Source organism: Erithacus rubecula (genome assembly GCF_903797595.1).
Source record: "Erithacus rubecula genome assembly, chromosome: 6".
Classification (NCBI taxonomy): Eukaryota; Metazoa; Chordata; class Aves; order Passeriformes; family Muscicapidae; genus Erithacus; species Erithacus rubecula.
In genome coordinates this window covers 58,318,919-58,457,739 of record NC_136688.1, presented here as the reverse complement: position 1 = coordinate 58,457,739, position 138,821 = coordinate 58,318,919, and the positions used below count along the sequence as shown (strand labels likewise).

The 138,821-nt window shown below is 50.0% G+C and overlaps 7 protein-coding genes across 8 annotated transcripts; 5 read left to right on the top strand and 2 right to left on the bottom strand.

Moving 5' to 3' along the window:
- The first annotated feature begins 7,198 nt into the window (after positions 1–7,198).
- Positions 7,199–11,297, top strand: PTGDR (prostaglandin D2 receptor). The gene is made up of 2 exons (XM_079307894.1): positions 7,199–8,307; positions 10,708–11,297. The coding sequence occupies exons 1-2, from the start codon at positions 7,492–7,494 to the stop codon at positions 10,972–10,974; spliced, it is 1,083 nt and encodes a 360-aa protein (XP_079164020.1). The 5' UTR covers positions 7,199–7,491; the 3' UTR covers positions 10,975–11,297.
- Positions 11,298–17,333: 6,036 nt separating this feature from the next.
- Positions 17,334–22,553, top strand: PTGER2 (prostaglandin E receptor 2). Its single transcript, XM_079310007.1, has 2 exons — positions 17,334–18,225; positions 22,263–22,553. Exons 1-2 carry the CDS (start codon positions 17,392–17,394, stop codon positions 22,503–22,505), a joined length of 1,077 nt encoding a protein of 358 aa, XP_079166133.1. The 5' UTR covers positions 17,334–17,391; the 3' UTR covers positions 22,506–22,553.
- A 17,668-nt stretch (positions 22,554–40,221) lies between these two features.
- TXNDC16 (thioredoxin domain containing 16) lies at positions 40,222–74,853 on the bottom strand. Its single transcript, XM_079307825.1, has 20 exons — positions 74,777–74,853; positions 68,972–69,175; positions 67,965–68,047; positions 67,163–67,236; positions 66,215–66,289; positions 65,818–65,939; positions 65,219–65,309; positions 63,171–63,327; positions 62,033–62,199; positions 61,671–61,731; positions 60,143–60,290; positions 59,323–59,469; positions 58,830–58,889; positions 53,262–53,430; positions 52,856–52,992; positions 48,481–48,565; positions 45,244–45,382; positions 44,529–44,689; positions 42,547–42,737; positions 40,222–41,584 (listed from the first exon to the last, which is right to left on the bottom strand). Exons 2-20 carry the CDS (start codon positions 69,138–69,140, stop codon positions 41,310–41,312), a joined length of 2,511 nt encoding a protein of 836 aa, XP_079163951.1. The 5' UTR covers positions 69,141–69,175; positions 74,777–74,853; the 3' UTR covers positions 40,222–41,309.
- Positions 74,854–74,994: 141 nt separating this feature from the next.
- Positions 74,995–90,378, top strand: GPR137C (G protein-coupled receptor 137C). 2 transcript variants are annotated; one of them, XR_013774540.1, is made up of 8 exons: positions 74,995–75,507; positions 82,299–82,342; positions 83,018–83,246; positions 85,556–85,705; positions 86,182–86,304; positions 86,398–86,513; positions 88,039–89,501; positions 89,634–90,378. XR_013774540.1 is itself a non-coding variant. In XM_079307869.1 (7 exons), exons 1-7 carry the CDS (start codon positions 75,175–75,177, stop codon positions 88,181–88,183), a joined length of 1,140 nt encoding a protein of 379 aa, XP_079163995.1. In that variant the 5' UTR covers positions 75,043–75,174; the 3' UTR covers positions 88,184–90,378. The 2 variants fall into 2 exon arrangements, 1 of the variants encoding a protein (XP_079163995.1); XM_079307869.1 differs by having other exon boundaries at positions 75,043–75,507; positions 88,039–90,378.
- A 380-nt stretch (positions 90,379–90,758) lies between these two features.
- ERO1A (endoplasmic reticulum oxidoreductase 1 alpha) lies at positions 90,759–108,504 on the bottom strand (the record flags this gene model as incomplete). Its single annotated transcript, XM_079309976.1, has 15 exons — positions 90,759–91,140; positions 91,891–92,024; positions 92,255–92,341; positions 92,450–92,519; positions 93,338–93,584; positions 94,730–94,822; positions 94,972–94,998; positions 96,812–96,870; positions 97,258–97,378; positions 98,683–98,756; positions 98,854–98,930; positions 99,762–99,800; positions 101,177–101,260; positions 102,493–102,612; positions 108,427–108,504. The coding sequence occupies 15 exons, from the start codon at positions 108,502–108,504 to the stop codon at positions 91,080–91,082; spliced, it is 1,371 nt and encodes a 456-aa protein (XP_079166102.1). The 3' UTR covers positions 90,759–91,079.
- A 3,483-nt stretch (positions 108,505–111,987) lies between these two features.
- PSMC6 (proteasome 26S subunit, ATPase 6) lies at positions 111,988–122,015 on the top strand. Its single transcript, XM_079307867.1, has 14 exons — positions 111,988–112,120; positions 112,800–112,879; positions 113,077–113,116; positions 113,446–113,498; positions 115,336–115,403; positions 115,787–115,901; positions 116,425–116,512; positions 117,112–117,173; positions 117,254–117,377; positions 117,506–117,567; positions 118,528–118,648; positions 118,739–118,819; positions 120,902–120,973; positions 121,492–122,015. Exons 1-14 carry the CDS (start codon positions 111,994–111,996, stop codon positions 121,608–121,610), a joined length of 1,212 nt encoding a protein of 403 aa, XP_079163993.1. The 5' UTR covers positions 111,988–111,993; the 3' UTR covers positions 121,611–122,015.
- A 1,787-nt stretch (positions 122,016–123,802) lies between these two features.
- Positions 123,803–137,129, top strand: STYX (serine/threonine/tyrosine interacting protein). The gene is given in 14 exon segments (XM_079307881.1): positions 123,803–124,067; positions 132,019–132,051; positions 132,808–132,838; positions 132,841–132,860; positions 133,505–133,550; positions 133,553–133,573; positions 133,576–133,600; positions 133,962–134,022; positions 134,757–134,793; positions 135,250–135,289; positions 135,388–135,438; positions 135,811–135,883; positions 136,355–136,448; positions 136,613–137,129. Coding segments are annotated over 14 exon segments (663 nt in total). The 5' UTR covers positions 123,803–124,010; the 3' UTR covers positions 136,687–137,129.
- Positions 137,130–138,821: the final 1,692 nt, after the last annotated feature.

Sequence of the window (138,821 nt, the reverse complement as noted above, 5' to 3'; positions counted from 1 at the left end):
GAGTCCTCCCAGCTGGAAAGTGGAGCTCAGATCTCCCAGCACCCCAGAGAGCTCACAGGATGAAAACTCTGCTCCCACATGGAAAAACTTTCTGAGACATCTGAGCCCCAGCCCAAAGAAATGCTCCAGATTTTACAATGTATTTTAAGACATAAAGGTAAAGAAAACTTTTTTTTTTTTTTTTCAAATCTCTGGGGCTCTCCTTCCTTCCTTCCTTCCTCTCTCTAAATATTGCTGCAAAGCTGTTTTTACTCCAGCAGCTGCCGGATGAGCGTGAGGAGCCCTGTGAGCCCCCAGCACAGAGCTGAGCCTGACACTGACTGATTCCTGCTCCCCAAGATTAGCCACCAGCTCCTTATTTGGTCCAGGCTCCAGCAAATTCCCTGGCAGAGGGGATTGCATCTGCAGGCAGAGCAGCCTGGATGGGTTTGTGCTGGAGCATCCAGGAGGGAGCGGGTTCACAGCAGAGATAAAATCAGAAAATGAGCCCAGTGCTGTTTCCAAGGAGTCTGGTGTTTGTCCCCACAGCACAGGGCACAGCAGACACACATTGCCTGTCCCCATCACTCACAGGGCACAGGGCAGAGTCACAGAATTCCCTGAGCTGGAAGGGATTCACAAGGATCAGAGTTCAGCTTCTGGCACTGCTCAGACACCCCAAAATTCCCACCCTGGGCACCCCTGAGAGCTTTTTCCAAACACTCCTGGAGCTCTGGCAGCCTCAGGGATGCCACCATTCCCTGGGGAGCCTGGGCAGTGCCAAACATGCTCTGAACCTTTCCTGATATCCAACCTAAACCCCCCAGCACAGACCTGCTCCTGCCCCATCCCAGGGCTCTGACCCCAACACCTGCTGGGCTGAACTGCTGCAGCTTTGAGACCCTTCCTCGGGTGTTTATACCCAGAATCAAGAGTTTGCTGCAGAATTTGACTGACAAATTAGGCTTTATTTGCTGCATGGTTTAGTTGCCCCTGGAATCTGCCCAGCTCCTCCCCAGCTGGAAGTGGACAGGGAATCCCAGAATGGTTTGGTTGGAAAGGACCTTAAATCCCATTGTTTCACCTAGAGCAGCTCCTGGGGAAGCTGGGATCCCCTGGCTTGCCCTGGGGGCACCATCAGAGTTGTGATCCAGCCCTTCCCACGGCTCTAACCAACCCAAGCCTCCCCCAAATCCTCTTTCCAGCTCATCTCTCCTCGCCTGACCTGGGGCCTCCAGCCCTGACCCCTGCAGCCCCCGAGGGCTCGGGGGGTGACTAATCCCAGCAATTAGCCTCGTTCCCTGCATTTATCTGCTTCCTGCCTTTGTCTGCCCCTGACAGCTTCTCCCAGCAAATCCGCTCCCGGCCGCATTTCCCTGGCTCCGCCAGCCTTTGTCCCGCCGAGCCTCTCGGGGCTGGGTGAAGAGGTTATTCCCCCCCGACACGTGTCCCCTGCATCCGCTGTGACCAAAACCGAGGTCACCCAGCCCGGCAGGACCCGCTCCGCTTGCAGGCGGGAGGATTTGTTCTTTAAATTGAAGACGGATGCAGCCCCGGCGGCATTTGAGGCTAAAAGGGATTTTAGGGCTGAGCGATCCGGCTAAATGGGGACAGAAGGGCTTTGGGGTGGCTGGAAATTCAATGGGAATAGCGGGACACATGGGCAGCACATTTGGGAGCTGCCTGCCCCGCCCAGCCCGTTCCTGGGGACAGGCAGGGGAGCTCCAGGGACACACGGACACTCAGAGGGGTGGAAGTCCTCGCATGTGGGGGGTTCACAACCTTTCCATGCCTAAAGCAATCAGCCAGCCCACTTGGATTTAATTATTGTCATGTTTCCTGAGATTTTGTTTTTTAGTTCGGGATTCTTCTCCCCTTAAACTGAGATTCAAATATTCGGGGATTTTTTTCACCAAGGAAGTGCAGGCTGCTCGTGAAGGAAGGAAGAAGAGATGGGGGGGGAAAAAGAGATGGATGGAGAGAAGGAAGAATGAATTTGAGTTGAAAGAGACCTTAAGAATCATCCCATTCCACCTCCAGCAATGGGCAGGGACACATTCCACTATCCCAGGCTGCTCCAAGCCCTGTCCAGCCTGGCCCTGGACACTCTCAGGGATCCAGGGGCAGCCACAGTTTCTCGGGGCACCCTGTGCCAGGGCATCACCACCCTCGCAGTCAGGAATTCCTTATTCCCAGTATCCCACCCATCCCTGCCCTCTGGCAGTGAAGCCATTCCCTGTGTCCTGTCCCTCCATCCCTTGTCCCCAGTCCCTCTCCAGCTCTCCTGGAGTCTCTTCAGGCTCTGGCAGGGGCTCTGAGCTCTCCCTGGAGCCTTCTCCTCTCCAGGTGAACATTCCCAGCTCCCCCAGCCTGGCTCCAGAGCATTTCCTCTGCACTCGCTCCAGCAGCTCCACATCCTTCTGTTTCGGTGGCATCGGCGCTGGGCAGCTCCACCGGGATGGAGGGGAGGAGAAGGAGCAGGGCCGGTCCCGGTGATCCCTGTAATCCTTGTAATCCCGGTGATCCCTGTAATCCCGATCATTTTTATAATCCCGTTGATCCCGGTCGCTGCCGCCGCCTGCCGCCCGCACGGGGACGCGCAGCGCGCACCGATGGGACACTGGGACAGACAGACAGACAGACACACACACACACCCCGACAGCCCCCCACCCCCGGCGGGACCCCTCGCTGTGCCCCCTGCTCGGCACAAACCCCCTCCCCACCCCGCAGACACGCAGGGCTGGCCCCCGCCCAGCCCGACGCACACATCCGCCTCCAACAGGTGTTTTCCTTTTCCCTTCCCTGTCTCCCTCCATCCTTCTCTCCCCCTCACCCTCCCCATCCCCATCCCAGCGGTGACCCCTCCCTGCTCTCCCTCCCCAGTCCCACCCTGACCCCAACCCCTCCCTGCGCCCCCAGCCCCGCCTGCTGCAGCCTCCCCGAGACTCGCCCTTGGTGGTGCTGGAAACTCCAAAAACCACTTTCCCTGCTCTTTCCGGCCATCCCACGGCCGGGACAAACCCAAGCTGCCCTTGTGCAACTCCGAGGCGTTGCTCCATCGCCCCCTTCCTGCCCAACTCCCTCCACCTCGGGGCTGCTTTTATTTCCCCTGCTTTTCCTTCTCCCGCTTTTCTCTCCCCTGGCGGGATGCGGTGCTGGAAACACGGCAGGAGGAGGTGGCTGCATCCCCGGGACCCCCCACGGGATGAGCTGTCGGCACAATTCTCAACTTTCCAGGGCTTTTTATTCTTTTTTTTTCATCCCCCCCCACCGCTAAGGGACGAGCCCGCAGCTGGAAACAATCGGCGGGATTGCAGCCGGTGACTCAGAGCGGGTTTGTTGTCTTCCCAAAGCGGAGGGACCGCGCACCAAAACTTCCCTCTGCTGGTGACAATGTCAGAGTCAGGATGAGGAGACACGGAGAGCAGCCCTGTCTCAATTTATCGGCTTAAATCGCGTTCAAGATGCTCAGTGAATCTTCCCAGAAAACAAAACAAAAAACCAAACCAACCAACCAAACAAACAAACAAAAAAAAAAAAAAAAACCCAAACAAACAAGCAATTAAATAGACCCACCAAAAAACGCAAAAAAAAAAACCCCAAACCCCCCCCCCCCAAAAAATAACAAAAAAAAAAAAAAAAAAAAAAAAAAAAAAAAAACCAAAAACAAAAAACCAAACCCAACAAACAAACAAACAAACAAACAAAAAAACCCCCAAAAACTCCCACTTTTCTAAGGGAGGAAAAACCCCGGGGTATCCCCAACCCGAGGGTTCCCCATCCTTGTGCTCCAAGCCCTGGGTGCCTCCCCAAGCTCTCAGCGCATCCTTTTGGCCCCGCCGGGGAGCTGTGAATCCCCAAATCCCGCCGCCTGCAAAGAGGGAAAGGCTGAAATCCTGTTTAGTCTGGGGAAAACAGAGCTGGGGAAGACCTGGGAAAGGAGCCCGGGGTGGGGAGGGCACCGCTCTGCCCCCGATCAGGGTCCCCAGGGAAGGGAGAGAGTCTGGGGTGGGTCTGGAAGCAGCAGCAGAGGAGATCCAAGGAAGAGGCTTTTTCCCTCAGGACTTCCAGCCTGGTTTGTTCCTCACGGGATTATCCAGCAGGAGCTGCCAAAACCTCAGTTCCCGGCCAGAGCATCCCTCCAAAACCCTCCTGGGCTTGCAGGCTCTAAATTAGGTTATTCAAACACCGGGATAAACACTTCCAAAGGCAGCGCTGAGCTGGAGGAAGAAAATCCCTGACAAAGAGCAGGCGGGCACGGCTCCTCTGGGCAGCAGCGGCTCTTTGGGAAAAGCCAGGCTTGGAAAAAACCTGGCACAGCAATAGAGCAGGCACTCCTCACCAAAATCTGGCAAGGACAAGCCGTAGGGAGTCAACAAAAGTTTTGGAGAAAAACAAAAAAAAAAAACGAACCCAACTAAAATTCTTTGTGAATGCTTCAAGTTTTTCCAGCTCCTCATTTGTCTCTGGGGTTTGTGGCTGCCTTTTCTTCCGCTTTGAATTGTTTCTATTCCGGTTTTTTTTCCCCCACCTCTCCACCAGGAATGTGACCAGCCTGAAGAGGGTCACGTCGGAAGCGTGACGAACGGGAGAGATTCGTCACCCGTGATGATGAGACTTTCTCCAAATTATTTTCCCCTCCCCTAATAGCTACAATTTATGCAAATGAACCTCAAGGAGAGCTAAATGGGGGTTTGATGCAACCTGGCTGCCCACGCCGGGTTCTCTCCCAGCGGAGAGGGAGGAGGGAGATGAGTCTGCGGTTACATTCCCGGCTGGACTCTGGGAAAGAATCCCAGTCCCGAGCCTGGAATGAGGATCCATCTCTCTCCACAGGGAATATATATATATATATATATATATATATATATATATATATATGTGTGTATGTGTGTGTGTATGTATATATAGTATATATAGTGTGTATATACTATGTATTTATAGTATATATAGTATATATATAGTGTGTATATACACTATATATATACTATACATATACTATATATAGTGTGCATATATTTATACACTCTATATATATGTATGTATGAATTATATATATTATACTGTATAAAGTATATATATATATATATATATATATATTCTCTCTCTCTCTCTCTCTCTCTATATATATATATATATATATTATACTATATGTACTATAAATAGTGTGCTTGACCATCCTCAGAGTCAGATCCTCCTTCAGCAGCAGGGAGGGAATCCAGGCCAGGTGAAACCATCCCCCTGCCCACCTGCTCTGACACCCCCAGCCACATCTGCATGGATTGGGCACCTCCTGTGCCTGCTCCCAGAGCATCAGAGCATCCCAAAAAGTCCCTTCTCCACCCCAGGCTTTCCACACCGAGCAGTGCAGGGTCAGGAGCAGCAGCTTCCCCAGGTCCTTTGGGGTTTCCAGCCATGGCTGGTGCAAGTGGGGGCAGCACCCACCTCCAGAAGAGACTGGATTTTGTCCCTGTTCTTCCTCTTCCTCTTGCCAAGAATTGAATTGCCACTGAATTTGACCTTCTGGTGGCTGTGAAGGGACTTTCCAGTGGTGGGGGAGCAGCCCAGAGCTCCAGACTCTTCCCCATCAGAGCAGAAGTGGGAGTGTGCAGGGTCACAGCTCAGCCAGCAGCTGGGGTCGTCACAGAATCCCAGAATGGTTTGGGTTGGAAGAGATCCCAAAGTCCACCCAGTTCCAACCCCCTGCCATGGCAGGGACACCTTCCACTGTCCCAGGCTGCTCCAAGCCCCATCCAGCCTGGCCTTGGGCACTTCCAGGGATCCAGGCACAGCCACAGCTGCTCTGTGCCAGGCCCTCCTCTCTGGCATTTGCAGCATCACAGCAGGGCTGGCACCAATCGCTCCAGGGATCAGGACAGGCATTGTGCTCCTGGTAAATCAACTCTCCAGAGGTGCTGGGCTCTCCTTCCCAACCTTCATCCTGGGGAAAACCTGAGGGATCCCACCACATCTCCCTTCCCCCTATTCCCTGCTGCTGGCATTTCCAGCAGTCGGTGGGACTGGAGTGCAGGTTCAGCTGAGGAAGGCAGTGGGTGTTTCAGGAGCTGTTTTTGGATGGTTTCATTCGGATTGCTTCCCGGGCAGGCTGAATTTCCTCTCCCCCGGGGCCCCAGGCCGGAAACAGTCTCTGGGTTCACACTCAGCCCTAATGAGGGCAGCACTTCAACACCAACCGTGGGAGAGAGCTGAGCTGCAACGAGTTTATCTTGATTTCTTCCAGACCCGGGACTTTCGCTTGCACTGCCACAGACAGTCCCTTGCTGCTGGAGGAATCACCAGCTAAAACTGCAGCTCATCACTAAACTTGCCATGCTGACGTCTGGCCCCTTAAACCTCCTTTTCCCACCCCTGCTGTCATCTTGATACTTCCCTGTGCTTCGTGTACACTCACCCGGAGCAGCAAAAAGCGGTTTGAAAGCAGACAGGCACGGTTTCAGGCTTATTCATCATCACATGCATCCTGCGAGGCGCTGTGTGTGTTTTGCAGCCGTGTTTGCTGCGGTCGGAAGTGCTTTTCCTGGAAGAAGCTCTGGGGGCTTCTCCCGGAGTTTCCCAGTTACAGAGGAGCAGTGCCAGGGGCTGGGGGGTCACCAGCACACGGCACAGCTGTGGGATGGGCTGCAAGGAGATGTGGCACCTGCTCAGGTTGAATCACCTCGTGGAATCCCAAGATTGTTTGGGTTGGAAGGGATCTGAAAGATCATCCCGTTCCCACCCTCCTGCCGCGAGCAGAGACACTTTCCACAGCATCAGCTTGGCTTCTGTCCTGTGTCACCCCCCGGGAATCAGCCCCAACCCCCTCCCCTGTCACCCCGGGGCTGAGCCCTGGGCCCTGTCACCCCTCCAAGGCTCAATTTCCCCTCTCCCGTAACTCCCCCAACACAACCCCCCCGGAGCTCAGCCCTGTCCCCTTTCCGTCACTCCCATCCCCGAGGGGCTCAGCTCCAGCTCCCTCCCCTCCAGTTTCTCATCCCAGAGTCCCCCACCCTCACCCCCGGCACTCACCCCCGGCCCCTTCCCCTCCCTCTTCCCGGGATCCCCGCTTCTCCCGGGGCAGCAGCGCAGCCCCCCCGCCCCGCAGCCGAGCTCCGACGGCCGGGGCGGGCCGGGCGGCGAGAAGGGGCCGTGCCCGATTGCACTGCACCTCCTCCTCCTCCTCCTCCTCCCTCCTCTTTCTCCCTCCTCCCTCTCTCCGCGGCGAGGGCTACCCGGCCCGCCAGGACAGTCGCCACCGGCAGGCGCGGAGCGATCCATCCATCCATCCATCCGTCCGTCCGTCCATCCGTCCGTCCATCCCATCGCATCCCAGCGCTGCGGGACATCACCCCCGTGCGGTGCGGGCTTTTATCCCATCCATCCGGGCGCGGTGCGGGGTTTTATCCCATCCGTCCATCCATCCGTCCATCCATCGCGCTGCGGGATTTTATCGCACCCTGCTGCAGCGCGGGCCATCCCGAGGCGGAGCGGGGCATCCCTCGCAGCCCATCCCGATGGAGACCGAGGGCTACCGCTGCCGCAGCAGCCGCCACATCGAGAGCGGCCAGTCGGCCGTGCCCAGCTCGGTGCTGTTCGCTGCGGGGCTCCTGGGGAACGTGCTGGCGCTGCTGCTGCTGGGCCAGCACCGCCGGCGCTCCCGCTCGCCCGGGGGCCGCCCGCCGCGGGTCTCGGCGTTCTACGTGCTGGTCAGCGGGCTGGCTGTCACCGACCTGCTGGGCAAGTGCCTGATCAGCCCCATGGTGCTGGCAGCCTACGCCTACAACCGCAGCCTCAGCGAGCTGGGGCCGGGCGGCCGCGGCGAGGAGCAGCCGGGGGTGCTGTGCCAGCTCTTCGCCTTCCTCATGGCTTTCTTCGGGCTGGCCCCCACCCTGCTGCTGCTGGCCATGGCTCTGGAGTGCTGGCTTTCCCTGGGGCATCCCTACTTCTACCGGCGGCACCTGACTCGCCGCCTGGGAGCCACGCTGGGGCCGCTGGTGGCCGGGCTGTGCGCGCTGTTCTGCGCCCTGCCCCTGCTGGGTTTTGGGGCTCCCATGCAGTATTGCCCGGGCACCTGGTGCTTCATCCGCATGGCCGGGGGTGGCCCGCGCCAGCTGGGCTTCCCCGTGCTCTACGCCAGCCTGATGGGCTTGTTGGTGCTGGCCATCGTGGCGTGCAACGTGAGCAGCATGCGGCACCTGTACGGCATGGCCCGCAGGCAGCCCCGCCGCGGGGCGCCCCCCGCCGCCGCCCCCCGCATGGAGGAGCTCGACCACCTCGTCCTGCTGGGGCTCATGACCGTCCTGTTCACCGTCTGCTCCCTGCCGCTCATCGTGAGTAAATCCCGCTGCCCCCCGGGAAAATCCCCCTGCTGCTGGGAGGGTGTGTGGGTGCTGTGGTCCCTCTCTGGGGGTCGGTCACTGTGTGAAATCCCTTGGGAAATATTCTTTCCTCAGCACCATGCTCTCCCAGGGAGGTTAGATTGAGGATTTGCCTCCCTTGGAATAGTTCCTTACCCTGTTCATGGGGGTCAGACACCCTGGAATATTCCCCCACCCCCAGCTCCTGGCTCTGGGAGCCTTGATCCCCCTCAAATACCCATCACCCCATGCCCCAGGGGTTGGTCATTGCATTAATCCATTTGGAAAAATATCCTTTCTTAGCACCACCTCCTCACAGGGAGGTTGGACTGAGGATTTGACCCCCTTGGAATAATCCCCCACCCTGTCCATGGGGATCAGGCCATTGTTAAAGCACCCTAGAATATCCCCCTAGCCCTTGCTGGCCCCTCTCAAATACCCACGGAGGTTGGATTGAGGATTTGGCCCCCTTGGAATATCCCCCATCCTGTCCATGGGGGTCAGATCGTTGTTAAGAACCCTGGAATATCCCTCCCACCAGCCCCACTCAGTCCTGGGGGTGTCAGAGCACTGATTTTGGGATGAACTGACACCACCAGCAGCTCCTAGGGGCCAAGACTTTTCCTCCTTCTGAATCCTCCCCCACTCTGCCCACACGAGCCAGGTCATTGCCTAAAATTCCTTGGAATAACCCCCCCATCACCACCACCCACTCCCAGGGGTCAGAGGTTGTTTGGGCCCCTTGGAATAAACTCTGGAACCACCATCCACTCCTGGATGTGCAGGGGGTTCATTGCTTTAGTCCCCTGTGAGTAACCCACCCCTGCCACCCTCTAGGATCCTCTCCAAGGGTCAGATTATTGCTTTAATCCCCTTGGAATAAATCCCCCTTGCTCCACTATCCCATGTGGGGAGGTTGCTCGCCCTGAACACAAGCACCACATCCCCAGTCCTCAATTTACTAAAAGCAATTAAATAAATTAAATTTATTTAAATTAAAGGTTGGCCTTTGACCCTCATAGAATAACCCCCAAGCATCACCACTCTGGTACTGGGGGAGGGTCAGGTAATTATTTTGTCCCCCCTCTGAGTGTCCCCACCCTGTCCCAGGGATGTGACTGTTGCTTTAACCCCCATGGAATAACACCCAACACCCATTCTGGGATGGGGGAAATTAATTCATTGTTCAATTCTCCTGGAACAACAACAACAACCCCACTACTCTGTCCTGGGGGTTGATTTATTGCTCAAACTTCCCTGGAATATTTGCACCCCCCACCCCACTCTGTCCCAGGGAGAGTCATTCCATTGCCCCCTCCCTGGAAAAACCAATCCCCAAATCCCCAGGGATCAGTTCATTGTTTTAACCCTCTGAAACAATCCCCCCATCACCACCACTCTGTCCCAGAGGTCTCAGGTAATTACATCAGTCCCATCTCAGTGTCCCCCATCCCAGAGATCAGTTTGCTGTTTTAACTCCATTGGAATAAAATTCACCCCCTCCTTCCTCTGAGGTTGCCCCCGAGGGGTTTAAGATTTGGGAGGGGGTGTCAGTTCATTGAATCAAATCCCTCAATAATTTCCCATTCCCCCCATATCAAACCCCTCAATAATTCCCCATTCTTAACCCATCAGACCCTCCAAAACCCCAATCCCCACTCTTATCAGACCCCCCCAAAATCCTTAGTTCCCACCCCATGTCCCAAAGCTGCTGGGTAGATCCAGCTCCCTTTGAACCCCACTGAATGATGCCCTGAAATCCTCTCACTTCCCCAGGAAGGGAGGCCCCAGGCAGGGGAGAGCCCTTCCCTCCCCCTTTCTCCCCCATTCCCAGGTCTGGACCCTGCAGTGCCACCTTTCCATCACCTCTGCCGGCAGAGCTGGTGCCACAGGCAGGGCCACCCCGAGATCAGGGTGGGGGGTGTGTGGGGGTGCTGCCATTGCCTTTGGTGACGATTTCCACACCCTCTTCCTGTCACCTGTGTCACCTCTGGAACGGCACCGTGAGGTATCAGCCACCAGCCTGGCACAGCTGGGCTCGTCCTGGTGTTGTGACCACCCCGGTGGTCCTCGGTCAGGATAAATCCCTGCTGTGCTATCCAGTGGATGCCAGATCCAATTTTGGGTCAGCCCCAGCCTCGGGGACAGAGCAGCACCTGCCAAGCTTGGATGATTAATTCATTCACCAAAAATCTTGGTCTCTGGGACTGGATTGGCAGCTCTGATATTGTGCTACCATCCCTCATCCAGCCCCACAACACACATGTGAAAACTTCTTTCGCTGCCTTCACAGGACCATAGCAACACCTCCCTTAATTTCCCCCTATTTCCATGACCCTGGATATTTATTTTTTTATTTTTCTTTTTCGCCAGATCCGCGCCTACATGGGCGCCTTCGCCGCGGATTTCAACGAGAACGCCGACCTGAGCGCGCTGCGCTTCCTCTCCGTCAACTCCATCGTGGACCCCTGGGTGTTCATCATCTTCCGCACCGCCGTGTTCCGCGGCTTCGTGCGCCGCGTCTGCCGCAGCCTGGGCTCCCGCAAAGCCTCTCTCGGCGGCTCCAGCCCGGCTGCTGAGCGCCAGTTCTGTCCCCCGGGCTGGCGCAGGACAGACCCGCCCCAGCTCGGCATCCCCTGAGCGCGCCGCCGCTGCTGCGGAGGAAGGATGAGGATGAGGATGAGGATGAGGAGCGAGCCCTCGGCCCCGCGCCCCTGCCCTGGGGCGGTGGCAGGCGGGGACAGCGTCCAGACAGCGGCTGTGAATGGGTTTGCCCCTCCCCAAGCTGCGTTTTGTCCCAGGGAAGAGCCGGGATGGGGCTCCCGGGGATCTTGGGATGTTCCGAGCGGCAGCAGCGCTGTGGGGAGGGTTTGGGGAGCGCCCGGCTCCAGGAAGGCAGGAAGGGTTTGGAGGGATGTTTGGAGGCGTGTTTTGGGGGGCAGTGGGGACACACAGCGAGGAGAAGTGTGGCTGTGTCCCCATGGAATAAAGGTGGTTCGGTGTTTCATCACTTTGTCCTGTGCATCATCCCATTCCATGCCAGGGGGGTTTATCCAGAGCTGGTTTGGGACTGCGTGAGGGGCAGGAGGGACTCAGAAATTTGGGCAGCAATTCCTGAATGCAGGTGAATCCCTCCCTGGCACACCCCCCATCCCTGCCCAGGATATTCCCTATTCCCAGGGCAGGGCTGTGGTTTATCCACCCTTATCTCGCTCTTCTCTAGAAAACTCCAAGCACTGATGTTGCATTTGTGTCTCTCAGCTGCACCTGTTCTGCTGTAATTATTTCAATCCAGTATTTATGTCTGTCCTGAGCCTTAATGAGAGCAGTAATTGAGAGAGCACAGAGCCTGGCGTGCACAAGCTCTCTGCCAGTGTGCAAGTGAGCGATTGTTTTAATGGAAGATCCATTTCTGCTCAACCACATATAATAACTGGATTTAATTTTTGCCTCAAGTGACCATTTAGGCCAAAAAAATTACGATGACCAACTGTTTAGTGCCCTTGGAGGAGACAGAGAATTTCTCTCCTCTGTTTAGCTAAGCCTTGCAAGGTGCAGCCGTGTTCCTGCTGCTCTCACGTGATGTTTACTCTTGGTGTCAAACACATTCTGGTTTTGAAGGAACAATATCTTGGAGCTTTTTGGAGGTGACCTGCTGGGGTTGGCTCTGGCTGTTTCTCCCAGCTGGAGGAAAGGACAGAGCTGTGTTTGGGGATGTTCTGGGGGTACCTGTGAGCTGCTGGCTCGGTGCCTCTCCTCGGGGTTTTCCGAGGAGAAAGAAGGAAATGAGGGTTGGTTTGGGGATTGGTTTCATGTTACTGGCCTGGTATTGACTTGGAGATGGCTCACGTGGGGCTGCAGAGTCAACAGCTCTGAGCCTGCTCCGTGCCTTTCCCGGGATCTGTGGCACCGCAGCCGGATGAGATAAGAGCCCTGGAAAACTTTAAAACTTTCTTCTTGTCCCCCCTGCACTGGGATCTGCTCCCCCAAACAGATCCGTGCTCCACTCAGGACAGATGGAGCAGCCATGGCCAGGCTGGGAGTGTTCAGCAATGCAGAATCATGGAATGATCATGGGGTGGGGAAAGATTTCCAAGCTCGTGGATCCAGCATTAACCTGAGCTGAGGCTGCTCTGGGTGTGCAGGGATCATCTGCCTGTGATTCCTGTGAGGATTCACTCCTGGAGAGGCCTTACCCCAGGAGAGATCCCTGTCCCAGGAGAGATTCCTGTCCCAGGAGAGATCCCTGTCCCAGGAGAGATTCTGTCCCAGGAGAGATTCTGTCCGAGGAGAGATCCCTGCCCCAGGATAGATCCCTGCCCCATGATGTGTGTGTTTACATCCCAGGATAACCATGATCCATGGAAATCAGTAATTAAGCTGACACAAACCAAATCAGGTTCTTTATTAAGGTGCAAAAATAGACTCCACCCGAGCCCCAAGATGATGCAAATACCACATCACTGACCCATCCGTGATTTAATCAGCTCAGAAAATAAATCATGGAGCCACGAGTGACCCCCCCCATCCCTGCAGAATCCCCATTCCCTGGCTGGGACCACACATTTCCCAGCGACCTTGACACTCTCCTCTGGCTGGGGCAGCACTTTTAATCGGAATTCTGCCCTTGCTGGTGTCCTGCCTGCTGTGGGAACAGACCTGGAGTCTCCGGGCGAGCCAAGCGGCGGCTGCAGCCAGCGAGGTTTGGGCTCGGGGCTGCAGCCAGGGCGGATTCCCGGCGGATAAAGGCTCGCTCCCGGCTGCTCCCGGGGCCGGGCTGCCGTGTCCCCGTCCCCGCCAGAGATGGCAGCACGTCCCCAGCCAGCGCTGGCTCCGGCTGGCCGAGCGCAAGGAGCCAGGAGGCTGCTGATGCTCTCACGCCGAGCTGGTCCCTTGGGCATCCCATCCTTCTGTGCCCCAGTTTGGGGCTTCAGGAGTTATGTCAAAGCTTAGATCCCCCTTCTTACTGAGCCTGGGAACCATCAAAGGAAGAGGAAAATAAAATATAAATCAAATAAAAATTGAAATGAAAAATCCCGACAAGGCGCGAGTTGGTTGGAAGTGTTGCTGAGTAAGAACGAAAAAAAAGCCCAAGGAGCTGCAGCTGAGGAGGGGAGGGGGCTGTGGAGCCCTCCCTGGTCCCATCCTCCCCCCAGGCTCCCGCAGTGCTCAGTCATTCCCCTGGGGACCCCGCCGTGCCAGAGCCGCTCCCGCGGGGCCGGACCTGCCTCTTAATGGAGGCAATAAAGAATCGCTGCTCGGCTCGGGCTGCAGCTCCATCCAGCGATGCTCTTCTGGGGGCTCTTTGATGTCCCTGTCACCCTCCAGCACCGCCAGCTGCCCTGTCCCACACTGTCACAGCTGCCACCAGCATCACCTCTCCCTGCATCCCGCTCCTTCCCTGGATATAAATCACTCTCAGGGTGTTTATTCTTTTTTTTTTTTTTCTCAGCTCACAAAATCCAGGCACAACTTTACCTCAAGCTCATTTCCCGACAAATTGTTTCGTTCTTGCAAAGAGCCCGTTTTTTTTTTTTTTTTTTTTTTTTTTTTTTTTTTTGTTTTAATTGTTGCCTGCCTGCATTTTTCAGCTATTCTGGAGGCAGGGAGCTGCATGCCTGGGCAGGCAGCTGTGCCAGGCCTGCCAGGAGCCCAGCTCAGGAGTGGCTTCATTTATTTTTTAACCCCTGCACCCAGGTGCTGGTACAGGATAACAAAACAAGGCACCAAAACCTGGCTCTGCTTTCCCAGGATGGGGAGTGAGGCTGGAACACAAGGGAAAGGATGGGAAGGCTTTGGATGAGAAGTGTTGCCTGGATTTGTCCAGCACAAGTCAGGATTGGGGGTTTGGTTAAAAAAAGGAAAAAATCCACTCACCATGAACAGGAGGGATGGATTCCTCCATGTCCTGGTGCCAGAGCCATCCTTTAAAATCCACCAGGGATGGAGCAGGATCCCAACACCCTCCCCAGCCACAGGCAGCAAACTCCAGAGGTTGAGTCAGGAGTTTATTAAACTTTCCTACAAGCCCTGAGTGTTTTCTCCAACTGGACCAAGCCTGGAAATCTTATTTTAGGGAAAACAATGCCAGCAAACCTTGAGAGGATGTGTGAGATGCTGGAGTGTGACCAGGGAAGGGAATGGAGCTGGGAAGGGTTTGGAGCACCAGGAGAGGCTGAAGGAGCTGGAAAGGGGCTCAGCCTGGAGAAAAGGAGGCTCAGGGGGGATTTTGTGGCTCTGCACAACTCCCTGACAAGGAGGGGACAGGCAAGGAACAGGGGCAGAACAAGAGGAAATGGCTTCAAATTTCACCAGGGGAGGTTTAGATTGGATGTTGGAGAAAAATTCTTCATTGGCACAGCTGCCCAGTGCAGTGGAGTCTCCATCCCTGGAGGGATTTAAAAGCTGTGAGGATGTGGCACTTGGGGACATGGGGCAGTGATTGTCTTGGCAGTGCTGGGGGAATGGTTGGACTTGTCTTAGAGAACTTTTCCAACTTAAATAATTCTAGGATTTGATATTGGCCTTTGCTAGGAGCAAGACACAAGCTAAACATGGAAGCAAAGGGAAGAAAACAAACACTTTCCAAGGCAGGACAGATTGTACCAAGCAGCCTGTTCCTGGTTTTGAGCTCAGAAGGGGGAATGAAAAAACAAAAGCCCAGCAATTTTCCTATTATTGCAGAAAAATCCCATCAGAGACAACTGTCAGTGGAGAAGCCTGAAGCCCCAGAAGGGTATTTAAGGCTCCATTAGCTGCCAGGAAAATGAGCTCCAGAAGAAGCCAAAACCCCCTTCCTAAGCTGTGACACGGAATGCCAGAAAGGAGTGGGAGGCTGGGAAAAGCCTTGGAGCAACCCCCCTACAGGGTGCCTGCTCGGAAAAGGTCTCTGGATGGGCAGAATGGGTGGATCAGGGCAGGATTCAGCCTCAGCTGAATTTGTGGGTGGCACAAAGGAGGGCTGAACGTGCCAGGGTGCCACCCAACCCTCTGGAATCAAACAGATGTGCCTATGTGCTTTGGTGCTGTGATGGATCAGGGCTGGAAACAGGGTGAAAAGAGCTCCTGGTTGTGTTTTCCTTACCCCTCCATTGATCTGAACATGGGAACAGAGCTGGAGCTGCCACCACACCTTCAGCTCCTCCTCCCCAGCACGCTGTGTGAGAGGAGAGAGCAGAGGCAGGACGAGGAGCGGCCCCTCAGGGCTGTCACAAACCGCAGCTCCCTCCAGCTTGCCGTGCCCCGCGTTTCCTTTGCGAAGTTCCTGTTACAAAAGCGTGGTTTTAACAATAACAGCCAACCCCACTGCTGGGTCTGCAACCTGCTGTGTCAGGGCTGGAGTCATCCCTGCTGCAGGATTGCACTGAGCTTCGGGGCATCAGGTGGATGGAGTAAATTAGAAATTAAATTGGTACAGCTGTTGGAACAGCCCCAGGGCACAGGGGTGAAAGATTTTTTTATCTTTGAGGCATTCTGGAAGTTACAGCTGCTTAAATAAGGCAGTGAGGACTGTTAGTGAGGACTTGAGTGAGGGCTAGTGTCCTGGAAGATGGAGAGAGCATCTGAGGACACTGGGGTGGAGAATGTGGATTTCCCATCCCTGGGTGTGTTCCAGGCTGGATGAGCCTTGGAGCAACCTGGGATGGTGGAAGGTGTCCCAGCCCATGGCAGAGGGTGGGACTGGATGGGCTTTAAGGTCATGGCCAGACATAGTGACCTGCAGGAGATGGGGACAATGGGGACATGGCATGGGGCCAGCCATGGGGCAGGGAGCTCTCCATGGGTTCCTCTGGGGGCCACGGGAATTCCCTTGGGCTCATCTGGGGCTCTGGGCTCAGAGGGTTTTGGGGTTTTGGAGCCAGCCCCAAGGCCAGCTGTGCCTTGGCACTCTCAGGCCAGACAGGAGCTGGCTGTACCTCCGAAAAATCCTGGATACCACTGGGGATCTCTGACCATGCCAGGGGCTCCTGGATGGGCACTGGGATTCCTGGATTGGCGCTGGGACAGAGTGTGACCCAGGACCGGGAGCAGGACTGGCTGTGAGAGAGATCCCAGGGCAGAGCCGAGACTCCTGGACCGGCACCAGGACTCCTGGAGCTGTGCCGGGATCGGCCGTGAGAGCTGCTCCCGGTCTGGCACGGGGTCTGCCCGTGCCTTGGCGCGCTCCTGGACCGGCACTGGGCTCGTTGACCGGCACCGGGGCTGCTGGACCGGCACCGGGGCCGATCGTAGGGACGCTCCCGGTCGGGCAGCGGGGCTGGGCGTGCCGGAGCCGGGGCTGGCTCGGACCAGGGACTGTCCCAGCGATCCCGGGGCCGCCCCAGCACTCCCGGACCACACCGGGACTGCCCGTGTCCGGAACTCTCAGCCCGGTACCGGGATTGGCCGTGTCCAGGGTTCTCAGACCGGTACCGGGACTGTCGGACCACACCGGGACCGGCCGTATTCAGGGCTCCCACATCGATACCGGGACTGCCCGTGTCCGGAACTCTCAGCCCGGTACCGGGATTGGCCGTGTCCAGGGTTCTCAGACCGGTACCGGGACTGTCGGACCACACCGGGACCGGTCGTGTTCGGGGCTCCCACATCGGTACGGGGACTGCCCGTGTCCGGAGCTCTCAGACCGGTACCGGGACTGTCGGACCACACCGGGACCGGCCGTGTTCGGGGCTCTCACACCGGTACGGGGACTGCCCGTGTCCGGAGCTCTCAGACCGGTACCGGGACGGTCGGACCGGTACCGGGACTGGCCGTGTTCGGGGCTCCCACACCGGACCGGCCGCGTCCGGAGCTCTCAGCCCGGTACCGGGACTCTCGGTCCAGCCACGCTCGGTCCGTGCGCATCCCCCGACTGCGCTCCGTCCATCCCTGCAGCGCGGTGCCGGCGGGGGCCCGGGGCGGTGCCGGCGGGGCCCGGGGCGGTACCGGGGGCCCGGGGCGGTGCCGGGGGCCCGGGGCGGTGCCGGGGGCCCGGGGCGGTGCCGGGGGCGGTGCGGTCGGGGCGGGCGCTGCCGGTGCCGGTGCCGGTGCCGGGGCAGGCGGGCGCAGTCGGGCGGGATGAACGGGACGGGCCGGGCGTGCGGGCGGGACGGGGCAGCGCTGCCGGCCGGGGCTCGCCCGCTGGTCAGCGCGCTCATGTTCTCGGCCGGGCTCCTGGGCAACCTCCTGGCGCTGGGGCTGCTGCTGCACGGCCGCCGCGGGCCCCGGCAGCGCCCGCCCGCGCTGTTCCACGTCCTGGTGCTGGCGCTGGTGGTCACCGACCTGCTGGGCACCTGCTCCGTCAGCCCCTTGGTGCTGGCATCCTACCACCGCAACCTCACCCTGACCGCGCTGGCCCGCGGGGGGCACATCTGCCTCTACTTCGGCTTCGCCATGAGCTTCTTCGGCCTCGCCACCATGCTCATCCTCTTCACCATGGCTCTGGAGCGCTGCCTGGCCCTGGGGCGACCCTACTTCTACGAGCGCTTCCTGAGCCCCCGCACGGGGCTGGTGGCCCTGCCGGCCATCTACAGCTTCTCGGCCGCCTTCTGCTCGCTGCCGCTGCTGGGCTTCGGCCGCTTCGTGCAGTACTGCCCCGGCACCTGGTGCTTCATCCAGATGCACCACCAGGCCGGCGTGGATGTGGCGGGGCTGAACGTCACCTTCTCGCTGCTCTACGCCACCCTGCTGCTCTTCCTCATCGTGGCCGTGCTGCTCTGTAACCTGAGTGTCATCGCCAACCTGGCCCGCATGCACCGGCGGGGACAGAGGACGCGCCGGGTCACCGGCCCCGAGCAGCCCCGCGCCGCCGGCTGCGGCCGCCGCATCTTCTCCATGGCCGAGGAGATCGACCACCTGCTGCTGCTCTCCATCATGACCATCACCTTCGTCATCTGCTCCCTGCCCTTCACGGTGAGTGTCATTGTCCTCTGTCCTCTCCCCAGCACCCACGTTTCTCTCCTGCTTTGTATAAAGCTTCCCCCAGCTCTGCTGGACAAACCTCGAGGCTTGGAGTGGAAGTTCTGCTGTTCCCAAAGCTTGGGAGAGCCCAGCTCAGCCATGAGCTTGGCAATTTGCACATCACCTGGGGAGTGGGGAATCACTCCCTGTATCCCCAGTGCCAGGAGGAGGAGGGGGTGACAGGAAGATGGGGTGGGAGGAGAGTGGGGAGATGGGAGAATGGAGTGGCAGGAGAATGTTGTAGCAGGAGGATGGGGTAGCAGGAGAATGGGGTGGCAGAAGAATGTGGTGGCAAGAGGATGGGGTGGCAGGAGAATGGGAAAATGGGAGAATGGAATGGCAGAAGAATGTGGTGGCAGGATGATGGGGTGGCAGGAGAATGTGGTGGTAGGAGAATGTGGTGGCAGGAGGATGGAGTGGCAGGAGGATGGGGTGGCAGGAGAATGTGGTGGCAGGAAGATGGGGTGGCAGGAGGATGGGGTGGCAGGAGGATGGGGTAGCAGGAGAATGTGGTGGCAGGAGGATGGGGTGGCAGGAGAATGGGGTGGCAGGAGGATGGGGTGGCAGGAGAATGTGGTGGCAGGAGAATGTGGTGGCAGGAGGATGGGGTAGCAGGAGAATGGGGTGGCAGAAGAATGTGGTGGCAAGAGGATGGGGTGGCAGGAGAATGGGAAAATGGGAGAATGGAATGGCATAAGAATGTGGTGGCAGAAGAATGTGGTGGCAGGAGAATGGAGTGGCAGGAGAATGTGGTGGCAGGAGGATGGAGTGGCAGGATGATGGGGTGGCAGGAGGATGGGGTGGCAGGAGAATGTGGTGGCAGGAGGATGGGGTGGCAGGAGAATGTGGTGGCAGGAGGATGGGGTGGCAGGAGGATGGGGTGGCAGGAGGATGGGGTGGCAGGAGAATGTGGTGGCAGGAGGATGGGGTGGCAGGAGAATGTGGTGGCAGGAGGATGGGGTGGCAGGAGGATGGGGTGGCAGGAGAATGGGGTGGCAGGAGAATGTGGTGGCAGGAGGATGGGGTGGCAGGAGAATGTGGTGGCAGGAGGATGGGGTAGCAGGAGGATGGGGTGGCAAGAGTAGAGGTGCTCTCCCACCCCACAGAGGCTCCAAGTCCAGGCCATGTGCCTCAGGCAGGGACAGGCTGGGGGGATCAGCATCACTGATTCCCAGGATCCAGGAACTTATGGTGAAGGAGTGAGGGATGGCAAAACAACCAATTACACTTCTAGAGATGGGATGAAGGAGCTGCCCTGGGCTGGAGGCAGTGGATATCTGTGCTGGGCAGGATGAGTTATCCCAGATTTCTGTGGATGGAAATGCACAGATTCCATCCCTGGAGATGCAGGGAGACAGTGATTTCTGCTCCCCTGCAGCAGCACCGAGGCACAGGCACAGAGCTGGGAGGTTTCTGGGAACAGAGAACTGGCACAGCAGCCACAGCACGTGCCATCCCCAGGGATCTGCCCACATCCCATCCCATCCATGCACGAGGCTTCCAGCAGAAATCCAGAATCAAAACAACCAAGTGAGGAAGTGCAGAGAGTGAGTGCCCTGCCTCTGTCTGGGCTCTCCCCTCCCAAGGGCCACTTTTCACCTCTCCAAGTGCTTTTCCAGCAGGAGCATGGATGGCTCTGGAGCAGCTCCAGCCTCTGCCCAGGTGTGGGAGGCCCCCAGTGCAGGAGGCCAGTTGGTCCCATTAGACATTAGAAGTGATCCCATCAAGGCTGGGAGCACAGCCAGTGCTGATTTCATACTCTTGGTGTTAAATAGACTCTACCTTCCCTTCACACTCCCTTGCTTTTCCTTAGGGAAAAGGAAATAACCACAGGATGCAGCCAAGCCAGGGTTTTAGGACAAAGGAGTAGTGTCCAGATGAGCATCCCAGGAGCCTCAATGCCCTGAGAGACACTCCAGCTGCTGACCATGAACCCACAGAGGATGGACAGCTCTTCCCGTGTCCCAAAAAAGCCCCAGTTTGGCTGCCTGTGGTCAGTGGGAAGCGGAACCCCTCGGTGGGGCCACGTGGGCAGGGCCCTGTGTGTGTGCTGGGGGCAGAGGGGCTGGGAAAGCAGGGCTGGCTGGGATCCCATGGGCCCTGTGGTGGCAGATAGAGCCTTATCCAGAGCCAGCTTCCCTTTTCCCACCACCCTGCTCCCATCTGGGGCTGCTCTTGGCAGCAGCTCAAACCCAGCTGCCTCCTTGGGGTGACACTTTCTCTCCTGTCCCCAGCTGCCCACAGCAGCCACCACTCCTCCCTGGGGCAATCCAGGCACATGAGGCCACGAGGGCACAAATTCCATCCCAAAAACCAGCAGAGTTTGGGAATGCTGCCTGTGGATGTGCCATGGGTGGTACCCAGCAGACCCCAGGCAGGGGAGGATGCTCCTGCTGCCCATCCCCATCCAGGCATGTCCCCAGCCCCGAGTGAGGGGGTGGGAGTGACCCAAATGAGTAAGGAGTGCTGAGTCACCCTTCCAGGAAGCCCCAGGGCTGGGATGAGTCGGCAGTGGCAGGAAGGAGCAGCAGGTCCAGCGCCCCTCACCCTCATCCTCATCCTCACCTCACCCTCTCCCTCTCCCTCTCCCTCTCCCTCTCTGCTCCCCTGTGGTCTCCATCACTTCCTCCAGCAGCCACTGTGGTTCTTGAACCTGCCTGGCTGCCATTTAAAGGTCATTTAAACCCACAGAGTCAGCACATTGCCTGTGACAGCCCAAATCACCCCAAAAGAGCTGCCTGGGGGCAGATCTTGGGGAGCCCAGGCTTGGAGTTGTTTCTCCCTGTGAGTTGTCCCTGGTTGAGGGAGGAGGTTGTGGGACCCCACTGTGACCAGCTCTGGGGTTCTGCCAGCACAGGAAGGACCTGGAACTGCTGGAGTGGGTTCAGAGGAGACTCCAAGTTCTTTAAAGGGATGGAGCAGCTGTGCTGTGAGGAGAGACTGGGAGATTGGGATTGCTCACCCTGGAGAAGAGAAGGATTTGGGGTCACCTAATTATGACCTTCTAGAACTTGGAAGGAACTATAGGAAAAAGGGAGAAACACTCTTTACAAACACCTGGAGTGACAGGACGGGAGAAATGGATTCAAACTGACAGAAAGGAGGTTTGGATGGGATATTGGGAAAAAAGTCTTTACTGTGAGGGTGGTGAGGCAGTGATACAGATTGTCCAGAGAAGCTGTGGCTGGAAGGGATCCAGTCCAGCTTGGATGGGGCTTGGATAAACCTGGGATAGGGGGGTAAACAGAAGCATTGTATGGCAATTCCACAGAGATTCCTTTATTATCCAGCATCTCTATGAAGAGTTCAGGGACAAGAACTGGAGAACTGGGGGAAAAAACTGGATTTTTAATGGGGGAAAGCAGGGCTGGTACCAAGGGGAAAAGGCCAATGGGTTACAAAGGATTTCCATGGGTATGGGGTGGCATCACTGAAGCCTTTGGGGGTAGCTCAGCATGATAAGGGAAGATGTGCCAAGCTAAGGAGCATCCTTCCAGGTGGGATGAGATAATAACACCCCATTCAAAGGACACCCCACTCAAGGGACACCCCATTCAAAGGACACCCCACTCAAGGGACACTCCATTCAAGGGACACTCCATTCAAGGGACACTCCATTCAAGGGACACCCCATTCAAGGGACATCCCCATTCAAGGGACACTCCATTCAAGGGACATCCCCATTCCAGGGACATGCCCATTCCATGGACATCCCCATTCAAAGGACACCCCATTCAAAGGACACCCCACTCAAGGGACACCCCATTCAAGGGACATCCCCATTCCAGGGACACCCCATTCAAAGGACACCCCATTCAAAGGACACCCCATTCAAGGGACACCCCATTCAAAGGACACCGCATTCAAAGGACACCCCATTCAAGGGACACCCCATTCAAAGTACATCCCTCCAGGGCAGCGCCGTGGCGGGGAGTGGCAAAACAGATTTCTGAGCTCCTCCCCACCCCGCCCCACCCCTGACCCCGCAGATCCGAGCCTACGTGAACAAGCTCAGCCAGGAGGAGGCGGATCACGAGTGGGACCTGCTGGCCCTGCGTTTCCTATCCATCAACTCCATCGTGGACCCCTGGGTGTTCGCCATCCTGCGCCCGCCCGTGCTGCGCCTCCTGCGCTCCGTGCTCTGCTGCCAGCTCGCCCCCGCCGCCCCTGGCGGCCACACCGTGTCCCCTGCTGTCCCCAAGCTGGCGCGGCCACACCTCTGCGGGCAGTAGGTGTGGGATTCCAGCAGAATCCTGCCTCCTGGGAGGGGCCGAGGGAGCTCTGCCTTAGGGCTCGAACGGTGGCGCAGGGGTCACCTGGTGAATTCTCACAGGGATGAGTTTGGGAGGGTTGGAGTCCCTTGGGTGCTGCCGTGGCAGCTGGAGAAAGGCTCAGCCCTGAAGCTTGGGGGGTTTTGCTGTGACCCCAAGGCTGGGGGGTGTTGGGAAGCAGAGGTTCCTGCTGGGGTTATTCCCAGTGAGGGTATTTGGAGATGGCTGCAAACACCTGTCGGTGCCCCCAGATCCCTAAGGATTAGGAAGGAGAGGAAGGGAGCAGTGTATCCTCAAAAAATTTCCTTTTTTTAAAGGCAGGTTGCCTAAAGAAATGCATTTTTTCAGGGGCAGGTCTGTGGGCTCATGTCTGTCTGTTTGTCCAACACCCCTGAGATTTAGGCACTGATGGGTCCCTGAGGGGCACCAAGGTACTAAAAAAGCCAAATTTTGGCACTTCCCTGGCGCTGTGATGGAGCAGAGCAGCCCCTCCTCAGCACCCATTTGGAAATTCCCTTTTCCCCCTGATTTTTTGCAAGAGCCAACAAAGGGAATAAAGAGCCTGACCAGGGAATGGTCACAGCTCTACATCCAGGGTGCTGCTGCTGGTGTCCTTGATTAGGACAAATATTTATTCAAAATAAAACAAAACCAAAAACAAACAAAAAGCAAAAAACCAACAGCAAAACCATCCAGGTCATCAATCCTGCCCCATTGGCAGTATCCTTCAAGACCACTATTTTGTTTTCTGGGATTCCTCTTGCTCTTTGGGACTCCAGGATTGTTCCCACTGGGATGAGGAGCATCCAGCTGCACACCCCAAGGCCACCAGTGCCATTAGGAATTTTCTTGTGGCTCCCACTTGAGCAGCACCCAGCACACCCAGTGTGCAGTTCTGAGTGGGGAGTCTCATTTGGGAGCTGCAGCTCTGCTCAGGGAGCCCAAAGGTGCCAAGATTTGGGGCTTTTCTGTGGTTTGTGAGTCGAGGTGATGTTAAAAAAAAAAAAAAAAAAAAAAAAAAAAAAAAAGTTGTTATTTAAATAATAAATGTCTCTCTCAAAGGAGCCTGCTGAATCATGCATGGGTTTGTGCTTGTGATGCTCCTCAGGGTAGATCTGGCTCCTGGAGGAAATGTCTTGGATGTGGGATGAAACCATGGGAATGGGGGGAGAGGGCAGCAGGAGAGGCTGCCTGGGGAAAGTGGGTGCCTCCAAATTCCTAAAAAGTGGCAATAAACTGTATTTTTCAGATGCAGAATGACATTTTTTTTTTACCAGAGCTACAGAAATCCACCCCCCCCCTCCCATCTCTGAGCTCTTCCCTAAAACCTGCTTGTCCCACAGCCAGGCACAGACCTCCCACCTGTTATCAAAACACAACCCCCAAAAATACCCACCCTAAAAAAAGGCAGAGTTGAGGTCACTTCTGTCAGGCAGCCAAAATCCACAGGAAGTTTCCTGGCCTCCCAAATGAGTGTGGGCAGATGTCAGGCAGGGGCTGCTGTTGCTCAAATGGGTTTTTTTTTGGCAGCACCCTGTGGCTGGGGGGGCTTTGCAGGGGGTGTGGAATTTTAGGGACAGGGTTTCCAGATGTGCCTGCCCCTGGGGGTGAAGCTGGGACCAATGGAATGTCACCAATCCTGGTGCCAACCTTGGGAACCCAAATTTGGCATCATCCATTTGGAGGGCACAGTTTTCCTTCCCAAATTATTCCCTCCTCCATGTACACAGCAGCAGGAAAAACACATTCTGGGCTGAGTTTTTGGGCTCCCTTCGTGTCTCAGGGTGTGCTCAGCTGGAAAAGGAGCCAAAAAAATTTGGGAAGAGCCTTGAGTCCTTGAGTTTTATTTATCTGGATGGTCATGACCTGGTTGCTCACGCTGGAATTTCAGGACCAGTTGCCTAATTCTCCTCTAAGCCAGAGGGAATGGCTGCCTGGCATGCAAAAGACAGAAAGAAAAAATTTTTAAAAAATGGGAAAAATGTTGGAAATGGCAAGGAGGTCACATCCTGCAGGGACAGAACGTGACAGGGTGGGAAGAGAAGCCAGCAGCATCTGGGGCACAACCCAAAGGCAGGATTCTCCCAGAATCCAAAGATTCTCTCCTGCCAGCCCCCAGCTCCTCTGCTGACCACTAATTACCAGTTGCTTGGGGTTTTTTTTGGGAGGTTTGTGGCTCCTGATCAGGAAATGCAGGGCTGGGAGAGAACCTCCCAGCATCCATCCCCTGGGATCTGCTGTTTGCTGCAGCAGAGTCATTCCCCCAACCATCAGGACAGCAATCCTGGCAATTTGGCTCAGGGAAATGATTTGCATCAATTTAATGCCAAAATAAAAGAGAAATTGATGTGTGCAAGGAGAAGAACTCCTTAAACTGAGTCCCTTTGCCAGGATGCATCCTGAGGTGCTGGGCAGGGATTACCCCCAAGCTCTGGAATAAAAAAAAACCTCTTCCTTTCCCTGCTTGCAAAGGAGAAAAGAGGCAGAGCCTTCCCCAGAGCTGTGTGAGGACAAGGACTGTGAATCTCTGCATGCTGAGCCATGAGCCTGCACAAAATGCTGCTTTTATTAACGTCAGGCAGCAGCCTTTGGAAAAAGCAAATTAATTTGCCTCTCATCAGCTCCCTCAGCTCAAATACAAGATGACAAAGTTTCATTTCATTGTCTGTGCTGGCCCTTAATGACTTTTTTATTCCCACACCGGAAACCTGCTGGTGCAGGGAAGCTGCAGGCAGGTCTTTAATCCTGAATTTCCATCTGGGAATCTGCTGCTGGAGGGGAGGGAGGGAGGGTAAAGCTGCTCCCAGGAGGCAACAGGGAGCATCAGCTGCCCCTCAGACTCCTAAAAATGGTGAGATTTCCACAGTGGCTGGAGGGATGAGGGAGTGGGGATCTTCTCCAAAATCTGACAGAGAATTGTGGAATGGTTTGGGTTGGAAGGGAATTTAAATCCCATCCAGTGTCACCCCTGCCACTGTCCCAGGCTGCTCCAAATCCCACCCAACCTGGCCTGGGACATTCCAGGGATCCAGGGGCAGCCACAGCTGCTCTGGGAATTCCATCCCAGCCAGGAATTCCTTCCCAATATCCCACCTAACCTCTGCCAGTGGAAATCCCCTTATTCTGGCATTCAGCCCCTTGCCAAAATCCCTCTCCATCCCCCAATGATGGTGATGCCACGCCTTGGTTTTGGGAAATAGGGATTTTGGGAGAGTGGAGAAGAAAGGAAAAGCATTTCCCTGTTCCTCCCTCCTTTCCTGAGTTGTTTGGAACATCTCATTTCTGTGCTCTCAGCAGGGAGGAAATTCTCATTTTTGGCTGTTTTGGCTCTGGTTTTACTGGGGCCATAAAATCCTGTCCACCCCATTCAGGGGGGTCAGGAAATGTGGGCAAGGTTTGGGAGCACCCTACAAAGGTGGGGTATGGATGGGATAATGGGATGGGATAATGGGATGGGATAATGGGATAATGGGATGGGTTAATGGGGTGGGATGGGATGGGACAATGGGATGGGAAAATGGGATGGGATAATGGGATAATGGGATGGGATGGGATAATGGAATGGGATGGGATAATGGGGTGGGATGGGACAATGGGATGGGATAATGGGGTGGGGTAATTGGATGGGATAATAGGATGGTATAATGGGATGGGATGGGATGGGATGGGATGGGATAATGGGATGGGATGGGATGGGATAATGGGATGGGATGGGATGGGATGGGGTGGGATAATGGGATGGGATAATGGGATGGGATAGTGGGATGGGTGCAGTGGTGTGTCTGAGCCCAGCATTCCTACAGAGCATTTCTGGAATTGCTGCACCAGTTTGGGATGCTGGAAGTGAGGCAGAGCTGCCTTTCCAGGCACAGGAGCCCTCCCTGGGCTCCAGAGGGTGTGATCCAAGTTAAATTGGATTCCATTAATTAGCCAAGGAAGTGACTTATGGGGCCATGGCATGGCTGGGCTTCCCATCTGGTTCTGCTGTGGTTCCAGGGCTTCCCATGACACAGGACAAAGTCACATTTGGCTTCACCACAGCTGCCTTCTGCTCTTGCAGCTGGTTTTGCACCTCTGCATCCCCTCATATTCATGGGAAACCTTTCCTCTGACTCCTCTGGGTCACCATTCTGAAAGAGGGATCAGCCTTTTCCAGGTTTTTGGTTGTTTTTTTTTTTTTTGTTGGTTTTTTTTTTTTTTAATTTGTTTGTTTGTTTTGGTGTTTTGTTTTTTGTGGTATCCCAAACTTCATAGGCTTAAAATCAGAGCCTAGCACCCAACACTGAGACCCAAAAATCTTCTCCATGTGAATACTCCTAGCTCTCCCAGCAGAGCCTTGAATTTACAAGCTTTTTTTAACAATACAAATAATAATAACAATTTTCATTCTGGCTTTTGGGTTCAGCTTTGCAAGGGGGTGAATCTCTCATATGACTTTTCCCCAGTTTACCATAAACTGTCCATTTCTCAAGTCTAACTAATTTTTTTTAGCTGTGGGTGTGACCTCCTCACTTTGAAGGGCTGTGCCCAGACATTTCCTTATGTAACTCTGTTTTTCTCTTACTCTGACACAGAAAACAACAACGTGAACATCCTGGTTTAGTGCAAGGTGTCCCTGCCCATGGCAAGGCTTGGAATAAAATGGGATTTAATGTCTGTTTTCCATGATTCCATGGAACTGCAGCTCTCCTGCTGCTCATTTTTCCTCACAGATGGAGCTGAGTGTGCTGGGAGGGTGAGCTGGAGGATCCTGGGATGGGGCTGGATCCTGTATCCCTGAATGCCTAAATCCTTGTATTCCTGCATCCTTGTATTCCTGTATCCCTGTGTCCCTGAATAGCTATATTCCTGTATCCCTGTATCCCTGCATCCCTGCATCCCTGTATCCCTGCATCCCTGTATCCCTGTATCCCTGCATCCCTGCATCCCTGTATCCCTGTATCTCTGCATCCCTGCATCCCTGCATCCCTGTATCCCTGCATCCCTCCATCCCTGTATCCCTGTATCCCTGCATCCCTGCATCCCTGTATCCCTGTATCCCTGTATCCCTGCATCCCTGTATCCCTGCATCCCTGTATCCCTGCATCCCTGCATCCCTGTATCCCTGCATCCCTGTATCCCTGCATCCCTGCATCCCTGCATCCCTGCATCCCTGTATCCCTGTATCCCTGCATCCCTGCATCCCTGTATCCCTGTATCCCTGTATCCCTGTATCCCTGCATCCCTGCATCCCTGTATCCCTGTATCCCTGTATCCCTGTATCCCTGCATCCCTGCATCCCTGCATCCCTGCATCCCTGTATCCCTCTATCCCTCCATCCCTGTATCCCTGCATCCCTGCATCCCTGTATCCCTGTATCCCTGTATCCCTGTATCCCTGCATCCCTGCATCCCTGCATCCCTGCATCCCTGTATCCCTCTATCCCTCCATCCCTGTATCCCTGTATCCCTGCATCCCTGTATCCCTGCATCCCTGTATCCCTGCATCCCTGTATCCCTGCATCCCTGTATCCCTGCATCCCTGTATCCCTGTATCCCTGTATCCCTGCATCCCTGCATCCCTGCATCCCTGTATCCCTGTATCCCTGTATCCCTGTATCCCTGCATCCCTGCTATTCCCTATACTCCTGTATCCCTGAATCCCTGCTATTCCCTGATCCATCCTTTATCCAAAATGCACACTCAGGCAAAGGATGGAACAGAGCTCCCCCCCAGAATCCCCCCAGAGTCCCCCCCTCCATCTGGGAGACATCCAACCAGAAAACCAAACAGAAGGACTGGGAAAAATCCAGCCAGAGCTCCCAGATGATCCACAAGTGACTGAAAACAGAAAGAAGGGAAAGTTTTACAAGCCTGACTGGGACATGGAGCTAAAAATACAGTGGCTGTGCCTCGGGGAGGGACTGGGTGTCCAGGGCCACTCTTGTTTGTGCCCAGCTCACCCCCAGAGAAAGTCCTGGCCCTGCAGAGCCTCCAGATGAGGTGTGAGGGGATTTATATTCAACTCCCTGCTCTCCATGCATCCTGCAGGGAGGGTGGGATTGCACTTTCCTGGAGCCCACAGGCTTTTCCAGAGGTTTGGGAGGGGCACTTCATGTCCCTGTTTAACAGCCTGAGGCAGGCAATGTGTTGGGGACACTCCTGGAAATCTCCAGGGTTTCCCTGCCAGACTGATTTTGATTTTTATTTTTAACTGGCTTTCCCTGAAATGTGCAAAGATCCAAGTCCATCAAACCCATGGGGAAATGCTGCCCATCTGTCAGGGCTGGGGCTGTTCCCAAATCCAGCTAAATCTTCCAAACCAAGAGACTAAACAGTGTCAAACTCACATCCAGCATCTGGGTTTTATAGGGGCCATAAAAGCTTCAAGGCATGGTGGAGGATGTCTCACCATCCTGCTCAGTGTGATGAACCTGTGACCTCTCCCAAAAAAACCCACACTTATTAGGAAAAAGCAGAACCCCAAGGGCAGCCTTGTGAGCTGAGCTCATATCAGGAGGAGAGCAAAGCTCCTGGGGTTTCCAAGCAAGTCAGGCCATAAATCTTTGTAGGGTTTCATGTCCCAGCACTGTGGCTCTGGTTTCATTGTGGTTCCCACTGGGCTGCTCCAGATGCAGAAGGTGTCAATTTGTGGCTGAATGAAAAACTCTCTGAAAAACCACCTGAAAATGATGTTTTTCTGAGCAGCTGGGTTGGGAGTGAGCTCCTGCCATAGCCAAAATTCCAGCCCTCAGGTCTGGCACGTCCCATCCCTGGAAGTGTCCAAGGCCAGGCTGGACAGGGATTGGAACAACCTGGGATTTTGGAAGGTGTCCCTGCCCATGGCAGGGCTGGAATGGGATGGGATTTTAAGATTCCTTCCAAAATGAACCATTCTGGGATCCTATGGTTGCTGTGCCTCAGTTTCCCCTCCAGAAACCCATTCCATCATCCTCCCCAAACCCATTCCAGCATCACTCTCCTCACCACCCTCCTCCCTCTGCAGCTGGAAGGTGCTGGATAAGCAGCACAGCAGTGCTTGGCAGAACTGGGATGGATAAACCCACCAGGAATGTCATTTATTGGGACCCCACTATCCCAAACACCACAGCAGGGACAAAGCTTTATCAATCTGCTCATGTGGGGGCAGGAGGAAATGGTGAGAGCCAGCACAGATGGGAAACATCAAAGCAGACAGGGTTTTGAACAGGGTTAAAAAGAGAAGTCTCTGTTTATAAAAAGCCATTCCAGGGCGGTTTGGAGCCTGTTTATCCCTGGACATTCGTGCTACCAGAGCTCTGGCCCTGCAGAGCAGGGGGGTTTGTCATGGGGAGGGGATGTGTACACCAGACAACATTTATTTGTCATGAGCAGCTGCTGTTTCCTCTGCTCCAGACCTTTGCCATGCAACTGGAGCTGGGAATTGAGCTGTGAGGTCTCTCTGAGGGCTCTGCAGAGGCTGGGTTGAGGCACAGATCCATCAGGATGAGTCTTTGGGATTCACTCCCAGCAAATCAATGCCTGGGGAAGGCAGGAGCAGCCTGTGCCCTGCTGAGGGGCTGCTTTGGAAAGCTGTGGAGCTTCCTCCAGCACCCCCAGGTCACCACCATCCCAGAATGTTCCTGCAATCCCTCCTGTCTGCTGAGGGACAATGGGGATGAGGAGGAGCACAGAGCCTCTGCAAAGCTCCTGCAGCTCTGCAAATAGGGATGGGGACAGGAGAAAGGGGGCAAGAGAAAAGGGAAGGGGGATAAGGGATGGAGAGCAAGGGAAAGGGGAAGGGGATGGGGGAAAGGGAAGAGAAAAGGGAAAGGAAAAGATAGAAGGGATAAAGGATAGGGAAGGAAGATGGGGAAATGGGAGGAGAAAAGGGAAAGAAAAAGGGGTTCAGGGACAAGGGAAAGGCAAAGAGAAATGAGGAAGGAAAAGGGGACAAGGATAAGGGAAAGGCAAAGAGAAATGGGGAAGAGGAAATGGAGCAAGAGGATGTGGAAAGGGGACAAGGGACAGGGAACAAAAGAAAGGGGAAGGGGTTCAGGGGAATGAAAGAAAAAAGGGAAAGGGGCAAAAGAAAAGAGAAAGGAAAAGGGGGCAAGGGACAAGGAAAAGGGGAATGGAATGGGAAAGGGCAAAGGGTAAAAGGAAAAGGGGAAAGAGGACAAGGAAAAAGCTTCCAGGCTCTGTCCTGGTGTGTCTGAACACTGGAATTGCTGTGCCCAGCTGGTTTCTCAGTGTGTGGCATTTTGCCATCGTCCCTCCATTCATTACCTTTGGCATTCCCCAATTTTGGCAGCCAGGTCAGCCCTAGCAAACCTGAGCATTCCCTACAAGATCCAGTGGGAACTGGAGTTTGGGAATATCCTGGGACAGCAAAATGCAGAAGCCCTGATGTGCCTGAGAGGGTTCAGGGATCAAAACCAAACACCAGGACATCCAGGCAGGACATCTGCTGCTTCCAGCAGCTCTTTCCCCCTCACAGAGGTACTTCCCCAAGTGGTTTGCTCAACACTTTCCTCTTGGTTGGGTTTTGGTTTTTTTTGCTCAAACCAGGCCAGTTCTGCCTCCCTGGGCATTTTCCTGCCAGTGCATCCCACTGCTGCCACTTCCAACTGCAGCACAGAGAAACTGGGATCAGCTTTGAGCAGCCAGAGTTCCCACAGTGCCAAACACTTCTCCAGAGCTTCACAAGAGCTGCTCCCTTAATTATTCATGATTGGGATTAATGTGCAGCACTTGTTGGAATAAATCAGGATTTACAATGTTTATAATCAAAAATCTCCCTTTGAGAGGGGGCTGCAGGGCCCAGGGGTGTAACATCCCTTCTGTTTGGGGCACTGGAGAAAATATTGAGCATCTGGCAACTTTTGGAGGGGGATCAGCTCTGCCTGAGCATGGCAGAGATGCTCCCAGGGATATCTGCTACCCCCACCCTGGAGCACATTCCCCACCCCCTGCCAGCACAAGGATTGAGGTCCAGTCACCAACCACCATCACATTGCTGCTTTTCTCTATTTTTTTCCCCTCTGGGGAGAGAAAATGTGTTTTCTCACATTTTTCTGAAGTCATTGTGTGTTTTTAGAAGGATGTGCTAAGCCAGGGAGGATTTCTTCTTGCAGGCGTGTGTTCTCTCAGACTTTCCTTCACACAGCAGTGCCCAGTGCATTTTTAAAATCCTAATTAATTGCCCTTTCACCCCTTTCACTGGTTCCTTCCTGAGAGGAGAAGGTTGCTGGCTGTCCACATAATGGACAGGGGGCACTTTTGGGATCCCCATCTTTGCAGGGAAGATCCTGTCTGTGAGATCCTTGTCCTGGCATCAGGGTCCCTGTTTTTCTCTGGGTGATCTCTGTCCTTGTAGGGGATCATCGTGGGATTCTCATCCTCACAGAGGGTCTAAACCCCTTTTAGAGTGTCCTTGTCCTCCTGTGAATAGGACATCCCTGCCCTCTTAGGGGATGGCAGCAGCTGAGGGGAGCTGGTGTCTCCCACAGGGAGCCACATTCCAGGGGGGACAGCCAGGATGGAAGGGGACAAGGAATTGGCTGCAAATCCAGTCTGTGGGACATTCCCAACAGAGACCAACAGCTGCTGTGGGCTGGAAAATCCCACAGAGCCTCATGTTGGGGGGTATTAGAGCAGGACAGGGCAGGCAGAGGTCACTGTGAGAGGGCAATGGCCAGGAGAGCAAAGAGGGATGAGCAAGAGCTGAGCTCTGCAGAGGATAAAGTGATCAATCTCAGCATTGCCAGCTGGGAATGAGGGCTGGGAGGGACAAAAAGTCACTTTTCTCCATCTGGTAAAAAATGGAACTGCCTGTAAGTCTAATAAAAACTATCTCCTGTCATAGAATCATGGAATGGTTTGGGTTGGAAGGGACCTTAAGGTTCATCTCATCCCCTGCCATGGCAGGGACACCTTCCACTGTCCCAGGGTGTCCAAGCCCTGTCCAGCCTGGCCTTGGACACTTCCAGGGATCCAGGGGCAGCCACAGCTGCTCTGGGCACCCTGTGCCAGGGCATCACCACTCCCAGAGGGAGGAATTCCCAGTTTCCACTATCCCACCCATCCCTGCCCTCTGGCAGTGTCCCATTCCCTGTGTCCTGTCCCTCCATCCCTTGTCCCCAGTCCCTCTCCAGCTCTCCTGCAGCCCCTTTAGGCTCTGAGCTCTCCCTGGATCCTTCTCCTCCCCAGGTGAGCACCCCCAGCTCACCCAGCCTGGCTCCATATCCCAGATATCAAGCAGCAGGGCATTCCCAGCCTCACTGGAGCACTGAATTCCCTACACAGGAGGGTGCAGAGAGGGGTTTGCACTCTGGGGGATCAGGGGAGATCCATGGAGTGGCAGAGAGCAGAGCAGGGTTACACAGTCCTTGCATCTGATGACTCAATCCCCAACCATCCCCGGGATCTCAGAGAGATGTTGCTCAAGAAAAAAAAATCATGGAAAGCTGAGGAGGTCCAAAGGAAATGGACAACAGGAGGCTTGTGATTAAATGGCTTTAACTCATATCCTAAAGACATAGATCTGCTTGGGGAGCTGCTTGGGGACAGGAATGTGTAGGGCTGGCCCTGCTGGCTCACACTGAAGGACTCTTTGTAGCTTGTCTCCATCAGCAGACATGAGCTGGGATTTAGGGAATGAGTCCAAGGATAAGGGAAGCCAGAACAACCTCAGCTGGAGCTGGACTGTGGCTCCCAAAAGCCAATCCAGCCCCTTTCTGAAGGGATCCCCAGCCCCAAGGCACTTGGGGGGTATCCAGGGATTTGTCCATGGGTGGGGAACACACCTTGTGGGGGCAAGGGGGGTAGGGGGTGTCCTGGCAGGGGGAAAAGTCAGGAACTGCAGCCAGCTGGCCCCTCTGACACGGCAGGACATGGGGAATAGTTGAAGCTCTGCCATCAGGAGCTGTGCTGGGCTGTGTTGGGAAGCCCTTCCCATTCCCTGGGAACCAGACTGCAGAGTCAAGTCAGATAAAGTAAAATATGTGAGACCTGTCCCAGCTGGAGCAGACTCCTGCAAACAGCACTGCTGGCTGCGAGAGAGGAAGAGAGAAATCCCTGCTGGGGAAAATTCCAGCTTTCCTCTTACTCAGCCCAGCAGCATTTTGGTGAGCTGTGTGTCATCCCTGGAATGTTCCTGCATCCTCCAGGGCCAGGCTGCCCCAGTGAGGGTGACACTGGCACTGGCAGTGTCCCATCACCCTGTCCCATCTGCTGTGGGGTGGCATGGCTGGGTCACCCAAAAAGCCACAGCCCTTCCCAGGCCATGAATCAAAGAGGGATTTCCTCCAGCCAGGGCAGCCCTGGGGTGACACAGCCTGAATCACATTCCCACCCTCCCATTTCACTCTCCATGGCTTTCTCCTCAGCTGCTTTGCTGCCAGGGAGAGACATCCCTGTTTGCCCATTCCCAGCAGTGGGGACAGTCCCTGCTGGGACTTTTCTCCCAGAAAGCTGCAAACACCAATTCCAAACTGGGAGAAAGGACTGTGTGTCCCTCTGGATGGACAGGAGGGCTGGATGCCACCCTCACCCTGGGGGTCTCTGCTGCAGGTGCCACCCAGGATGGCCACCCTGGTGTCTTTGGGGATGGTGGTGGTGCCACACAGGAGGCAATGCTGGGACCTCCAAACCTTTTGGGACCAATCTCCCAACATCCAACAAGCCAAGGCTGCAGCATCATGTCCAAGCTGGAAGCCAGAGACATTCCCAGCTCCTGCCTCCAGCACCACTGGAATCATGGAGTGAGGATAAACAGACAGGGTGGGTTTTGGTGGCTGTTTATTTATGGATTTTGGGTTTTGCTGATGCCCCAGGGACGGGGATGAGTGGGAACATGGAGCACTGCCAGGTGGGACACAGGAATGTCACAGCCAGCCCTATAATTAAGCCAGCACTTAATTAAGCTCCAAAAGCACTTTGAGTGCATCCCTGGAAGGGAAGACTCTGGTGAGGAGCTCGGTCTGGCCTCAGAGAAGAGAAGGAATGAAACAGGATCCTGCCTGCACCTGGAGCCTGTGGAGCCTCACTGCTGCCTCCTCCCCAGCCCCAGGGAAGAGCAAGGGGCTGCAGGAGGGGCAGAGCCCTGGAGCTGCTGGGATTTGTCCCTCGGGAGCCAGAGTCCCTGAGGATGCTGTGGCAGAGCTGCCAGCTCATCTTTTTCATGCTTTTCTTGAAAGGAGAAGGAAGGATGAGTGTCACCAGGGCGGGACCCAGGAGGGGACAGCCAAGTGACTCAAAGCAGTCGGTGCCACCCTGGTTGTGCTCTCAGCTCACCCCCAACACCTGGAGATGGGTTTTGTCACACACCTCGTGTCCTTTTGGGGCTGTGCCCTTCCTGGGGAGTGTGTAGGGGTTTGGGGAGAGACACTGGGTTCAGCAGGAGGGAAATGTAGGAGCCCAGGGATGGCTCAGGAAGAGACAGGATTTGACTCTGGACACATTTGCCTGGCAAGGAATCCCAGCCAGATATTCCTGGTGCCTGGCCCTGCTGCCTGCTTGGATTTACACCCAGCTCTGAGGTTCCTGAGCTCCAAGCTGGGTGTCTGGAGTGGGGAAGCTGCTCCATCCCTCTGTCACCTGATTTCTATGAGCAAATGAGATTATCTGGCTGCTGGTACCCACATTTCAGCATCCCTGTATTGACAAGGAAGATGATGCTATTTTCCCCCATTTAGTTTCCAGGTCCATGGGGTGGGATGTCTCCAAAAGCAGCCCCACAGATCTCCCCACTGCCACAGGAAGGGTAATTCATGAACAGATGTTGGTCATTCCCCTTTCTCATCTCTGTCCTGGGCTGGGGGACTCTGGCAGCTGCCCACAGTTCCAGCTTTGTTCCTGAAAGCTTTTCCAGCTATTTTTGGGCAGCAACTGCCTTTCCAAATATTTGCTTTGGTGTTGGTGCCTGCCCCTGCTCACAGCTGGGGCTCCCTGCTGTGCTAAGCTGAACTCTCCCAGTGCAGCATCCCTTGTATTTCCAAATCCAGGATCCCACCTCTCCCCATGGGTCCCTTCTCCCACCTGTGTCCCTACACCAGGATCCACAGGGAGTCACCTCAGCCCTGCAAAGCTCCCACTCACCAACCTGAATCACTCACAGGCCCAACTTAAGGAGACTCCAAGACTTCAAACTCAGCAGGAGCCTGAGGTGATGCTCCATGCTCTGCACAGAGGCTCTGCTCTGCCCTCTCCTCCAGGCAGGACTGCTCATGGAGCAAGGCTGGGATAGGGACACCAGGGATTTCAACCCCAAGAGCCTGATTCAGCCCTGGGGACAAGAAAAAAACACCTCAGGTTGCTCCAGGAGAGATTTAGATTGGCTGTCAGGGAAAGGGTTGCCAAGCACTGGGGGAGCTGCCCATGGCAGTGCTGGAGCCACCATCCCTGGAGGGATTTAAAAGCTGTGTGGACACACTTGGGGACATGATTTGGTGGGACTTTGCAGTGCTGGGGGAATGGCTGCACTCGATGATCTCAGAGGACTTTTCCAACTTCAGTGGTTCCAGGATTCCATGGCTTTGGCCTCTCTGGGGCTCCTGGATTTTACTTTGTGGATTCATGTGCACAGCAAGCTCAGGCAGTGGCCAGTGCAGAGAACAACACTGAGTTTAGCAACAGAACCACTTGTGTTGCCAGCAAGCCAAGAAATCCCATCTGATGGGCTCTTCCCCATCTCCCCTCTTTGTGCACTCCTTGTTGGCCCTTCCAACTCAGGATATTCTGTGATTCTCTGGTGTGTCCCCATCCTTAAGGAATAACACAAAGCCAGGCTGGCAGCAGTGCTCACTACAGGGCAGAGAAAATATTAAAAGTATCTGTGGTGTTTTCCATGTTTAAAAGCTTTTAGAAGGAGTGCTCTCAAAACCGTGGGATGCTGGAAGCAATCACAGAATTTCTTCCAAGTTTTTCACCCTTTGATTAGAACCAGAGTGGTTGTCTTGGAATGTGGATTTTCCGAATTGGCTGCGAATTTCCAAATTCCCAGCCCCTCCTGGATTCCCACCTCCCCACTGCAGAGCCCAGCTTGCCCTGCAGGGCTGGGGCAGAGCCGGGAGCTTTCCCAGCACAGCCAGGCTGGGGAACTGTCCCATGCATTACCACGGAGCTGATTCACGGGCTTGCAGCCACTCTTTCAACACACAGGAGGCATTTGGCAATTCCATGGGCTATTAATAGAGGCAGGCTGCTCTCCTGGGCCCCACGCCGTGCTGGAGGGGTGAGGGAGAGCAAAGCAAACTCTCAGGGAGGTGAAGGGCTGAGTTTACCTAAGGAGAGGTCGGGAAATAACTTGTCGGGAGCAGGAACCGAGCGCTGCCCTGTCCCCACTTATCGCTCCCAGCCAGCCCAGAGGGAACAATGGACAATGAGCAACAATGTCCCAAAGGGGACCTGCTCCCTCCAGGGCCCCACAGAACCTGGGGGCTCCTGAGAAAGGCACTGGGAAGGGATTATTGGGGGTGCTGCTCTTCCAGCCTCAGCCTGCACAGTGGGAATGGAGCAGGAGAGCAGAGCTGCGAGTGCAGTACCAGGAACACGTCTGTGGGGAGAGAAAATAGAGACAGAAGGTGTTCTGTGAGGAGCTGGTCTGGATTGATCTTCCAGCTCCAGGAGGATGGAGCCAGTGGTGTCCTGTCCATCCCCCAGAAGGGATGGAGACCCCACCCTGGCCACCCTGCAAGCAACAGCTTGGGGGCTGGGGGTACTTTCCCTGGGGGCTGGGGGTACTTTCCTGGGCCATTTGTATTTTTAGCAATGAAGGCAGAGGTGAAAGAGCCTCCATATGTCATGAGGAGCCCCATCCTGCTCAGCCACCACCCCTTCCCTCACATCCAGCTCCATCCTGCACTGCTCCCCCCCTTCCCCAGCACAGCCCCTAACCTCTGCTATTCTGGCATCAACCTCTTCCATCCCACCCCTGGACCGACATCTGTCTGTCTGTCCCCAGACTGTCCCTGTTTGACAGGCAGCAGGGGCATTGTGTGGGCTCGGGAGCTGGTTTGGGAGGGGTGGGGACACGCTGGGGTGGGGTCACACTGGGGTGGGGACATCCTGGGGTGGGGACACGCTGGGGTGGGGTCACACTGGGGTGGGGACATCCTGGGGTGGGGACACGCTGGGGTGGGGTCACACAGGCAATGATGGACATTGCGGGATCCTTCCCCATCCCCTCAGGTGATGCCAAGGGCACAGGGAACACATCCAGGGCACCAGGATGGATTGCATCGGTTGTCACTGTCCCCACCCAGCCCAGGGGACATGAGCCAGCTCACCAGGTCTTGTCCTGCTCCACATCCTGGCAGCGCTGCTGGAATCTGTCCAGGCAGATCTGTCCTTCCCGGGGCTCTGCTCCTGCCTGGCAGCATCTCCCTGCCGGGGATCGCATCCTGTCCTGCCTCTTCTGCCATCCTGCAGCTGTATCCCACACCAGGTTTGCCAGGAGGGACTGTGGCTGCTCATCAGTAATCCAGGATGGGTTGGGAATTTGGAAATTCGCAGCCAGTTAGGAAAATCTACATTCCAAGACAACCACTCTGGTTCTAATCAAAGGGTGAAAAACTTGGAAGAAATTCTGTGATTGCTTCCAATGTGCCACGGTTTTGAGAGCACTCCTTCTAAAAGCTTTTAAACATGGAAAACACCACAGATACTTTTAATATTTTCTCTGCCCTGTAGTGAGCACTGCTGCCAGCCTGGCTTTGTGTTGTTCCTTAAGGATGGGGACACACCAGGGAATCACAGAATATCCTGAGCTGGAAGGGCCAACAAGGAGTGCAAAGAGAATTTCCTGTTGTTTTGAACAATAAATTGTTTTGCTTTCAGGACAAGCACATAATCCTTTTTTGGGTGTGTGTGTATCTTTGTTTCATCTTCTGATAATTAAAACACTCCCTGAAAGGCTCCTGAAGCACATCCAAATGTCCACTGAAATGAAGTCCCACCAGGTTTGGAGCCACAGTTGATCCTTATCAGCCAGGAAATCTTCAGCTGAGCCTGCACCCCCGAGGGAGGCAGAGCTGTGGTTTTGGTTTATCCAGACAAACACGACTTTTATTGCTACACGGTTGAAGAGTGAGCTGATAACATCATTGTGGAGGTGATCTCACATCACTTGAGCAGCAGCATTGACACAGGGAGGTTGATGATCTTCAGTGTGCAGGACAGGTCCTGCTCCTCCAGCCTCCTGGGAATCACTCTGTCTCTCCAGAACAGGAGCTCTGCCCCCTCTGCCTCTCTCCTCACCCCAGGCTGTACCTCCAGGCTGTGCTGGATGGGAATTGGGGTGGCCTTGTCCAGTGGAAGGTGTCCCTGCCCATGGCAGGGTTGGACTGGATGCCCTTTAAAGGTCCCTTGCAACCCAAACCACTTTGTGATTGATTCCATAAACACCCTCAGGGTGTTTCTTTCTGCTCTGCTCTGCCCTCCAGAGCTGGAGGTGTTGGAAACAGCCAAGTGCTGGAGCACTTCCTCTGGTGGAAGAGGAAACTTTGGGATGCAGACCCCATCAAACTGCCCTCAGTATCTTTAATATTTTCCCCCTGTCCATACATAACCTGGCACATTTCTGCCTCCACAGATTTTGGGCTATAAAGTGGAAAAGACATTTGGTATTGAAAAATAAAACCCCAAGAAACCCAAAGTCACCTGATGTGGTCCAGGACCATGGCCTGCATCCAGAGCAAACCCACAGCTGGGTTCTGGCAGTGATGGGACATGGAGAACCACATCCCTTCCCAAGTCTCTGCACTGGCACCAGCAAAGTGGACTCAGCCCAAAGCTCTGAGCATCCCAGCTCAGCCTGGGAGGCTGGAGCTGATGGATCCCACTGGTGATGATGGAGAGGAAGCCAGCAGGATCCCACTGGGAAGCTGTTCCTGACCTCCAGCACTCTCTGGTGATGCTCCAGCCTCAGTCCAGCAGCACTGGGAGAGGCAGGGATTTGTGAAGGCACAAAGAGATGTGGCACTGACCCCTAGTGACAAACTCCTGCCCCAGCCCTGCACGGGAGAAGGGCTGTGCCTGGAAAAGGATACGTGGATAAGAGAGGGGACATGGGAATGCTCCTTGTCTTCCACAAACCCTGAGCAGGGAAAGGATCCTGCTGATGAGGGGCACCCACCACAGGCCCCCTGCTCCCACCACCCAAAAGAGATGCAGAGGAGCTTACTGGATGTAATGAAAAACCCAATTATTGCACTTCAAACTGCCAGTGGGGATGGGATAATTGGAAGATTCTTGGCTGTGAGGATGGTGATGCCCTGACACAGGGTGCCCAGAGCAGCTGTGGCTGCCCCAAATCCCTGGGAGTGTCCAAGACCAGGCTGGATGGGGTTTGGAGCAACCTGGGATAGTGGAAAGTGTCCCTGCCCATGGCAGGGATGGGATGAGCTTTAAGGTCCCTTCCAAGCCAACCCATTCTGGGATTTGATGCTGATGATCAGGGACAGGATGGGAAATGAGCAATGTAGAGTTGATGGAACTCAGCAGTGTAAGGACCTGATGGAGCAATGACGGGAACACACGAAGGATCAGCTCACACCCTTCCCTTGGGAATAATGCCTTTGATCAGCAGGCTGCACTTTATTCCTTTAAATACATACATTTTGGCTCAAGGCCTTCAGTCCAAAAATGGTCTCTCTCAATTAAGGGCTTCCAGGAGAGCCCAGGAATAATGATCTATTTCTGGATGTTTCAGAAGCCTCACAGCCATGTGTGCTGCTTGCAGAATGAGAAACAGAGAGTTTGCAATGCTCTTTGCCATCCCTTATCAGCATTTTTTCCTCTTCCCAGAAATTTCAGAGCCCTAAGGAGTAGGAGGAGGATCTGACACCCAGCAGTGCTGTGGAAGGAAGATGTTCATTGAAGGGAGTGGGATGATCATTTGGAAGGGACATTAAAGCCCATCTAGTTTCAACCCCCAGCCATTTCTTGTCCCCAGATGTGCAGAGGCTGGAAATCCACTTCCTCAGGCTTTGCATTTCCCCAGTTAAGTTTTGGATGTGAAGCAGCTCCATCCCTCCTTGGAAGGGTCCAGCCTTGCCCTTCATCTCCCTCCCTTCTTCCACAGCACAGCTTTCCACAGACTTTGCTCCCTGCACCATTCCCAGCTCAGGAGGCACCAACCTCACTGCTGTCACTGAGAGCAAAGACAAATGGAGGCTGCAAATAACCCCCTGGGCTTGTGCCCAAGAAAATGCCAGCAGTGAGGAAAGCCATCTCCCAACCTGCCCAGCCTTGGGATTTGCTGGCAGAGTTTTGTCCCAGCTATTCAGGACTGTTGTGTGACCTGAGCTCTGGCCTCTGAAATAAATCTGCTCCCATCAGACCCTCCTCTTGCCCCTGAATTCAGGTCACAAGTCAGGTGTTAAAATAACTGGGGGCTGGTTGGAGCAGCCCTGGGGTGGTGGAATGCTGGTTTCAGTGCAGATGGAATTGCAGGATTTTCTGTCACACATCAGCAGAGCTTCTCCTGCAACCAGGGAGGAGAGAAATGGGCTTTTTATCTTGGAATCACTCACCCCTTCCAGCTCAGGGACAACTGAGTGACTCTGAGCCTTGGGGAATCTACAGGGCAGGGCTGATTTGTCTTTCCCAGTGTAGCTTGTTGCTGAACAAGCAGCCAGGGAACAGCATGAGGGATGTACAGACACGTTCCTGGCATCAGAAGCCCCCAGCACTCTGCAGCAGGGAGTGGCCTTTCCCTTCAGCACTCCCTGACAGCTGAAACCACTTTTCTCCTTGCAGAAAAGGCTGGCAGAGTGTGATGTTTTCCAGGGCAGCCCCACACCTCTCAGAGCTCGCTGTGCCTCTTGCCCTGCTTGTCCCTGGCTGCCATCCTCGGGGCTGTCCCCCTCAGGCCCCTCCCAGGGGAGGCAGCTTCCTCTGCCGTGCTCTGCTGGGATGGCTCTTCCCGGCTGGCAGTGTCCCCTCCTGCAGTGTCCCCTCCGGGGCTTTTGGGCGGGTGCTGTGCCGGGGTGTCCCCAGGGTGAGGCACAGAATGCTCCATCATCTGCAGGAAGTCGTAAGCAGGGAGTGGTGGCTTCCAATCTTCCTCAGACAAAGTACCTGAGCAGCAAAGACAGTCCCAGTTAGCAGGGAAAGAGTTATGCCCCACCTCCAAGGATATTTCCCTTTCTGAGGAATAATGGCTTTCTTCCTCCCCATTCTAATGAATACAAAATTTAAAATCTTTTCTGAAAGATCACAGAAGCACAGAACAATTTGGGTTGGAAGGAACCTTAATGATCATCTCACTCCAACCCCTGCCATGGGCAGGGACACATTCCACTATCCCAGGTTGCTCCCAGCCCTGTCCAGCCTGGCCTTGGACACTGCAGGGATCCAGGGACAGCCACAGCTGCTCTGTGCCAGGGCCTGCCCACCCTCACAGTCAGGAATTCCCAATTCCCAATATCCCATCCATCCCTGCCCTCTGGCAGTGAAGCCATTCCCTGTGTCCTGTCCCTCCATCCCTTGTCCCCAGTCCCTCTCCAGCTCTCTTGAGGAAGGCAGATCCATTCTGGCTTCCTCCAAAGCCTCATCAGGCTCATCAAGACACCAGGAATGCAGTGAAAAGCTCCACAGAACAAGCCAACCCCTTATGTCCCAAAGCCCCCAGTAAAACACCAGCTTCTTCATCCTTTCCTATTAAAAAAAAAATGCAGGAAGGTGCCTAAAGAGCAGCTACTTCTTACACTGACAGCTGGGAGCTGGGAGGGTTTTTATTAGCAAGCTGTGGTTGAGAATGGGAAAACACAGCCAGATTTGGGGATTATCACAGGGAAAAGATGTCAATTCCAAACTATCCACGTTTGGCTCTGAGCATTAAACAGTCCCAAAGCAAACTTGTGAGTGTGGGCATTCTCTCCTGGCTGGACTATTTGTACTTCTCCAGCTCTAACAAGCAGAGCTGGTTTTTCCATCATTAAATTCCAGGGCAGACAATTTATTGCATGTAGTATCTTCTCATAAACAGACTGGAGCTCACAGTGTGTGCTTGGGAACGTTATAAACCTGTGTCCACTTACTGCTGGGAATCTCCAGTCCTGCTTGGAGCCTCTCCAGCCATGATAAGATGTTCATCTCAGTGATGGACTGCTCTGATGGGAACTTGAATACCTGACCCCCAGCATGGAGGTTCACCCACAGGAGAACAGGCAAGGAAGGTGTGGTGGGAAAATAGGTCCTCAGGATCCCATATCCCACTGGAGTCTTCTTCCTGTTGGGAAGAGGAGAATCAGGTTTGGCAGCACACCAGGTCTGAGAGGCAAAAAAACCAACAAAGCCCTTAGGTCCCAGCCAGCAAGGCACAATTTGGTTGGATTGCAGAAGTATCATCCCTGCAAGTGTTCAAAGCCAGGCTGGATGGAGCTTGGAGAAACCTGGAATTGTGGAAGGTGTCCCTGCCCATGGAAAAACAGGATGGGCTTTAAGGTCCCTTCAACCCAAAGCATTCCAGGATTCTCTAAGCTTGATGCTTAAGGAACCTGTTAGGATCCAATGGAGAGAGAGCTGACAAAGCCTGGATGTGTGAAGAAATCCTTGAGCAGGACAAACTCTGTAGGAAGGTGGGAGATGTTTTCCACCTTCAGCTTCTAGGAACAGGTGGGACAAGAGTGGGACAGCTCCTGCAGCCCCCAGGGTCAGAACCTGACTGCAGGGAGAGCTGCCAGCTCCTTCCAGCCCAGCTGCTGCCACTGCCCCATGGTGACAACAATTCCACAGGGATGGAAAGGCAAATTCCTCAAGTGACACAGAGAGAGTGGAAAGAGGACAGAGGGACAGCAAGCTCACAAAGGTGCTGAGACATTCCAGCACTGTTTTGAGGCTCCAGGTCTGAGCTGGTTCTTGCCCTGGGAATGAGGGACTCTTTTTAGGATGAGGGACTTTTGACAAGGACATGAAGTGACAGGACACAGGGAATGGCTTCACTGCCAGAGGGCAGGGATGAGTGGAATATTGGGAACTGGGAATTCCTGGCTGTGAGGGTGGTGAGGCTCTGGCACAGGGTGCCCAGAGTAGCTGTGGCTGTCCCTGGATCCCTGCAGTGTCCAAGGCCAGGCTGGATGGGATATCTGGGACAGTGGAAGGTGTCCCTGCCATGGCAGGGGTGCAATGAGATGATCTTTAATTCCCTCCCACCCCAAACCACCCTGGCATTCTGCCCTGTTTTGTGGCAGTGCCATTTTGCTCTGGCACAGGAAGGCTTTTTGTGTCTCAGGCAGGCAGAGCAAAGGCAGATGTGTAGGTGGGGAAGTTCCAGGGCTCTTGTTCCTGCTGCATTACTGGCAGCCCAGTCCCCTTCTCTCTGAGCACATGTGCATTTTCCCCCTCAGTAGCTCCAGCCCACGCTGGACAGCCCTTCCCAGACTTCAAACACATTATGATTAAACCACTGAAGTTTCTCTGGGCTTGGGCAAAACAAATAGAGGCCAAAAACTCAAAATGCAACTAAGAAGAGGAGGATTTTAAAAAAATCCCCTTTCCCACAATCTTCTATATCTTAGGTCTTGAATTAATTTTGCTGCTTGAATATTTTTTAAGTTTATCTTATGGGGCGTCTGGTTGAACCTTCATGTGAAAACTTTATTTCCCCAGTCAATCCCCTCTAATTGCTGGTGGAAAATCACCATAAGACATTCCAGGAGGGCAAACTTCCATTTTTTTCTTCCCACATGCAACAAAAATACAGTAACACCAGACCCAGGGTCAAGCTACTACAAGGACTAGAGGATATTTTCCTCTACTGAAGAAGATTTCTGCAATCAATTAAATATTTACTAATTTTACTTTGTCAGGCAATTTTTGCAGCTGCCCAGAACACTGAGTGAACCATTGCTCAATGGTTTGACCTCCCAACTCCTGATGATTTCAGACCAAATAATCACATTACCAGCTCGTGTTCTCAGTAATTGCAACTTCAGGGTTTTGTTTTTTTTTTGTTTTTTGGTTTTTTTTTCTGCAAGGCTCAGAGTGAGTTAATGGAAAGGAGAAATTTTCAAACACTCACAGGTTCAACCAGCAAGCCACAAATTCCTGCTGGGGTTTTCCTTTTGCCAGCTTCAGCATTTCCTTGCTTTCCACCTGGCTGATGTCACCAGCACTGAACAGGATGAGAAAGGGCTTTCCAAGCTGCAGGTACTGGGGCAGATTTGGCACAGTGATTTCTGGCTGCAGGACAAAATAAACAAGAAATTGGGGATATGAGGAGGAGAAAACAGGAGAAAATTCCACTTTCTGCTCTTACATGAGAGTGCAGGGGTGAAGCAAGGCTGCAGTGTCCCTGTGGAATGTGGGAAGCTGGGATTTTGGAGCACTTGGAGATGTCTTTGCCCAACCCAAAGAACAAGCCAAGAACCCAAGTGTGGGAGCAGCTGTGAGTTTGGAGATGGGGATGTCAGCAGAGCAGGGAGAGACTCCAAAAGGCACATGGAAAAATTCCCGGTTCCATGGGAACAGATCCTGTGGAAGGCCAAGCCACTGCTGCAGCAGGTGAGTGACTCTCAGTCCCTCAACTCCAGGGTCTCCTGCTACAAGACCACCCAGCAAACAGCAGATTTCTGTCCCCACTCCCTGCTCCAAGTCATAAAATTGAAAACAAACTCAGCACGATAAAAATAATGAGCGGCCACGGCCGTTCTGTGGAACTCCACACTATAATCAGGGCTCTGCAAATGCCTGCAATGGAAAAAAAAAAAGGACATTTTGATTTTATTTTTACTCACAAACTTGTCCAGCAGTTGATATCTGATCATCTGCAGCATGTCCTGCAGGCTGGGTTTGGACAGAGTGATGCCTTCCACGCCGTGGCCTCCGCTGCGGGCGAGGAGCAGGGCAGGGGGGGACACTGAGTATTTCTGGGATCTGAAAAAGAGGGATGGGCACAGGGGGGGTTGGATACACCCCAAAAATGCTGCACAGAGAGCTGGCATCCCCCTGGAGATATGTCTCATCTTTGGAAAGGTTCAAGGCCAGGTTGGAGCAAGCTGGGATAGTGGGAAGTGTTGTCCATGGCAGGGGTGGAATGGGATGAGCTATAAGGTCTCTTCTAAGCCAAACCATTCTGGGATTTTATTCCTGCTTCTCCTCCATTTTCCCACCCAGGGCTTCACTCTGCCTCCCCAGCCAAGGCAAACAGAGGTCCCAGATTCCATCCAAAGGACACAACCCACACAAAACAACCTCCAGGAGATCCAATTTTTTCTCAATGAAAATCCCAAAAATGTTGTGAAGTCCAAGCCTCACATTGGAGCAAAACACACAGGCTGCACCCAGCCACCCTTGGTGGAGTTTATCCAGATTATCCTTCATTCCACAGTGTCCTTCTGGTAAGATGATTCAAGGTATTCAAAGAAAAGCTGAGAAAGTGGGAAAAGCAAAAATAGGAGAAGTTTGGGCAATGAAAGGGCAGGGGGAACACCAAGCCAGGACAGCAATTTTCTGGAAGTCTGAGGAACTTCAGCCCTGGAGGCCTCAGATGGCACTGCCCAGAGGAAGGGTGTGACAGGGGAAACCAGCTGCCTCTGCACTTTTGGGAGGCATGTCTGGCTTGTTTTTCAAAGGTTGTGACAACAAAGAATCCCAGAATGTTTGGGGTAGAAGGGACCTTAAAGCTCAGCCAGTTCCACCCCTGCCATGGCTAGGACACCTTCCACTGTCCCAGGGTGCTCCAAACTCTGTCCAGCCTGGCCTTGGACACTCCCAGGGATCCAGGGGCCTTCCCATCCTCACAGGGAAGAATTTCTTCAGGTCATCAATGACACAGCAAGGAGGGAACTGTACATAATTTATTTCCATGGTGTCCAACTCTTATGGAGGCCTTTACCAACCTCTATCACACACCCACTGCAAACTTCATTGTGAGCTGATGTATTTACAGTTGATTAAGTCAAGCAAAACCCTAAAAAACACTTAATTCAGGCATTTGGAACTTATTAAACTTCTATGGGTTTTAAAGAGATTCTTTGGCTTGGTTATGGCTCAGAGGAGTGAGGACTCCTATTCCCTGTATCTAAAATACATCACCTTGTTCAGCAGCCTTTGACAAGCATCTGTGAGGGTGGTGAGGCACTGGAAGAGGATTCCAGAGCAGCTGCCCCTGGGTCCCTGGAAGTGTCCAAGGCCAGGCTGGATGGGTCTTGGAGCAGCCTGGGATAGTGGAAGGTGTCCCTGCCCATGGCAGGGGGTAGGAGTGGATTAGATTTAGATTTCTTCCAATCTAAACCATTCTGGGGTTCTACTCTATGATTCTATCAGGAAATATCTTCTATACTGCCAGAAAATCACCAAATCCTGAAATCCCTTCTCCTCTTCCTGGTACTGAAGGCTGTGTTGTTGCTTTCTGTTGATACAGCAGGACCATTGAGTGGGTAACACAAGTCTTGCATTTCTATCAAAACCATCTGCAAACCAATACTTGGCAGGAACCCCTGACATCGATGTGGAAGCAAATAACAACCTCATGCAAAGCATTTCTTCCTCAATGCCCCTTTTCCCCTTCATTAGTGGCCAACCCAGCAGGGGCCTGCTGAGCAAACAGCTTTGCTGACAGCAGCCTTTGTGTATCCTGTAGCTTTTGTTCTCTGGAAAAGGTCTGCAAGATGCACAAAGGGGAAATCAGCTTGCTGTGACCTGGGAGCCACAAATATTTTCTCCTTGAGCACTGAGCTGAAGAATGGTTTCTCATTTTCTGAACAAGGGAAGTGAGCCTGGCTCTTGCATAAGGAATTCCTGTAAGTGTTTACTTTCTGCTTACACTTGAGAAGCCCATCAGCTACAGTAGCTTCACCCACAAATCACAGCCAAAATCCCAATGTGGCAGAAGGACTATCAATATAAACTGCACTAAATATTCCTGCTCAACAGGAGCAGGCTGCAGACTCCTGGAGCAGGAGCAGGAAGGTGGATTCTTGCATGTGTCAGCTCTGAGAGAATGCAGGCTTCTTCTACTGGTACCTTGAGAGATCACCCTGTCCTTTCATTTTTATTTTTTTTCCTTCTATCAGCTGGGCTGAAATCCTCAGGGAAGAAAAGTCTTAACTGATTCCTGGAGCAGTTTGGTTAATAGAGATGTATTCCCAAGGTATCTGCATTTTTATTCTCACCACAAAAATGTCCATGTCTCATGAGGAATGCATCACACCTCTGAGGAACTAATGAAAATAATTCCCTGCTGCACTGCAGCCTGTTAAACCCACACCTGGAAAACAGGTCAAGAACCTCCTGGGATTTTTAACTCTGCCTTGACAGCTAATTCCTGATGGAAATGAGATGCCAGGGCAAGATGGAGATTCCCCCTGGATCCAGTAGCATTTGTAGGCACTGAAGCACCTCTCACATTCCAACCTGGAGTCTTCATGACACAGGTAAGATCCCATTAACTCCCACTTGGCTTAAATCAGGGATGCAATTCCACCAGGAATGCAGCTCCATGGCAAGACAGCATTTATTTCCCAGCTCCCAAAGCCTTTTCCAGCACCCAGACTCAATGTCCACTCCACTCCTAGCCCAAATAGTCACAAGCACCCTCTTTTTTTGGCAACTGGGGGCAACCACCAGAGCAAGGGAAGGCACTGCAGTGACTATCCATCTTTTTTTTTTTTCTCATGGAAAGAGAAAGGCAAGAATTTTTTTCCCTCACACACTGATGGTATCATTTTTCCAGCCTGTTTGTTATTTTCATTATTTGCTCCTGTTTGTGTGAGGAACACAACAACCACATCCCTGGTGGCTGAAGCACTGAAAACACCCAGAGTGAACATGGACAGCAGGAAGGTGACCATGGACAGCCTGAGAATCACTGGCCAAGGTGACAATTCCCTTTGGATGACTCCTGACCCATCTCCCTGCAGGAAAATGTCACTTGTAGCTGTCACTCAGCACAGGGACTTGTTCCAGGCACTGCCTTTCACTAAGTGCAGATCAGCTTCAATTCTTCCCAGAGAAAAATAGAAACCACTTACAAAGCCAAGGCATCATCTTCAAAATACATCCCCATCCTTACGTGGCCACTTAGGATGTTTCCTGCCTCTTCAAAAGTTTCCCTGGCTGGAAAAAGACAAAAATACAAGAATAAATAACAGAAAGAGAGGTGTTGAGGTTTTTATTCCTGGAAACCTGATCAATGCCTTTGCATACATAACATCTTGCCAGAGCAGATTTCAAGATCTAAACCAGGATTAGAGGCTCACAAGAAATTACTACAGTTCAGGGCTGCAGGCCATGGGAGGAGGAGCAAGCAGAGAGTAAAGATCAGGGGAAAATTCCCATTATGAGAAGAGTGTTTGCTCTTTAGCCACCAGCACTGAGCCTCCAGGATGTGCAGGACAGAGGCACTGCTGGAAAATGAAATGTGTTTAAGGATTTACAGTCTGTAAGCGTTCTTGGAAACAGGAGACCAATTTTAAGTCTAAACAGAAATCTTATAAATCCCAGTGACCTTTGAGAAATGATGGATGATGGTTTTACTGGAGTAGGGCTAAGAGCCTGGAGATAAACCAGCCTTTCCCTCAAGTGTTCTTGGTTTATCCAGCTCCTCCCAGCACACTGGGGTTGTTGTAGGATAGGGAAAAAAACCAGACTGGGCTCTCTTGATCACAGCTCAGAGGGAGAGCACAGCTCCAAAACTGCAGAGCTGGGTTCCTCCCTTATAAAAACCCTCCCATTTCACACAATTCCAGAATTATTTAGGTTAGAAAGGAGCTTAAGCTCATCTTGTTTCACCCCCTGCCATGGGTAGGGACACTTTCCACCAGACCAGGCTGCTCTGAGCCTTGTCCAGCCTGGCTGTGCAGTGGATCCATGGGACAGCCAAGCTTTGTGAGGAGCTTGTGAAATGCAGAGATCAGAGCTCCAAACAGCTGCTGCCAAAGGTGGGGTGAGAACAGGGAGGATTTCAACACCACCACCCCCCTCCTCCTCTGCACTGAGCAACTGACAGCAACAAAAATGGCTCTTCTGTCCCAAGGAGAGGCAGAAATGTCACTTTTTGGAGAAGCCAGGTTTTCTCTGAGAACTAAGGGGGTATCTCAGATATAAATATGATATAAATTGCTGTCACAGACAGTGACTGTTCCTCAGACCATGCACTGTCACAGCACAGCTGGCCAGCCCAAGCTCCTGGGACCAGTGACTCAGAGCTCAAAGGATGGAGCTGCCTCACAACTGGTCCCTCTTTGGTTCTCTGATTCCTGTTTTGCAGCCACACTCAAAGTTGTATTTTCCACTGTTTCCCATGTGGCCCATAAACTTTCATTTAAACTGCTTTCCTTTTTTAATGGAAGGAGTGGCTCATTGAGGGCTCAGTCATTATCATAGAATCTCTGAATGGTCTGGGTTGGAAGGGATATTAAAAATCATCCAATTCCACTCCCTGCCATGTGCAGGGACGCTTCCACTGCCCCAGGCTGCTCCAAGCCCTGTCCAACCTGACCTTGGGCACTCCCAGGGATCCAGGGGCAGCCACAGCTGCTCTGGGCACCCTGTGCCAGGGTCTCACCACCCTCCCAGACAGGAATTCCTTCCCAGTATCCCACCTATCCCTGCCCTCTGGCAGTGGGAGCCATTCCCTGTGTCCTGTCCCTCCAGGTCATTGTCCCCAGTCCCTCTCCAGCTGCTACAGAGAAACCATTCTTGGATGTTGCTTTCCAGCTCTTCTGGTCTTTGGTTACTTGATTTTATCAGTGTTGAAAGAAAAATTCCCTTTCCAAATTCCTTTACCAAGCTTTAAACCCTCACTTGAGATATGAGGTTGTCTTGAAGTGCTGCCCTGGGTCAGCCCTGGCTGCAGGAATTCCCTCCTAAGTCAGAACAATCTCAGGCTTATTCCTTGATGAGATCCTCCCTCCCCAAATTTTTCCTCCACTTCCAAATTTTTCCCTATTTCTGGCAGTACTAGACCCAGAGCTCCCCACCAGCCTATATTTCTCCAGTGACAGGTTCTTTGCATCATACCCAAAACCCCCCAAATTCATACAGTTCTGCTGCAGACAGGAAGCACTTCAAAAAATATATTTAAACATTTCCTAGGAAATTAATCCCCCCATGAAAGCACAATTTAATTCCCTGAGGGGGCTGATCATGCTCTGCAGCACATTCCTTGAGCTGGGATCCCAGATGTCCTGAATTGCACAAGCACAACTTCACTGATTTGGGAACAAGAAAGAATCCAGATGAGGAAGGGTCTAAAATCCCTGCAGAGTTTTGGGAAGCAGGATCTGAGCCCCACTTTTTATCCCTCTGGCATCTCCTGACTCTGCTCCTGCAGCATCTCTTGTTCCTTCCTCACTTGGCTTCCACTGATGCTGCCAAACCCTGTGAGGCACCAGGGATCAGGGATATTTGAGGCTTTAGGACAGTTTTACTTCCCAAAGTCTCCCAGTTTTTGCATCTAAACCAAATTTCTGTCCTAAAAATTCTTTTGAGTTTCCAGGAAAACGCTCGTTCATTGCCCTCAGAATACATCCTAGTAAATTTTATTTAGGATTTTTTTCTACCAAGCTTCTTTTAGCTCAGACCCCCCAAATAGCTTCTGAACATAGTCCTGATGCTAAGGGTTGGAAAACATCCAGGATTTTTTTAGCAGGACTGTTTCAGTTCACTAGAAATGGCAATGACACAGTTCACTGCTGCTCGGGGTTAGAGCAGAAATTCTGCCATGAGAAAATGATTGGGAATTCCAGATAAATCTGCAGGTTAGTAAGAGGAACAATGTGGTTCTCCTGACTCCAGCCTGGTTTGATGCCACAACAGCTGCAGGTTCCTGCTCCCTCAGGCTGTTCTGCATTACAGCTGCAGCACCCCCAGGAAATGGGTGGAGAAGAAATCCCAAATTTCCCAAATTTCCCCTGCCTGTGGCTGAGTTACCCCAGCCTGAGGATGCCATTCTGGATTGCAGATGCAATGTGCTCTGAGGGAAGAGGCAATCCTACAGGATCCACAAAGAGCTGCCTGGAAACCTCCAAGGCTCCTGTTTGCAGGGAAGGGAATGAAAACTTCTCTGTAAAATCCCAGAGTGGTTTGGGTTGCAAGGGACCCCAAAGTCCATCCAGTTCCAAACCTCTGCCATGAGCAGGGACACTTTCCACAACCCCAGACTGTTCCAAGCCCCATCCAGCCTGGCCTTGGACACTTCCAGGGATCCAGGGGCAGGCACAGCTTCTTAAAGGTTTTTTGGGATCAGTAGGATTTCCTGCTGTATTTACCAGATTAAATCTCCAGAGGAAGGCAGAGAATTGGCTGTGAGCTGGCTCAGGGAACACAGCCCAAGAGTTTTTTAGCAGGTTCCAATCACCCTATCTTGGTCTTTCCTCTGGACCCTCTTATGTGAGAAAGTAGCTTGGTTTGCATTATGTCAAAATTTAGAAGCACAAGGGAGCTTTAAAATGGAAAACAGTCTGAAAGTTTGATCTTAAGCAAGATCAGGAAGTTCTCCTATTTTAAAGGCAGCATTTCCCAGGGGATGGTGGCAATTGAGATTCTGTGGGGTTGGAAGATCTCAGCTCTCCACTGTGAGGCCCTGGCACAGGTGCCCAGATTTGCTGTGGCTGCCCCTGGATCCCTGGCAGGGTCCAAGGGCAGGTTGGACATTGGGGTTGGAGCAGCCTGGGACAGTGGGAGGTGTCCCTGCCATGGCAGGGGGGGATGGGATGGACTTTAAGGTCTCTTCCCACCCAAATCATTCCAGGTGATTTTCCTGTTCTCTCTCCAGACTGGCTTTGTTCCCTCACTCTTGGTAACCAATTGCATTTCTGTGTACACCTATTCCAAAATCCACAAATGGATATCATTTAGTTATTCACATTTCATTTCTTCTGATGCAGGAAACTTCTTTTTTACCTTATTGCTGCTCTGTTTTTTAAAAAATTAAGGTTTTGGATTTTTTTACAAGAATTGGGGCTACCACTTCTTCAGAAGTCAACAAGATCCAAGAGTGGATCTTTTCCTTTTTCAAGGAAGAATATTCTGGACATGTTGTACATGGAAGAGGATGATGGATCTGGCCTAAACCAGAGGCTAAAGGGAATTTATTGCCAGCTGCAACTCCTTTGAAGGGACTCATAAAGAGGACAGAGCCAAACTTTTGGGGGAAGGGGCAGGAGATACAACAGGGACAACAGGCTTGGGAAGTTTCTGCTCCCACAGTGGGTGTAGCAAACACACCTCTGAGCCAGGGTATGGTTCTGAAATCCCACACCTGGCATCACCTGCTACCCTCTCACTGTAAAACTGAAAAAGGCAGTGCCAGGCAGGTGTGCTGTGAACTTCCAGCAGCTGGGAGCATCCCTGTCCCAGCAGGAATGGAGCTGGAGAGTGCTTAACCCACCAATCCCAACAAACCTTCACTGGTGGCTGTGCTAAAAACTCCCAGCAGTGAGGTGTGCTGCTGGGATGAGAGCTCAGATGGAAACTCCCCTCTTAAATATCCTTCTGCTTCATCCATGGTGGCCAACTTCAGTGGGCAGGAAACTTGGCTCCTGTGGAAAGGCAGAGAAACAACTTGGGCTGTTGTCTTCTCTGCTTTTGGGATGGAGAGACAACAGGGCAACCTCAGTCACAATGGGACAAGTGTGACACCTCCTTAGGGACAAAAATTGTCATCTGGGAAGTGCCAGAGAGGAGCTGGAGCTGGTTACAGTGAATTGGGAGCCTGGGGATCCCCACTAAAACAAAGAGGGAATTCCAGCAAAGACAGGGATGGTGACAGAAGATGTGGCAGATGTCCCACTGGGGATTTGTCACTCACAGCAGGATGAAGCTGCTCAGCTCTTCAGCTCCCCACATGCCACCATATGTCACTGACTGCTGTCCCTCCTTGTAAATCCTCAGGGTGGGGAACTGGGTGACATTCTCCTGGGAGCAAAGGCCAGGCCAGTCCCAGCAGTTCACCCGAGACAGCAAAACCCCTGGGGTACCTAGAGTGGAAAAGAAACATTCATGAATGACACAAAAAAACAATAATAAAAACCCAGTAATAAATAAAATTATAACATTATTTATAATAAATAAATAAGCAAAAATTTTTTTTTAAATAGAGCTTTTTTCTTAGCTCAGTGGATATTTTTTGTCTGTATTTGAACAGCCCAAATACACAAACCCTTTGAGTACAGCTCATCTCCATCTTGAAAACACTCATTCCCAGAAATGTTCCCATCTGACTGCTAACTCCAAGCAACATCACAAAATCCTGAAGCAAATGTCCAGGAGCTTAAAAGGCAGTGGGGAAAGGTGTTGGAAATCCCTTAGGAACAAGGCCAAGAGAGAGAAATAATGCAGGCACTCATTTATAGGAAAGAGGGAAGATAAAGCTTGGCATGATGGAGGAGGAGGATGCAGCCAAAATTTTTGCATTTATTGAAAAATCTCTGTTCTACCTCAAGCATGAAGGCAAATGCACATGGAGCAGATGAATGGGATGGAAGAGAGATGTTCCCATCCACCCCCCTCAGGCACAGGGTGGGCTCTGTCCTGAGAGCCAGGAGTTGGCCTTGATGATCCTTGTGGGTTCCTTCCAACTCAGGATTTTCTGTGATCCCACCCAAGCCATCAGCAGACACCTGTAGGAGCTTAAGGGTCTCACAAGAAAGAAAGTTGGAAAGGAAAAGCACTTGGGAATTACAGAGCAGTCAGTCCAACTGTGGGTGTTGGGAAATGTCCTAAAAAGGTTTTTATGGATCTCACCTTCACAAGAAACTCAAAAGATTGGTAAGAAGTGAAGCAAATGAAATGTTGTTGCTACAAGCTCAAGATTTGTGCAACTCCAGCATTTCCTTCATAAAGAATCCTGGAGTCACAGAATGGTTTGGGTTGGAAAGGACATTAAAGCTCATCTCATTCCACCCCTGCCAGGGCAGGGACACCTTCTGCTGTCCCAGGTTGTTCCAAGCCCTGTCCAAACTGGCCTGGGACAATTCCAGGGACCTTCTCAGCCTTTCTTTCATCTTTGGGCTGGGTAAAGCTGCTGCTGCTGGTCCATGGCTAAGCCTGGCCTAAATCCTGACCAGCTTCTCTCCTTCTTTTCCCTTGGCTTCCACCTCACCTGAGCTGCCTCAGGGGCTTGACCAAGGGCAGTGTGCAGCTCTCCATGCCCACAGCAGGAATGCTCTATCTCAGAAATCTTCATTCCTTCTCTACATTTCTTTGAACAGGACTCAAAAGCTGCATGGGAAAGATGGGATAAAACCTAGAGACAAGTACACACATGGAAGCAAAGAGTCCTCCAGAAACCAGAGCTGGGGCAGATGATGAGGATTGCTCAAGAGAAACCAGCCAAGCTTTCTTCTCTCCCTGTCCTGGGTCTGATTCTAATCACTATTTTCATGAATGCAATAAAACACATCCAATCTGGTTTTGATCTCAAGCCTAGAGGAGCAGACAGCAATTTGAGGGACAAGGTGTTAGGACAGCAGCATTCCATGAGGAGAAGAAGGGTGCAAAGGTACCACCAGTGCTGCAGGAGAGGAATGGGAGGACACTCAACAGCATCTGCAGCCCATGGGAAGAAAATTATTTTCTTCTGTTCTGGAGAAACCTCTATAGAGTCCAACAAGCCAGCCAGGGAAACATGTTTTTGGAAAGATTTAAGCAAATGAGAATCTGGAGCAGTTTAGTTCCCTCCTGAGGAAAAACCCAACCAAGTTTTGCTTGGAAGTCACCAGTGAGAGAGAAACAATAAAATCTAAAAACACGTCAAGGGTGCTGTGGAGGGGACAGTGACATCACTGGGCAGGCTCATGGAGAAACCCATGCCAGGCTGGGAGGGCTGACCAAACATTAAACCAAGTTCCTGAGAACTGAGCACAGCTGAGTGTTGCACAAATCCTTGTCACCCAGAGGAGTTGTGGGTGCCCCCAACCTCTGGCAGGGTTCCAGGCCAGGTTGGACAGGGCTTGGAGCAATCTGGGATGGTGGAAGGTGTCCCTGGACATGGCAGGAGGTGGAATGAGAAGAGCTTTAAGGTCCCTTCCAAGCCAAACTTTCTGTACTCCATGGCTATTTGCTGAAGGAAATGCTGGAGTTAAACAGATCTTGGGTTTGTAGAGGAAATCTCATCTCTCTCTGCCCATGGAATGAGATGGAGCTTTAAGGTCCCTCCCAACCCAAACCCTTCTGGGATTTCATGAGGGGTGAGGTGACCTCAGCATTAGCTCCTACTCCATATCCTTATCCTCCCACAGAACCATTTTCTGCAGCCTTCAGTGGAGGTTCTGCACTGCTGTGCACACGAGGAGTTTGCTGCTGTTCTGCCTTGTGTCAAACCCTTGTGCAGAAAAGGCAGGAGGCAGCACAAGTGAAGGGTCTGCAAATCCACTCAGACAGGCAGGAATTGTTAAAACACTGCACAAGAGCAGAAATGGTTTGTGCCATTGCCAGACTCTGCAAGAAGATCTCAAACTGAAAGTCTGACCTCAGATTTACTTCACACCTCTGATCCAGTGTAGCTGGTTCTCATCATCTCTTACCACATCATCTTGTGTCTTGCCCAACTCTGGAAAACAACTCCATGGAAATGGGGCTTTGATGTCCTGTTAAAATCCAGTTGTGAGGCTGCTTAAAGCTCTTTCAAAGATGAATTTAATATTTGGATATCAGCTCAGGGAATTATCTACCATGTGCTGAAGGAGCCCCATCTGGTCTGAAAACACCTGGTACAGGATGGTTCCTCTCCCATCCCAACCTGCACCATTTCAGTAATGACTGAACCAGCAGAACTTTCAGGAACTGAGGAACTCAGCAGAGAACTGTCCAGTCCTGTGGTCACTGCTGAGTGGGAAGTGCTGAGTAATGCACCAAGTGCTGCACTTCAGGAGGAAGAATCCAACACAGAATGGGAAAAAACACCTAGAAAACAGCACACAGTGAACCCTGAAATCCTCACCCCAGTTACACACCATGGATATCCATTGCTAAATCATGCAGCTGATTTTCCTGCCTTTGAGCTCCAATTTCATGCCCTGTCTTTGCAAGTCCCTGGTCAAGAAGACCCCATGAGCACAGAGGGAAGCAGAACTATTTTCCATCACTATATTGCTTTTCTTAGATACTGATTTCCTCTCTTCTTTGCTCAAAAGGCCAATGACCCACCCAAGAAATGCTCAGCACTGTCTCACCTTCACATCCTCTACTCTTAACCCTGCTGCCTCCAAAAATTCCCATTTGCAAAAGCAAACCAGAGGTGCAGCAGTGAGCCCCAGTGGGAAATTCTTGCTCCAAGGGTAGAAAACGTGCTCAGTTCAGCAAGGTCTTCTGCTAAACTGGATCTCTCAACAAATGGAAAACACTTGAGGGCTGGAAGTTTCACTTGGTGAGGATCTGCTGAGCATCTGGTATGGGATGACTCACGGGGTCATTGCAGTCTGCAGCCTCCCCCATTCCTGTGTGTTTGATCACACGTGGCCTGTTCTCCTATTCTCAGTGCCATTTTGCACAAAGAATTGCCACGGGGAGCAGGACCTGATTCTGCAACTCAGAATGTGCCTCCAGCATGGGTGAGTCACTCCTCAGACAGCTGCTTGTGGATTGCCAGCCCTTGGGAAGGAAGCTCCACCCCGGAGCAGGCAGGAGTGTCAGTGCTTCTGGGGAACTGGGAGTGCCCCAAGCCATACCCAACCTTTTATTCTCAGTCCTGCACAGCTTGAGGTCTTCCTGATGCAGCATCTCCTGAGCTTGTCCAGCTCCTCTGGGTCTCCCAGTTCCCTGAGGCTCCTTTAGCAGCAGGGAAAAAACATCTCCAGATCCACCAATGTTTTGTGTCTGCACCAAGGTCATGGCAGAGAAATCAGACTGGAATCATTCATAGGGTCATGTCTGGCCTGGGAGTCATTGGAGAGACCTCAGTGATCACAGAGGAAAGGCCCTGACCCCAGCAGTTCATGATCTCTGCTGAGAGTCTGTCTGTGGCTGCTTCCCTGCCCTGAGATGGTTATCAAGTGATTCAGAACACACATGGTGAAATCCTGGCCATGCAGAACCCACCAAGGGCTGGCCACTGGCTTGGGAAGAGGCTGGGTTTTACCCACAGACTCTCCTGTGTTTCTCCTTTAGCTGCTCTGGCTGCTGGGAAGTCCAAAAGAAACCCCAAAACCAACCCCAATATCTCTAACAACAACAACCACCTCTCCTGTCCCTTCCTGTTTATTCCTGGGATTTCAGTCCAGACCAAAGCTGCTGGTGACTTTCCCTTCATGCAAACCACCAATGCAGAGCTGCTTTCCTCCAGCCCTCAGCACTGTCTGCAGCATTCCCAGGAGAGCTTTCTTGCAGAAATCTGAGGGTTCTCTGTACCCTCCATTCTTGTCCCCACTGCTGAATCCTGCAGGACATTGTGCCCAGTCCCAGGGGGCTGCCAGCATCAGGAAAAATGAGCCTTGATGGAGGAAAAAAAAAAAAAAAAACAGGAGAAGGCACCAGCCACCTCCAGAGGTGCTGGAATAGCTCTTGCCCAGATCCATGTGACTTCCCCACTCTGTCACAGTAGGGTGGAGCCACCTCAGTGTCCCCTGCAGCCAAGGGGAGGAAAAAAGGCACCTCTGGATGAGATTCAGCTCTTGTGAGAACCCACCTCTCTCCACAAACCACAGTGGGATGGGGCTGAAGGACTGAATGTGGGGCTTACACTCCTGAAGGATCCCTCCCTCCTGCCTATGTTCCCAGATTCCCTGATGTGCTGGTTCTAAGTGCTGCAGGTTTTTCACCATCCCTGTTATTCAAGGAGTTCTGTGGCCACCTGTGAGAATTCCCACATAACTGAGCCAGCCCTGGAGGCACCATCAGTGTAAATTCTCCCTCTGACATTGTCCTGTCCAGATCTGGGCCTGCCCACACCTGTCTGTCCCATTTTTCCACTATCCCAGGTTGCTTCAAGGCCCATCCAACCTGGCTTTGAATGTTTCCAGCATCATAAAATCATGGAATTGTTTAGCTTGGAAAAAGCCCTCCAAGATCATCAAGCCCAATTGTTTCCCCAGCACTGCCAAGGCCATCACTGCTCCATGTTTCACATCTTTTAAATCCCTCCAGGGATGGGGACTCCATCACTGTCCTGAGCAGCTGTGCCAGGGCTGGACAACCCTTTCCATGAAGAAGTTTTCCCTAATATCCACCTGCCATTTCTTCCTGTCCTGTGTTTTTTTCCCTGTGAGCAGAGACTCTCCAAAGATCCCTAAATAAGACACAAATGAATGTTCCTAAAAACCTGGTGTGGATATGACTTTCCTTAGGAGTCTGAGGGGGGAAAAATGAGTGTATTCCAGGTGAGGGAATGAGGTGCCATCAGTGATTTGGTTGCTGGTGCCTGAGGCCTGGGGTTCCTTACCCTTCAGGTGAGCAGCCACCTCACAGTAAGAGTGCAGCACTGCCAGGGACACAGCTTCCCCTGAAACACAGAGAGGGGAAACACAGCCCTGAGGGACAGCCAGGGGACAGCCAGCCCCACCTTGCTCCCTGACAATGTCACATTATCAATCTCTGCATCCTCAGGTGCTTCCAGCTCTGTAATTTGAAATAAATAAGGAAAATGTAACTTTATGCTTCAGCAGACACCAGGCTGTCTAGGCCAGCCCATGAGTCCATGCTACATAAATTTCCCCTCTTGTCCCACATTTTTTTCCTATAAAATAAAAGTTAAAAATCTCTAAATATGACATTGATATCTGCTATAACCAGCCAATAAGAACTGATTAAATCTGATTTTTATTAGTGCCCATGGCACAGGATGTGGCATGGATTAATGGTCAAAACTTGTCTCTAGGATCCTGGAAAGCACAGAGAGCATCCCATAGTTAGAGAAGGTCACATTTCATACTCACAGCTGGCATAAAACAGCACCACTGTCCTGGCAGCCTCTGAGAGGGAAGAGTGGAAGTTCTCCTCTGTCAGGACAAGGATCTGCTCCAGGGGCAGCTCTCTCTTCTTGTCCCTGGCAACTGCTTCCACCACCTGGTCATCCTGAATATCTGCAAGGAACCCACAGGTGTGTCCAGGGCAGGGGGAGCTGCACCCCCTGGGCCACCCCAGTGCTTGATTTTGTAATCCAGAATCTCTCAGCAGAGATGTGGAGTGAGTGAAATCTTGTATGGGGAGAGGAGGCACAGTCACCCAGACAAACCCCCCAAAATGCCCTAATCCCATCTCACACCAGCTCTGCCTTTGATTGGAACAATATTCTTTAAGCTCCTCTAGGGTCCTGCCCCTCCTTTTTTAAAGAAAACACAGAGAACAAATGCATTTTCAATTATGCACTGCAGGGACCAGAGGTTTCTCCCTGGAGGAAACAGGTCTGGATCTGCTCTTACAAAAACATGTCTCAAACCCTTCCAAAGGGATGGATAATTTTGAGCTGCCTGTAGAGGACACAGTGCTGGGTGCATTTTAACCTCCCCCATGCCTTTGGAGCCTCACACAGCAACTGCTCCTCTGATTTTCTCAGCTCTGATTTTCCTTCCTGGTGTTTCCACTAAAATTCAGATCTGTCACATTCCAATGACCTCAGAGAATGAAGGAGCCACTTTGTGGCCACCATGGAGTGACTGTGATGGTTTGTAAGTGTTCTCTAATGCTTTGCCATGTCTGATGCTGATTGCACCTTCTGTCTGATGACAATCAGCTTTTCACTAATTAATTGCACACCTTGATTGTTATTCTCTTTCTCATCCTCATCTTCCTCCTCCTCCTCCTCCTGCTCATCCTCCTGGATTTGTTTGACCTTGTTCTTATTTTCCACCAGGGTTATAACTTCATCAGTGTCTTCCAAGACCAGGTATTGGATTGGCATTCCCTGAGGAAAACAATAAATCTGCTTATTTTATCTGCAGACCAAGCTCAAGGCTGATGAGGAACTATCTCCCAACTCCTGATTTTTGGGATATGCCACAGATCCCTGAAGTTACCAAACAGGGGAAATGTTTGGGTTATGTTTCTTTGACCCAGTTTCTCCTGTGCATGAGTTTTTCTCACTCCAGGCTGATGTTTCCTTGTGAGGAAGTAAATGTGGTTAGGAGGGAGCCTGTGGTGAAAGTGAACACCAGCCCCATCTCCCAGATTCAGCACTGCAGGAAAAATCCCAGTGGCCAAGCAGGAAAGAAGAGCAGGGAAGTACAGGGGACACTTGGATGTCCCCTCATTAAAGGGGTCAGGCTGGGTCCAAGGAGTCCATCCCAGCCTGGGAAATCAGCACAAAAAAATCCTTTATCTCATGGAGCTCAGTCAGGAGAAATGCTCCCAAGTGCACAGGAACTGCCAACCCATGGAAAGAAGCAAAAAAATCAACATGAATTTCTCAGAAAGGAGACCTTGTCAGCTTAAAAACAGTGCTGGCAGCACCTCAGACAAAGGCACTGGAGAGAAAATGGAAAGTTCATCAGGAGCTGAGAGAAATGACAAAGTGCTGGCACCTCCCAAGGGCTCCCTGAGCCACCCAAGTGCACATCTCTCAGCAGGCCATGGGAAGCCCTCAGGGGATGCTCAGGTCTGATCCTGCACCTGAAATCACAAGTGTGACAGTTCAGGTAATCTGGGCCATGTTCCCTGGCATCTGCCAGCACCCAATTCCAGCCTGCCTCACAAGCTGGGTCAGGTCCCTCCAGAGTTTAACTCATCTTGATCAACCTCATTTAACCCACACCCTGCCCCAGCTCCCTGCCAGAGGCACTGGGTTACATCAGATCAGCACAGACCTTTGGTTGTTTGCTCTCTGTTTCACACTCACTCCCTCTCCCATCTTTTTAAACCTTTCCTAAGGCCTTCAGAAATCCAAATCTCTGGGGAATTTGCACTTGGATGTAATTCACAACCTTGTGTTGCTTTAAGGTGTAGTGGAGATGTCACTCTATGTTTTGATCCCAAAATAAACTATTTTCTCTTTCCCAGCAGGCACAGTGACTCTGTAGCACCCAAATCATAGAATCATGGAAGGGACATTAAAAATCACCCAGTTCCACCCCCTGTCATGAGCAGGGACACCTTCCACCATCCCAGGCTGCTCCAATCCCTGTCCAGCCTGGCCTGGAACAATTCCAGAGATGGGAAATCACAGATTCACGTGTGCAACTTGGGAAAGACATTTCCCCTTGAGCTTCAGGGAATGCTGGCAAATCCATCCCATCCCACCAGCCTCTCCAGAGCTAAGAGTGTCCAATGCAGAAATCCAGCATCCCACCTCATGTGGTGTCTTGAGGGCCACGTTTGATCGGTGCAGAACGTTCAGATGGACCAGATCCCTTCCAAAACACAAAATCAACATCAGATGGTGGGACATGGGAGGTCACCCCTCCTCCTTCTGCTCTCATTCCATCAGTGTTAAGTTTTCTCTCCAAAATCTCTCTTAGGCTGAATATTTTTCCACCCCTAAACCAGCAATTTCCAAATTAATCCAATTCTGGACAAATCCTTTGTCACAGGATATAGCCTGGTTTTACTGCCTCTCATCCAAGTGTGATTGAGTCCACTGAGTGTTGGAGTAACCCAGCTCAGAAACCTCACAAAAAGCAAGGAGAACCCCAAAACACCTGAGAGAAATACCTGGATAAAAGGGCAACTCCTGCTTTCCCCAGGAGCTGCCAGGCCACAAACTCTGCTGTCCTCCTGTCAGCCTCATAGGTCTCCTTCTGGCTCAGGATGAACACCAAGGGCAGCCCCAGCTGCAAGTGAACAGTGGAGATCTTCTCTGGGTCCTCAACAACCTCTGTCTGGAGAACAGCCAGGGTTATGCTGCAGCACAGCTCCACACTTTAAAGATACCTCAGCTCTTCCCCAGCCACAAAAATTCTCAGGAATAAGCTCCCAACCTCAATTCTAAAATATCCATGGAAGCAAAACCCAAACACTTCCAGTTAAACTGTTCCAACATGTCACAACCTTCCTTGTTAAAAACCTGAGCTTTCTTTTCTGTGGGGCTTTTTGTGGTTTAGCAATTCCAGATGTCAAATCCCCACTCATTTTTATTTACCTGGGGCAGTTTGAAAATCCCAGCCACAACATGCAAGAGCTGGAATCTTTCCCTTCCTGCCTTGGGCATGCTGCTTCATGACAGCACAGAGGTGCTTGATGAAGAGCCCTCCTTCCATGGGCCAAACCCAGGAAAATGGCTGAAGGAGCATTCCCAGCTCATCTTCTCCTCCTTTTGGATGGGCAGGCATGACCACTGGGAACAGGAGGCTGCTGAAGTTCTCTTCATGAAGGAGGAAAAAGGAGGGAACCTCCTGTTCCTTGTGGTCAGCAAAGCATGAAGGATTGATATCAAATTGCTGAAACTCCTGCAGGGAGCCTTTGAGACTTTGGGGTTGTCTAGTTTGGAGAAAAGGAGGCTGAGGGATGACCCCAGTGCTCTCCACAGCTTTCTGAGAGGATGTGGAGAGGAAAACACTGATATCTCTTTGAAATGGTTCAAAACTGCATCAGGGGAGGTTCAGACAGAACATCAGGAAGGTTTCTTTACCAAGAGCAGTGGAACAAGCTTCATATTGAGTTAGGCAGTGCTTAAGAGTCATTTGGAAAATACCCTCAATAATTTATTTATGTTTTGGCCAGCCCTGGGCTGGTGAGGCAGCTGCACCAGGTGATTCTCACTCAGCTTTTCTCTCTGCTCACACCTCCCTCCTCCTCACATCCCTCCTGCCCTCCCACCCAGGGCCCAGCAGCTCCTCCTTCCCATTCCTACCACCAAGGGAGCCCCCATGAGCTTGAGGTGCCTGTGGATGTTGAGCAGGGTCAGGGGCTGTGCCAGGGCTGTCCTCCTGCAGGGCTGGCCTGGCTCTGTGGCTTGCTGGCAGTGGCAGAACAAGAGCCAGGCAGAAGAGACATCAGGGTCATCAAGGCTGTGAGAGAGGAAACAAAACCCACCCTGAGCAGGGGATCAAAGTGCCCTGACAGAAGGACCAGGTCTGGTGAAGTGTTTCACAGATTATCGTCTAGCTCAGGGTTTGGCAGGGCTGTAGAACAGGCTGGGAGAGCTGGGGGTGCTCACCTGGAGAGGAGAAGACTCCAAGGAGAGCTCAGAGCCTCTTTCAGTGCCTGAAGGGACTCCAGGAGAGCTGGAGAGGGACTGGGAACAATGGATGGAGGGACAGGACACAGGGAATGGCTTTAAGCTGGAACAGGGTAGATTTACATGGGATATTGGGAAGGAATTTTTGGCTATGAGGGTGGTGAGGTCCTGGCACAGAGTGCCCAGAGAAGCTGTGGCTGCCCCTGGATCCCTGGAAATGTTCCAGGCCAGGTTGGACAGGGCTTGGAGGAAGCTGAGACAGTGGAAGATGTGACACCATCACTGCTGCTAACCTTTGGGAAGCCCCTTTCCCTTTCCAATGCCCCTGTTCTCCATCTCTTAAACAGGGATCACCTTCTTTGGATAAGGATTTAGGAGCTCTCCGTGGAAGAGCAAAGTGCAGCACTGAGACCTCAAATCCTGCTGTCCCAGTTGGCTGAGAGCTGTTCCTGTTGGAGCAGCTCCCACCACTCCAGCAGCCCGGGAGGGGGCAGAGCTGCTTGGAGGAGGGTTAAAGCAATTCCTGTGCAATGACAACTGTGCCACCTAGTGGGAGCCACAGCACAATTCCTGAGATCCTGCAAGGATGGAATGGCATCTCGGGAAGGGCCACCCTGGTGCCTGCCCTGCTGTCACCTGTGACAAAATCCCAGGTAAATCGTTATAAAGTTATTAATGCTGGAAAAGCCCTCGGGTCCAGCTATTCCCCAGCACTGCCAAGGCCATCACTGAGCCATGTCCCCCAGTGCCACATCCACAGGGCTTTTAAATCCCTCCAGGGATGGGGACTCCACCATTGCCTTGGGCAGCCTGTTGTGACATGACAACCATCTCCAGGAAGAAATTTTCCCTAATATCCAATCTAAACATCCTCTGGAACAACTTGAAGCCATTTCCCCTTGTCCTGTCCCTGCTCCCTGGGAGCAGATCCCAAATTCCCCCTGGCTGTCCCCTCCTGTCAGGGAGTTGTGCAGAGCCACAGGGGCCCCCTGAGCCTCCTTTTCTCCAGGCTGAGCCCCTTCCCAGCTCCCTCAGACTCTCCTGGTGCTCCAGACCCTTCCCCACTCCATTCCCTTCTCCAGACACACTCCAGCCCCCTCAGTGTCTTCTCATGAGGGGCCCAGCACTGAGCCCAGGATCTGAAGTGTGGCCTCAGCAGTGTCAGCACAGGGGACAATCTCTGCCCTGGGCTGGTACTCTTGGCCAGCTGGGCACACTGTGGGCTGAGGAAGCAACACCCCAAGTGATGTTCCCATCTCCTCCCTCACACTCCTGACTGCAGGAGGTCACATCAGCAAGCACATGGAAGATCTGCCACTCTACAGCAGCTCCTCCTGTGTGGGAAGTGAGGCCATGGGATGGGAATTCCCAAATCCATGAGCAGTGCTACAGTTCTTGCTCTTGGATATCACAGCACAAGGTGGGAGTGCTTTAGGATTTCAACAACAACTCCCCTGAAAATCCATTGCTGAAGTTTGATCAGCCATGGAAAGGAGACAGAGGCTCTTCTCCTGTGCAATCCCACCCAAAACAGCCACAAACAGCAGGGAACTCCAAGGCCAGGAACACAACCAGCAACTTTTGGAAACAGATCAGACTGCCCACTCTTGGCACAACATCCTAATGCCATCCCAGAGCTGATTTGGGAATCTGAGACACCAGGGGTGAGGCAAACAGTGCATGGGAGCAGCTCTCCATGGTGAGGGTGTGTCTGGATGTACCTGGTGGCTTTCAGCAGTGCTGCCTCAGTTGTCAGGACAAACTGGTGGATGGTCCCATAGACAAAAGCTGCCTCCATCACAGCTCTGTGCTCTGGAAAGGGAAAGGCAAGGTGAACTCAGCTCTGCTCCCTCCACATCTCCTGTTTCATCCTTCCCAGGTGTAAATATCAATTCCCAGGCTTTCAGAAACTCTTAGTACAATGTCACAGAGTCTGTCTGAAAGCACACTGTAATGGAAGTGAGAACTGGAGCTGGATCCCATTCCTGATCCCCGGCAAACAGGTGCAGTGGGAGAATCCATTCCACTGCAGAGCCAAGGATCTGTCCAGGGATTTATTATTTTTAAGACAGCAACTACTGCCTTGCTTTCCCTCTCCAAGCCCATCTCTCAAGGCTTATGCTCCCAGCAAAACTCTTCTGGTGCAACTGATCCCTCTGGAAACAAAGCAAGACATACAGAAGCAGAGATCCTGTGGCTGGGTGGCCCTTTCAGGTTTTCATTTGCAGAATTTTGGGTCAAAAAACTCAACTCCTGGATATTCTGCCAAAAAAAAAAGTCTGGGGGAAGAGAGGAAAGATGGAAAGCTGAGTGTCCATACCTGCTGTCCCAGTAGCAGGCACATAGGCAAAGACCATGTTGGACTTCCCTTTCAACACATTTTCAATGTTCTCAAGATCTGCCAGTGTTTCAACATATTTAACTTCATTAAAGAGCAGGGCACTGAGGAGGCAAAAAAAAACCTCATTAGCTGAAGGTTGAAGACTAAATTTGCAGCCACACAACTATGATGGGAAAAACAGGATAAAATTCCAGCTTCTTGCTGGCAGATTAAGGATTCACAAGTGGAGGTGCCCAGGGGAAGGATCTCAAGGAAAAACAGGATCAAACCATAATGGAGAGAAGTTTGAGAGCAGCCTCTGGAATACCTGGGGCTGGCATTTAGTGGGAATAGAAAGCAAAAGGATTTCAGGGGGTGGGATGTGGGCTGGACTTACAACAGAACGTTGGCAACGATGGAGTCGAGGTCGAACAGGGCGTCGGTGGGGAACTCCCGGATCAGTTTGTGTCCCCTGCAGGGAGAGAGAGAAATCAGCAGAGGAACTGAGCCACAGGCACTGACAGGATCACACAGCAACAGGGAGCCAGGGCAGGCACAGAAGGATGAGGGAGAAATGGCAGAACACACTTGAGATGTCTTTGATCTGAGCTGGGAATCGTTCAGGCCCGGTCGAGCAGGTTCCTGCAGCACTAAAAGTTCTTGCTTTTAAAAAATATATTTGTATGTACAGTAATGAATATCATGTATTATTATAGATTCAATGAAATGTTGTTTTAAGAAGGATGTTAAGACTTATGACTAAGCACTTGGGGGTGCTGGGGGAAGGGTTGGACTCTATGATTTTAAAATGGAATGGTTGGACTTGATGACCTTAAAGGTCTTTTCCAACCTTAATTATTCCATGATTATCAGTACAACAGTCAATGAGAACTGAGCTGATACATGGAAAAATTTCCAAGTGACAACCCTTGGAGAGATCAGGAGCTGAACCTTCCCACCCAGGGCAGAAGAGTTAACCCCACCAACAAGCAGAGCACCAAAATGTGTTTCTTCCTTGGACTAAACCCAAAATCCTGTGGCCTGAGTATATCTCTGGAGGTGGGAGGCCAGAGGAACAGGAGAACACTGATGGATGGTTTCTCCTGTGGTTCATTGCACAGCTCATCCCTCTGCTGCTCCAAGGAACTTGGGGCAGGATGAGAGAATTCACTGAGGGCAAAGCATCTCCTCTGCCTGTGTTGGAATTTTGGGGGTACCTTTAGCTAAACTATGCAGGTCACTGCTGTGCTCATGCTCCTCTCATTCCTCTGATTGCTGGAAGTGTTTTCTTCAAACATTTGCACTTGAAAACAATCCCAGTGCAGTGCCCAGAGATGCCCCTCACCTGAACAGGAAGGCTTTCCTCAATGCATTTTCTTTTCCACAATATCTTGAGACATCCTCTTTGGGACAATTCACCTAAACAGCAAATATGTGTAATTACAGATTCAGCCCCACAATGACCACACACACACCCTACAGCTTTCTCCCATTCAAGAGTGGAAATCCAGCCTTTCCAAACCTTCTGGGAGGGAAAAATCCACCAAAATGGAGACCAGAGATGGAGAGTGGAGTTTGTACTTCAGTTTTCCAGCTCAGTTTGCTGGTTTGGGTCAGGTGGGATCAAAAGATCCCCTTATTTACTCATCATATTCAAAGTGACAGATCATTGCTTCCTTACTGAACTTGGTTTGTAGCTGGAGGAATCTAAATAAATCCAAATATAAATATATAAGCACTTCTTAGAGCTTCTTCTTAGCTAATTACACTTGCCTGAATTTGTAATCCCCTCATGTGAATCTGCATAAAATTCCAGCTAAAAACTCCTTTGTATGAAATATTCATTGCACTGAGCTGAAAAGAAGTTAACCAACCTCATCCATCATGGAACATGGACACTCCCACAGGCTGCCCAGAGAATTTGTGGATTTTCCATCTCTGGGAATGTTGCAGGCCAGGCTGGACAGGGCTTGGAGCAACTCAGGATAGTAGAAGGTGTCCCTGCCCATGGAAGGTGAGGTGGAAAGAGCTTTAAGGTTCCCTGAAAGCCAAAGCTGTTCTGAGAGCCCATGATTCCATGAAAAATCTGTGCTCATCCCTTCCCTGCTCATCTCCTACTCACTCAGCAGCTTCCCTGAGCCCTTTACCTTCACCACAGAAATGCCATAGTCCTGGAGGGCCTCAGCTGAGCTCTCAATCTGCTCCAAGAAGAGATGGGAACCAGGAGAAACTGAAACAAACACACAAAAAAAAAATCCTCTGCAAGTCCTCAGGGTGAAGAGAATCCTCCTGCCACACACTGAGATGTGGGAGATGTTCCTCAGCTCACTTTTGGGAAACAACACCCAAGGACCATGAAGAACAAAAGGACAAGGGTCTTCTCCTAATCCATGACAGCCTTTAGTTCTTCCTCATGAAAGGGATTCCCCTTTTTCTAGCAGGTATTATGGAAAATTCCTTAAAAAACTGGATTTTTCCTCCACAGTACCTCCAGAAAATAATCCAGAAAATGAATGGAGATGTTTGAAGGACTGTGCCTGAGGACACAACCAGGGAAAAGCCCATCCCAAGAGATCTCTGCCTGTCAGGAGCAAATGGAACTGTGCAAACTTGGAACACAGTGCTCAGCCAGCTCCTCAAAACCCCTCTGGGTTTAAAATCTCAAGAACTGCCTCTTCATTAAAGGGGTCCACAAGCTGATTAGAGGGATGGAGCAGCTGTGCTAGAGGATAGGCTGAGAGCTGGAAAATAGAAGAGAATTCTCTGGGAAGAATTAATTGCAGCTTTCCAGTGCCTGAAGGAGCCAGCAAGAAAGATGAAGAGAGATTCTTTACAGGGCACAGGGAATGGCTTCCCAGTGCCAGAGGGCAGGGATGGATGGGATATTGGGAAGGAATTCCTGGCTGTGAGGGTGCTCAGGGGCTGAGGTTGAATCCCCAGAGAAGTGTGGCTGTCCCTGGATCCCTGGAAGTGTCCAAGGCCAGGTTGGAGCAACCTGGGACAGTGGAAGGTGTTCCTGCCATGGAAATGGGGTGGGATTGGATGGGCTTTAATGTCCCTCCAACTCAAACCATTCCATGATTCTGTGGTTGTTCCACTCTCACCAAGCCTTGCTGAGCCCCCAGGCTGATGGAAACTCACATTAAACACCTACCAGTGGGGGTGAAAAAAGCCAGGGATGCTTTCCCAGCTTCCAAAGCACTGAAATAGTGCTGGGGGCTTGGCTCCTGCTGCAGGCTGGCACTTCCACTCCTTGGGATGGAGCAGGCACAGAAGAGAAGGAAAACCAAGGAAGAAACCCATCTGTCCTTTTGGGCTGACATGGCTATTCCCAGCTACAGGCACAGGAGAGCCACAACTGGAGGAAAAAATAAAAAAAAAAATTATAATACATAAACACATACATGACTGTTTCTCTGTTTTAGTCTCTGTTACATGACTATAATTTCCAACTGTGGAAATTACTATTAATATGACACAAACATCTTGAGGATATTATGAATTAGTCACTCAATCCACAGGTGACTCAGACAACTCAGGAGAGCAGAAGCCACTCTCTTGTCTCTGAGTGGCACCTTCAAGTGCACAGACCCTCAGTGCTTCCAGCTCAGGGCTGATTTTCCTCCCTCCTCTTTTATTTCTTTTGAGTTAAACAAAAAAATTCCATGCACAGGCAGCAAAGCAGTGACAGCATCATCCACAAACCCCCACCCAAACTGTCTCAATTCCTGCTCAAAAGCTTCAAGGATGCCAATAGAATTTATGTGGCCCTGAAAGGTGTTTGCAAAGGGATGGGACATGCTGTGCTTGCCAAAAACCAAATGGCCATTTGAGATTCAAACAGGAGAGCTCCTGTTGCAGTGCAAAATAGAAATGTGCATCTTCTGACACCTGTTTCTGGTCAGGGTGAGGAGGAATTTTGCAGGTATATTTATAAAGATTTTCTAGCTGAAGTCCTTAGCATGAGGATGTTCTGCTGGTGCTTCAGGAACACATGTTCTGAATTTTTTTTTTTATAGAATAACTGATTTCTCTCTTATATTTATAAGGATTTATGTAACTTATATGGATGCTATTTTTATATATACTGCTGGGTTTTTTTCTTTACTCTGTGATCAGACATTCTACACAATTTAACCTTTAAAGGATTAATTACAAAATCAGACTACCCTTGACCTAAAATATGTGTAGCAATAAGTCAGACAAGAATTCTGTAAAATCTTTTCTGCTCCTGGCTACTGATTTTGCCACTTCTTAGCAAAGGTGGTTACCTTGACTTTCCCAGAGAATACATTTATTATGTGTGAATTTGATTTTGGTGTGAAGTGCCCTTGGGATGGAACAAGATGATCTTTAAGGTTCTTCCCAACTGAAACCAATCTGGGATTTTGGGATTCTGCTCATTTCAGGCTGTGGCAGATGATGTGAGGAGGTTAAAGGATGAGAAGCCACTTTCTTCCCACTCCATTCCTTCCCAGCCAGCTCCTCAGGGGCTGCTCTGTGCTGCTGGAGTGTGGCTGCTCCCTGCTCAACAAAGGGACAAAGCTGGGACTGAATCCATGCAGAATTTGCATCATGAGCTGCAGCTGCTTCCCTCAACAAACACCCCTGTGTCCATGGGCTGTCACTCCCTCCAACACCCTGGCAGAGGCTGCCCTGGGATCAGCCCAAGCTCAAACACTCCAAAAACAAGCAGAGAAAGATCCTCTGCCATGCTCCAGGAGCTACTGACAGGCACACTCAGCCTTCACTCCTCCTCTCCAGGAGCTGAGGGGTTTGGATCAGGCCTGAGGGCACAACAGAGTTGGAAATAAATTAATTTTTTTTTCTTTTCATCTCAAAATCTCCAGTTGTCTCCTTTCCAGCTTTGGGCAGTGTCAGGCATTTCTGGTCCCGTGCCCTCCCATCTGTTGCCCTGGCTGACAGAGGGGACAGGGATCAGGCTGGGGGGGTGATGTTTATTAAATGACAAACTTGGCTACAGCAGGATGGAAAAATAAACACAATCCTGGCACATGGGAACAAGCCCAGGTCAAATGGGAGAGCTTACTGTCAAGGAAGGAAGGAAGAGGAGCAACCTCCAAGGACTCAAAGATGTCACAGGATTATACCTGGAAGAGAAGCAGTTAAAAAATTAACTCCAGCCCCAAAGAGAGCTCAGAGCCCCTTCCAGGGCCTAAAGGGGCTCCAGGAGAGCTGGAGAGGGACTGAGGACAAGGGATGGAGGGACAGGACACAGGGAATGGGACACTGCCAGAGGACAGGGATGGGTGGGATATTGGGAATAACTGGAATTCTTGTCAGGGAGGATGGTGAGGCCCTGGCACAGGGTGCCCAGAGAAGCTGTGGCTGCCCCTGGGTCCCTGGCAGTGTCCAGGGCCAGGTTGGACAGAGCTTGAAGCAGCCTGGGACAGTGGAAGGTGTCCCTGCCATGGCAGGGGGTTTAAATGAGATGGGTTTTAAGGTCTCTTCCAACCCAAACCATTGTGGGGTCCAGTGAAAAATGTGTGCTCACCCCTTCTCTGCTCAAATCCTCTCACCTCCTCATCACTCCATCCTGCCCAGCAGCTTCCCTCTGCTCCCCACCAACCCAGACCTGAATATTCAGCTTTTAGCCCATTTCCTCTGTCACCTCTTTCCCATCAATGGAAAATTAACAGCCTAGGGCTGGAAACAGCCAGAACCCTGCAGCACTGACACTTGCAGGATTGTCAGAGATGTGTGAAAATACCATGGATGTGTGAAGCAGCTCTGTGTCACTGCTGGGAAACCTTAACCCATGGACAAGGGACAGCCCAGCACAGCACTGACAGAATGCCAGGCCTGCTTCATGTTTCCACTGTCATAATTCCAAGGCAGAGCCAGGCAAGGTGCTTAAGGTCACTGTAGGTGACCTCAAGTGAAACCAAATCCACCAGAAATATCCAGCCCAAACTCTTGTGGGGACATAAATTGTGGCACATCAGTTTTGCTTGGGAATCCTGCAGTGGCATCCATGGGCTGGGATCATCTCTGATCCCAGCTGCTTTGCCTGACACATTCCCTCACACAGATCTCAGCTGCCAAGATTCACCACTGAGGAAGCTGAGCTTCCCCAAGGGAGGGTGTTGTGGGGTGGGATTTAAGAGCCACAAGGATGAGCTGCTGTCCTGCTGGAATTCTGGATTGCACAGCCAGCTGGTAGCACCTCCATCATCCATGGGCTTCCCTGGACTTTAATGCCAGTGATGTAAAATCCACACTTTGTCTTGTCCAAATACCATCACAGAATCCCAGAGTTATTTGGGACCTTAAAAAACAAAGTTCCAACCTTGCCACGGGGGCAAGGGACACCTTCCACTGTCCCAGGGTGCTCCAAGCTGCACTCAGCCTGGCCTTGGATACTTCCAGGCATCCAGGGGTAACAACAGCTTCTCTGGGAATCCTGTGCCAGTATTTCCTCAGAAATAAACTACTCTGCTCATTTAATCCCATTCCATCCTCTCCCATCCTGCAGAGCTCTCAGCAGGTAAATTTTAACTCCCTAGGCAGATGTTCCTAAACCAGGAGAATTTAGGATGCTCCTAATGGAGTCACTTCAAGCTCTCCTGTGCTGATGGACCCAAATCAGGCCTCTCCTTGCAGCAGGACATTCACCCCACACTCTGCTGGCACAGATTTTTGGCAGGATTCTCACCTGCCTTCTGTGCCCTTCTGGCAGCACTTAACCAGTGAGCTGCTCTCCCAAATTTCCTGGCAGGGGGGACACAAACCAGACCCCAAATCCATGTGGAGCTGACTCAATCCCTTAGCTACAGCAGGATGGACAGGCTGAAGGTCTCTCTGCAGCTCACCTGGATGTCCCAGAACAAATATCCCTTCTGCTGCTGCTCCAAAAGGAAAGGCAGAGAGGAACACTGATGGCTCTTTCCCCATTTTTGTCCATGCAAACAAGTTTCCTTCAGGTGATCCAGAAAAATGACACAATCCTAAAGGTTGGAAAAAGCTCTCTAAGATTATTGAGTCCAACCATTCCCCAAGGATCACTGCCAGAGGGCAGGGTTAGATGGGATATTAGAAAGGAATTCCTGGCTGTGAGGGTGATGAGGCCCTGGCACAGGGTGCCCAGAGAAGCTGTGGCTGCCCCAAATCCCTGGAATTGTTCCAGGCCAGGTTGGACAGGGCTTGGAGCAGCCTGGGACAGTGGAAGGTGTCCCTGACATGGCAGGAGTGGAACTGGATGAGTTTTAAGCTCCCTTCCAACCCAACCTATGATTCCTTGCCTGGAATTGTATTGACTTTTCATATATTTCACTACACACTTCCCTTCCCTGCTCCAGACTTTTCCTACACAGCCAACAAGTTAATAATCACAAATTCATGGTAATTACCAGAAGTTATTATCATTACCCAATTTGCTGGCACAGAGCTCAACCTAACCCCTTTCAAATTTTCCAAAGGCAAGTCCTTGGACACAAGTGATTTGAGTAGGGTGGTAGAGCTACAATTCCCCAGGACTTGGAGCTGAAATAACAATGAGATGCTTCTCCAGAGCTTTGGGATGAGCCTGCAATTATGGGACTGAAATAACCACTTGCCCTTTGCACTCACTCCATCTCCCTACTGCCTACAGGGGCAGCTGTGGGAGCATCTTGAAGCACAGGGAAGGATCCAAGTGCATCCCAGTTTCTGCTTTGCCTGGTATCTTGCAGAATTTTTTGCCTGGATTTTTAATCCTGCCACTTCCAGAAGAGTTTCACTTCCAAGTTCAACTTCCCAGCAGCCAGGTCTCACTTGCTATCCAAGGCTGCAGGAGGGACAGGCTGCAGCCTTTCCCTCTGCCCACACCAGGAGAGGAGGGCTTTAATTCTCATGCACAGCAGCATGGTTGGAAAAAACCCCACGATTTCCCCAGCACTGCCAAACCCACCACTAACTCAGGTCCCCAAGTGCCACATGCACACAGTTTGTGAACACTCTCAAGGATGATAAATCCACCACTTCCCTGACAGCATCACACATGCTGAATTGCACCACTCAGCATCACCCACTGCTGCTGCTGCCCCATTCAGCCTGTCCTTGGGAACAGCCCCCGAATTCCCTGGAGAGCAGCTGGCACTGGATGCACATCACTGACCAAGCTCGGGGCTGTCACCCACCTGGTGTCCCCAGCGTTCAGGCCGATGTCCTCCTCCCTGCTCCGGGCTGCTGGGACAGCATCCCGATGTCCCCGCTGTCCCTCTGCAGGGCTGGAAAAGGTGGAATGGCCAAAGCAGCCACGGGAAGCGACCCCCGAGCTCGGGATCCCTGAGCCGGAGCCAGAGCTGGCAGGGCGGTGCGGGACCCTGAGCTGCACTGGGATGGTGACCGGGAATGACACACGGTCCGTGAGTGACACCCGGACATCCCAGAGAGACCGGGAATGACACCCGGACATCCCAGAGCCCCAGAGAGACCGGGAATGACACCGGACATCCCAGAGCCCCAGAGAGACCGGGAATGACACCCGGGCATCCCACAGCCCCAGAGAGACCGGGAATGATACATGGACATCCCAGAGCCCCAGAGAGACCGGGAATGACACCCGGGCATCCCAGAGCCCCAGAGAGACCGGGAATGACACCCGGACATCCCACAGCCCCAGAGAGACCGGGAATGACACCCGGACATCCCACAGCCCCAGAGAGAGACCGGGAATGACACCCGGACATCCCACAGCCCCAGAGAGAGACCGGGAATGACACCCGGGCATCCCAGAGCCCCAGAGAGAGACCGGGAATGACACCCGGACATCCCACAGCCCCAGAAGGTCCGTAAGCGACATTCGGGCATCTCCACATCCCCACAGCCGCAGCCGCAGCCGCAGCCTGCAGCGGGGATGTTCCCGCACCCCGACTCTGCCTGTGGGGATGCCCAGATCCACCCGGCTCCTCCTCCCTCAGCGGTCCCCTCTCTCATCCTTCCCATCCCTCTCTCTCACCTCTCGCCGCCTCTCAGGGAAGGATGGAAGGATGGAAGAAGGGATGGCGGGCGGGCGGCGTCGCCAACCCAAGAAGCAAAGCGGCGGCGCGGCGGGGGCGTCGCGCGGGTGATTGACAGGCGGCACCAGCCAATGAGCGCGGCGGGTGGGCGCGGCGGGGGGCGTGGCCGTCGGGCGGCCAATGGGGAACGCGCGCCGCCGCCCCTCAAATCAGCGGGCTCAGCCGGCTGTCCCCGGCACTGAGTTGTTTGGCGGCGGGCGGGCGGGCGGTGCAGCCGGGCGGGCGGGAGGAGGAGGAGGAGAAGGGGAAAAGAAGGGGGGGCTCCCCTTTGTTGCATGGGGGTGTCCAGCCGGGGCTGAGGGAAGGCAGGGAGGGGGTCGCTGCCTCCCGCTGCCCCATGGCCCTCGCTGAGGGGGCGGCCGTGCCCTACGCCGTGGAGCTGGGGCTCACCGTGCTCCACACGGCGCTCTACGCCGCGCTCTTCCTCTTCGCCTACCTGCAGCTCTGGCTGCTGCTCTACTACCGCGAGCGGCGGCTGAGTTACCACACGCTCTGCCTCTTCCTCTGCCTGCTCTGGGCAGCCCTCAGGACCACCCTGTTCTCCTTCTACCTGCAGAATTCCCTGCAGGCCCTCCGCCTCCAGCAGCCCTTCGCCCACTGGCTCCTCTACTGCCTGCCCGGCTGCCTCCTCTTCTCCAGCCTCTGCCTCCTCAACCTCTATTTCGCTGAGGTAAGTTTTGCCCTTTTGGGCAAAACCCCTCCAAAATTCCCTTGCCCAAACCTCCACCCTGCGGGACAGCGGGGCTGGAAGCGCCTCTCCAAACTTGGAGCCTGGATGGGGATGTGAGGGTGCAGGTGAGGGAGGGAGGCGATGCCGGGGCTCTGCCCTCGGTGGAGGCTTTGGGACAGGGCTGTGCCCTGAATCCCGGCTGGAAGGAGGCACAGGGATTGTGCCCTGAATCCATCCCTCGCTACAGACTTTGGGATAGGCTGGGGGGATGCAGAGGTTGTGCCCTGAATCCAGACTTGGGGGTGAGACACAGGGATTGTGCCCTGAATCCAAGCTTGGAGAGAAACACGGGGATTATGCCCTGAATCCCATCTTGGGGGGCGGGGTGGGATTTTGGGGGGGATGGTGTGAGCTATAAGTGTGCCCCAAATCCCAGCGTTAGCGGTTTGGGGTGCAGGGCTGTACCCTGACTGCAGACCCCGGTGTAGGGAGGGGAGGTCACAGGCACATGCCCTGAATTTGGGATTTGGGGGGTGCAGGATGCTCCCAGGTGGGATTTTCCCCTTTGCAACCCAGACCCACGGCGAGGTGTTTGTATGGGGGGGGTGTCACTTGAGGGACTGTTCTGCATCTTTTTTTAATTGATTCCCCTTCTGCACAGAGGACCAGAAAGTGGCAGCAGCAGGGGCTGCTCTGGCCTGGAGTGATGCCAACCATTACGTCACCAGCCAGAGCCTCTTCTGCTATTGTTGCTGCGCTCCCTCCTTCCCTCCATCGCTCCGCTGCGAGCCGGGCTTGTTGTTCTGCAGCTTGTCAGACAAAAAAACCCCGAGATCCCTCACTGAACAAGCCCAAGGGGGCCCCTTCCCAGCACCAGCATTGCTGCTGGGACAGTGCAGAGCTGCTTGTTATTGTCACCGAGCTGTGTCCCTGCTTTTCTGGGTTTCCCATCACTCGTGCCGTGGTTTTTAGCCTCCTTTCTTTAGTCCTTCCACTTGCCTTTATCTCCTAAAGCCCTGGCTCTCCCCTCCCCATCCTCCTCCTGAATATTTTGTTTCTGCTCCAGTTTCTCCTGAGCAGCCCTCTGCTCTCCTGCCTCCCGGTTCGCTGCCTATTTATGAACCAAGTCACCACTTTTTCCTTCCAGCTTTGTTGTTGTTGTTGGGATTCTTTGCTCTGCAGCTCTCAGCTGTTCCCCAGCCTCACAAAGGAATCACTAGCACACAGCAAAATCACTCTGATGTGTCACCCACGGGAGTTATGATTTCATTTTCCCCAGGACACCGAGGCTCACATGATCTTTGGAGCAGTGGGGTTGTTCCTCTGTTTTGGTTCTTTTCCCCCCAAAAAAGACACCTGGAGGCTTTGGGGATGAGCTGCCTGTTGCAAAAGCTGTTGGAGGTGTTGTTGGTGGAATAACAAATGGTGCATAGAGAGCACAAATCCATCTTGTCTGCTCAAGGCAGCCTGACCTCCCAGTTGCTCCAGCCAGGAGGGGTTTGTGTCCCTTGAAAAGCAGGGATTCTGTGCTTTGCTCCACAGAGTGGCTGGATTTCTGTTTTCCTCTAGGTCACTGGATTTGACAGCAGATTTGCCTCTCTGCAGGCTTGTTTAAAGGTCCTATTAAAGTAAATCCAAATAGATTCCCAGGCTTCTCCTCCTCCCACGGTATCTGTTTGTCAGTGAACTCTGCATGTATCCCACTTCTTTCTCCTTGAAGACCTAGAGCCAAGGGAAATCCTGTCTGAGGAAATAAGAGCTCTGAATCTGGAGTGGGGAAGGATAAAGTGACTTATGAAAATGGGTCTGCTTGCTCAGCTGAGGGAACACTTTCCTGGAACAACCAGGAGGGGTGTCCATCACTCCAGGGGGTTTTGGGGACATCTCGGTGCTGAAGTTCCAGGGGTTTGGAGAAAAAAAAAATGGAAAACCTCTGGAGCTTTTCTGGCTCCCGTGATCTAGAGGTGACTGGTGTGTTTACTGGTGTGACTCCAGCAGAATCCCAGTTTTTAGGGCCACTTGGCAGCAGCTTGTGGAAGGACTCTGAGCTTCTGCTGCATCCTGCTCTGAGATGTGCTCAGATGAGAGCAGGGGCTGCTGCTGTGCTGAGCCTCATTGTCCCTGTGCACAGAGCCTCCTTTGTGGAGATGCTGGAGAAATGGCATCTGGGGAAGAAAATGGCCTGTGCTGTTATTTGAGCTGATCTTGTTTGATTTACAGAGCTCCTCAGGCTGTGTAGAGGCTGAGGATGGAATGGTGCTGAGGGAGAAGCTCCAGGAAACAGATCCCTGTGGGGAACTGGTGTTACTTAACACTCCAGGTTGTTTTGGGGTTGAAATTTAAATTTGCTGAGCTGCCTGGTGTTCCCCCTGTCCTCTTCTTATCCCATCTTGGCCCCTGAAAATGCTGAGAGGATGCAGAGACCTGACAGAATAAGTGTGGGGTGAGCATTTCTTTTTCATAGAATCCCAGAATGGTTTGGGTTGGAAGGGACCTTAAAGCTCATCCTGTTCTACCCCCTTCCATGGGCAGGGACACCTTCCACTATCCCAGCTTGCTCCAGCCTGGCCTTGGCCACTTCCAGGGATCCAGGGGCATCCACAGCTTCTCTGGGCACCTGTGCCAGGGCCTCATAGCCAGGAATTCCCAATATCCCATCTAACCCTGCCCTTTGGCAGTGGGAAGCCATTCCCTGTGTCCTTTCATTCTCTCCAGCTCTCTTGTAGGCTCCCTTGGGATACTTTTTCCACATTTTCTTTGGAGCTCTTCCTTTCTACTTCAGCTTGTGCCAGAAGGAATCCTTTCCTGGGAATCTGGAGCTCACAGTCCATCAGGTTTAGAATTCCTTAGATCCACTCCCAATCTTGCCACAGCAGTTCTGATACACAACCTAGGATGCTCCTTTGCCTGTGGAATAGCTCCTGTGTTGCCAACTGTTTGAAAAATGCCACTTTTCCCAAGACTCTGCCACTTCTGTTTTTCCCCAGGTTTTTGTCAGGAGGATGGTACATGGAAATGGAAATACATGGAGGCAGCTCAGGATGTTTAGCCTGGAGAAAAGGAGGCTCAGGAGGGACCTTGTGGCTCTGCAGAACTCCCTGACAGGAGGGGCAGTGAGGAGGGGGGATCAGACTCTGCTCCCAGAGAACAGGGACAGGAGGAAATGGCCTCAAGCTGTGCCAGGGGAGGTTTAAATTGGATATTAGGGGAAATTTCTCCATAGAAAGGTTTGTCAGGCATTGGAAGCAGCTGCCCAGGGAGGTTTGGAGTCCCCATCCCTGGAGGTGTCCAAGGAACCCCTGCAGGTGGCACTCAGTGCTCTGGGCTTGTGACAAGGTAGGAATTGAGCTTGGACCTGATGGCCTTGGAGATATTCTCCATTCCAAATTTATCTGTGAAATGCAGCCACAACAACCTTGCTGTTCAAGACCTTCCTGAGCCCTTGGCACCCCTGGTTGTCCTGGGGATCAGCAGCAGCCCAGGGATGAGTAAGGAATGCTGGCCTGGTGGGGCTGATGGTGTGGCCAGAGCCCTTCACCTGCCTGGGTTCCTCTGAGTGCTCCATCTGAGATGACATCAGCCCTGCAATCCCTTCCTGCTCTGATTGCCCTGGAGACTGGCATGGAGAGAGCCTCCAGCCTGGGACATGTTTGTCTTTACTCTCCTGGATCTTCTGCCTTCTCAGATGGAAAACTGGAAAAATCTCCATCCTTCCTTTGCCTCTTTCACCTTCCCTGTGTGGCAGACACCTGGCAGTGCCCTGTGCCTCAGAGGGACAGCTGGTGAGGGATCACTGAAACTCCAGACTGCTCCATCCCATAGCTGATGATTCCCATGTTTCCCAGAGGAACAGGTGGCCCTGCTGGGGACCAGCTATTCTGGGAAAGCAGGGAACATGCAAAACTGCAGCCTGTGCTCAGGGTGGCATGGAATGATCACCATGTTAACATGAGGATGGTGAGGGATCCTCATGGGTGTTTCCAGCTTCTCCTCTGTGGGGTTTGCACACTTGGTACAAGGTGTGATCCCATTATCTCCTGTGCTGAGAGGAGGGATGTGTCTGATCTGAGGGGATGCTGTGGTGGGGCAGGGCTTGGTTGTGTCCTGTACATGCAGAGGCCAAATTCATTTGTATTTATGAAGCAAAAAAGAATTTGATTCCAATGTACAGCAACAAGTTCCTGGATCTTTCAGATCTGCTGAGACCAGCTTGGTTTTGGTCCAGCCTCAGTGTGTCACTGTTAGGGTGAAGATCCTGCCTTGTGCAGGTCCTGGGAGTGGTCCTTGGATTCATCTGTGAGTCTGGGATGTGTCACTTACCTTCCCTTAGCAGCTGTGACACCTCCAGTGCTCCTCCTAAGGTGGATTGTGTCTCTGGAACACACCTTAGGGATTATCTAGGTGTGATGTGAAATCAATTTTATGGGATAAATCCACTCATCACAAACCCAAAAGCCTCTGGCATCACAGAGGGCTTTGGGGTCTGTGGCTCATTTCAGCCTCACCTTCTGGCTGCTGTGGAGTGCTGAAGGGATCCATGGCTCTGGAAGGCACCTGAGTATTCCAAACTGCTGTAAAAGGTTCTGCTCCCAGTCCTGCTGAGACCTCTGTTCCCTCTTTTCATGTTTCTGGAGCTGGGCTCAGCTCAGGTTTGAAGGAGCTGTTCAGTTTGCAAGGATTGCTGCTCCCAGCTTGGCCTAATGCACCTGCTGAAGCACAGGGCTCTGTTTCCCCTGTTTTTCTGAAGAACAGCATTGCTCCTGAGCTCTCTGTGCTGGATTTCTCCCAGCAGAACTCTCAGCTGAGCTGTCCTTGGGCTCTGAGAGCAGCAGAGCCCTGTGCAGAGGCTCAGAGCTCATCTCAAGGATAAGAACCCAGAGACACCCTGTGCACTGTGCCACCTCCTGACCCAGTCCCTGGGGAGGAAAAGCAACCTTCAGATAACTTATCAGCCTTAATAACCAAACCCACCAAAGCAGAGGTGTCTGTTCCCTTCCTGAAGTTATAGGAATAACTATCCAGGGCTAATAAAAGTGTAAGGCTGGAGCTGTGGTCTCCCTTTGCTTTCCATGGCACTGAGCCAAGCATGAGGCTCAAATTGCTGTTGCACTCTTAACCCTGACTCAGCTTTGTGTGCCTTAATCCCTGGGGCTGCAGGGGAGGCTTTGGGAAGAGTATCCTGCCCAAAAATCTTCCTGTGAGCCAGGGGCACTTCCCTGCTCAGCTGAGGGGCTGTTCTCAGCTGAAAACACAACATTCCCAGCTGGGATACAAGCCAGGGAGTTCTGCAGAGCTGCTCAAAGGCTGAGGTTCCAGCAGGAGTGCAGATTCCTCAGTGGATTTCCCTGCTGCTGGAATGGGTGCTGAACCAGGAGTTTCCCAGCTGGATGTCACCAATGCCTGTTTTGAAAAGACAAGAGGAAACTGCCTCAAGTTGTGCCAGGGAATATTTAGATCTTAACAGGATGTTAGGAAAAAATTCTTCACTGAAAGGGTGGTGAGGAGTTGAACAGACTGCTCAGGGCAGTGGTGGAGTCCCAATCCCTGGATGTGGCACTTCAGGGCATGGTTTAGTGGTGAAGGAGGTGCTGCTGGATTAATGGTTGGATTTGCTGACCTTGGAGGGCTTTCCCAGCCTCAGTGATTCCATGACACTCCCAAAGTGCCTGAATGTCACCCACAGGCAAACAAGGGAGAATTCAGGGATGTTTCTCTTTTGGAGTCACCATGTGGCCTTTCCAAGACTCATTTTCCTGTAACTGAGTTTTAGGGCTCAGGGTGGATTGTGCCACACTCCTTCTGTGGGCCAGAGAACATTCCTGAGGCTGGATACCTCCCTCTGCTGAGGAATCACACCTCATTCTCACTAAGGTGAGCTCAGCCTTGGGAAGAGGAGCCAGGCAGTGGAAGTGACTCTTGGAAAAGAATCACTGAAGCTGTCCAACATCCTTTGAAATGCTTGGAACCACTGCAGTGGCTGAGAGAAGCCTCAGATCCTGGACTGTCTCTGGAAATCCTGTTGGCAGCAGTTCCTGAAGCTCATGTGCCATTTGTGCCTCAGTGCTGCCTTGGAAGCAGGAGCCAAGGAATCCCACCAGGATAAAATCTGCCTGAGGATGCCTGGGAGGAGATGAGTGATCCTGCACTGCTCACAGGGAAGGCTCCTTGTGGGAGAGGAGAGACTGAACCTCCACACCTGGGCAGTGATCCCACAAGTACAGGTGGGATCACTCTGGATGTGTCTGTGCCTCCTCCCAAATTCCTTCAATCAGGACATGAGCTTTGTCTGTGGCTGAATGGGATCTCTGGGATCCTTCCTGGACACAACCCAGTTCCTGACCAATGTGTTCCCTGTGCCTTTGCAGCAGGAATTCACATCTGAGCTGTGATTTGGGAACATCTGCACCTTCCAAAACTGTCCCTACTCCTCTAACATGGAAATCCAGCATGGATGAGGTCCTAAAATAGCCCAAAACATTTGGGGAAAGGAGATGTATTTTTGAAGGACTTTTAAATGCTAAACTCCCTTCTTTTCTTGATGTCTTTAAGGTGTGGTGTTAAAGTGCTTGTCACATATGGGGTGTTAAATATGTTTATGGTTGTTGGGAACCTGGGCTTGTACAAGGGAAAAATATCATTCTTTTGGGTCCAGAGCAAGACTTGGTGCTAATAAATAATTCAGAGTCCTTGGAGATGTCCAGCTGGATTCTGGTTTCCCTGTTTATCTCTTGACAAAGTTGAAAGGAAACTGTAAGCCATGTAAAGTAACCCTGTGCAAATCTCTCCTCCAGGTCATATTCAAAGTGAAATGTGCAGCTGAATTCAACAAGTACAAGTAAGTGCTGCTGTCCCTAAAGCTGCTCCCAGGGGAACTGGGAATGGGAGGGTCAGGCCCCAAAAGCTGAACAGAGCTCTGATTCCATACCTGTGCTCTGAGAAGTTGGACCTGGAGCAGGACTGGGATCTTCAGGGGTGCCAGGGGAGCTCAAACATCCCAATTCCCCTGGATGAACTCTCAGGGTCACTCTGAGCTGTCCCAGCCCAGGAAAGATCTGCAGAACAAGGTTTGGGCAGTGGGAGAGCCCCAGGTTTGTGCAGCCCAGGTGCTTCCCAGGGAAACCCAGGGTGGAAAATGCAAGCTCCAGTGGCTCTCAAGGAGTTGCAGTGGTTGTGATGACTCATGGCTTATTGACTGGAGTTAATGCAGAGCTGGAGCAACACTTCAAATCTGCAAGATAAGAACCTGACTGTCAGAAGATGAGTCTTGTAACTCATGACTGCTTATGCTGCTCATGTGTTCTGAGAGAGGCTCCAACAAACCCTCTGCAGCCTTGGGCTGCCAGTGCAACCCCTGAAATTGGCTGGAATGCCTGAACTTCCCAATATAACCCCTGAAATTTTCTGGAATGCCTGAACTTCCCAGCAAGCAGAGCACTGGGAGGGTCTGCTGACACAGGAGGGAGGAGCAGGATTGTCTCACTGCCCATTTCTCCCCTCACCCTCTCTGCAGGGTCCTGCTGTACCTGGGCTCCATCCTCACCAGCCTCCTGTTCCTGGTAGTGAATTTAACCTGTGCAATGCTGATCCATGGTGAGGTCCCAGAGAAGCAGCTGAGATGGACAGTCCTGGCCAGGGCTCTGCTCAATGACAGCCTCTTCATCCTCTGTGCCATCTCCCTGGCCTGCTGCATGTGCAAACTGGGAAAGATGTCTTCAGCCAATGTCTACCTCGAGTCCAAGGTGGGAAAATGCCTGGGGAATTCCCACTGGGACTGCCCAGCTGGATCTGGGGGTGCTCACTCAGGGCAGTGCTGGCCTGGTGGCACCTGAGCTGCTCTTGCTCAAATTCTTCCAGTGGGGAGGTGGCAACTCTTGGATTCCTCCCTTTCACAAAGTGCACACTCCTGCTGTGGGAGTGATGTTTCCTGCATGCTTTAGGGGAATGCTTTGTCTGCAGCTGTGGCATAACAGATTTATGAGCTGCTGCTGCTTTTTTCAGGCATAGAAAATCCCAGGTTTGCCTTGAAGAGAAGGTTCTCTAAGAGCAGCAGGTGCAGTTTGTGCTGTGTATTTTACCTGTAGCAGATGTCATGATTCCCTGCAAAGGGGATCCCCCAGAAATCCAGCTCTAGCTGGACTCTGCTTGGGTAGGATGAGATATCCTGGATGAGATGAGTATTTTGGAATGGGACAAGAAGTTTCTGTAGGTCCTGTCCCAAAGCTGGACAGGTGAGGGTCTGATCACACACAGCTCTTTTCCAGCAGATAGGAAAGGGGAAAAGCCACCAGCAGTGTGGCAGGAAGCTGCAGTCAGCATCCACTTGAGTGCCTGGAAACATCCAGGGGAAAACCAGAGCACCTGGGCATTGCCAGTTGAAGCTGAGGCTCTCTGTAGGAGATGCCTGGCTCCTTAAGCAGAGGCATTGGTGACTTCCTGGAATCCAGGATGTGTGGGCTGGGCCTGGTGTCCTGCCTGGCTGCTGTGACAGCTGTCCAGAGGCTGCAGGTTGCATCCAGATCTGCAGAGAAGCTGCTCCCATCCCTGCTGGCCTGGAATCCAGCTCCAGCTGGCTCTGGACACTCATTAACTCACCCAGTTCTCCCAGTGCAGGAGCTTCCTCTCCTCACATGCCCCAGGCTGCCCCTGGGCTGTGTACAGCCTGCTCCAGGGAAGCCTCTGCTCCCCACTTGGATACTCACCCTGCAGTCTGCTAAAGCTCTCTGCCTCCCTCCCCTGCCCTGGGGGCATCCCCTGCTCTTGTGTGTGGGAACTTGCTGCAGAAACAGCCTGGGGATGAGCAGAAATGTTACACAGGTGCCTCAGAACTGGCCCTGAACTCAAAGCCACACAGCAGGGCTGGAGGCTGCTGCCTCCACACTGAAGGTGGGGATGTTGGAGCTGTGAGAAGGAGGCTGGACTGCAGCCAGCCCATCCTGTGCTCCTTGTGAGCTGGAGATTTGTTTCAGCAGCCTTTGTGCCTCATGGTGCTGGCCTGAGCACCACAGGCTCAGCTTCCAGTGGCAGCAGGATGTGTGCTGAGCTTCAGTGCTGTCACTTGTCTGTTGGCTCTCTGAAGACACTGTCCTGAGTTCCAAATCTGGGAAAATACAGCTGGGATGTAGAGCAGGCCAGTGGGGTGAGCTTAAACACAAAGGCAACTCAGGTGCTGAGGGGTGTTTGCCCCCTCACTGTGATTTGGAGTCATTGAAAAGATTCATGAATGGATTAACAAAACCTGGTTTGTCCCAGCATTCCTGAATGGTTTGAGTTGGAAGAGATCTTAAATGCCATCCAGTTCCAACACCCTGCCATGGGCTACCTTTACCTATCCCAGGTTGTTCCAAGCCCCATCCAGCCTGGCCCTGGACACTTCAGGGATCCAGGGGCAGCCACAGCTGCTCTGGGCACCCTGTGCCAGGGCCTCAGCTCCCTCACAGCCAGGGATTTACTCCCAGTATCCCATCTAACCCTGCCCTCTGTCTGTTTGAAGCCATTCCCTTGTCCTGTCTCTCCAGCCCATTGTAAATCCTCTCTCTCCAGCTTTCCTGTGAGCTCCCTTCAGGTACTGGGGTTCAAGCTCTGGGTCTTTCTGCCCATCCCAAATATTTGAACTGCTTTCCTGGACAAACACTGTGCATGGGTGAGGTGCTGAGTGGCTGCAGGTGAAAGGGCTGGGTGAACACCTCTGCAGGGTCTGGGCTCTAAACAGAAGTTGATTTTCCTGCTGGTGGGTTGTTGGCCTTGTGGAGATTCCCAGAGGAAGGCAGGGGGTGGAACAGCATCTCCCTGGACCCCCATTTGGAGCTGACTGACAGAGCCTTGCCAGGGACACTCCAGTGCCTCAGATCCTTCCCTGGCAGCTCTGGCTGTGTGGCTCCTGCAATGAACTCATCACATGAGAAAGCTCTTACCCAGCTCTGAATATTTTAGCAACAACATACAAATGTTCTGGGTCATTCTTGCCTGCACAGCTGCTCATGCATTTAAGGGAATGGGGAAGAACATCACAGCTCTGTATTAAAACTCTTTTTATTTCTTCCTGTCCTAGGGAACATCTGTCTGCCAGGCTATTCTGGTGGGATCTGTAGTGGCCCTCCTGTATTCCTCAAGGGCTTGCTATAACCTGGTAGCTGTGGCCATATCTCCAGACAATGTTCCTGGTCCTTTTAACTATGGCTGGGACAACCTTTCAGACAAGGTGAGTGTGTGACCCCCAACCTGCAGTCACTCCTCATGCTGTGAGGCTGAAAAGGGGGCTCTGGGGGGTGTCTGGGTGGCTGAGCCCCCATATGAGCTGCTTGTTCTCTCCACCCAGCAAACCTGAGTCCTCCTCTCTCCAACCACTTCTTCAGGAAGGATTCCCTGTTATGCTCTTCCCTGTCAGCCTGCTAACTCTTCTTTTGAGGGAGAGGAGGGACAGCTCAACTAGAGCAGAACAGCAATGCTTAATCAGGCATGGCTGTGTGTGAGGGAGAGTCCCTGGTGTGGGCAGTGAGCTCCCAGTGCCCTGGCAGCACACTGTGAGCAGAACCAGCTCACCCAAACCAGCAGCAGCAGCCAGGTGAAGGTCACCGTGCTGCTTTAGGGACTCCTGATCCTGCAAAGGTTTCTCTGCATTTTGGGAGCTCTGTGGCTGGCTGGCATGCCACAGCCCCCTGTGCCTTGTGCCCACAGGTGCAGGTGGAGGTGAGCAGTGAGGAGTACGTGGTGTTTGGAGTGGTGCTGTTCCTGTGGGAGCTGGTGCCCACCACCTTCGTGGTGCTGTTCTTCCGCGCTCAGAGACTCAGCCAGAACCTGGTAGGTCTGAGCGAATCCCCCTGTGCTGGGAGGGTGCCTGGGGTGATTTTTGGCAATGTTTTGCTTCTGGCCTAACTCCTTTCTCCTTGGCAGACTCCAGCAGGGATGGTCAACAGCCACAGCTACAGCTCCAGGGCCTATTTCTTTGACAATCCCAGGCGCTACGACAGCGACGATGACTTGTCACGGCTCGGGGCCAGGGAAGGAGGGTAAGGAAGGGCTCTGCTGCTGCTCTGCTGCCCTCTGGGGAAGCAACAGAGCTCCTGGCTTCTGCTCCTAGGAAAAACTCCCATGCAAGAGGCAGCTTGGGCAAGGAGCCTGACAGAGCTTTTGTTCCCTTGCTTTTGTTCCCTTCTGAGCTGGTTCTATTGGGCAGAAGTGACCAGCTCAGAGAGGTGGATGCTGCTCCCAGGTGGTGATTGCAGACAGCCTCACCCAGGGGGGCTGGGATCCATTTCTGAGGGCTCTGAAATGATCTCCAGAGGGGTTTCTCCACTGGCAAGTGGGAGCTGGGACAAAGCTCTGCAGGAAGCACTGGTGTGGGGGAGAATGTTCAGGTATCCCTAGCAAAACATGGGGCATCCTGTCACCTGTCTCCATGGAATGGTTTGGGCTGGGAGGGACCTTAAAGATCATCTTGTTCTATCCCCTGCTATGGGAAGGGACACCTTCCACTGCACCAGGTTGCTCCAAGTCCTGTTCAGCCTGGCCTGGAACACTTTGCTTCCTTTCCCCTTTACTTCCAAGTCTCTCACTTGCTGCCCAGAGGTGTAGTGAGCAGTTCAGAGGCTCTGGCTGTGAGGCCTGATGCTCTTCTCCTTGTCACTGTCTCATCAAACCCAAATTCCTTGGAGATATTTTACCTGAAAACTTCAGCATCCTGACCAGTGCTGGGAGCAGAAATCTGGACAAACCAAATCATTCATCCCTAAAAAGTTCATGCCTGTTTTTTTTCTGCATCTCCTTCAGCTTGTCCACCCCTCAGTGTGTTTTTTCTGTCTCTCCTGCACCTTGGCCACCCCTCAGAGTGTTTTTTCTGTCTCTCCTGCACCTTGCCCACCCCTCAGTGTGTTTTTCTGTCTCTCCTGCACCTTGGCCATCCCTCAGTGTGTTTTTCTGTGTCTCCTGCAGCTTGGCCACCCCTCAGTGTGTTTTTTCTGTCTCTCCTGCACCTTGTCCACCCCTCAGTGTGTTTTTCTGTCTCTCCTGCACCTTGTCCATCCCTCAGTGTGTTTTTCTGTCTCTCCTGCACCTTGTCCATCCCTCAGTGTGTTTTTTCTGTCTCTCCTGCAGCTTGGCCACCCCTCAGTGTGTTTTTCTGTCTCTCCTGCAGCTTGGCCACCCCTCAGTGTGTTTTTCTGTCTCTCCTGCAGCTTGGCCACCCCTCAGTGTGTTTTTCTGTCTCTCCTGCAGCTTGGCCACCCCTCAGTGTGTTTTTCTGTCTCTCCTGCAGCTTGGCCACCCCTCAGTGTGTTTTTCTGTCTCTCCTGCAGCTTGGCCACCCCTCAGTGTGTTTTTCTGTCTCTCCTGCACCTTGGCCACCCCTCAGTGTGTTTTTCTGTCTCTCCTGCAGCTTGTCCACCCCTCAGTGTGTTTTTCTGTCTCTCCTGCACCTTGTCCATCCCTCAGTGTGTTTTTTCTGTCTCTCCTGCAGCTTGGCCACCCCTCAGTGTGTTTTTCTGTCTCTCCTGCACCTTGTCCACCCCTCAGTGTGTTTTTCTGTCTCTCCTGCAGCTTGGCCACCCCTCAGTGCTCGGGCTGCTATGGCTCCCTGGCTGGCACGGACAGCGCGCCCTTGCTCTGCGCCGCCGGCGGCTCGGAGACCAACCACCACCAGCAGCAGCAGCAGCACAGCTCCCAGCCTGCCCCACACAACTGAGGAGGCTCCCTCTCTTCCCAGAGTGGCACTCATGTATAGGATTGTAACCTGATTTTCCTCTTTTCCTCCTCTTCTCCCCCTGAAGCATCTAACTCATGACACAAACATTCCACTAGCTGCCCAGCGGCGCGGGACTGAGCCCAGGGCTGCAGGCAGTCGAGTCAGAGAACTGTGACTTTAAGGTACCATGTAGCAAAGTGAAGCTGAACTCTCTGGAAGCTTTTTTTGGTTTTTTGTTGTTTTTTTTTTTCCTTGGTCTGGTCTTCAAGATGTTGGCAGCTAAATGCACCAGAGCTTCCTCACTAGAAAAGAAACATCAAATGCATATTTGCACTTTTATCTGCACACGTGGAAGGAACGAATCTTGCTCGGGCTGTGCTTGGCCTGAGACTGTTCTAGTTACTCTTTTAATTGCACATCCAGAGCTGGGAGAGGCACTGTCTTCCTGCAAAGACATGTTCCCTGAAGGACTCTGCATCCTGCCTCCCTGGGAGTGGGGGGCTCTGTCTGGGCTGGATGCTCGAGTTTACTGTGCCATATTCCCACCTGGCAGGGCTGGGTGAGGCCTGGGGGCTTGGGGGGGGTTTTGCTCAGCCTGCTGCTCCCACCTGGCTGCTGCCCTGTCCTAGCTGGGCCTGTGGCTCAGAGCTGGCTGAGGTCAGTGTTGCTGCTGGCCCCTGGCACAGGGACAGGGCTGGCTTTTCCCTGCAGGCTCAGCAGGAGTGTGTGTGCAGGAATGGGTGTGACTCCAGGGCTGCTGCACCCCTGGGTGCTGGGAGTGGCCCTGCTCCCTCTCCTCCTTGCCCACAGTGGGGCTCCCCTCGTCCCCCTCAGTATTAAATTGCATTTAGCAAATAACCAAGAGTTTTAACCTGAAGTGAATGTGAACTGCTGGGTCCCCACTGAGGTGCAGGGGTGTGTGGCTGCCTGTGGAACGTTGCTGTTGCAGAGGGAAGGGGCAGAAAGCACAGGGATCTGATCCTTGGGCTCCTTGCTCTGCCCTCCCCATGGAGCTGGGGCCTTCCAGAGCTGTGGGAGTGCTGGGTCAGGCTGGGACAGGTCCCTCTGTCTTTCCTTAACCAAAATAGCCAAGTTTGACCTGGCCTGGGCTCTTTGGAGATGAGGCTTGGTGTTATTCCTGGCTTGTCCCTGAGCCAGCTGTGGGGATGAGCAGAGCAGCTTTGGATAAAGGCACTGGAGCAGGGAGGAGCTGCTCTGACCATGGGGCAAATCCCCCCTGGGACTGCTGTGAACCTGCCTGGAGTGACACTGGGGGCCAGGGAATGCTGTGCTGGGACAGGAAAAACCCCCTGGGGCTGTGCTGAGCTCAGTGTCACTTGTGCCACTGTCCCTGAGCGTGGCCTGGGCTCTCCCTGCTCACCTCCTGCACTCCTGCTGGCCCAAAAAAAGCAGCAAGTCCTGCTTTTATCCTTTTGTTTTGTTTTTTCAGCACAGCCCTGGCAGCTCCCCCCTGGCTGCTCCCCTGACTGTGGCAGGAACAGGTTGCTCCATCTCAATCCCTGCTGGGTTTATGGTGAAGCTGCTGAAGGGCCAGGCACTGCCACCCTTCCTTCTGCTCCCAGAAATCTCCAAAGACAGCAAGTGACACTCGTGGCCCCTGTTCTTGCTTAAATTCCAAAGCACTAGGAGCACTTTAAGTTTTACTTTGGAGGGAAAGGAGTGTAGTGCAAAAAAAAAAAAAAAGATTAAAATAAAAAAGAATCATTAAAAAAAAACCTACAAAATCCAAGGGCTACAGGCTCATTGTTCCTCTTGCACTGAAGCACACACCCCCACTCTGATCTTCCTGGCTGATTTGGGTTGGCAGTCAGGGCAGTGAGCTCGTTGCTGATGGACCCCTGAGTGTTTGGGTTTCCCTCCTCTGCCCACTGGATCCCAACTGAGGCTCCTCCTGGGCCAATCCCCTCTTTTACTGAAGTAATTTATAGCTGACAAGTTACAAGGACTTTTTTAATGCATAGTTGCCTTTCATTAAACTTTCTTTTGTTTTTTGTTTTGGTTTTTTTTTTTTTCTTCCTTTTTTAATTTTATTTTTGGGATGGTTTAACAGTGTTCTGGCTTTGCAGGTGGGCAGCAGCTGCTGCCCCAGGAGCTGTAGCCAATGAATGTACCTATTTGTTCTTCACTAAACTGTAACCAAGCACTACTCTGTTGAAATAAAATTTAAAAAAAAACCAACCAAAAGGACTTTTTCTGCTGGGATGGCTCCCAGGGTGCCCCAGCCAGCTCCAGGTGATTTCACTGACTGCCTCCAAAAATGCTTTAAAAAAATGCTGGTGAACTTTTTAAACCCTTCACATCAGGGTGGGCTGGGATAGGGAGCTCCCAGGGATCTCCTTTTCACTCTGCTGACCAGGGACAGCACCCAGGGAACAGCTGCAGCTGTGCCAGGGGAGGTTTGGGTTGGATTTCAGGAAAAGTTCTTCTCTCCCAGGGAATGTGACATTGGCCAGGCTGCCAGAGCTGCAGGAGAATTTGGACACTGCTCCCAGGGTGGGATTGTTGGGGTGTCTGTACTCACATTGTGAGTGCTTGGAATGATGGAGCAGACAAGGAATTTCCCCCAAATTTATTCAATGGCAAAGTTTTTACCCTACCTCCTCCTTCCAAAGGCAAGGCCATGGGTCTGATCCATCCAAATATTTCAAATAATTATTCCAAATAATCTTCCAATATATAAAATAAAATTTACATATAGTCCCCAACTTTTATACAAAAAAAAAAATAGCTTTCTTTTTTTTTTTTCCCTTATAAAAAATACCTCCTCAGCAGGTTACAGACAATCATGGGGCAGGAGGCCCAGCAAGTGGTTTCCATGGTTGAAGTCAGAGTGGTGGAGTGATGATGTTTGTCCTCAAGTCCTTCTCCACTGAATTCACCTCATGTTTTGTAAGATATTCCTGAAGTTTTCCAGTTCTTTCACACTGGTTGAAACCCTGTGTGCAAGGAAAGCAAAAGGGAAAGATTCCAGCAGCATTCATGGGGTGAATTATTTAAAATCTGGGAGAAAGGGGTTGTGTCAAGCAAAGCTTCAAGCAGCTCTTGGGAAGAGAAGATTTGGAATTCCAGCTAAGTTAGGTTGGGGTTACAACCAGGCCCTTCACTAATTCCCCTGTTTATTTTTAAGCAAACACTGGGAATCACAGTGGAATAGGATGTTAAGGAAATCATCCTTGGAAAAACCTGCTTGCCAGAAACTCCTGGTCTCTCAACATCACAAAGATGTTTTTATAAAAAAAAAAATAGCTTTTTTTGTTTTCTTTTTCTTATATATAACCAGAGTGTCCTGAAATCCCCTCCTAAAGGCCTCTTTATCCTCCTTTTGTGACAAAAACTCCTCATCAGGGAGGCTGGACTGATGGATTCCTGTTAAATTCAATCATCTGGGAATGAAATGGTGGAAAGACCTAAGGAAAGCAGCCCTTGCCTGGGACAATGTGCTCCAAGGACAGGGTCACACAGCCCCTTAAAAATGATGAAATTCTTTGTATCTCAGCATAAATGATTCCTTGAATTCCTCACAGAAATGTAGAGTATAAAAAATATTTGAAATCATTCCAACTATACTCCATCCCAACACCTGCTATCAGCCCATGACAAGAGTCCCCACCAAAACTGCTGAGAACTGACTGAAATTAGAGCTGAATCTGGATGCAACACAGCAGAAGGGAAAGGCTCAAACTCACCTTCCAAAGGCATTAAACAAGGCCACAATTTCTTGTCTGGTCAGCTGGAATCCATAGGAGGGGCCACTCTCAGGAATCTTTTCAATGAGCTTCTCTGAGAAAAGGATCTTCAGTGCTGTGCCCAAGCCCTGTGTCTGTGCAGGGATCAAAAAGGATCCTGGAACAGCAGCATTCAAACCTCCCTCCACCTCAGCAACATCATCTGAACAGGGCAGCAGCATTTCACTCAGCCCAGCCCTCCCCTCTCTTGGCTTATCCCAGATTTTGGGCTGAGCAAGGTGGAATCAGCTGCTTCTGCACAGGTAAGGAATGAGCAGCCCTGAGCTCAATCCAGGAGCTGATTGGTGTCCAGAGCTAATCTCACCTGCAGCTTCCCCCACAGCCTACACTTGAAGCAGCCAACACAGTCCATGATCTTGGAAATATTCTTAAAGTGCAGCCTAAATTCCTCCTGAGGGAAAAGACATTCATGTTGGTCATGGTCATGCACTAATTAGGGCTCTTTGCAGCTATTAATCTGAATTAATCCTCCTGCACTGGGGTTCTTGGCAGAAATTACCTTTAGTTTTGCAGCTTCCTTTTTGTTCCCTGCAAAGAAGGAGTTTTCATCAAAATGCAGAGGGAAGGACCTGGAAGGGAAGGATCAGAGTTTGATTTCTGCCCTGGATGTTTGTATGGCTGCAGTCAGCCACATCTCCAGAGGTGTTTTCATCTGACATCCAATCCCAAGCAATGCATTGAGATGATTTAAGGTCCCTTTCAGCCCAAACCAGCCTGGGATTTTATTCTCTCTTCCAATCTGAGCTGGCATCTCATCTTGGAGACATTTTCAGCAACTGCTTGATGGTTTTTAAGCAATTTCAGTGTTTTCTGACAGACACAAGCACAGGAGGGTGATAAACCAAACATGGATCACTTTAGGACCCTTTTCTGTCTGGTTCCAGTCCTCCCATTCCTTTTACTCCAAACTCCAACAGCCCAAAGCTCTGTTACCAAGATATTCAGGATGTTTTTCTAGTTGCAAACATGCAGCCAGGCCTGGTATCCCACAGATGAGTCACACAGGTAGCCAATTTTAGGGCTGACACGTAGGCAGTTATTAAATTCAATTCTGCTAAACCCAAAAGGCAGCTGAGGCTATTAAACCATGGGACTAATTAAACTGTGGGACTAATTACCCAAATTCTGCAATTTGCATACAGATATTAATGTGTTCCCAGCAAAACTTCACTACTGGTACCACATCCCTCATTGCAAGGGGGCTGGACTAGATGACCTTTAAAAAGATCTTTTTCCAACCCAAACCATTTTTTATTCCTGTGGTTCTACTGCACAAATCACTCCAGGAAAGAACCAGAACCTGCCTTTCTAGGAGCTTTATGTGACAGGTTAAGCACACTCAGAGATGGTGCCAGAGCCACTGTCCCCAGGTACTGAGTGCAATTACTTGGCCAGATGGAGAATTTCCAGCAGCAGGTGTTTCATTTCTGCATCCTGGCTTTTATTCCCAGTGTACAGCTGGAAAGTTGGACGTTCAAAGAAGGGCAGCACTTTGGAGAGAGCCCTCAGCTCAATCAGGTACAGAAAATAAAGATTCTTGAGTCTTCTGGGCCCTTCCCCTCTGGTCAGGACTTCATCAAACCTCTGCTGGAACTCTGTGATGTTGGGGCCCCATTTCTTCTCTGACCACGTGTCTGAGAAAGGAAAAAAAAAACCCCAAAGACATGAGAGGGGTGGGTTTAGTTCTGGTTCATCTCCTCCCTCCAGGAATGTGGAATGGGATTTCAGCCAGGGAGATCCCAGCTTTTCCAAGTCACAGAATCATTAAGGTTGGAAAAGACCTCCAAGATCAGCCTTTGACTGAGTCCAACCTTTGAGTGCCACATCCAGTTGTTTCTTGAACCCCCAGGGATGGTGATTCCCTGGAAAGCCCCTTCCAGTGCTTGGCAACCCTTCCAGTGAAGGAATTTTGCCTGAAAGTTGTTCAAGGGAGGCATGATTTTAACTCAATTCAAACCTCAGCAAACACAAAACTCCTGCAGACTTTTTTCAGGTAATTCCTGAAATTTCCTAATGAACAGGGACAACTTAGGAGAATTCCTGAAGATACAGAAAAACAAAAACAGAGGAAACTGACCTCTATTTTCCATTTTCAATCCCACAAAGAATATTTCTGTTGCTCTTTTTACCATGTATTTAAGATTATTCTATAAAATACACAGTGGAAGATATAAAAGTCATACCAAGCTGATGCTGCAGCCCCAACTCATCTCTTGCCTCTGATGTTTCTCACATTATCCCATCTCCCAACTCCAACCTGGACTCACACTGAGGTGACATCCAAGTGGGGTGTAGAGACTTAAATACAATTATTTTGTTCAATCTAAAAGATTTGCCCAAATTCCAACAGCTATCACCTTGATTTTCAAGCCCAGGGTTGAAACTGGGATTCCTGAGACAGGCATGGGAAGGAAATGGAAGTGGAAGTGGATCAATGGCCTTGAGAAAACTCAACCAAGCATTTCCCAGTCCAGGTGAGGTTATTCCTGCACTGACCACCATAAACCAGGCTGGGAAGGGACAGCCTTGATCCACAGCTAGAAACCCACTCCAAAATAACCCTGGAGGAAGAACAGAGGGAATCTTTGCTGAAGTCCTGGTACAGAGCCTGGCCCAGCCCCTGTCAGAGCTGGGAACTGCATCTCCAACCCTGCTGCACAAGCTGGGAGCACAAACAGCCTGAATCCTGCTGGAACAGGCTCCAGGCAGCATTTAGCAGAGCCATGGCAGTGCCAGCCTTGGCTGAGGCAGCAAAGCTGGGGCAGGAAGCAGGATTTACCTTGCAGGAGGTACCTGGCACTCAGGTGGATGTTGATGCTGGCATGGAGACCAGAGATGAGCCTGTAGAAAGCTCTTTTCTCCACACAGACCCCTGCAAAGAAAAGGGAAGTTGAAGACACTGAAAGCACCCACAGGATTTTCAATCCTGGCTGTGAGGCAGGAATCTCATCCCACTGAGAGTTTGATCCCACAAACTCCCTGGCCAGTCCCTGGCCATCCCATGTTCAGACCAAGGATTACCTTTGAGCCATTTGTAAAAGGTGTGCCCTGGAAAGAAAGGAGAACACATCAGTGAGGGACAGCCCAAGCCTGATGCCCTGAATCCACCTCCCAGGCTGGCCCCAGAGGAGTTTGCAGAGATGGGGAAAGGAGCATTAAAAGAGCAGGAGAAGAGTTTTCCTGCCCACCCTTGTGACTGATGCTTCTCTAACACAGCATGGCAGCAGCTCAAAACAGCACGTGGGCTTTCCCCAAGGGGCTGGGAAAAACAAGGATCAGGGATTGCTTTCCTCTTCTGGGCAGGGTAGGGAGAAGGATATTTTTATAAAACAAACAAACCAACCAAGCAAAAAACCACAGAGTGCAAGCAAGCATGCAGAATCCAACAAATCAGGGTTTCACTATCCCTGCTGTGTGCATGGAAGTGATCTGGAGATCAGGATTTGGGGATGGGGAGGACACAAAAAGGAGCTGTGGAGAATGGAGAATTCCCAGGGCCTGAGGGAACTGGGCACCAGCTCCTACAGCTCCAGAGGCTGACTGGGATTATGAGTCTGTTCAAAGTTTTTTGATAAGCACTGAAAAAAACCAGGACAATTCCTGTTCCCAGAGGCTGCTCACATTTCACTGACTGCCTCCTAACTGGACTCTTGCTGTTTAAAAAATGCTGGTGGACTTTTTAAACCCTTCACATCAGGGTGGGCTGGGATAGGGAGCTCCCAGGGATCTCCTTTTCACTCTGCTGACCAGGGACAGCACCCAGGGAACAGCTGCAGCTGTGCCAGGGGAGGTTTGGGTTGGATTTCAGGAAAAGTTCTTCTCCCAGGGAATGTGACATTGCCCAGGCTGCCAGAGCTGCAGGACAGTTTGGACACTGCTCCCAGGGTGGGATTGTTGGGGTGTCTGTGCAGAAATTGGACTCCATGATCTCTGTAACCCCACTCAGGATTTTCTATGATGCCATGACTCTAATTTCTGCTCTGCCTGATTAATAATTTTGCTAACCAGGTGCATTATCTAATGGCACAGCCTGTGACAGCAGGAAAAAGACACCCCATTTCTCTGTGTTATCAGTAAAAACAAACAGTGCCACTCACCTCCATCATCTCCTGGTGGAAAAGAGCACAAGGGGTGGAGGCAGAGAGAGAAAAAGAGGATAAAAACATTACACATGACCAAAATTAAGCTCTAAAGCACAAGCACTGCTCTGTTCATCTGCTCTGACAAGAGGATCCTCTCCAGGGAGGTGTGGAAATGTTCTGAACACAGAAAACTCCAAGTGCAGCAGTGAAGACACAGGATGAGCAACAGTGCTGAGTAACCTGAGCAAGGCAGGAGAGATCAATACTTGCAAAGGATGTAAAACCTGATATTTCCAGGGACATTGTACATCTCCTTCACACCAGGGTCAAAGGAGGGGGAGAAACACTTCTGAAATTTAGGGGGGAATGAGGAGATCCTGGCAGAGGGAGGCTGGTGATGTTCTCATGTTTCCAAACCCCTTCCCTGCTTTCATTTCCACTGCCTGGCCTTGGCTCTGGGGCAGAGCTGCTCCTCCTGGTGCTTCCCACACAGGATCCCAGCCAGGTTCTCATTTCAGTCTGTCCCAGATGGTTTGGCACTGCCAAGTACAGACACCAGGGACAGGGAGAGCTCAGGGGTCAGCTCTGCTCCCAGACCCTCCAAAACTCATGTTTTTTCCAGGACTGGAAGATCAAACATTCTTTTTCCACAATAGATGGTAGAAAAACCCACTTCCAGGTGTGCCATAAAATTCTACATTTGGCCAAGAGCTACAGGGTATCTCTCATCCAGCAGGAGAAGGAACCCAGAGAACATTTACAGTTCACTACTAACCCACTGAGATAAATAAATGACTCACCTCTGCCAGATGCCAAAGGTCTTTTTACATTCTGAGGCCTAGGAGGGGGAAAAATATCATTTAAATAAGAGATGTAAATAAGTTACTGTGTCTTGTGTGCAGAAACAGAGCAGAGCAGAAGCAGCTACTTCTGCAAACAGCCTGAGGGGATCTAAAAACCCTTCCATGCTTCAGCTTTGCTCAGGGAGGGAAAGGATAGAGCAAAATGTGGGTTTATGTGGGGATTTGTGGTGCTTTCTTCTTTTTTAGAAAAAACAGGCAGGAAAACTCAAGTGTCTTCTTTTGGGACAGCCACATGACCTGTCCCTGGTGTATCCACCCTGCACAGGCACTGCAGCAAAGACAGGAGGGTGAGGATTCACTTCTGCACCTCTGCACAAATCAGCACCCTCAGGCTCGTGGAACTTGTCCCCCAGAGCACCTACTTGAAGCAGTTTTCTTCATAAATACTGTTCCAGATTTTCCAGGCATCTGGCCCCTTGTAGCCAGTGTAACGTTCTGGGTTCAGGAGCAAATCCACATACTCAGCTTCAGGAGAATGGATATCTGTGGAGCAGAGTGCTGGGTCAGGGACAACCATTTCCTGAGGGAAAATGACATTTTCCAAGGCTGATCCAGCCACCTCTTCCCCACTTTGCTAAACACAGCAAGGTCCTGAGCAGCAAGGAAGCTTTATCTGAAATATTTGTGTACTATTTTCAAAATACTGAGGTCAGGGGAGGTGGAAAGGAGCAGAAATGGTATTTTGCTGAAATATTTCACTTTGGCCTGGAAGTGGGGCTGTTCACCTGCAGGAGGTTGTGTGGAGACCTCAGAGTAAAATTCCAGGATCTGAAGAGGCTACATGAAGTGGGAGAGGAGCTCTGCCTCAGGAACTGTGGGGATAGGACACAGGGAATGGCTGTAAGCTGGAAAAGGGTAGATTTGGATGGGATATTGGGAAAGAAATCCTCCTGAGAGTGCCCAGAGCAGCTGTGGCTGCCCCTGGATCCCTGCAGCGTCCAAGACCAGGCTGGACAGGACTTGGAACAGCCTGGGACAGTGAAATAGTGGGATGGTTCCTCCCAGCCCAAATTATTCCATGACTTCAACTTCTCCAGAAGAGCTTAAATCCCACTGCAAGCCTTGCCAGCTCCCCCATAATGTGCTGGGTTCCTGTGCCCAGCAATGTGAATTCTGTCCCATCTGCTGACCTGGCTGGGGCAGTGCCCCTGATCTCCTGGCACACATTCTCTGCTCATGGGCCATCTTTAAACCAGCTGGGCAATCATCTTTATCTTCCCACAGCCCATCCTCCCTCCAGCAGATATCTCCTGTTCATGGCCACTGAGTCCCAGGGCATGGCTGAGAAAATTCCATCATCCCACTGGGAGATGCTCCAGCCAGGGCAGGAGCCAAGCCTTTCCTACCCAGAGAAAAACTGACATTTGGGACACCAAGGCACCTTCTTTCCACTGGATTCCAGAGGAAAACCAGAGCCTTGCACATCATCCCTGGAGCTTCAGAGGAAACTGCCCCTTCTCCAGGAGCACTGCTCCAGCTGAGCCACATCTGCCCCTGCAGGAGGATGCAGCACCATGGAATGGGACTGTGCCACCACCCTGACTGACTGACTGTGCCAGCTTGGATTCTGACTCTGGCAGGGCTGGGATTGTTCTGTGTAATACTGCATTGCTAGTTTAATTGTCCTAGGAAAGAACTGTTATTCCTAATTCCCATATCTTTTCCTGAGAGCCCCTTAATTTCAAAATTATAATAATTTGGAGGGAGGGGGTTTACATTCTCCATTTCAAAGAGAAGCTCCTGCCTTTACTGGCAGACACCTGTCCCTCACACCACAGCACACATACCATCAGCCTCACAGAAGCTGTCTGAGGAGTCATCATGCTGTGCCCACTGCAGCACTGCCTGCCTTGTCTCCTTGCTGCAAAAAAAAAAAATGGGGAAAAACTCTCAGAGAGGCAGCTCTGATCCCAGCTCTCCTTCAAGACAAGCAAGGACTGTGGCAGAAGAAGTCAAACCTCAAAGAGTCATCAACAGCTCCGAGTCTCTTGGCTTCTTCACATTCTTCAGCAAGGTTATTGGCTTCCTCTGAATACTGGCATGGAAAGCAGAGAGGTGGGGAGGGATGAGGATTAAAAAGGAAAATTTTTGCTGTTTAAATTCAGCCTTCAATGCACTATCCAGGTTCAACCCTTTCATGATTCACCCCAGCCAGTGTTGGCACAGGAAGCCTGCAGGTCTCCAAGGGTTTGTGCAATGCTGATGAGTCCTGCAGGGACTCAGGGCAGCCTCTGGCACTGCTGCAGGAGCTCTTTGTGCCTGGTGACACCTGCTCTTGGAGAGCTCCACACAGCCACCTCACAGGCTCTGTGGCATCCCAAGCACTTGAAGAGAGTAAAAATTTAGGCCTAATGAGCATCCTGACAAATATGGACCCGTGTTCAAATCCTGGGGGCAGTTTTGGGCCCCTCACAACAAAATAGACTTTGAGGGGATGGAATGGGAAGGGGCTGGAGCACCAGGAGAAGCTGAGGGGGCTGGGAAGGGGCTCAGCCTGGAGAAAAGGAGGCTCAGGGGGCCCTTGTGGCTCTGCACAAGGAGGGGACAGCCAGGGGGATTTGGGATCTGCTGCAGGGAACAGGGACAGGAGGAAGGAACAGCCTCAGGCTGGGCCAGGGGAGGTTTAGGTTGAATATTAGGGAAAATTTCTTCACCAAAAGGGTTGCCAGGCATTAGAAGGAACTGTCCAGGGCAGTGGTGGAGTTCCCACCCCTGGAAGTGACCAGAAACCAGGTGGATGTGGTGCTTGAGGACATGGGGTAGGGATGAACACAGGGTGTGGGGTGACAGCTGGGCTCCATGACCCTACAGATCTTTTCCAACCTCATCAGTTCTCAAAACAAACCTCATCCTTTTGTCCACCCACCTTGTAACTTGCAGATCTGATTCCATCAGGGACTTCATCCTGCAAGACAAAACAAAGCCTGTGCCACAGGTGGGGCTGAGGAGACCTCCCAGCCCTGCCTTTGGGAAAGGTCTGGGATGTCACAGCTGCCACAGGTGAGAAGGTGACCAAAACACATCCAGCTCCTCACTCCTCCACACACCAAGGAGAAGCAGCATTCCTAGTGGTTTATTTTGATTTTTGGTTGTTTTTATTTTGCAAGATTCCTCTTCTCCAAAGCTCTGCAGCCTTGCACAGCTGCTACATCAGGTTCTGCTTTGCTTATCCAAGCAGGAATTTGGGGAAACCAAAACAAACTGCAGAGGAGCTGGAGCTGCCTCTGGTCAGTCCTTCCTGGCAGGAGCCCAGAGCTTCCTCAGATGTTGCACCTACCAACCCCTGAGACAAGAAATTCCAAATTTCCATCATGGATTGTCAGCCCTGCCAGCCCCACACAACCAGACCCAAAATTCTCCTCAACTTCCATATTCCAAGGCAATAGAACCACTTCTACAGGAGCAAATACTGTGATGGCAAAAAGGAAAATTCAGCGATAAGAGTTATTTTTATTGATTTCAGGCTGAAATGGACCCAAATCAAAATAATTAAGAACAGGAGGGAGAATCAGTTCTTAAAATAAGAACAACTTTCAGCTAAAACTTAGGTAATTGCAACATTACTCATAATCACTACCAAAAATAGATTTTTTTTTTAAGGAAGAAAAAGTATTTAAACAACATTTAAGGTTATTTTGAGGTGAAAAAAAAATTCATCATTCCATTTTAGAACCCAAGAGTGAGGGAGTAAGACAGTCTGTCAACACCAAAACATGAAATGTCCCCAAAGGGAGCAGCAGCCACCAAGCTGTGACTCCCTCACCTTCTCACCCCTTCTTTTCAGGATGTTTTCTTACAGCTGAGAGAACAAAACCCTTTTGTCCAGGACACAGGGACAAGTGAGCCCTTGGAATGCTGAAAGAGCCATTTCTCCTACAAGAAGAGGGCTGGAAAGCTCTTAGTCAAATTCACCAGCCAAAACTAAATCACAGTGCAGCTCATGGGCAAACAGGGTAAAATTCTGTCAATTAACACAAAAACCAGAATGGATTTGCCATAAAAACTACTTACTAATGGGAACAATTTAAAAAGGATCAGAATTTGGCTGTTTGCAGAGGGTCAGCTAATAAAATCCCAACCTGCCTTGAAACTTTCAGGATTTAGTATTTTGGCTTTTCTTATGGCCACCAGTGTTCCTGCACCCATGAAAGATCCAGAGCCTGTTTTGCTGTATTTTAACTAAAATAACAAGACTCAGCCACTTGTCTGCTGTTTCCCCTTGGTCTGCAAAAGTTAAATTAAAAAAAAAAAAAGATGTAAAAGACTGGATTTGGTACTTACAGAGGGGCAGGGCTGTACAGCACAGTCTCTCATTCCACAGTGACTGTTGTCATCCCAAAAGGGACAAGGTTTCTGTAGGTTTACCTGCAAATGACACATCACCCTATTTAATAACACATCTCCCAGTGCAGCCAAGCCACCCTTCCACTCCCCATTTTTCCAAGAGAAATCCAAGTTCTGCCCTTGTTTGTTCCCCCAGCAGCAATGCTTGGTGACCCAGATTGATAACATCACTCAGAACCTTGTTATCAGTGCAGGTTATTCCTTTAATCCTTCCTTGCATCTTTCTGCTGATGCTGATGTTTTCCCACACAGACATTTCCATAATTCCATAATGTTCTGAGGGGCAGAGTTTGCTCTGCTCTGGAGCCAGGTTGGAGAAGGGAATTCAGGGAGAGATTCCAGCACATTCCAGAGCCTGAAGGGGCTCCAGGAGATCTGGAGAGGGGCTGGGGACAAGGGATGGAGGGACAGACACAGGGAATGGGACACTGCCAGAGGGCAGGGATGGGTGGGATATTGGGAATTAGGAATTCCCAGAGAAGCTGTGGCTGCCCCTGGATCCCCAAGGCCAATTGGGGTTGGAGCAGCCCTGGACAGTGGAATGTGTCCCTGCCCATGGCAGGGGTGGGACTGGATGAAACCATTCTGGAATTCCAGGATTCTGTGCTTCATTCAGACCAATCTCACTATTTTTATTTCAAACCCCGACTCTGGAAAGGAGCTTCTTTAACAAATCCCAATTATTCTCTTCTCTCTTGAGTTGGTATCAAATATCATTCTTCCAAAATAATTAACATTTACCAAGATTTGGTGGGTTTGGAAGAGATGGGGGATAAAGGGAATCTGGCTGAATGGGAGCAGAATCCACCTGATGGAATCTAATCCATGGAATGTGTGGCAAAAACAGCCATCAATGAACCTGAGTGTCTGTAACTAATGCAGGTTTTCTGTGTCAGTGGGGAGTCACTGTGAATCCTCTCATTATGGATCACTGGTCATCAACATCTTTAAACATCATTTAAACATCAGCATCTTTAAATCACAGCTCACCAAAGGAAATCCTCTCATTAATGTGTTGATTAATAGGGGAAAATGGATAAGAAAATCTCTTTGAAATCCTTTTAAAAGTACATTACATCTTATTAAGATTGTCCTCAAAGCAGAAGGGTCCAACTTATTGACTGCACCCTTAAAAGATCAGGGTTAAAATGCAGATTTTAAAACAATCAGCAGTAAATTCATGGGAGATTAAAAAAAAAAAAAAAAAAGACAGCAACACACAAATAAATACAATTGTTGTAAAAGGGAATGACCTTGTAGTATCTGAAATAGTCACTTTCCAGGAGTTCATTCAGTCTAGGAAAAAGTTTGTAGTTGTTGAAGGCATCAATGGTTTCTACATCACAGGTGCAGTCATCTAAATAACCAGTAACCTGGGGGAGAAAAAAAACAATAAAATCAAAACCATCAAAATTAATAAATCAAATATAAACAATAGGGTCAGGATTTTTTAACACTGCAGACAATAAAAGAATTCATCATTTTCTTTCCTTTTCCCAGCAAGTCAAGTTAAATTTAAGCAGAATTTATGGATTTGATCAGAACTACAACAAGCTGAGGAGAGGGATGGAGCAGGGAGGAAAGGCTGGGAGAGGTGAGATTGTTCAGCCTGCTTGTCTCAGAGAGGCATTTGGCACAAAAACATCTGTTCCAAGTCTGATGGATCCTTCTTGCATCATCCTGAACAACTCAACAGGCTTTGTGCAAGTCCTGAAGGGAAAAAAAACCAAAACAACAAAGAAAGAAGTAGTACAAATTCAGCTGTGGTTTCCTGACACATCCATTACTGGCTGATGACAAAGTTGCTCAACACAAAAGGAGTTTTGCTTCCCCCACACCCCCAGTGAGTCCTTGGGGAAATCACAGAATCCTTAAATCATTCAGGCTGGAAAAGATCCCCGAGTTCAACCATTCCCCCAGCACTGACCCTGTCCCCAAGTGCCACATCCACAGAGCTTTCAAATCCCTCCAGGGATGGGAACTCCACCCCTGCCCTGGGCAGCTGTGCCAGGGCTGGACAAACCTTTCCAGGAAGGAATTTTCCATAATAATCCAATTTAACCCTCCTCTGTTACAGCTTGAGGCTGTTCCCTTTCCTCCTGTCCCTGTTCCCTGAGCAGATCCCAAATCCCCCCTGGCTGTCCCCTCCTTGTGCAGAGCCACAAGTTCCCCCTGAGCCTCCTTTTCTCCAGGCTGAGCCCCTTCCCAGCTCCTTCAGCCTCTCCTCAAAATTCAGCAAGAGCTCCACAACAACTTAAATAAAACCATTATATTTACCACCATGGAAATAGAGCTGAGAGGAGGATGGCAGAAATGGAGCAGAGAGTCACATGAAATGGGGAGGTGGGGGAAAAAATAGCCAGAATTCCCTACCCCACTGGAGCAACTCTGTTTTGTTGAGGCAGCATGATTTGGAGGCTCACTCATATTTTAAGTGTTTACACTGAAGCTCAGTGTGTCACCCTCACACATTTACTGAATCCTGTCCTGCATTTTGCATGGTAATGAAGATTAACAGCGATTTAAGATTTCCACTAACCTGAATCACCCTTGTAAAAATAAACAGCAGCAATTTGCTAATCCAGTTACCCAATTTAAAGCTGTTTCAAAATTATATATACATTAAAAAAAAAAAAAAACCCAACAACACATCAAAACAACAAACCACAGCAAGCCACCAACCAACCACATTTTTATTTCCTGGAATCCTGGCATCATTCAAGGCAGGAAGCTTAAAGGTTGGGTCTAAAAGTGACCTACAAAAAGATTTGGGGATAATCTCCACACTCCAAAGGAGTGACATCTCTGTAAATGGGAACATTGGAGCTCTCACCAACTCACACTGCAAGAATCACTTGGGCCAGGTCTGGTTTTGTTGTCTGGTGACAAATCCAATCCAAAACCAACCTGATCCTGAATATAACCCAGACTGAAGCACTGCAGATGATCCCAAAATCCTTAGGGCTGGATGGGGGCTGTGCTTTGGAGCTCTCCAAATACCAATTTATTGGTGGGATCAACCTCAGACTCACCCTGAACACAAAAGGAAAAGGTGCTGGGAAAACTCCACCTCTGCTCCATCTTTCTTCCTCCAAGGATTTCAGTCAGACTGGGCAGAAATGGGTGATTTCCCAGCCCAGCAAAGGTCACAGCCAAAGGAGCACAGAGGAGAAGCAGCACCAGGAACATCCAGAACCTGCTGAAAGCCCCAGTGATGCCCCAGCAAACAGCTTCAGGCTGAGCCACTTCAATACTCAGACAAATGGCAGTGTCAGATCATTTGGCAGGACTTGCTCTTCATTCCAGAGGTTCCTCTTGCTCCAGACCACCCCAGAACTCATTTTTCAGCCCTGGATGTAACCAGACTCTTGGGATTTGGGACTTCACCTCCTGCTGCCAGAGCAGTTGAACTCTGGCACGTGTCAACCGTGGGTGGTACCTTAAAACACTTCCACCCACCCCACAAACAAACTATTTACCCACATCCCCAGCCATGCCAAGGAGAGCAGCTGTTTGAGATAAACCAGGCTGGATCCAGCCCCAGCAGGTGCCATGTGCCTGCTGAATCACTGGGCTGAGGGGTTTAACTGCACCTGCCCTGGGTGTGAGGAGCTGCAGGAGGATGAGGCAGGGCTGGGCTTTGCCTTGGGGAGAGATGAAAGGAGCCGCCGAGTGCTCACAATCCCAGCTCCAGCAGACCCACCTGTGTGCTGGGAACACCAATTCCTGTGCAATCCCTGGGCTTGGCCTCTCCATCCCAGCCTCCTACCAGGCTGCTCTTCCCACCTTTCTGCTCCTCTGAGTGTCACAGGAACATCCTCTGAGCTGTGGATTTCGGGATTTCTTCTCGCTATGTCCCACTCCACAGCCAGGCAGGGAAGAAGGAAAACTTTTTCCTCCATCTCCCACCACACAACAGGGCAGAGGGAAGGGAATGCCCCAGAGGCTGAGGGGTTGGGTTTAGGCTGTGCCAGCTTCCCTGGCACTGCCTGCTCTTCTGGACAAGCCACAGCAGTCCCAGCTGATGGTGAGGGTTAGGGTTCCTTCCCTACTCCCTCAGCAGAAGTTTCCTGGCACAAAGAGATGGACTTCAGTGATCCTTGTGGGTCTCTTCCAACTCAGGATATTTTGGATTCTATAGAATTATTTCCCTTTCATCCTTGTCAGTGCACTTGGAGCAAGTTGCTGGCAGCCAGCTGAGGCCAGTCATTCCTGCACCTGCCCTGGAAGCATTATCTGCCATTCCAGGTGCTTTATCCCCATCTTTTGCCCAGAAAACAAGGACTAGATTTACCAGAACTCACACAAAAGCAAATCTCACATGGGAGCCTCAGGATGGGGTCAAACCACAGGGCCTGAAGGGCTGTCACAGCATCCCAGAATGGTTTGGGTTGGAAAGGAGCTTAAAAACCTTTTAGTTCACCATGGGCAGGGACACCTTCCACCATCCCAGGGTGCTCCAAGCCCTGTCCAGGAACACTCTCAGGGATCCAGGGGCAGCACAGCTTCTTTGGGCAGCCTTTGCCAGGGCCTCCCCACCCTCACAGGGAAGAATTCCTCCCCAATCTTCCATCCATCCCTGCCCTCTGGCAGTGGGAAGCCATTCCTTGTGTCCTGATACTCCATCCCTTGTAAATCCTCTCTCTCCATCTTTCCTGCCATCTCCCTTCAGGTACAGGAGGTCACAATTAGGCCACCCTGAAGTCTTGTCTTTTCCAGGCTGAGCAATCCCAGCTCTCCCAGGCCTTTCCTCACAGGAGAGATGCTCTGACCATCTTGGTGCCTCCTCTGGACTTGCTCCAACAGCTCCATGTCCCTCCTGCTCTGGAAGGGACACAGAGCAGGACACAGGATTCCAGGAGGGATCTCACCAGAGAAGAGCAGAGGGCCTCAAAAAAATCTGCATCTCTCCACCTGGAAACTCCTCCTGAAGCTTCCCCAGAGAAGCTGGGAACTGTGCTAGCAATGAATTCCTGCCCTGGAGGCTGCCCAGTGAGCACCAATTCAGCAGGAACACAAGGACAGCTCTAAAACCTGCCCAGGTACCAAGGGGGAAACTCTGCATGGGCAGACTCACCCCTAATGACAGCATCCTGCCCACAGAAACAATCCCAAAGGGAACCTGCCCCCTGGCAGACAGGAAACCTCACAAATCCTCATCTGCCAAACACCTGCAGCACATCCTTAATGCAGCTGCATCAGCCTGGAAACAGCAAATGAACACTAATTACCAGCAATATCCAGGAGACATCCATGGCTGACTAAAGCTGTGATGCAAACAGGAATATCTCGAGGGGGGGATGAGCTGCCTGTGAAGTTTGAGGGGATTTCAATATTGGAATGTTAATCAGAGCTTGCAAAGCAGAAAACAGTACTTGAGACACAAGTGTTTGTAGCAACAGATGGATGGTTCTAATAAAAGCTTCAGGTTGGTCTCTAAGGAAAGGAGATAAAATAACAGTGGCAAAAAGCAGGTGAGGCATTGCCCTGGGTGCAGACAGACAGGAGTGCAACACCCATTCCAGAATCAGCCTGCTGAAGTCAGCACTTGGAATATTGCTGGAGCAGCACTCCCAAAAGTCCTTGTCTTTATCAACTGCCCCAGCACAGGCTGACAGTTCCAGTCACCCCACATTGAGGCTTCTTCACCTGAGAAACTCATGAGGAAACCAAGAGATCTACCAGCCCTTCAAGGAGCTAAACAAATGAGGGCAAACAGATCATGCAAGGCTGACCCTGTATTTTCTTTGGTGGTAAATAAAAACCACCAGACCAGTTCTGCACAAGGGGATCAGCAGATTATTTTTAACCAAAAGATGAGGCAGCCCTCAGGTGTGATTTAAGAGGTTTGATGGTTAGAAAGGCTGAGAAATGCTGCCCTACATGACACCTTTGCCTAAAGGTAATAAAAAATCCTGACCAAAACATTTGCAGGGAAAACCAAGCTGCTCCACAGAATGAAAAGAGTGTTGCAACAACCCAAGAGTGGACAAAGCACCAAGGCAGCTCTTCCAGCCCAAGGAAAAGAGCCTGGTAGTCACTGCCATGCCAGAATGCCACTTCAGTTATGGCTCCTTATCCCATTCCACACTCCTGACTCAACTTCAATCCTTAGGAGACAAACTCTGCTTACAGGAAGCTACAAGGAAAACCCCTGCAGAGATCCAGAATCTAAATGCATGGTTTTCAACTGTTTATCAGCAAAGCTTTTATTTACCACATCCAGAGGAAGCTGAAAGTGTCAAGAGCCACTCCAGAAGACAAAACCAAAGCCAAGAATGCAATTCCATTTGTTTTCTTTCTCCACTCTCAATTCCTGACCCACATTTAAGGACTAGAAATTTAATATGGCAAGAGTAGCCTTTATAAAAGCTTCCTGTTTTTAAAGGCAACAAAATGAAGTAAAGACATTGTGACATCTTCAGTCCTTGATCTTGCAAAACCAGGAATTATTCAGGTTGCAAGGGACCTCAAAAACCATCTTATGTCACCGCCTGCCATGGGCAGGGACACTTTCCACTATCCCAGGGTGCTCCAACCTGGCCTTGGACACCTCCAGGCATCCAGGGGCAGCCACTTTGCTTGGGCAAAGTGGTTTTAGAAGGAACTGCAGAGTGATCTCTTCTTAAATGCAGTTGCTTGATCGACTGTACCCCGTTCTCTCATTACTGTACCTCCACAGAAGCTGTACTGAGTGCACAGTGCCGCAGCTGGCACAGCAGCAAAGGGAATTAACCCTGGAAGAGCTTTAAGGAACAGAGCAGGGTGGCTCCTGGACAGCAGAGCGGGGAGAACAGCAAAGCAGGAGAGGAGAAGCAGCAGCTCCCAGAGACAGCAATGATATCCCTGAAACATCCCAGGAGAAACAGCGAGATAGCTGGGGAAGAAATGCTCAACAAGTTGGAGCACTCCCCTCTTCTGATGAGAGCAGGGAGAGAACACAGTTAGGATGGCATGGAAGAGAATCACAGAACCCTGGAATGGTTAGAAGGGACTTTCAAGCTTATGTCCCAGTCCCTCTCCAGTTACTCTGGAGCCCCTTCAAACCCTGGAAGGGACCGTAAGGTGTGCCCGGAGCAGACTGAGCACAGCAAAGCTCCGCAGCCCTCGGAGCATCTCGGTGCCCCAGCAGAGCAGAGCCCATCTCTGTCTCTGGGCACCGAACCCCCCAGACCCGCGGTGCGCACCTGGCAGAAGCAGCGCGGCTCGGCTCCGCGGGGCAGCAGCGCCAGCAGCGCCAGCGCCGCCACCGCGCCCAACGCCATCTCCGCCAGCAGCTCCGGCCCGGCGGCGGCGCTGGGAACGCCCCATCGCCGCCCTATGCACGGCACCGCCCCATTATCGCACCGCCCCATTATCGCACCGCCCTATGCACGGCACCGCCCCATTATCGCACCGCCCCATCGCCGCCCTATGCACGGCACCGCCCCATTATCGCACCGCCCCATCGCCGCCCTATGCACGGCACCGCCCCATCATCGCACCGCCCCATCGCCGCCCCATCGCCGCCCTATGCACGGCACCGCCCCATCATCGCACCGCCCCATTATCGCACCGCCCCATCGCCGCCCCATGCACGGCACCGCCCCATTATCGCACCGCCCCATCTATCTCACCGCCCCATCGCCGCCCCATGCACGGCACCGCCCCATTATCGCACCGCCCCATTATCGCACCGCCCCATCGCCGCCCTATGCACGGCACCGCCCCATTATCGCACCGCCCCATTATCGCACCGCCCCATCTATCGCACCGCCCCATCTATCGCACCGCCCCATCGCCGCCCTATGCACGGCACCGCCCCATCATCGCACCGCCCTATGCACGCCACCGCCCCATCATCGCACCGCCCTATGCACGCCACCGCCCCATCACCGCACCGCTCCATCACCGCCCTATCCATCGCACCGCCCCATTATCGCACCGCCCTATCCACGGCACCGCCCCATCACCGCCCTATGGCACCGCCCCATCCACGGCACCGCCCCATCTATCGCCGCCCCATCACCGCCCCATCGCCGCCCCATCGCCGCCCCATTATCGCACCGCCCCATCGCCGCCCCATCGCTGCCCCATCACCGCCCCATTATCGCACCGCCCCATCGCCACCCCATCGCCGCCCCATTATCGCACCGCCCCATCACCGCCCCATCGCCGCCCCATCGCTGCCCCATCACCGCCCCATTATCGCACCGCCCCATCGCCGCCCCATCGCCGCCCGGGGCGCGGCCGCCGCCGGCTACGAGCGGGACCGCACGGAGCGGGACAGGGCTGTGTGATAATTGATAATGATTCGTGTTAATTATAAAAGTATCGGAGTTTGTATGAACCGGAATACTTAAAATAAGAAAAGAACATGGACCTAGATAAAGGGAAATATATGATTAAACCCACTCTGTTTAAATCCCCCTGTTACGAATTTTGTATATTGAATATTGTATACCAGTTTGTAAAAGAAAACAAAAAAGGGTTTTGCATAGTCTGAAAGGTTTTTTTGCAGAATCAGATTCCTGCCTTTGTGTAATCAATCACAAACTCTCTGCTAAAGATCAGACTTCCCACTTTTCCTGTTTTTTACCTACCAAGACCAGATGGTTCCATGACCAATTGTCCCAAGAGCTGTCCCACGGAAATTTGGAAGTTTCTTTAACCACCACTGCTTACCTTGCAGTATTACAACAAAATAATAACAATTATTGATTACTACAAGGAAAATACTATAAAATACTATAAAAAGGGAGCTGCAAACCAAAGTTGGGTGGAGCATGGAGTGGGCAGTGGCTCCACGTATCCCCAGCGCTGCTTGCTCTGTCTATAGAAAACAAACCAATCTAAATTTTGCTAAATATCGAGACTTTGTTTCTCATTTATAACCCCAGGGACCTGCGGCTGCCAGCGCTCCAAAACTGCGGGTGCAGCCCCCCAGCCTGCCCCCAGGGTCTGTTCGAGATCAGATACAATTTTTTATTATTATTATTATTAAATGAAATGACTTTACAATGACTTGAGAGGATTTACAAACAAGCTGTGGGTCTGTTTCTTCTAGTGCTGAGAGAGAAAAGAAACAGTGGGGAGGATTCCATTGACTGATGAATGGAAAAATAAATTTGCCTTTACTAACAAGCTGTAGGTTTGTTGATAAATGACACTGGATATTGAAAGGTGAAAGAAGCAATGGGGGGAAAGAACATGAATTCAATAATAATTAAAAATTAAAAGGGAGGGTTATACATTAGAGGGGAATCTCAGGTATCAGGTGTTTCAGGAAGTCTGTGCCTCTCAAGTACCTCAGCCAGTGGGGTTGGGAAATTGGGATAAAAAGGGAGGCTGAGTCCTCCCAAAATTCACCAGATCTCAGAAGAATGCCCCATGGCCTCCCCCTTTATTCAAATAAAGCAAAAAGGATTCCTCTGTCTCCTTTTTGGATATAAACATCTGGTGTTTGTGGATTAATTTTCCTGACATTATCAAAAGAAATAAAACACGTGCAAGGTACTGAGCATGTTGTGGGTTGTTTTGTGTCCACCAGAAAGTTGCAAAGCTGCCACCTACAAAGGCAGAGAGGAGCAGGTACCAATGTAAAACAGTGATGTGCACACTACAGAAGAAAAAACAAACCTACTAAGGACCAAGTGGATGAAAAGCAATGCTAATATTCCACACCAAAGCCAATTTAAATGAATATTAATTATCTGACAGCAACAGCCAACCATTCGGTCCATTTGTATCATGGCTCATTTTGTGCCTTGACAATGACTGGAGAGAGGAAATTAGAGAAAAAAAAAATTACTTCATTCACCCTCTGAGTTGTTGAGTTGTGGTTCAGAACTATCCAGTGTGTTTTTCTGCCAATCATCTGATCACCAATACTTTAATTCCTGGTTCCTCAATATCGTTAAGCAGATTTAAATTCCACAAGTTTATTATTTTGTGGCTGCCCCATCCTGGAAGTTTCCAAGGCCGGGCTTGGAGCAAAGTGGGATAATGGAAGGTGTTCCTGCTATGGCAGAGGGTTGGAATGAGATGGGATCTAAAGTCCCTTCCAGCCCAAATCAGTCTGGAATTGTAGGACATCAAAGCTTGCATGTTTCACCCAGAGCACATGCACTCCGAGGCAGGCAGGAGGAGAAGGTGTGATCATCCCTGGCAGTGCCAGCAGCCAAAAGCGCTTCCCGTGCCACCAACATTCCCTGGCACACATTTGGGATGAGCTCCTGGGGTAAAGCAGGATTTGGGCAACAGCTGGAATTTGACTCAGGTCCTTTGCAGAGCCACAGGGACACGCTATGGGATGGGAGTGAAACCTCAATATTTTATCTTTGCTTCCCAGTGCCAGAGGGCAGGGATGGGTGTGAGACTGGGCAGACTGCAGGCCTGGCACAGGGAGCCTGGAGGAGCTGTGGCCGCCCCTGGGTCCCTGGCAGTGTCCAAGGTCACTGTCCATGGGGATTTGGACAGTGGGAATGGTGGAATGGAACGGGATTTAATGTCCCTTCCAACCCAAAGCACCCCAGGATTCCTTAACCTCCATGATGTCTCCCCGCACCTCCTCGCCCCTCCGCCTTTACCCCACTCCGCGGCCGCTCTTTATCGCTCGCCCTGAGCGCTGGCACAGCCCGTGCCCATCGCAGCCGATGCTCGTGACCCCGGCGGCCCCTCACGACAGCGGCAGCCTGTCGCGACAGCCGCGCTCCTCCGCGCCGGCAGGGGGCGCCGCGCGGCGCTGCGGGCCGGCTGGGAGCGCCCCCGCCGCCATGGCCCTTCCCGGCATTCCCCGCGAGCGGCGGCTGCTCATCATGGCGGACCCCAGGGACAAGGCGCTGCAGGATTACCGCAAGAAGCTGCTGGAGCACAAGGAGATCGATGGCCGCCTCAAGGAGTGTGAGCGCGGGCACGGCGGGCGCTGAGGGGATGGGGGGGTGGGCGCCGCTCAGCGCCCCGCGGAGCCCCCAGAGGGAGCGCGGCGCTGCCCGCGCTTCGTCATGGGCCTGGCCGGGCCCGGTGCCGCTCCCCTCGGGAGGGCTCGGGGGGGACACACGGGCACGGAATCGTTTCGCTTTGAAAGATCTCTGGGATCAGCGACACCGACCTGTGACTGTCACCAGCTTGTCAATAGACCAGAGCACTGAGTGCAGCCTCAAGGAGTTCCTTGGGCACCTTCAGGGACGGAGACTCCACTGTCTTCGTCTTCAGCCTTTTCCTAATGAGTGACCACCCTTTCCCTCAACCAATTTTCCCTAATATCCAATTTAAACTTACCTTGCACCAATTTGTGGCCATTTCCCCTTGTTCTGTCTCTGTTCCCTGGAGCAGAGCTCGATCCCCCCTGGTTGTCCCCTCCAGAGCCAGAAATTCCCCCTGATGCTCCTTTTCTCCAGGCTGAGCCCCTTTCCCAGCTCCCTCAGCCTCTCCTGGTGCTCCAGCCCCTTCCCCAGCTCTGTTCCCTTCTCCACATCACTTCAAGGCTCCTTACTGGTCTCCCAGTCTCACCTGCAGCTTTCATCCCATGCTCTTGTGGTGTTCAAGCTTACCAAAATCTTTTGTTTCTTTCTTCTTCTAGTAAGGGAGCAGCTGAAAGAGCTCACCAAGCAGTATGAGAAGTCAGAAAATGATCTCAAGGCTTTGCAGAGCGTTGGGCAGGTATGTGAGGGGAGCAGGTGTTGGCATCCTGTGCTGCCTTTTGACAGTGAATCCATTTTTAGCATCAGGAAAGAGAAATTTGGAACAGTGCAGGTAGAGCAAACAGGAGCTTTGATGGGTTAGGGATGGGTTAGAGTGTCTCTGAGTCCTGCAATGTTAATTTTTCATGATGTTAATGCTGTATTTATCTTTTACAGATTGTTGGTGAGGTTCTTAAACAGCTGACAGAGGAGAAGTGTAAGTACACTGAACTCTTACATTCTCTGAGATTGTAAAAATCATGGAATTAGGTTGAAAAAAGCTTAAAGCTCATCTCATTCCACCCTCAGCCACCTTTCACTCTCCCAGACTGCTCCAAGCCCTGTCCAGCCTGGCATGCAACAAATGCAGGGATGGAGCAACCACAAAATTATAAGTTTTTGAAGTTTAAATCTTATTAAAGTTATGGAGAAGCAAAGAATTGAAGTATTGGTGATCAGAAAAAGCATTGTGGATAATTCAGAAGCACAAATCAGATGGTCAATTGAGTGAATTTGGGTTTTTTTTCTCTAATTTTCTTCCTCCAGTCATTGTGAAGGCCACAAATGGACCAAGATACGTGGTTGGCTGTCGCCGTCAGGTGAGTGATTTGTGTGAATATTCATTAACATTGCCTTTGGTCTGGAATATTAATTAATAATTATTATTATTGCAGTTCATCCACTGGGTCCTTAGTGGGGTGTTTCTTTCTCCTGTAATGTGCACATCACATATATACTGGTTTTTATACCAGTTTTTTATACTGGTTCCTGCTCCCCTCTCCCTTTGTAGTCTCCTGGTGGAGACAAAATAATCCACAGCATTCCCAAGACCTTGCATGTGTTTTATGATTTTTTATTGAGTCAAAACTCTGTCCTTGTGCCTGATTTTGGACTCTCTGAAAATGAATTATTATGAAAATTGATAATTGTGTAAGTCACTATTGCTATGCTCTGATTGTTGCTATCATACTGCTGAGTTTTAGATTTAATGTTATTTCATCATGTATCTTAATTATGGAATAGTTTGGGTTGGAAGGGACCTTAAAAGTCCATCCAGTCCCATCCCTACCATGGGACACCTCCCACTGTCCCAGGCTGCTCCAAATCCCATCCAGCCTGGCCTGGGACACTCCCAGGGATCCAGGGGCAGCCACAGCTTCTCTTGGCACCCTGTGCCAGGGTCTCACCACCCTCACAGCCAGCAATTTCTTCTCAACATCCCATCCAAACTTACTCTAAGTCTGTTTAAAGACATTGTCTTTATCTGTATATTTAATTTTTTTTCTCTTTCTGGAGAAAAACTGATGTTCATTGCAGAATTTTGGGACAGAAGTAAAATTCATTTCACTCTGGGGCATGTGAGGTAATCTTGATGTTCTGTGTTGAAACAAAGGTGAATCCTAAGGAACAGGCTGTCCTTAGATGAACCAGCACTTTGGAGTTTATTCTTCACTAAAAACCCTCTTTTATCTTAAAAGATCCTTGATTTGCTCCCAGAGGCTAAAAAAAAAAAAAAACCCACCAAAAAAACCTCCTGATTGTTTTCAAAATGTCAAAATATCACAGACAAACAATTTCTCCTGGACTAGAAGGACAAGTTTTTGATCAAAGCCCTCGTGGCTGAGCTGCTGCTGCTCAGGAGGGAGGAGAGCAAGGCTGTTCAAGTGGGAGCAAAATTACTTCCCTATCTCAAGTGCATTAGCTAAGAAGGTCAAGTGGTTTCTCTTTGTTTTTTTTTTCTCACTGCAAAATAACTTCACTCTGTTGGGCAGTGTTGAATCTGAGAGAATTCCAAGCTGTTAAAAAGTTCTTTGGATAAGAAAGCTGGAAAGAGGCCTTAGTAGTGACCCTAGTGAGGGAAAGGGGGCAGCTTGATCCTAAACCCTTCCAGAGGGTCAAGGGACCCTATAAATCCCCCAGCAGGGACAATGGGAAACTTGCAGCTCTGCTGGAAAAGGGTTGTCAAAATCCTTTTTTAATTCCAGCAAAATTTAGTAGGGTGTACTAGAGTGTGTTTAAAAATCTCATAAAAAATGGAATAAGCAGATAAAAGCTGCTGAGGCAGGTGAGGAGACATCTGAGGTGAAAGAGACTTCAAAGAGAAGAAAGAAAATAAATGTTCAACTTCTTGTGAGGGTTCTTTGGTTAGTCTGAAACAGCTGTCCCTGTGTGGAGCAGAGGGGAGGATTAGATCCCACTGGTGCAGTCAGATTGACAGCAGCAAAATTAAAAATTAATGGTGGGTTAGAAAACAGGATTTTAAAAGTGGTGGAGGTAAGTTAATGATCTTTGTGTGTCACTCTGCAGCCTCTTTTTTTTTTTTTTTTTTTTGTGTATGTATGATGGAGCAAGGAGTGTAAACTCCAGTTTATCTTGGCTAAAATCAGGGATTGTGTTGGAGTGGGGTTCTAACAGAATTCCTTTTTTTGGGACTAGCTTGACAAGAGTAAGCTGAAGCCAGGGACTAGAGTTGCTCTGGACATGACCACTCTGACTATTATGAGGTAGGATTCTGCTCTTCTCATCATAAAAAGGGGGGAAAACATTACACAAATATGAATATTGAATAATATTGAATAATCACTTTTGCAATATTTTGTAAACTTTTTCCGCAAAGCAAATGCTGAAGTAAGTGCAGTTACTTTGAGGGAAGATTTATGTGTCTGTTTTATAAGGTTTAGAAAAATAATTATAGTATTTTCAGCTATATTTTAAGCAGTGTTTTAAAACTTTAAGAAGGTTGCTACGTTTGGGTTTTTTTCTGTTTTTTCAGCAGGTAAGGTGGAAAGAGAAGAAATAACCTTCATATTGCTGTAAAATTGATGGAAATAACTTCATAAATATGTCTGCACAATAAAAATCTCTCCTCTTAACTTCTATTTTGCAGATACTTGCCCAGGGAAGTGGATCCACTGGTTTATAACATGTCTCATGAAGACCCAGGGGATGTTTCCTACTCGGAGATCGGGGGCTTGTCGGAACAAATCCGAGAGCTACGGGAGGTACCCAGTGCCTCCAACCCCCCAGACACTGATCTCTGCTCTCAGTGCAGCTTCTCAGGGCAAAAGCACCTTTCTGATCTTTAGGCTCCTCTCAGATCAGATCAGTGCTTTCCATGATTCATTTGAAGTGCTTGGGTTGGGATTAAAATGAAGATAATCCTTTAGAGAGGAGGGTTTAAAGGATCCAAGATTCTTTAGGCTGTGGAGTGCCTTGAAGTCAAGTGGGAGGGCCAGCAAAGCAGACTGGAATTTTGCTCAAATACTGCCAGGATTGCTCTGGGGAATGGAATTAGGACAGCAGGGATGTGATTTGAGCAAAGAGCATTGAGAGGAAGCAGCCATTGCAGAGCCAGGGAAGGGGAGGTGGATTGATCCATAGGATCTCTGCCATTTTCCTATTAAACTGTTTCTCACACAGAAATGCTGCCAATAAATAAGAATGCAGATACATGAGAAACAGGCAGGGTGCATCATTACCTGTTGTAAACCTGAGAGGCTCAGTTTGTTCTCTGTCCCTACACAGGTCATTGAACTGCCACTTACAAACCCAGAATTATTCCAGCGTGTGGGAATTATCCCTCCCAAAGGCTGCCTGCTGTATGGCCCCCCTGGTGAGTCCCAGCTAGTGTGTGCTTGTTGCTTCCAGGCTGGAAAGAGCCTTCTTAGTTTCTACTTTTTTTTCCTTTTTTTTTTTTTATTTTTTCCTTTTTTCTTTTTCATTTTTCTATTTCCTTTCTTCTTTTTTTCATTTTTCCTTTTTCTCTTTGCTCCCTCTTTCTTTGCTCCCTCTCTCTTCTCTGTCTCTTCTCCGTCTCTTCTCCCTCTCTCTTCTCTCTCTCTTCTCTCTCTCTTCTCCCTCTCTTCTCTCTCTCTTCTCTCTCTCTTCTCCCTCTCTTCTCCCTCTCTTCTCCCTCTCTTCTCCCTCTCTTCTCCCTCTCTTCTCCCTCTCTTCTCCCTCTCTTCTCCCTCTCTTCTCCCTCTCTTCTCCCTCTCTTCTCTCTCCTCTCTCTCTCCTCTCTCTCTCCTCTCTCCTCTTTCTTCTTTATCTCATCTTTGTTTTTTCCTTTCCCTTTTTTTACTTTCTCCTTTTTCTCCTTCTTCCTTTCCCTTTCCTTTTTTCCCTTTCCCTTTTTTTTCCCCCTCCTCCCTAAGTCACTGGCAGGCAGTATTGAGTTAGTAATTAAACATCTTCAATCTCTTGTCTGTCCAGGTACAGGAAAAACCCTTTTGGCCAGAGCAGTTGCCAGCCAGCTGGATTGCAACTTCCTCAAGGTGTGTAATGGCTCTGTCCCCACACACACTGGGTGTGTTTGCTCTCCATTCCCCTCATCCACACCTCTGTCCCTCCCAAGGTGGTGTCCAGTTCCATAGTGGACAAATACATCGGCGAGAGCGCTCGGCTGATCCGAGAGATGTTCAACTACGCCAGGGACCACCAGCCCTGCATCATTTTCATGGATGAGATCGATGCTATTGGTGAGGCTGCTGGCCTGGGGGGTGCCTGGGCTCTCTTTTGAAGGCTGGAGTCAGCTCTAAAGCCAATCCCCCCCCCGTTTAAAAGGCAAAAATGAAGTAGCAGAACTGATGGGTTTGGTGTGCTGCAGGTGGGCGCCGCTTTTCCGAAGGCACATCAGCCGATCGAGAAATTCAGAGGACTCTGATGGAGGTGAGTGGCCTGAGCAGCCACATTCCATAATAATACACCTGCCAGTTGTTACCTGGCATCTGGCTTTGCTGAACCTTTCCTGGGTTAGTAATCTTAAACTAGAACTGAACTAAGTGCTGCTTTTACAAAAGGCAGCTGCACATCCTGGTAAATCAGCCATGAGTTCAGTGTGGAGACTAATTGAATCTTCTAAATTGCTGAGATGATTTGGGATATTTTCTTTTGCTGACTGCTGCTCCCTGAATATTTGAAAGTTTGGAGAACCCCCCTGTCTGTCTCTTAGTCCCAAAGACAGCCAGTCTGTAACATCTTTGGGCTGTTGTAGTTGGATTTTCAAAGCTAGGAGGAGCACTTGTATTTCTTTGTTTCTGTAGTAATTGCTTTGATAATCTGGGTTGTGTGAAGAGAATATTAAAACCACTGGTGACAATTAAGAATTCTGAAGCTAATGGGAACCTTCCTTGGCCTGTGTTTGCAAACAGTTTGCCTGATTCAAAAGAATGTGTCTGCCTTCCACAGAGAATGAAATCACTGTGATCAAAGAGCAAGTGCTTTGAGTGTTGACAATGAAATGCCTTCCTGTGTGTGGATTAGTATTCCAGAGGCTGTTCTTCAAGTCTCATTGGAATGTCCTGGCCTTGGTGCACTACAATCCAAGTGTGTGAAGCAGCCATTGGCTCCTTTAGTCTTTGCAGTATTTTCTTTGCCTCATTGTTTTAGTCAAGTGTTTCACATTTGAGCTCAGCTTTGCTCATTGTCTCTTTCTCTGGGCTGAGCATTTTCAGTGTCTCTCTTCATTGCTTGGGATGGAATATTCAGGGAGCTCAAGGCCTTGTAGGTTTGTTTTTTTTTTTTTTACATGAGAGCTTTTCATCTTGGTGACGAATACTTAGGCAGGAAAACAAATCAGACTGGGAATGTTTGGAGGTTATTTAAAACCCAACTTCTGTTCCCTGTTAGCTGTTGAATCAGATGGATGGATTTGACACTCTGCACAGAGTTAAAATGATCATGGCTACCAACAGACCTGACACCCTGGATCCTGCCCTGCTGCGACCTGGAAGGCTGGACAGAAAAATCCGTGAGTTTCTGTTTCCCAGTGGCTGGAAGGAGGATGAAATCCATGGGAGCTGTGGGTTTCTGCTTTGATTGAAGCTGTCATTCTTTCTAGATATTGATCTACCAAATGAACAAGCCAGATTAGATATTTTGAAGATTCATGCAGGTCCTATCACCAAACATGGTGAGATAGGTGAGTAGAAGTTGCCTGGATGTCATTCTTCCTGCTATTCCCACCTCTACACTGCCCACACAACTTCCCCTCTTGGAATTCTACTTGTTTTATTCTTTAATGTATCCTGATTCAGCTGTTATGAAGTCTTTGCAAAGGAAAAGTGAATGTAAACCCTTGGAGCCCAGCTGGAAACTGGAAAATCAGCATGGTTCTCATCAGGCAGTTTCCTGTTTCTAATGGAATGGCTTAGTGCAAGTAAAGAGTGTTTTCATTCATCCCTCAATGAAAGAAATGTTAATGAAGAAGTCTGAAAACAGCAATCTTTAAAAATCAGGGAGAAACCTTGGAGTTTGCAGATGGCATAAGCAAAATAGTGGTGTGGATTATTCTCTCAGGAGTGTAATAGAATAGGATAAAACGAGGAAGGTTTATTTAAGGACTGTGTTACTCTGAGCTGCCCAGAGTCCTGCTTTCACAGTGACTCCTCCCAGCTTTCCTGGAGGAAACTGGGGCTGGGATTTGCCTTTAAAGCAGCACTGGCTGCCTGGGAGTGCAGCAGTGCCCCAGGGCCCTGTGCCACCCCCACCCCCTCCCTGCTGACAGCAGCGATTCCTGCATCCCCTGGAGCTGATCCAGGCACCATCTGGCTGCACCAACAGCTGCAGCTCAGCTCAGGGACAGCAGGAGTCAGCTGGGGGAGGGCCAGGGGTGGCCATTGCTTTTCTTAGCAGCAGGGTTGGCTTAAACCTGCACGTGACTGCAGGCTGGGAGAGAGAAGGAGCTCCAAACAAATCGTGAAGCTGAGGAAAAGCTCTTGGAGAGAAACTTTTTATTGGAGTGAGTGCACAAGGGGGAATGGCTTCCCACTGCCAGAGGACAGGGACAGATGGGATATTGGGAAGAAACTCTTCTCTGTGAGGACAGTGAGGCCCTGGCTCAGTTTTCCCAGAGCAGCTGTGGCTGCCCCTGGATCCCTGGAAGTGTCCCAGGCCAGGCTGGATGAGGCTTGGAGCAAGTGGAAGTTGCTCCTGGCCATGGCAGGGGTTGGAAGGAGATGGTCTTGAAGGTCTCTTCCAACCCAAACCATTGTGGGATTTTGGAATTCTACTTCATCCTGTTCTCCTGCACTGGAGTGGAGCAGGGTGGGATCATCCCTTCTGCCATTCAGCAAGGGGAGAGATCAGGTCCCTGTTAAATTTCTGCATGTGATGTGGAAAAACTGATGCTCAGCTTTGAAACCCCACAAGGAAGGCCTGAATTTAGCAGCAGGGTGAGGAAGAAATTGGATTAAAATCCAGAGATAAGGATTTGCTCAGGCTCCAGCATGAGATTCTCCTGCTTCAACCCTAAACTCACAAACTTTGCACTGTTCAACAATGTTCATTCCCCTCACTTATGTTTTTTAACTTCCAATTATGAAAATATTTTTTTATATTACATTGTACAATGTGGAATTAAAATAGAGCTGAAGAACTTCTCATGTTTAGGAGCGAGATAAAATTCAGTTCAAATGTTTTGAATTTTATGCAGATGGGAAATTGAAAAGTTTTCTAAGGAGTTGATAATTTTAATAAACAGCCTTGCAAAAATCAGAACTTGCTGGAGGCTCAACAGTGGTTTAGAAATTGATTTGCTGAATTATAACCATGGCTACTCTTTTAGTAAATATATGTGCATAAAATATCATGCTTAATATATTAAGACACTAAGTGTCTTAATCTTAATAATTAATCTTAATAATTAAGATTAGATGGAGTGTTGGAAGTGGAAAGGGACTGAGTTATGACCAGTTGGAGATAAGTTTTCTGGGTTTTTACAGCATTTAAATGATAAGAACATTGCTTTGATGGAGCTTTTGCACTTCATGTTGATTCTTGTAACCACAAGTTGGTAACTTTGGGATTTAATTATATAACATGAGCTTTTGGCTGCCACACACTTGTGTTTTAATGGAAGGGCTGATACAGCTGCTGATTCCAGCTAATTTATCAGCTCAGTGGGCAGCTCTCTGCTTGCACTGAAATCCAACTTTGGGAGCTGGATCTGTATTTTACTGGCATCCCTAACTGGAAGGGTGATTTATTGCTGTTTTATGAACAGATTATGAAGCAATTGTGAAGCTCTCAGATGGCTTCAACGGAGCAGACTTGAGAAATGTCTGTACTGAAGCAGGTAATTCCTTAACTCTTCATTTGGATCTGCTCAATCTTGGCTAATGCTGAATCTTGGAGCTGTTCCTCAGTGGATTAAACCCAGGAGATCAAAAATGTTCTGCTGGAACATTTTAGTTGAGCTGATCTGAGCCAGCCACTTGCTGGCTGATCATGATGTGTCCCCTTAGAAGCAGATCCATTGCAGAAACAGGGATTGTACCCATTTTTCTCCTTTTTGGAGAGAATTCAGGACTCTTGGTACCTGTTTGCCTGGAGAGTTGATGCTATTTTATGCTTTTTTCCACATTTGTGCACTCATGGTTTTCCTCCATGAGCAGGCTGAGTAACACAGCAAATGCACAGAATTTAAACAAATTTTGTTTTTAGTAATCCCCTAATTCAGAAAGGTGAATTCCCTCTTGCCAACATCCAAGACATGGGAAAAATCATGTAGATAGTATAACCTGGATCAGTTTTCCTTTGAATTTGAGTGAAATTTCCTGTTGTATCCTTACACTGTTCCATCCTCTCTCCCAGGGATGTTTGCTATCCGTGCTGATCATGACTTCGTAGTTCAGGAAGATTTCATGAAAGCTGTCAGGAAAGTGGCTGATTCCAAGAAACTGGAGTCCAAACTTGACTACAAACCTGTGTAAATTAACCATAGAATTTGTGATTGATTGTACACATCCTACTGGGTTAATGCCTAAAAAAAAAAAAAAAAACCAAAAAAAAAAACAAGGAGAGAAATAATGTACCTCTTGATTATCATTGTAAAGGTGTTTGTGTAGCATGTAGCTAGTAATTTTGGGAATGCTAGTTGCAAGTTAGCTACAGGAGTGTGTTTTCTGTACAATTCTGAAATGCAATGTTCATTACAGCCCAGGCTCAGTAAAAATGGGTGGAGATGTGTTGTTCTCTTAGCAATTATGGTGGGAATTTATAAACGTGCCTGAAGGGATTCACAAAACAGAAGTCAGTTCATTTCTTGGCTTTTTGTATATCAGTAAATCTCCTTTCCCCCAAACAGTTTATGAATAAAACCTGTTTAAATCTGTTTATTCTGGTGAATTTTGTGAACTCTTCTGATTTACCTTATTTCCAGAATTCAGCAGCAAATGAGTGTGTCAAGAGCTGGCCACAGGAGCAGGGCAAGTCCAGCCCTGGGAACAGCTCTGGGCCCCTCATGGAAAGATTTACCTGAGCTGGTGTTTATTTATTACAAGAAGTAAACAAGGTGGTGGTGGTTTTAAGGACATCTGCTGTATTTTTATTTTCCAAGCAGTTCCATCCCAAGGGGTGCACACAGACCCACTGCACTGTGCAGCTCACCTGAATGTTGGACTGGAACAGCAATGCACTAAATTGCACTTCTGGCTACTTCTAATTATCCTAATTGGATTATTCTGGGCCTGCTCAGCTGACAAGCAAGAACATTAGATTAGCTCTTGACTTCCCAGGAAAGACACAGCATCTCCCTGGTAATTTTAACAGCTGCAGTTTTATTTCCTTTCCCATCACAGAGAAAACAGATGGTCTAAGGTGGAGAACAGTTCAAACAGGACAGGCAACAATATTTCCCTGTTTATGGTTGTTACAGACCTTTCTCCCTGTTGAGGCTGTGTCAGGAGTGTAAAGATGCAAATCTCAGGTTTAGTTTAACACCCTTTCGAGTGCAGCTCGTAAATCCATGTGCCTGGAACAATGAGAACATGAAAATAAAATCAATTTCTGAGCACAACAGTGATGCAAACAGGAGCTGAGCCTCTGGCTGAGGGAACATGATTGTTGGAGGTTTCTCGAAGTTTTATTTAGTAACAACAGCAGAAAGGTGAAAAAAATAGAAATAAAAATTGAAATTCTAAAATTCCAGGGCTAGTGTTTCCAAAAGGACACTTCCAATTTTAAGCAACCAACCCATTGACTTTGCTTGCTTTAACTAAGCTTCCCTCAGAAATTCCAGTGTCACCAGTGTAGAATTTTGGTTCACCAAAAAGCAGAGGAATGAAAAACAGCAGCTTAAAGTGAAATCTCATAGAATCTAAAATAGTTTAGGTTGGAAGGGAGCTTAAGGACCATCCCATTCCAACCTCCTGCCATGGCAGGGACACCTTCCAGTGTCCCAGGCTGCTCCAAACCCCAAAATCCAGCTTGGCCTTGGACACTTCCAGGGATCCAGGGGCAGCACAGCTCCTCTGGGAATTCTGTCCTCGAAGCCAGGAATTCCAGTTATTCCCAATATCCCATCCTGGCAGTGAAGCCATTCCCTGTGTCCTGTCCCCCCAGTCCCTCTCCAGCTCTCCTGCAGTTCTCAAAAAGCAGAAAAACGTTCTTGCCCCAACATTCTGTGTCTGAGGGCATCACTCACACCAAGAGGAGCCGCCTGCAGATCCCAGAGTCATTTAGGCTGGAAAATACCTCTGGGATCATCGAGTCCAACCTGTGCCTGATCCCCGGCCCTGAGCACCGAGGGGATCCAGCACCTCCCTGGGCACGACCCGCTTGGCGATTTCAGCTCCAACGAGAGGCGGCGGCGTCATTCCCATGGGCGACAGAGCCAAGATGGAAGCGGCCGTGTGAGGAGAAGGAGCCCTTGGGACTGTCAGGGGACAGCGACAGCGAGCGATAATGGCCGCGCCACGGCGTGAGGGCTCCGAGCCGGGCCCTGCTCACCGTTAACACGCGAGGCGCCCGTTACCGAAACTAAAGCGGCCCGCACTGCGAGCGCCCATTAAACCACCCGCGGCCGGCGCTGCCCGTGAGGGGAGGGCGCAGCGCTGAGGGCGGAGCGGGGCCCGGGGACGGGCGGGAGGCTGGGAGGAGGAGGAGGAAGAGGAGGGGGCGGAGGAAGAGGTGGGAAGAGGAGGAGGAGGAGGGAAGAAGAGGCGGCGGCAGCGGCAGCAGCATGGCGGCCGGGCGCGAGCGGCTGAGCGCGCCGCCGCCGCCTCCTCCTCCGCCGCCTCCATCTCCTGCCGCTCCCGAGCCGGAGCCCGCGGCCCCGCTGCCCAAATAGCCGCCCTGCCCCGGGTCCTGCCCCGCCCGGACAGCGCCCGGCCATGGAGCTCGCCAAGCCGGCCTTCCCCGCGCTGCCGCAGGCCAAAGAGGACTCTGAGGTGAGCGGCAGCTCCGGTCCCGGCCCCCCGCACACGCCCGGCCCGCGGCCCCGCCGGGCTCCCCTCACCGCCCTGCTCGCCCTGCGGAGCCTCCCGCGGCATTCCCGCTGGGATCCATGGCAGGCCGCGCTCCGTGTCCCGCCCTGCGACCACCGACCGCATCCCTCCTCCCCTGGTCGCTGCCGGGCGCTTCCTCCATGCCCCTCGCAGCCCCCCGGCCCTTCGGCATCTCCCTCCCCGCTGCCTCCGGCCTCAAGTCCCGCTGTCCCGAGCCCTGTCCAGCCCCGGCCTTGAGCACTTGCAGGGCCGGGGCAGCCGCAGCTTCTCTGGGCAACTCGCTCCCCTCATGTGCAGGGAGCGGAGCGCCCTCGCTTCATCTCCTTTGCCTTTTGCCCACCCTCCGCGGCCCCCACTCTTTTCTGTGTTTGCTGCCCGTCTGTCACCGCCCTGTGCTCCCTGTGGGAGCAGCCCCGGCCCGCGCTGTACCCGCGTGTCCCTTCGAGCCCTGCCGAGTCCATCGGGGAGGAATTTGCACCGTGTTCCAGGGCTGGTGTGCGGCCGAGGACAGGTGGCGATGTGCGCCCGGCCGGGCCGGCGCTCCGGGTGTCTGATTTCTGAACTTGGCTGAACTCCCCGCCTGACCCTGGCCGCTGCTGCTTTGCTTTTTGTGTGGCACAAACGTCCCCGAGTGTTCCCCCTTTGGTGGCCTCAAATATTTAATGCGAAATGTCACAGCCCGCGTGAGGCGGGCTGAGAGCGTCTGAGCTCTTCAGGCGTCTGGAGATTGTCGTATTTCTAAACATCAGCATTTATTTCTATTTGAACAGCGTTGCTCAATGATGTTATGGGGGTAAATTACCTGAAATATGGGAGTGACTCTTTTTGTTCTGGTTTTGTTGTCAGGATTTAATACTCCCATCACTTCAGAGCTCTGGAGGTGTTACAAGTCATTTAGTTGTTCTCACGAAGTTGTAATTACTTTGTATCTCAACACAAATCATCTACCACCCTGCGAGCTTTATAATTTGTTTGTTTTAAAATATCTTTTCTTTCCGGAGAAACTAATGATGTTATCCACAGTTTTGTCTGAGAATGGTTAAGTAAATTAGCCTGGGTGGCTTTTCATCTAAAATGGCTAAAGAGGAGTGTGGGGTTAAAATAAAAATGAAACCAGAGCTCACTGCCAGTCTAACAACTCTTAACTGATGAAAACTGAGATTTTAATAGTGTCTTTCAGAGTAGTTTTTATTTTTTGCTTTTGTGGGCTATCTGTAAATAATATGATGTGTAGTGAGTTAGAACTTCACACAGATTGAATTTTCAAAAACTGATTCTAAAGACTGTAATAATTTCAATATGCCACATTTATGTCTGACTCAATCTAAATACAACATCATAAAGAAATTCCAAGCTCTGAATACAAGATAATAAATAGTTGGAGCATGTGAGGGAAAGAGGAAAGTGAAAGCCAGTGGTGATATCAAAGTTCTGTTAAAAGCAAAGTGAAAGAGACTTAAGCCCAGTTCTTAAGCCAGTGCTTTAGAAAAGCAAACTGAGGAAACTAAAATCATTCTGCCCACAAAATGTAGATTTTCCTGGAAAGCAGAAAATCCCGTGTTCATTGCAGTGAGGAGGCTCTTTAATGAGGAGCAATCCCCAATATTTCAGCAAGTTGGTGGTGGATGGTTTAATGCTGCCTTGACAGATCTGTTTTCAAGTTCCTGGGAAAGGGGGAGGAGGGAGAACTTGGGGAATCCCTGGCTGACTTCCTGCTGCTCAAAAGTGCAGCTTTGTCACTTCTTTAACTCAATCCAAACTTCTCCATCTCACAGCTTCAATAATAATAACAATCATTAAAAATAAAGCCAAATCACTGCTTGGCCCATGGAGAGAGAGCAGCCTGGAGGCTGCAGGGATAAATAGGTCACTTTTCCAGCCTGGATGTTTTTTGTCCTGTCCCTAATCCATAGTGTGGTGTTTGAGATTGCTGGATTTTTAAACCTCTGGGCTGTTGGTGCTTTTTGGGAGCTTGGCAAATGCTGAAAAATCTGGAGCTGATCATTCTGGTAAAGCTTTTCTGGTTTATACTGGGAATGTCTGTGAACTGTGTGTTCTTTACAGTCTGGTGATGGTGAATATCTCAGTTTTATGAGTAATAGTGATTATATGTGGAACCATTTATAAGCTTAATTTATTTTTTTTTTTCTAAAATCAGCACATTTTCCAATGTCAGGTCTCAAACTTTCTTAAACTTGAGAAATTCTATGTTACATGTTTATACTGGGAGGAAAAAACTACAGCTAAAATCCAATTAAAAAGAGTCAGGTTAATATAACAATTAGTACATGTTGGCTTATTAGTTCTGAGACATCCTTGTACTTTTGGAAAGAAGGTCAGTAAGGACTGGAATAATTGAAGGAATTTAATATCAATTATTTTCCCATTAAATTTTAAACAAAAAAGAGAACTAGGGTATATATAATGAGAACACAGCAACAATTGCCAGTTTATTTCTTTGTTAAAACTTATTTGCTTGCAGTCAGGCTGAGCAAACTAAGTATTCATGAGCTACTTAGAATTTTTTTAGGACTCTCCATGGGTTTTGTAATTAAATTAGCAGCCTATTGACTAAGCAGACATATTTGCCTTTTTATTATGCATAAAAGCAAAGTTCTTTTTAGCACATGGGGTTTTTCTAAAGAAGAAATTTACATTTTTGACAGCTATATTTAGTCTGAAATGCTAATGTATTTCTGATGCTTTTTTTAACTATGAAGTGATGCAGCCCATCTAAAGGTGGAACAAATCCATTAAACTCTTTTTTACTCTGACTTTTGACAGACAACACAAATAAACCCCTTAAACCACAGATTTTTTCCCTCCTCTGCAGACTCTTTAAAATAAGTAGGAAGCCTGTATCATTCAAATTATTTTACCTGCCCACATAATAGAGCCCAAAAAAATGGGGAACAAATGCTGTGTTGTGCTGGGAAATGTAAATCAGGTGACAGATTTTGATCACAACTCTGTGGGATACTATCAGACTGCTTTGCATAAATCAGAAAAGGCAGATGAAGTTGAGCAGTCTCTCAGTCCTGATTCATTTGTGCCTGGTGAGATCCACACAGGAGCAGTTGGTAGAATTTGGGAATTGAGGCATGTTTGGGGTTTTTTAGCTAAGTGAGGATTGTCTCAGTACAGCCCAAACTCATGAATTAAAAAAAGGAGGGGCATGAAAAAGGCAATTCCTGCACTATTATAAATAATTCTGATAATGTGAGTGTGACTCTCCAGGCACTTGGCTTTGTGCTGCCTGTAAACTGAAGGATTCTGCCTCCACTGCTTGCTTTATTTCTAATTTTATTAGGGAAAAAACAAATTATATGCTGAAAGTTTGTCTCAGTGCTGCTGTTCCTGTGTGCTAACATGGGACTAATAGGAATTGTTTTGTTTCTACTTTCCATTTCTATTCAGAAATAGTTTGTTAATTCTGCCTTTTATCCTTTTCTGTGGTTTGTGTTTCTCTCTGCTAAAATAACCTTTTTATCCCTGTTGTCCTTCATTCCTTCCTTCCTCTGTATGCTCTGTCATTCCCACCTGCTATTATTCCTCTTTTCCACCTTCCTGCTTTTGTATTTATTCCTTTGTATTTTCAATAGCAAAAATGTCTCTGGTGGGGACTTCCCATTGTCTGAGTGCTCTTGACAAATACAGAATTCTCTGTAAAATTGCTTCCATCGTTTCCCTGGGATGGAACAAGGGTGGCAATGTCACCTCTCCCTTTCTCCTGCCCCTTTTCTCCAGCCCTCGGCCACTTTTGGGATAGCAGCTCTGTCCAAACATTCCTTGAGTTCTGTTCCTGGTAGTGCCATGCTCACACCTTCTGGGAATTAAAGCATTTTGTTTAATTTTGTGTGTTTTATAGACTTGTACCAGGATTTCTACCCGGGCAAAAAATATATGTATTTGAGTCTGGTATTTGCACTAAATGATTGCTGTAGGTCCCTTCCAACTGAAATAATTCTATTTATATAATAACCCCCATATTTTTAATCTAACTGTCCAAGAACAGTAAGCATGACTGAAACTGAAGACACAACCTTTCACTTCATTCCTGTTTGTAGCTCATTTTGAGGCTCTTAACCACCTCCTTTCACGGTGATAGACGTGACAGGTTTTGGTGATACTCAAATATTTTCCTTGAATATTCTTTCAGCGCCTCGTTTAGTTTGTCTTTTTGGTTTTTTTTATTAAAACACGGCAAGTGAGTGTGCTCTGCTACTACTTTACTATTACCAGATTTCTTCTGCAGATTTAGATTTTTGATGATAACATCCCTCTCCTCCACTTTGTTGGGTAAAACGTGTAAAATGCTTTCCAACCCAAGGTGTGATCTCATTTCATCGTGTCAATGACACTTCAAGCAGCCTGAGAATTGCAACCTTTGTGTGGAGCTCATTGTTGTGGGATCAGGAGCCAGCCCCAATCCCAGCCGGGGGAATTCTGCCCTCTGAGTGCTCTGTAATTTGAATTTGCTGTGCGGTGGTTAAAGGCAGGAGCAGGTCAGAGCCCCTGGCTGGCGCTGTGTAACAGTTTCTGCTCCTCCAACTTCACCACTTGTGAACTTTGTAGCAGTTCTGGAATGTTACAAACAGCTTCAGGGAGAGGATGCTGACACTGACAGCCCTGGAGTTCTGAGGTGCACAGGAATCCTGCTGGAAACAGAAACGTGTGTGGAGAGGGAAGTGATGCTATAAATCAACAAGAAAAAAAACTGGGAGTTGGGAAAGGGTTGGACACCTGGAGTGGTGAGGAAGGTTTTACTGGGAGCTGTGTGCAGCTTTTCCAAAGGGTTTGAGTGATAGTCTGGAAGCAGGAGGAGTCACTGCAGGGGATGGGAGGTGCTGAGCAGCTGAAAAACAGCAGTGAAAAATCTAGAAGAGGCTTCCTGATTAGTAGTTAACTCCAGTAAGTTCTGATTTGATTTCTTTTCCTGCTGCTTTTTGCAGCATCTTTGGGAGCTTCACCTTCACCTGGGCCAGCCTGTGATTTGCAGGAGCTGAACCATCCTAACTGGGCTTGCTTTTCAGCCAGAGCTGAGCTTAGCCAAAGCTCAGCTGTACCTTTTGTGTGTGAAAATCAGATGGGTCTGCAGACTTCAGCTGTCAGTGAGGGAGCAGTTAAGCTGTGTCACCTGCATCCATTGCACTGCATTCCTTCTGGAGAGGCATCTGCAGCTTGGCTGTTGTGTTCAAAAACCACACTCAGCCTCAACGTCAGGCTGGTAAACTAATTTAAAAAATCTACATTTTTTAGATGAAGTCCTAGCCAAAATCACTCTTTGAAAAAGTCACTTTTTGCCATTAAACTCTTCTAAGGAAGAGCAGCTGTAGCTGTGGCAAAATATGGACAAAATAATCCAAACTGTTGGCAAAGCTGCTGGTGGTGTAGTTTGGATATTGGATGCTAAGAGGCTTTTTTAAGTCTTAATTCATTAATTCATAGCTTGCATTTATTTCATCTGGAGATTGGCTGTGGATGGGGAAGGGAAAGCTTGGAATGTGCTTTATTCCCCTTTCTAGGTGATCTGTCAGAGGAGGGTGGCTCATCTTTTAACCTTTGGAGTTCTGAGGTTTTTCTTGCCCTCCATCTCTTGGTATCTTGCAAATATTGATGTTGGAGTCTTCCTCTGAGAGCCTCCCAAATCCTCTGGCAGCAAGGAATGCGGTTCTTCTTCCTCCACCTTTGTTTCTTAGCAAAATTCTTGAATTTGATCTGATCAAAAGAGAAGCTTTCAGTTGTTATTTGTCTGCTGGGTGCTCCAGACAGTGTGGAAAACCTGGCTGATGGATGAATTCCTTAAAATGGAACCTGTGCTTGGCTTCAGTCTCCATTAATAGATTGAGTTTTTTACATAACTTTGCATAACATTTGAATAATCTGGCATTGTTGGTTTTAAAAGCCTTGAAGGGCTGTCAACAGTCACCAAAATCACTCTTTGAGTAGTTGGTGTACTTGTCTCAGATTAAATGTTTTCCTTAAACACTGTCTTTCAGTATTTTTACAGACTAAATCCCATTGGAAATTAGATTTTTTTTGCTTCTTGGAGGGCACTGAAGACCAGTGTCTGGGGCCTGTAGTGATATTTTTCTCTTGTTCAGAACATCTGTGCTGTCTTTTGGGATTTGGTTTCCTTTGGACTTGCATTGCTCAATTCTTACCTATTTATTTTGCACAGTTTACAGCTGTTGGAGCTAAAAAAATTCCTGCCTCTGATGCATTTGAAAGAAATATTTGCCATGTGTTATTAAGCCAAAATAGTGATGAATTAATGTTTTCATTGTGCTCCAGATTAAGATTTCTAAATTCTACAAACAGAGTATAAACCCACTAAAGTGCTTGTATATTCCTGGAGTGCAGCTTGAGCTTTTCAGAGCTGATTGCTCTTAGGCTTGGTTTTAAATTTGGGCAACCTGGACTTTTCTGGCCTTTTGAGAGGTGAGTGATGATTTTGTGTGCAGAGCAATCCAGCAGGGTTGTGCTGAACCCTCTCAGGGGGACACAGTTCTGTAAATATCATCCTTTTGTCACAGCATTTCTCCTTTCTACTTCCAGGAATTTATTATTCAGCTGGAACAGCAGAAGTAATTTAGCTACTCCTGTGTCTTCAGCAAAGCCCATTTTTCAGTGCATTTTATTTCCCTGGTTTTGCTGCCACTTTAGGTGCTAGCCAAAGGATGGCTTAATGTTTGTTTGCTTTCTTTTCCAGAATAACTTACTGATACTAAATCCTTCTTAATTCCACTACCAAGAGCTGGAAAATCCTCCCTGTGCACTGTGGGGGTGTCTGAGGGAAGCCCAGGATTTTTATTGTGTTGGTAAAAAGAGGTTGAATGTGAAATTAATGCTACTGGGACAAGTGTAGGTGCTCAGGTGAACAGTGCTGCAATTTAAAAAAATCCTTCCTGCTGTAATCCAGAGCTCCCATCCCAACTGGAATATTTGAAGTTTAATTTCCTCATACTTTTGAGGACATCAGAACATAGGGCAAGTTTTTTCTTAGCTGTTGGTGTGTGTGTGAATCAAACAACAGAGTTATGTAAATAAATGTATGCAGTCTATTGGATATATTTGTCAATCCTCTTTTTTTTTTTACCTCCAGATGGTAACTGGGATCTCAGCTCCAACTCCTTCATGTGTGAGGGTCAAGGAATGAGTAAGAGCCTGTTAATAGAGGCCAGTGGGAGTTGGAGGGAAGAGAAGACAGGAATAGTTTGTGCCTGAGCATTTTTCTGTGGAGCTCTGGCAGAGCTGCAGATGGAGCAGAGCATGGAAATGCTGATTTCCAACCCAGCACCCCCTTCCAGACACCCAGGACTGGAAATGCCCAACAGATCATGGCCAGAGTGTTTATTGGCTGTGTGAGGAGCCTTCCCAGTTTCCTGATTGGGAATAGTGGGGATCACTCCTGGCTGCTGTGGTCATGCAGAGCACACATCTCTGGAATTGTTCATCTGAATCCTGAATATTCAGGCAGTGTGGATTTGAAGGGAGTTACCTGCTCCACTTGTTGCAGGAATGCATCAGCCAGTACAGAATGTTCAAAAACTTTTTCACTTTCTCCTTTTCCCCTCCTCACTTCAGAGGGAAGTTTCTCAGCAGAAAGCTGAGGTGTGGATGTACAGCTGATAAGGATCTTTTCCAGCCTTGAAGATTCTTTGTAGAATACTTGAGGTTTCTTCACATTAATTTTCCAAATAATATTCCTTGCACTTGGTTAGTGCTGGCATCCATATGGAAAAATAGCAGGGAGCTTGTGAACTTATGATTGTGAACAGAACTTGTGATTATTTTGTAGAAAATGCATGTACACATCTCTGCCTGAATGCTTTTCTCTGTTGTATTATTTGGAAAGTTGTATATATATATATATATATTTTTTTTTTTTAAGGATTGGACCTATCCCATGAGGAGAGAGATGCAGGTAGGACACGTTTATTTACTGTTTGAGGCAAAACCCATGGAACATTTAATGAGGAGAAAAAAGATCTGGTGTTAAAATTAGTCTTTACCTGTAAAGTGTCAGGCAGCACCATGGGAGACAGAGTTAATTAGTTAACTCTAATTAGTTAAGATCCTAAAACAGGAATCCCCCAAATATTACATTTTTGTCTTACTAAAAATGTATCAGAGCTTTGCTTTCTACCTTAAACTTTAAAATGTTCTCCCCTGGGATGGACTAATAAAATTTTCCTACCATGGTGTCAGTCAAACCTTTGCTCAAGATAAGAACCACACACCTGCACACCTTCATTGGTGGGGAGATAAATGGTTCAAAACTGATATTTTCCCACTGCTAGGCCAAAGCTTGAAGAATTTCTGTGGTTATATCTCTTTTCATGAGAGCAATTTGAAATTAATTACAGGTCAGAATTATAAACCAAGTTAAGAGTTCCTTTCACTTGATCTGGGGCTGGGTGAGATGCAGGAATCAAACTGGAACTCAGTTCAAATCAAGGACTTTGTTGTTGGTCCAAAACAAGATTCCAGCACCAAGATCATGTTTCTTTTATCCTGCCAAACCATTTTTTTTTCCTTGTCCTGCTATAAATGACACTGATGACACATTTCAGGAATATGTAAATATTTGTGTCCATGGCCACGTTCTGAGGTGAGTGAAATATGTTATTTCAAATCATTTGCAGTTAATATTAAATGTCTGCTCTTCTCCTGCCTCTAGGAAATCTTACCTGGGTTATTTTTAGGCCCATATCTTCAGCTATGAAAAGCAAGGTATGATTTTCAGAATATTCTCTGCTGTGGTGATTTGATTTGTTACTGTGGAGATCTGCTTCAGTGTATCTGTAGAGGTGTAAATTTGGTTGTAGTTCTGAACTGGAACATGAAAAATGCCAGAGTGGAAGGAATATGTGATGCATTTATGGGATGGTCTGAGCTGTTTGTATTAAAATTAAGTCTTAAATAAAATTTTTCTTAGATTTGAAACCATTTGAGACACTTTACCAATTCCTATTTCCTTTGCTAAAACTAATCAGAACTGGGAACTCACACATAGACATTAAAATTAAATTTACAATAGAGTCAAGCACTGCTCAGGCACAGTTTGCCTCATGGTTTAAATGATCTTATTTTCATTATCTGAATTCAGTGCTGGCTGCAAATTCTTCTCTCATGTGGAGACTTGAAATTTCAGGCAAAGTGAAAAGTGGGGAGAGACAAACAAATACAAGTTCATTGAATGCTTTCCTTTTTTGTCATTTTTTTCCCCTTTGGAAAAACAACATTTGCACACTCTGAATTCTGGAAAACCAGCTCAGATTTTCCTTGATATACCTTATTTTGTATCTAAGTACAGCTTGTGTATAGATTAATCTGTAATTTTAAAAAAGATACTTTTTTTTTTTTTTTTCCCCCAGCTATCTATACTCCAGAAACATGGAATAACCCATGTAATATGCATAAGGCAAACATTGAAGCAAATTTTATTAACCAAACTTCCAGCAGTTATTTAGGTGAGAAATGATCAAAATTCCTTTTTGTGTGTGTGTGTGTTCTTTCCAAATATTTTCACTCTGTCAGAATTATTTAAAAAATGTGCTGAGGTACAGAAAAGCTTTAAATCCAAACCATGAATTTTATTAATCCTGAATGAGTCTGCAAATTAGAATTATCCATAATTTGTAGGGAGTGTTTTAAGTGATTTCTGAGAGGGGAAATCTGTCAGTGTTGGAGGAGATTCCTCACAATATTCTTGATGGAATTTGTGGAGTTTAGAGCAGGAATTAAATCAGGGGTTGTGCTGTCAGCTGTGCTGTTATGCACTCACCATTATGAAATAATGAAATAAAGAATAAAAATCAATTTTCATTCCAGGTATTTAGTCTTGGATATTGCAGATAATCCAGTGGAGAATATAATCCGATTTTTCCCTATGGTGAGTAGATGGATTGGGAAGGGAATTGCTCAGGGGTTTTCTGAACTAACAAATTCCAGTTTCACAATTGGGATTTTCAGCCTGAGGCACCTGGAAATGCTGCCAGCTCTTGACTTTGTTATTGACACTTTAATAAGTGTAATTAACTCCTTTTTACAAGAATGGAAACAGGTGGAGTTGTAAGAGCTGCTTCTTGTTATGGTATTAAAAAAAATAAAAAATAAAAATTAAAAGACTGGCCTCAAAACAGATGGGGAAATTCTGAGGGCCTTGACCTGAGGGAAACTTCTTTTTGAGCCCAAGAATATTTACATTTCTTGTATCAAATTCCAAATATTTACAAACTTTTATAGTGTCTTAAAACATGTTTGCTGCAGAGGAATTAAAAAGGAACTTGTAAATTAAACAATGCCCATTATTGGAACAAACCCCTGGTTTTGAGCTGGGGGTTTCTATCTTTATTTTAGTTCAGTTTGCAGCTGAACAAAAGGATTTTGTTCCTTTTTCCACCAAATGCCTCACTGGTTTGCACTGACAATTTTAGGAATAGTTTAAAGTACAAAAGAAAATACAAATGTCCAGTTGAAGTGAGGTTTAAGTCTGCATAAAGGTGCATTATTGTCACTGTAAATAAAGACACATAAAAATTGTACCAAATGTAGGTGTTGCTACTACTTGCACTTGAAATAATCTGTAAGTTTGAGTCTTGTATTTTCTTTTTTTTTTTTTTTCAGACTAAAGAGTTTATTGATGGAAGTTTACAAAGTGGAGGTAAAATGATTTTAATTTTTCCCTCATTTATTAAGATGTTGTTAAAACTTTAACTTAGGGGTGTGTATTAGAGGCTCTTCAATATGAGCTTTTCTTAAATTTGGGGATTTTTTTATGCTTGGTTTAGACAAATTCAGAGCAAAATGTTCTTTCCTTTTGCCTCTAACTGGAAAATCAACCTCTGAGGTTTGGGGGTTTTTTTTACTTGAAACACAACTGAGTTCTGTGCATGAAGTTTTCCTGTCCCCTGTCTAATGTAGGAGCTGAAATCTGCATTGTGACACTCAGAACCCTCCAGGAGCAGGAATCCCAATCCCTGTATCCCAGAGTAGTTAGAAATTCAGGGTGATGTGTCTTGATGCTGCCTGGTTCTCCTTAACAAAACCACATTTCAAAGAATTTTATTCATTTTATACAAATATGGTTAATTTGGGGATTTTTTTTTTTCCATCTCAGGAAAAGTTCTTGTCCATGGGAATGCAGGGATTTCTAGAAGGTAGGAAATGACCCATCCTGATATTCATCTTTTTAAACAATTGAAATCTATTTTACTAATTTTTGTTTGGTTTTGTTTTTTTGTTTTTTTTTTCCCAGTGCTGCCTTAGTTATTGCATACATAATGGAAACATTTGGGGTGAAGTACAGGTAAGAAGAGCTGTTCAGTTTTAATTCAGGGTGAGGAAATAATGATTTTAGAGGGAACAGAAACTGTTGTGTTTTCACTCAATCTCTCAGTGCCTTAGGTAAGACTTTACCAGGGGCTGATTATTCCATTTTACTTCACTGCAGTTCTGTTTATACTTTTTTTTTGGTTTTGTTTTTTTAAGAATCAGGCTCCCCAGGGAATCAGGGCACCACTTCCATTTGTGGATAAAACCTTGGGAGATGCCACAGGAGTTGTTCCTGTGGGGAGAGTTTAGAGGTTCTGCAGTTCTGAAAAACTGATAATCTGAAGGCTCAAAATGACACAGAGACTTTTATATATTTTTCACTCAAGTGTTTTCTCCTCTTTTTAAGGGATGCATTTACTTATGTCCAAGAAAGAAGATTCTGTATTAATCCTAATGCTGGATTTGTCCATCAACTTCAGGTGACTTTTTTTATTAATTCCTGATCATAACTAAAAACCATTTAATGAATCATCTTCCTGCCAAACAGACATTTACACAAATATGCTTCAAAGAAATGTCAGGAGCTGGAGTAAAGCTTGGGAGGAAGATGAGTGGGCACCTCAGTTCCTTAGACTTAAGTTTTGAACAAAGCAAATCCAGGAATGGAGGAGAAATAAAAAATCCTGCTTTGTGCAGTGATTAAGAGGCTCTGAAATGTCTTGGTTGGTGCTGAAGGAGCTGCAAAGGAAATGTTGTTTGTTTTTAAAGCTATTTCTTTAGTCATCCTTGAACTTTTCCTCTTATTTCCTGATGGTTCTTGTCATTCATATCAAAGCAACACAGAATTCTCCTCCTTCCAAATCTGTGCCTGAATATGAGATACTCTCTAAATTACCTTTACAAAGCTTTATGCCTAAGTAATTCCAATCAACATTTTTGGACCTTTCCAGGAATATGAAGCCATCTATCTAGCAAAATTAACCATCCAGATGATGTCACCTCTGCAGCTGGAGAGATCCCTCTCAGTCCCACCTGGCAGCACAGGTGAGAAGCTGCTGCTGGGGGTGGGAGGTGATTTGTTTTTTTTTTTAAACAAACCAGCAGAATCCCAAACTCTTGGGAAGAGCTTTTGGTATGCAAGCTGAGTTTCAACTTCAGTGTGAAATATTTAAATATCCTGGGCTGAAGTTGCCTCTTGCCTCCTGCAGGGAGTTTGAAGAGGATGCACGAGGAGGATGAAGATCTTGGCACCATGCAGGTGGCAGCAGCACAGAATAGATAATGGCTGAGGACAAGCACTGGTTGTAGTGAGAATTCCTGCCAAGAAAGGTGAAGAAAACTAGGGGAAAAAAAAACAAAAACAAAAGAATGAATGCAAAACAATGAACACACATAGCTTCTTTTCAATTACATGTTGCTTTTCAGATGTAAATCTGCCTCTGCAACACACTAAGCATCATTTTTAAGATGTTGGACTTCTTGAATGAATAGATGGCACTGATTGTTTTACTCCTTTTTTACACTTTACAGTTTAATCTAAACCAAGATTTTTGGACTTGCAAAGAGGTATTATTGCAATAATTGCACTTTCATACTTGAAATTTCTTTATTTGTATGATATAAAGTTATTACTTTAAACAAAATGCAAGCGGGGGGGGATTTGTTTATAAAGTTATTTGTGTAATTTATAACAAGAGACTTTAGTAAAGAAAAAGTTTGCTAAAATTCACCTTGTTCTCAGTATGTATTATGGTAGAAATGTGCTTTAGAAACATAAGAGGTTAATTCAAGTTGAACTGTCTAGAACATCCTCAAACTGGTTTTCAAAGAGTAATGGCATCATTAGAGGTAAAAATTGGATTTGTGTTTGAAAACTGAGGCCCAGGGCACTGCCCATAACTGAATCAAGACTTAAAAGATTCACCTCAGCTCTTGTAAAACCTTACTCAGCTAAGGAAACACTTCTTGTGGCTTGAAGGTTTTCAGGGGATTGTCAGGGTGGTTTGTAACTCTGTCTCAGCAGCACTGAGGTTGTGCAAGCACAGCCCTGATTCTGCATCTGCTTTATTTCCCAATGCTGGTTGCCTAAAAGCCAGGGCTGGAATCATTTGGGAGCACTGTGGTGACTGAGTTAAACTGTTAAAAAAAACAACTTGTGTGTCTGGGAAGTGTGAGCTTGTGTTTTAACAGGATAAAAATGGGCTCAGGGTTTGGTGATCAGAACATCCAGCATTCAGCAGCACATTCCTGTTCCTGCTGGTACCCTCTGCCACCTACAGCACTGATGGAGCAACATAATTCCTTCAGGAAAAAAAAAAAAAATTGCAATAAATGGTGTGATGCTTTAGTAAGGAACTTTGCAGCCAGAAAAAAAGGAAGTGATTGATCTCCTGGAGAGCTGCACTGTGTGGTTTGGTTGTGCTCTGCAGGAATGCTCTGGGGCTGCTGCTGCAGCTGGCAAGCAGCAAACCCTCTGTACTGCAGGTCCCTGGGGAGGGAGGGATGGAACACAGATGGAAGGAAGGCACTGACTGATCTCTGGGCTCCTGGGAACACTCCCTTGCTTCTCACAAGCTCCATGACTAAGGATTTTTCATCAATCCAGTTCTTTTTCCTGGCATTACCCCCCTCCTGGTGCCTTTTACAGTCATTCTGGTCTGTCTGCCTGTCAGATCCTAAGGGATTCTGAGATTTAATTTTCCTCAGATCTATTACTAAGCTCTCTATTTAAAGCTTCCTGTGTCTGTCTGCTGTAGTTTCACTGCCAGGAGGTGTTTCAATATTTGGTTTTGGGGGTTGAACTAAAGGCAGGAAATGGAAGCAGAATCCCTCACTGTGGAATGGAAAGAGAAGTGGAGGGTCAATTATTATTTTTTATTTCCCAGGTTCAAACACAGAACTGCAACACCCAAATCTTTGGGAAGCCACAGCTCTTCACTGAGGGGCTGAAATTGCTTTTTCCAGCTTAGGGGTAGCAGAGTGAAGAGCTGGAGATCCCTTCCTCAGGGTGGGAAAGGTCTTAGCCAAAAAATTAAAGCACAGGGAGGAGGTAACAACCTCTGGAGCAGCTGGTAGGGCTGACAGAAAAAAAAAAAAGTGTTCCAGGCAAGGCGGGACAAGATTTGGAGCAAAGTGGGATAGTGGAAGTGGCTCTGTCCATGGCCAGGGAAGGAATGAGTTGGGCCTTGAGGTCCTTTCCAACCCAAACCAGTCTGGGATTCTCCAGGATAAATCAACTGTGTGTCCAAATACTGCTATTTTTATAAATATATTATTTGTATGATCATATATATTTATACAAATATCTATAAAGCTATCTATATATCTAAACCAGAGGTACCCAGGTGCCTCTGTGGTCCAGGGAAGAGCTTCCCAGGGGGAAAACATTTATGAAAGGTTTGGTGTTTGCTTCAGGGA

What these genes read in the sequence shown, in the direction of transcription:
- TXNDC16 (XM_079307825.1), bottom strand. Translation starts at nt 69,140, where the DNA reads ATGTCAGCCCAAAAGGACAGATGGGTTTCTTCCTTGGTTTTCCTTCTC. An exon ending in ATGGCATTTCTGTGGTGAAG is followed by an intron (nt 67,237 to 67,964) that starts GTAAAGGGCTCA and finishes TTTGCTGTTTAG; the next exon opens with GTGAATTGTCCCAAAGAGGA. An exon ending in GCACTGCTGAAAGCCACCAG is followed by an intron (nt 63,328 to 65,218) that starts GTACATCCAGAC and finishes CCTCTCTCACAG; the next exon opens with CCTTGATGACCCTGATGTCT.
- PTGDR (XM_079307894.1), top strand. Translation starts at nt 7,492, where the DNA reads ATGGAGACCGAGGGCTACCGCTGCCGCAGCAGCCGCCACATCGAGAGC. An exon ending in TCTGCTCCCTGCCGCTCATC is followed by an intron (nt 8,308 to 10,707) that starts GTGAGTAAATCC and finishes CTTTTTCGCCAG; the next exon opens with ATCCGCGCCTACATGGGCGC.
- PSMC6 (XM_079307867.1), top strand. Translation starts at nt 111,994, where the DNA reads ATGGCCCTTCCCGGCATTCCCCGCGAGCGGCGGCTGCTCATCATGGCG. An exon ending in TGGTTGGCTGTCGCCGTCAG is followed by an intron (nt 113,499 to 115,335) that starts GTGAGTGATTTG and finishes TTTTGGGACTAG; the next exon opens with CTTGACAAGAGTAAGCTGAA. An exon ending in TTCAGAGGACTCTGATGGAG is followed by an intron (nt 117,568 to 118,527) that starts GTGAGTGGCCTG and finishes GTTCCCTGTTAG; the next exon opens with CTGTTGAATCAGATGGATGG.
- PTGER2 (XM_079310007.1), top strand. Translation starts at nt 17,392, where the DNA reads ATGAACGGGACGGGCCGGGCGTGCGGGCGGGACGGGGCAGCGCTGCCG. An exon ending in TCTGCTCCCTGCCCTTCACG is followed by an intron (nt 18,226 to 22,262) that starts GTGAGTGTCATT and finishes CTGACCCCGCAG; the next exon opens with ATCCGAGCCTACGTGAACAA.
- GPR137C (XM_079307869.1), top strand. Translation starts at nt 75,175, where the DNA reads ATGGCCCTCGCTGAGGGGGCGGCCGTGCCCTACGCCGTGGAGCTGGGG. An exon ending in TCAACCTCTATTTCGCTGAG is followed by an intron (nt 75,508 to 82,298) that starts GTAAGTTTTGCC and finishes TCTCTCCTCCAG; the next exon opens with GTCATATTCAAAGTGAAATG. An exon ending in AGAGACTCAGCCAGAACCTG is followed by an intron (nt 86,305 to 86,397) that starts GTAGGTCTGAGC and finishes TCTCCTTGGCAG; the next exon opens with ACTCCAGCAGGGATGGTCAA.